The following is a 115355-nucleotide window of genomic DNA, read 5'->3' on the forward strand; positions in this document are numbered from 1 at the left end:
AACATGTATTGAGACCTGGTTTCCACAGGAGGTCAGCTGTCCATTTTCAACGCTGCAGTTCTTCCACGCGTGCCACGTTTTTTTTCTGACCAGATGATGGCGCTGTACACCATTTGACACCCTCCCGCCTCCCTCCGCTCGTAATGTTTTCCCGGCTTTGCCGTGCAGCAAATTAGCCTGATTAGTGGCCTGAGCAGCCTCCCTTTGCTGTTCAAATCGTCTTTGCAGGAGCATTGCTTCCTAATCCCAGCAGGTAAGGGGGTGGCGGCTCGGAGACATGCAGTGCTCTTGTTTCACCTTAAGACAGGCACCATTTGGCCCCTCCCCTGCTTCGGCCCTATCCCCTTTAACGCCTTGAATGGTCTCAGGGAAGCAGGGTGGTAACCATGGCTGAGACTGACACAGGTTGTGACACAGCCTTGGTTGTGGACTGTGATGCTGGTGGAATGTCCTACAAAGAGAATTTTATTATTACAAATCGATATCAGGACCACAGTATTCAGTACATTATATAATTTTCTAAAGAACAGGAAGCTCGGTATTTATTTATTTTTAGATCTCGATATTCGACCACCTTTCAAATGTGCTTTTATCCCCAGGACACATGCGATACGTCTCATGATCCTCAGTCCAGCACAGGCAGCATTACTGGCGTGTCCCTAAGTACATAATGCTTGTCTTAGACTCTGTGCATCTGTTGGTATTTCCACGCGATATTGGATATTGTGTAATTACAGCCGGGCAAGAAGAGCCGTACAATCTGGGATTAAGGGGGATGTACCGTAATGACCTGGCCACATGTTTCTGTGCTAAATCTTATTTTCTGCCCCGCCAGAGCCACAGCCATTTTGTATTAGGGCCAAATGGTTCAGTGTTGCTTTGTTAAGATTTAATGAAGCTTAAAGCAAATCACATAGCTGTAGTTAATTTTCTTAGTGGTAGGAATCACTGGGAAAAAAAAAGTCTTTATATATTCTAACTCTATTTTCTTTCTCATCTCTTTCTTTCTTTCCTCTCAATGTTTGTTTCTTTGTGCTTCTTAGTTTCTTAATTCACTGCATTCATCTGAATGTTTATGGTGCCTCCATAGGGGTTCTGCTGCCCCACGGTGAGTGATATTGGCATAGCCGCTAAATTGGGTTAAGCAGTTTTCACTTCAAGTGTGCGTCGGTTTACTTAAGCACCGGATGGTTAACTCACAGTAATTCCAGAGATGCCGTGTTATGGATTTTAAATGCCGAACAACCAAACCCAGGGACATGGCACAATAACCAACAAACTCTGCAGCAGTTACGTCACAACCAAAAATTATTACGTGAATTATTGGGTTGGAAATTCTGCTGGAAAATCTGTCTGTCTAATCATACAACGCAAAAGAATGGGAAAGTACAGTCTTGGCCAAAAGTTTTGAGAATGACAAAATTTGCTGCTTTATGTATACTGTAATGTATTGAAGTATAATTACAAGCATTTTTAAGGCTTTTATTGACAATTACATCAAGTTTATTACATCAAGAGTCAATGTTTGCAATTACATCAAGAGTCAACCCTTTTTGCAATTCGCCCTGACATGCTGTCAATCAACTTCTGGGCCAAATCCTGACTGATGACAACCCATTCCCCTATAATCAGGGCTTGTAGTTTGTCAGAATTTGTGAGTTTTTGTTCGCCTCTTGAGGACTGACCACAAGTTCTCAAGCACGGTGCTCCATCATGCTGGAAAAGGCATTGTTCTTCACCAAACTGCTCTTGGATGCTGTTAGAGGATGTTTTGGAACCATTCTTTATTCATGGCTGAGGCAAAATTGTGAGTGAGCTGACTCCCTTGGATGAGAAGCAGCCCCACACATGAATGGTCTCAGGATGCTTTACTGTTGGCATGAGAGCCGTTCCTGAGCAAGTTCTGCTCTGATAGCACCCTGATCCCGCAGCTCAATCATCTTTAGGAGACGATCCTGGTGCTTGCTGGACTTTCTTGGGCACCCTGAAGCCTTCTTCACAACATTGAACGTCTCTTCTTGAAGTTTTTGATGATCTGATAAATGGTTGATTTAGGTGCCATCTTAGTAGCAGCAACATCCTCGCCTGTGAAGCTCTTTTTATGCAACGCAGTGATGACGGCACGTGTTTCCTTGCAGGTAACCGTGGTTAACAGAGGAAGAACAATCATTTCAAGCATCACCCTCCTTTTAAAGCATCCAGTCTGATATCCTCACTTGATCAGCATGACAGAATGATCTCCAGCCTTGTGCTCCTCAACACTCTCACTTGTGTTAACAAGAGGATCACTGAAACGATCTCAGCAGGTCCTTCTGTGGCATGGCTGGAATGCAGTGAAAATGGCTTTTTTGGGATCAAGTTCATTTTTATGGCAAAGAGGGACTTTACAATACATCTGATCGCTCTTCATAACACTCGGAAGCAGCAAACTTTGTGAAAACCAGTATTTGTGTCCTTCTCAAAACGTTTGGCCAAAACGTTTTTTGTACAGTGGCACAAAAAAGTATGGGATTTTCACATATTTTTACTGCAGATCCTTTTAAACTCATTCCGGTTGGGATGGCATTGGTCTTAGGCCACCATTTTCAAGACTTTTCAGAGATTTTTGATTGGATTCAAGTCCAGGCTCTGGCTGGGCCACTCAATGACATCAACAGACTGCTCCTGAAGCCACTTCATTGCTATTTTGGTTGTGTGCTTCGGATGAAGTTCTCTTACCTTCTATGTGGACTAGTCGCCCAGTTCCTGCCACAGTAAACCATCCCCACAGCAACGAAGATGGCAGTGGTGGAGGTGGAATTTAATGTATTTTCCTCTTCACATTGCTTATATGCTTCAGGTGAGGAGCTGTGCCTGTTCCCTCCAGACATGACCATTTGAGTTCAGGCCAAAAAGTTCTGTTTAAAAAAGGTTCTGGCTTCTGTCTGGTCTCTCTACCATAAAGACCTGGTTGGTGGAGTGCATTAGCTATGGTTGATCTTCTGGACAGTTTTCCCAAGTTGGAGCTCCAAGTTAAAGGCCTAAATCTACTCTGATACGTATGAAGATGTTTAAATTCACATGAATGCAGACTGGCTAAACACTGACCTGTCCCTTTAACAGGGCGTGGCAGTGCTGTTGATCTGCATGTCCCATTTAAAGCACTGTTCCACTTGCAGAGAGTTCTGCTGGAGGCTTTCTCTGATTTCTCCCCTGTTAACACCACTTTTTAGCACACTCAGTGTCCCAGCCTTCCTCGGCTTTCCCATCTGGGATTTTCAGAAGTAACACAGTCAGCGTTCCTGTCCACCAGCATTAAGATCTCTCTACCTGCCAGCCAGTCTGGCACCTGGGGGCTTCGGTCATACCTGTGCCAGTAGCACCCCTGTCTAGTGCCATCTGCCCCAAGCAGATGTACGGGTGGCGTACTCCATGGGCCCACTGTGTTCAGATGTTCCCATAGCAGCAGGAGGTGGAGTGGATTGTGAAGGTGGAGCCACCCTGCTGCGTGAGGCTCTTCGGCTGTTGACTGAACACACCACCCTGTTCCTCACCAGACTCTTTTTGGATTTTCTCCATTCTGCAGTTTCTCTCCAGCTTCTGCTGAGAGACGTAGGGGCATTTAGAAACGGGGATCTAAGGAACTTTCTTTTTCCTGTTTATATCCGGCTCATCAGAAAAAAATATTGGGACTGGAGTAGGACTAAATTTCTGTGCAGGCGTTTATGCCCCCAAAACTACCCCAAAAGTACAACATTGAACAAAAAGTAATTGCTCTATTAATAATAATAAGTCCATTATTCATTGACCATCCTTTCCTGTGCAATTCAGAAATCTTTATATTTGTGTTTATTTTTACCTTCATGTTTAACTGATATCCAGTGTTAATGGATTTGACATGAAAAAATAAGGATGCATCAATAATACATCAGTACATATTTGACATATCTTACTCAGAGCAACTTATAGTAGTTACAGGGACAGTCCCCCTGGACACACTCAGGGTTAAGTGTCTTGCTCTGGGACACAATGGCAGTGGGTTTTGAACCTGTGACTTTGTTGTCATCTGGTTCATAAGTGCAAGTGTGTTACCCACAAGGACATTGTCAGGATCCAGTCCGGAAAAGGGCTACTCTGGGTCCGGGGTTCGGACCGGAATTTCACGTTCGCCCTGTGTTTCTTGATTGTTCTCACCTGTGTCTGCCTGTATAAAACTGCTCTATTTGTGTCTTTTTGCCATCAGGTCCATGTTTGGTGCTGTTTGCCCTGTCGTGTTTATAGTAATAAACCCCTGTCTTGTGATGTCGTGTGCATGCGTCCTCCTTCCTTGTTGTTCGGGATGAGTGCCCTTGGAGACCAGGATTGGTGTCTGCTGCTCTAGAGTATCCCGTACACATTAATGCTACTCAGGCACTGCAGAAGAACTACACCGTTCTTGATGAATGAACTGACTGTCCTCTCAAGCCCCTCAATTTTCATGACCAATAGAGGCTGCATCTGAAAAGGGAACAAACTTCATCTCACTTAATACTTTTGAGATGCACATGTTCTCACTTGTGTGAAAAAAGACATTGGTAATGCCTCAGAGTCAAAAGATCACTGCCTGAATTTAAATGAACAAATAGATAGAGCCCTGATTGGCTGATTACTATAGTTATTAATATGCTTCACCTGTCGACAGGTTATTTAGTCTTAACTGATGCAGTAAATAACTAATTTCTTAAACTACCATGTCGGAATGCAGTGTTGGGAAGATTACATGTTAGTAGTGTAATAGTAGTGTAACAATTTATTTACAATATGAAATTGCTTTTAATTGCTTTTAGAAATTATACATTAATTGTCTTAACCTTTAACCATTTTGAAATTTTGCTACCTGGCAGTGTTGACCTTACAGCAGTACTACGCATTGACTTCTGTCAAACTCCTTTCAATACATTGAATAGCATATAAATGTAAACATATAAATAATAATAAGGTCATCCGCATAAAAAGCCAGGTCAACTGTGCGGACAGCCAGACCAGCTGATCTGCTGTGGCGGCCCTTAACGGGCGCAGCCAAACGAAGAAGGAATAACAGCCACCACAGACGTCAGGCCTCATTTTACTGTAAGATCACACAGTTATAAACTGCTAAATCAACATTTCAAGCATGAATAGTTAACATTTAAGAGCATTTAATTAATGTGGGGAACTTTGGTTGGTTTGGTGTCCTCCGCCCTTTTCCCATCACTGTTCCCTGTCAGCCTGTAAGGCTGCTCCTGGTAAGGATGGGGGCATTTGAGCAGTTACAGCAACTCAGGGTTAAGTGTCACAATGGAAGTGGGGTGTGAACCTGTGACTTTGTGCTCTTCTGCTTTATAGCCTAGTGTCATACTCACAAGGCCACTGCAACCCATCCACACAAAGATGGACAATTCAAAGCATGATTGTCAGGCCAGTGATGAAACGGTAAAGATTCAGCGCTCCTTGGAAACATATGCTTGTTGGGTCCATTGTCTGTGTCCTTCCCTGGACTGTCTCCCCCTCCCTGCCACACTGACAGTGTGTGATTGTCATCAGCGTCGTGTGATGCCTCCACCCACCAGAGTGTGCCGTGTAACCCTGCCCTGGTGCAGATAACCGTGCCAGGAAGCTCCCAGGGAAGCAAACACACACACACACACACACACACACACACACACGTCTGCTGCTGTGTTGAAGGGATAAGAAAGAGCACAGTGTGCTTTGCCTTTGGCTGCGTGTGAGTGATTGTGTTTTGGGGAGACGACAGAGGGAGGGTGTGTGTGTAAAGGACAGAAAAGTGGTGAAAAGGGGGGGACTTCATACATTTTTATGACCATGCAAGATAAGGTCAGTTGTATGCCATCGTTACTAGGCAACGGTGCGACCCTGTATTGGATTGAGTTGTAAAGCTGAGGAGTCAAATTCAAGACCGACTATTATTTCTGCCATCCCTCTACGGCTGTTAAGGACAAGAGCCAGTCTGAGACGTGCTTTGATAGCTGTTCAATGCTTCTCCCAACACTGTAATGTTAATGAACAATGTCTAAATACAGCCGTTTATTTTTTATTTTTTCAATACGTCACAGTTATTATAGTTACAAACCGGAACAATACTGAATGTCCAGAAACACGACATGATGCTATTTATTAATTTGGCTGTTTCAAGACCTCATTCATCTTCTTTTCTCTCTCTCCTTCCATCCCCTCTTCCCTCTCCCTTTCTTAACCTCTCAGCTCTACTTTAGTACAGAATGGCTGCTGACAGATATGCCACTCCAAGCCTGGAGGCTGGCTGACGGAGGGCGGGCAGGAGGAGGCTGCAGAGGCAGGGTGGGACTCTGGTGTCGTACAGCCGTATCGCTACGGGAGACAGCGAGGGGTGGGGGTTGGGACAGGACTTGGCCGATCGCTGGCTGGGGGATGTGGGCTGTGGCAGAGCCTACCTGAGACATAGTTTAAGGCGATGGCCTGCGGACGTCAGCGAAGCCCTTGCTCCTATACGTTATGAAAGATTCCAATGACAAGAGCAGCAGCTTTCTGTTTGTTTGTCAGAGCATCATATTCCCGCAGCCCCGGGGAGATTTGTGGGTTGTTTACACAAAATGGCGGATCAAGAGGAGATTAGTGCTCTTTATGTGTACGCTTCTCTCATAGGCTTGGAGGACGAGGTGAATTAATACCATGAACGTCAAGGAGGAAATAAAAGCAGAGCGCCAATAAATATGTCTGTATTAAAAAGAGAGCTGTATTAAGCCAACGTTGCAAGAAATAACATTTAGTTGATATTTAGACAGTAGCGTTTGTGGACTTGTTCAACATGCTTGACAAATAAATAGCAAATAAAATTGCAGTAATTTATATAAAGTAAGCCCATTTTATTGCTCATCAGGTGTAACACTAGTGCACATGGAACATGTCTGATTATGCACTTGGCCTGATTGGGCCCAGACCAACTACTGCTTTGCCTAGGTGCTATGAGGCAAGGTGGTAAAAATGTTATGAGGTTACCTCACTGCCCCAGGGGATGGACTATGAAATCTGCGTCATATGAAAGATCTGTAAAACTAAAATCAAATCAAATCAAACTCCAATTCGAAAGAGCTAGACTATTGATAACTGGGCTACTCCTGGACAGAGATTCGTAGAGTAGCCAAAACTTTACTTAAGTACGAGTAGCATTACTAAAAAATAACAGTACTCAAGTAGTCATCCAAAAAGTTACTCAAGTAAGAGGTCATAAGTATCTTGTGCTAAACTGCTGTTAGATATCAAATTTTTTTAGAATCAACGTATTCAGACACAAAAATTTAAATGTGTTAATGCTGGTATTTCCTAATAATAACAACAGCAACAACAATAATAACTTATAGTACGATTTGTAGTAATGGACTAAATCTGAGTTAACAAACTTATATATACTAAGTCTTATATATACTAATTATATGCGTTAGCATTGATATGTTAAATAAAACAGCTAAATGCTAATAAAGCTAATTACTTCCTCTACAGCAAAGAGGTCTACGTATCTTGTAACAAAAAGGTTTACAAACACTATATAGGCTGATATGAAAACTGGGATCCTGTATTCTTTCTGTAACCTATAGTTTCTCACGAGAGACAGTTGGATCTGACATTTTTCATTCTGTGTCTGTGTTGCGCTATGTGCTCTAGGTCATGTGACTGTATGTCTATGTCTATGATTGGTGAAATGGTGTCATGTGATTATTGTTGCTACGTATGAATGGTGAAACATGTTAGATCTACTGTCTGGCAAAAATAAAGCATTTAAATGGTTGCCCAATGTAACGAAGTAAGAGTATACTTCTTATTCCCAAATGTACTGTAATGCACTGTACTGTAAATCACAAATGTATGTGAATTTTACAAATTTAAAAGTAAAAATTATTGCAAACCCACTCATAAAGTACATTTTTTCAAAAAGTAAAACAGAGTATATGTAACTCATTACTACCCACCTCTGCTCCTGGATGTATATTGGACCAAAACTGGATACACAATTCCCTCTTCGTGGTACCACCTGCCTTTGGATAAATCTGCAAAGGTGGCATGCATTTCATTAATCAATAAAGCGCACATAATGTATGAAATTTGTAGAGCTGTAAAGCTGTGCAATTCACCACTAAAGTGTTTGATAATTGTTTTTTTTTTTTGTGGTAGTAGGGTAGTGCTAGGCTAATGAGTAAAAAAACGTGTCCTTGAACCAGGTGACTATGTTGCAGGCTTGATCCTAACCTGCTACCATTTTTTCCCTTAGCAAGACAATTTACCCAGGGAGGCTTTCTTGTAAAAACTGATTGTAAGCCATTGTGGCTCAAAGCTAACATGCTATTGCCATCTATTAGAGAAAAACATTGACATACATCAGCCAATGAAATGATTTTACACAGTTGTCCTCTGAAATAGCCAACATGATCCGTAAGCATAGCTCAACTAAACCATGGATGGAAATGCATTCACTGTCCAGAAAGACTGGACATTATTATGGAAGTTCTCCATGTAAAGACATCACAGTGCTGGCCTGGCGAAAGGTCCCGTCCCTCACTGCTCCCGGGTGCCTTTCATGGCTGCCCACTGCTCACTAAGGGTGATACGTTAAATGCAGGTGACACATTTTGTTGTGTGCATTGCATGTATCACAATGACAAAAACAACGATCATAATGTGAAATGATTTAAGTTTCATATTACAGCAGTGCATGATGTGACAACAGAGCACCAAAAGGGTCTGAAGGTGTCGGGTTTGGCCTGGGTCCGCAGCTCTGCACGTGGGTTATATTTGAACGCCAGCACTCTCCCTCTTGTCTCGATTGCCGCCATTGTTTAAGGTAACAAAGGGGGATCATGTTAGCTGGCTTCAGACTTTTCTATTCTAGGCTAATGGTCCACATAGTGAAAGGGAAATCCGATCCTCCAGCAAGCGACTTAACGAAGGCTAGCTGGCATTTCGCTGATGATAGGCGAGCCATTGTTTGGTTGTAAGAGAACACTGCACTTCAGAGGAGTTGTCAAAACAAGAAGTGCTGCCCTTGGGGGTTCGCCCTCGCAGCTCTTTGCTTTGGCCATGTGCACGCCACATTTGTGTTGGAAAGGTTAATTATGGAAGTGGAGTGAAGTGTTGTGATGAGGGTGATAGAAGCACCATGCAGGGTGGCTGGACCTTGTAGATTCAGTCAGCTGTTTAATGTCTTCAGAGCTTAGCTTTTCGTTTTGGACGTGTGGACTAATTCCATATGGTCAAAAATGTTAAAAGGCCACAAACATTCTCAGAAATATTCAAATGAAATGGTCAGAGATCCAAAAAGTCCTCAGGATTGAAAAACGAAAAACTCCCACTGGACGGCATTATTTAGCACTTTATCAATGTGGTCAGTGGGTTGGATGTGGCAGCATATGTTTCCGTCCCTCCTGTGCTGGCAGGTGGCGGGTTACCCTGAATCTTGACCTTAAACACAAACATCCCTCTCCTCTCTGCTGCACTGTGACTGCCCAAACCCCCACCAACCCAGCAAGAGCCATTTTGCTGCCAAAGGGCACTTGTTGTCAACTCCATTTTCTGCCATTTAAGCAACTGAAGTCAAATGTCCAACTCCTCCCACTATTACACTGCTTGACATTTTTTTCTCCGCTCTAAATAAAGATTATTTAAAAAAAAAGTAAAATGCCAGCAAACACAGGCAACATGCACATACACACTTTCCTCGTTAGTGTCTTGCTTCATACTTTAAAGTCATTTCTTGCCTACAGGTTGACAATTACCCCGAGCCCATGGTTCATTGGTCATAAATGGCCTACGTGTCATTACCGGTCAATGGTGCATAGCTTATGCTCTTTAAGTGGGAATTTTGGTCTTGGGTTTCACTGTGTAATTGAGCCATTGAGTGTTGCCCTGCTGTCCCTGACATCGTGTAGCATTAAAGCACCTGTTAGATTGGGCGATTTAAATGCGACCTCTAATCCAGCCCCTATGACCTGGACTGTATGTACAGTAGCAGGTGTGTCCAGTTGTGCAAAGAAGAAGCTATCCGGAAAGTAAGTAATGTTTGCTCAGAAGAAAAGCTAATATTGGAATAAACATAACAAATAACAAGGATGGAACAAGGATGTCAGTCAGTAAATTGAGTAGATTCTCTTACAACCGGCTCTGTTGCACCAGTTTTTCATTTCTTTCGGCAAAAGGATCCAAGCAGCTGACAGACCTAAAACTCTTCTGGTAACCTGGCTGCCATACTGAAGTCAGAGACCTGAGGTCACTGTTTGATCACCGTAAGTGTCTAGCGAAATATTTAAACTGAATGTACATCAAATTCTGACCTTTATGATGCAAATTTAGATGCAGATAAACAAGGTAAAACATAATTTTTTATAGTTACAATGAGGTACACTTCATCTGTAAAAAAAAGTCCAAGAAATTACTTTGAGTAATTTTTAAAGAATTTAGTTGTACAGTATAATGGTGCAGAAAATAAGTATTTGGTCAATAGCAAACGTTCACATAAATTCTTTGTAATGTAGCCTTGTTTGGCAATGACAGAGAACAAACATTTCCTGTAGGTTTTCACTAGTTTTGCACACAGTGTAGCTGGTATTTTGGCCCATTCTTCCATGCAGATCCTCTCAAGAGCTGTGATAAAGAGATCAAAAATTTTTTTTACCAGATCTCAATTACCCTTCCTTTTTCCTTTTCTTAATATGGATCAGTCATCCTGTCCTGCCCCAAAGCATTATGTTTCCACTCACATGCTTCACAATGGGTCTGGAGTTCTTGAGATGCAACACAGCATTCTTTCCCCTACAAACATGACATTCTCCCAGTCCTTCTCTGGATCATCCAGATGGTATCTGGCAAGCTTTAGATTGGCCTGGACATGTGCTGGTTTAAGCAGTAACACACTACATTGTGTGTTATTAATAGTAAGCTTTGTTACTATGGTCCAAGCTATCTTGAGGTCATTGACCAGTTAGTCTTGGCCATGGTGGAGGTTGGAGTCTGACTATTTGAAGGTGTGGACAGGCGTCTTTTATTCAGATGACCAGTTCAAACAGGCGGCATTAATACAGATAACGATTTAAGGATAGAAGTGCTTCTTATAGAAGAGGTGACAGTTCTGTGAGGGCCAGAATTATTGCTTGTTTGTAGGTGCTAAATACTTATAGTCACCATTGTACAATTTTACATTCGCTCTCTCACAGTTTAAATGTACCTGTGCTGAAAATTACAGACCTCTTTCATCTTTTTAAGTGGGACATGTGAGTGTGTGTGTGTATCTAATATAATGATTATAATGAAACATTTCCCATGCTATATTCTATTTCTGATAATTGATCTTCCTAAAATTGACATATTGCTCATCCAAGTTTCACAGAAAGAGAATAGTTTTTATGGTGTCTCATTTGTGATTACCTCACAAATGACCTCACAAACCAAGTTCCTGTTAGGGCACATATCTTTAGGAAGCCCCATTCACCCCTTCAAAATTGCAGAGTATCACTAATGGCCTTAATGGTCAGCACTATTTAAATGCACATGGTCATTTGGGTCTTTACAGTATAAATGCGGCCAATGGACTTTAGTGGCCATATTGCCTTCTAGATTTCAAGGGGTATGAACACCCTCACATTTAAGTTTCGAGGGGTCCATAATCCATATTTTTTGTTAAAGGTCCCCTGACATTATACTGTATCTGAATACTGTATCTCTTTCCGAAATTCCTCCTTGGTGCAAAATTGCAGTCACTTTGATCCAGTCCCAGGATGCACCATTTTGGTGTCTGTAGCTTTAAATGCTAATGAAGAGGAGAGAGATGGGACGAGGAGGAGAGCGGCCTATTGAAGTTGAGGAGGCATTCGCGGAAATTACATCACAATGTTTGGTGCAGACAGGAATCCGTGTCTGCGTCTGGGTGGGAAATTCTCTGGGTGGAAAAAGCATGAGAAACGGGAGGTAACCTTTCCCCTTATGTTGTCATTCCAACAAATTCCAGCTCCGACCATCTGAGCTGCCACTCTCTAAACGGTGAAGTAGAAAGACCAATGCACTCTTTATACATATCACCATTTCTAGCCACTGCAGGACCATAGATAGGCCAGGGCAACTCGTATTAATGTTAAATAATCTCACAAAGTGAAAATTTCATGTCAAGGGCCCCTTAACTAGTCCTTAAATATAACAAAACAAATAAATTTTGATGAATTAAGCTTGTTTAAATTAATATGACATGCACAGTGAGCCAAAACCGGGGAAAACTGTTCAAGGTTAAAAAAAACTGTCACAAGCTTGGAAGAAAAGTCCGTCACCCAGCGAATAGACTGTCACTACAGTATTCCAAGGACATTCGCTTCCGAAACCAAAAAAAGTGCAGTTTTGCTGGGGATGTCTTTTGCCATGTTGTGCCGACACAGATCGCAGCGCCAGGACAAATGCAGAGCAGCAGATGGAGACGCCGGTATGGATGAACAGGCTTGATCATGCACATTGTTTGGCCAACATCTACATTTTTTATGTATGTAATTTGCCATTGAAATATTTAACCGAAAAACACATCTTGAACCCCCAGACTAATATTTGCACTGTACTTTATTCTGTAGTGCGTTCTACATTTGCAGGTTCTAGGGCAGCAGCAGTGGCACCGACCCCCCTGCAGGAAATTCCTGTCTCCATATTTCCCTGCTCAGTAAATAAGAGCAATGAATGGTAGGGGGCATGTTTTCTATGCAGCTTGCTCCTCAGTGGGGGTATAACATGCCCCCCGTCCAAACTGGCAGTGGTTGGTACTGGAGGGGGTGGGTTCTCTCCCTCAGGTAGACATGATAACAGGATCGGCTCCTGTCATCCGTGGAGAACAGAGGGCGTATCCGGAGGGGTCTTCCGCCCCTTTCTACTCACCAGCACCACATCACAGCCTGAAGCCCCCCATTCTGCCCTGCCGCTCCGACACGCTGTACATGCTGCTGATGCTCTGTGTTAATGTGCCATGCAGGAATATTGCATGCATTACATTTCACAGTAACGGGAACAAGGTTATAAAATGACTTATTTTTACATTACACATGCATTTGCTGTGAACATTATCATTTTAAAGGGCAGTCACTGGAAGCATGTATTTTAATGAAAGAGGGGTTATGCATTGTGTCCAAAAAACAAACCAAAAAAGCATAAAACCCAAAAATGTCACTACAGCAGACTATATGAAAGTGAAGTGATTGTGATACACTGCAGCACAGCATACAGTGACACAACGAAATGCGTCCTCTGCTTTTAACCATCACCTTTGTTGTGCAGCCATGACAGGCGCCCGGGGAGCAGTGTGTGGGGACGATGCTTTGCTCAGTGGCACCTTGGCGGTTCGGTATTTGAACCAGCAACCTTCTGATTTCGGGTCCGTTTCCATACACGCTAAGCCACCACTACCCCATAATTTAATATAATTTTTACGGAAGGACAACCATCAGAAAAACAGCACACACAAACCCGAGTAAAATGGCAGACAGACGTGTAATGCTGGACAGAAACCATTTCCTGTCGGGGTCCTTTCCCCCCTGTATTTATTGTGAGGAAGCCCCGGACGTGAAGCTGCAGGCTATAAATGCTGACAGGCCGTCCAATCACTGGGAAGGCGCAGGAGGATGAGGCAGAGCGAATGAGATTTGTCCGGCGCAGAGACGAAGGCTGGGCCTGGACTCACACCGAGGCAGGATGAAGGCAAGCCATGCCCACCCCATCAGGAATTCGGGGTGGCCTCATGAAGGGGTGTAGGGGGGCCACACCCATCTCTCAGCACTGTTCCCTAACATTAATAATAAATATATACCTGACGGCTTGAAAGCGCCGAATGCTTTTGTTCTTCATCATTTATAGCCAAACTTAAGCATGAAAACGAAGTCTGCTGCTGGACAACATCAAGGCACATGCGTGCACCCTGCGCGATATTGATGAATCGCCGGGCAGAGGACCGGCGGTATATTTAGCCCGCTTTTTAAGTGGCTCAGGTGGTAGGGCGGGGGGGGGGCGGGGTCCTCGGCTCCTTTAAGGCGCCGAGCGGCGCGGCGGGCTGCGGAGGCAGGGAGAGGGTTACTCCGCAGCCTGGCGCCCGACGCGACCACAGCACGGCGGCCCGCTGGCCGGAGAGAGGTGCCGAGGATGGTCTGAGTTGGGGGGATCTCGTCACTCCGCCGCCGACCGCCGCAGACTTTTTTTTTTCTTCCTCCCCCAACCACCCACCCAACCCTCCTCCTCCTCCTCCTCCTCCTCCTCGCCTCCGTTTCTCAGTTTTTTTTTTCGGTTCTCGTCGGTTTATTCTTTATCCCCGGATGACTTCCTCCACTTCTCTTTTTCTCTTCTTTTTTTAACCCCCCCCCCCTCCCCCGATTTTCTCTCGTTTTAATGCCACGTTTGTTTGTCGTCAAGTTTCCTTTCCTTCCTTTTTCTTTTTTCCCTCCGTCCTTTTAAAGCACCTGGGCTCGTCGCGACCGGCGCGCCCCGCACCTGGAGTAGCAGCATCCCCGCCTCCGGCGGCAGAAGGAGCCTCCAGCTCGACCGGGGAGAGCCGCGGAGAGGCAGGAGGGAGAAGGAGAGAGAGAGAGAGCGAGGGGAAGGAGAAGGAGAAGGAGAAGGAGGGGAGAGCCCCGCACACCAGCCCGCTCTCCTGCACCGGGAAACTGGACTGCTTCTCTCCTCACCTGGCAACCGGCGCGTTTTCGGGGGAACTGAAGCGGCGCCGGCGGACAGAACACGCAGAGGAAAACCAGGAGCGGGGTTATGTGGATATTGGCTTTTATCTTTTCCCAGAGCATCTTGAATGGTCAGTCTACCTTTTTTTTTTTTTTTTTTTTTAACCTATCTTCCATTTTAAAATTAACATTTTAATTGACATTTTTTTAATTGACGTGTTCCCAAGGGAAGGGGGGGGGGGGGGGTGCAAAAAAAAAACCCTCAAAAAAAGAAAGGGTGTACAAGGGGTTCAGTTTTATACTAATACACTTTACCACGCCAAAATAACACGCACCAGCGTCCTTCTCTCAGGCGAGGCGCGCTCCCGCGCCGTCGGTGTCCGCGAGGACGTAGAGCCGGTGCGCGCGCCGCGCGAGCCCCGAATTCATATCGGCGCGCGTCCGCCCAGCCCCTCTTCCCTCGTTAAATGATTAACAAAAATACGTCGTATCAACTTCGATCCTGGCGTTTTAAGACGTTTCTGTTCGATCTGTGCGTTTTTACAGAATTTGGTGCTTATTTGCCGCCTAAAAATCCATTTTACAATCCAAACGTTTCAATTCTTGAAATAAACCATTAATGAAAAGCCACTAATATAATTTTTTATAATTTCAAAGAAAATACAGTTTTATTGGTTTCATTTCGAAATCGAAATAGACAGGGTGACCTTTTTGATTCTAATTTCTAATAAACACATATGGCATCAGCATGATCTACATTATAATTATGTGTAACTAGAGCGTTAATAAATATTCTCTGGACAAATATGCTTAAGCCTGCACAGAATAAACAGTTGTGCAGGAGCTTCCCTGGAAAAGCTGTCCAAATTAAAAACTAGGCGACAAATGATCTTAGAGGCTTATTTGGATTAAGACAGATACGTATGTGGGCTGTGGCAGGCCGTACGCCCTGTAAGGAAAACATCCGCGGGGAGCACGGAGGGGGTATGGCGTCCTTTTCCACCAAGACTGTCGGCTGTGATGGAAAAGAAATTAAAGCCGCGCAGAGCCGGTGCTTCCCACTCTGCTTGAGACATATGTGTCAGCGGGTGTTTGGGAGAATGTGTGTATTTGTATAGGTTTTTTTCTTTTTTTCTGCAGATGTAATATATGAGTGTAGGAAAATGTTGGAATTGGAACGTGGCTTTGGAAGGGCACCCGCCTGAAAGATGCATGCATCTTGTGAATCGGGGAGTGACACAGGGCAGCAGAGGAAAACAGACCTGGGTGTGTTCAGCTGGGATGAGAAAATGGGGACCAGGGCTGGAGAAGGAGAGAAAAAAATGATGGACAGGGCATGAAAACCAGGAGAGGCGCAGACATGACAAACATGTCAAGCTGGACGTCCATGTTGGGGATTTTTTTGCTCAGTATGGATTCATCGTGGTGCACAGATATCGTGTAGAAGAACCCATCACAGGGCTGATGTTTTTTAAAACGAGGGTGAGGGGTGGAGGGTTTGTGTAGCAAGAACCATTCCGTTTTCTGGAATGGGAGAAAATCGCCGAACTGGCGGAAGCCGGAGATTTAACCTTATCTCTCTGAGGCAAATTCTCAATTCTAGCAGCTGATCGGTGGGAGGAGGGGGGGAATAAAAAAAAAAGAAATCTGATTTATTTTGTAATAACTTTATATTGAAATGCCACCTCTGTCTCTCTCCCTGGCCTCCTTTGGAAACCAATAAAAAAACAATAAGGCTTTCTCATTAATCACCACGCCGGAGTCATATTAGATTGACTGACTGGTGGGCTTGTCCATTTCGGTAGCGGATGTGCAGCCACACACACCATTAGATCCCTTCAATCATTAGTCGCGTGTTAATAACAGATCCCTTGAAAATGGAAAAAAAAAAAAAACGTGCAAAATTCCTAAAAGGAACATTCCGTTTTCTCGGCCGTGTTCGTATTCATGTGGCTCGGCGCCCGATGGCAATTTGTACACGGCTTTAAATGGATTCGCCACAATCAGTGACCTTGCAGGGGTGTTTCTCCTGCCTTCCTTTTTCCACAGTGTGATTATTATTATTCTTTTTTTTCCTGTCTTCTTTTTGGTCTCGCCTCGTCATACAAGCTTCTTGGCCCGTCTCTATGGAAACGCGCCTTACGAGAAGAGCGGTAGTGCGATGTGTTAAACAGAGCTGTTGTGCAGATGACCCCGGAAGTGCTCGCCGCTCGACGCGCTGCTTGGTAATTTGCCCCCGTGCGAGACGCAGCGTGTTGCCTCCCTCACACATGCCAAGGACTTTTTTTTTTGGGGGGGGGGGTCTAAAAGGTTTGTGAACGATCCACATTTCTAACTTCCTCTCAAAATACCTTTCTGTGCATCTAGTAATTTTAATGAACAAAGTAGTCAAGATCTTATCCATCAGTCGTCCACCGGTTGAGCTTGTTATTAAAGGCGTCATGAAGGTGGCAGAACGTCACCCGAGACTGGGTGAGGCCGGAAACTGATGGAAATCATTTGACCTTTCACCATAAAAAAAAAAAGTTAATCAGCAACACCTTTCTGGGAGTTCAGCACAAATGTCCACGAATGGGACGGTTGAGGCGCAAAAGAACGTCCCTTAATAAAGATTTCTCTAACAACGGATTTGACTAAATTTGGCTGCGAGGAACCTGCGCTTCATGGGAGTTAATCTTCTGGGGGCAATTATGCCCGTGCAGCGATTATCCGCCCATCTGTTTGAGTTGTGAGGCACTATTGATAGACTTATGCCTTATTATCTCTTTAAAGATGTAGAACAAGCGTGCTGATGGAGCCGTGCCTTTATTTTTATTTACTGCAAAGCGGCCAAAGCTCGCTTCCGAGGCCGATGTCCAGAGCAGCGGGCGCTTCATGGAGCGATGCAGGACCTCGTGCCAATCATCTCTGGATGAGCTGCGCTTTTTGGGATCTCAGCACAACGTCCTAAACGCAGAGATCTTAATTGGTGGAGAGGAAAAGAAAGAAAAAAAAAACACCTCCCTCATTCTGGTGCCATGTTGAATTATGGTGAAGGGGTTGCAGGGGTGTCTTCTGTGCCTGCCATTATGCTCAAGCCCTTTTGTCAGATTTTTCATCAAATCAGGATGGCTGTGGATGTGCAGGAACTGAGAGTTCGGAGCAAAAGAAAATGTCTCAAAATGGTCTGACTTGTCTTTTTTTTTTTTTAAGTCAATTCTATGTGGCTGTTCTCCAGGAAGAAGAGACAGATGTAGATGTTTCATGCAGAGCTCAACCAGTATTATGAATGATCATCTGTGCTACCATATATGTCATTATACAGTTCTACCTGCTGAAAACAAGGGGAAATGAAGAATGAGACAGAATCAGGTTTCTTTGTGGTCGGATGTTGCATGTTGGAAATGTGAGAGTCAGAATAATACATTTAGTCCGAACCTGCCTTCCATCCATGAAACATTGGCTGTGTTTTGAAGGTCATGTTGAAGGTCACATTGGAGGAAGTGGTTTTGTGGGAAATAGAGTCTCGGCCATCAGTGTGCTGTAGATGTTTGCATGTATTAGTAGAAAGGGGAAGAAGAACAACGCGGAGCGGTAGAATTTCCCCGAGGCGGCGCCGGGAAGACCCGTATCATAGCCGGTTAAAATCTACGCGGCCTGGAGCTGCTCTCCATCTCAAATGTTCACCTCCTCCGGCCTTTGCCTTTATTGCAAACCACCCCCCCCTCCTCCTGGAAAAAGCCATTTAGCCATAAAACCCATGTAACGATGTCACCAGGCCCGGCTGAAGGTCCCCTGCTCCTCGGCAGTCGGCGAGGTTAAATCCAGTTCACCGGTGACGAGGTTCGTGTTTATGAAGTTTAATTGCGGCGAAGCCCTCCTCTGAGACAACACCGAAGCAACACGCGGCTTCTTATTCATGAGCCGCTCGCGCTAATATGTAATAATGGTTACCCCGATGTCATATAGCGGCGCACCCTTACTTCACACAAGCTGACTGCATAATGAAGGTATCTAACCAGAGATGCGTAAGGGACCAGTCCAGCAGCCTAATTAGCAGCACGGCACAGGAGACCGTCCTCGCTTTCACCGAATGTAAAGTTTAATTAGAACTCCGGGTTGGTCCTCTGCCAGATTTTGCTGAATAAGGACAGTGTAATTGCATTAGCCCCGATGTTAATGCCTTTCGCATTAAAACGTTAACTGTACAATTTAGCTGTGGCTTGGTAGGGGCGGAAAAGCACCGGTGGTGGCGCCGGTGATGCTTCCACTGTCACAGCGATCTGTTTCACACCTGGATTGAACACGGAGACTATCAGAGTGCCAGGTTTTTATATATATATATTTTATTTGAAATTTTGCGAAAGCGGTCACCATCTCGGCAGCTCGCTGATAAATGAAGCTGATTAGAAGTGGGCCGTGGCATCACCGGAGCCGGGCTGGACAGACAGCGTGTCAGAGAGACGGATGGGCCGGACTCTCCACGTCGACGGCGTGATTTATTTTTAAACGCGGCAGCGGCGCTAAGATGCAGCAGCAAGTCGCAGGCTGTTATTTTTAGCCGGTCATTTTTAAAGCCCCGTCCTTTGTTGTGGGCGGGTGCATTCTGGGAGGCTCCGGCTGAGCGGGGGACAGGGACATAACCCCCTCTTTGCAATTAGGGAATTTCTCAGGGACCTGGTTGAAATTTGTGCGGCGAAACTGTTGAGGGAAAACGGCACACCGCCACCACCCCCCACCTTCATTCCTACCCACAACAGACGCCTCAGCCTCCTCAGCCGGTTTTAGGGCGCAGCATCAGAAACAGCCACCCTGAGCTCAAAATGGAGGCCAGGAGAGAAACACAGTGAGGAGCAGACACAGCTGTTTTTTTTTTTTGTCCAATCCTTTCCATGTTTTTTTCGGTGTCCGGACCTCTATATTGTTTTCTGTTACTGTCAGCAAATTTTGTAGAGCAATAAGGATATCTAAATGCCACAAGCTAGATTGTGGTGCAGCAAATACCCTTCAACAGAAAATGAAATACTGACATAATATTCAAAGCCACAGTCTAGAGTCTAACAAAAATGTTATTCAGGACTGGCCAGTATATAAACATGTATTATTACGGGATTATATTTAGTTACTGTGAGTAATACCTCACTGTGATACTGCAATGCAAATGTCTGTATATTTAGAACATTTTAACTTTTTAAACCCAATTTTACAAGAATTAATCCTATATGCACCATCAGAGAACCTCTGGGCTGCTCCACGTTTATTTGGAAAAATTATATTTTATAACTTTATATATAATATTTGATATAATATTTTATCAGTGTGATGAGTGTGCTTTATTATTTGACTATTTCCGTTTATTTATACATTTTTAGACTGTTGTTAATGAAGTGCTTAAATAATTAGTCATTAATTGAATAATTTATTATTTATAAATGATAAGCATTCTGATCATATGTTTAGATGTCTTCTGTCTGCTTGAAATCATGCATTAACGTTTTGATGCATGTTTTCCCCCTGAAATGTCTCACTAGATCTCGAGTAGCCCGAGGTTTATTAGGTGTTGCGTTTCCTTCTCTATCAGCCGTTCCACAGAAGTGATTATGCTAATTGCTGTTTGATCAGATGATTAAATTATAATTTGATTAATCCGAAGTGCTAAATGCTCTGAATACATTTTTGTCTGCTCGGCTGCCTGGCTTTATGGAAGTGCGGTCCCTTGTCACCTGGCCTGCGCACATGAAAGAGGGAGATGACCCGACACATGAAAGGAAACATTAACCGTGAGCAATCATGTGGAGAAGGCAGCAGTATAATGAGTGGGGCTGATTGCAGCGTGGTCCTTCCTGCAATTTAGGATGTGCTTTTATTGAAAAGCTGGTAAGGATGAAATATTGTTTATTAGTAAATTCATTTGTAAATAGTACCCATGGGGCATCTGCTGATGCCTGTTTGGATACGTGTAGAGGATGTCCAACATGCCTCGTGTGTAACATGATCCACCCTGCTTTTCTACTTTACACACAGATAAGTGATAATCAATGCTCAACGTTGCATTGTGCAGGTAGGATAGTTAGATGCCACCTTGTAGTACCTTGTACATTTTTGGCCTGACAGTAGATAGTAGCAGTAATTGTATATATAGAAAAATGATACGGCAACAATCTTATTTTGACTCTGTTGTTCATTTTGTGCTATTTAGTCAAATCGTTTTAAAACAGCACCCCAATTATGCCAAAATAACTTGAATGAATGTTAATGAATTTCAATGCGGCCAAATAGACAGATAGAGACAGATAGGGAATAGAAGAGTGAAACCAGATGCTGCGTCATAAGATGGCAATTTAACAGCTGTTCACCAAAAAGTGTCTCGCATTTACATAAACCACATTTCCAGGTAGCGAAGACTAAAGCAAACGACGCTCACAAAAAATGACCACTAACACCACTGTGTAATGTATTGGTCTTAGCTGGTCTAATGTGCAGCATGATAACTTGAGTTGTCTCATGAATTTTTTTCCTAGAAATGAGAAAAGAAATCAAAGGCCGTTAATGGACTGCTCCTTTCTGATTCTTGCCATACCTGATAAGTATCAAATTAGGCCAGAGCACAATTTGTACACAAAATTTTTTGATTAAGAATAAGTTTTTATTTTGTTGAATTGAAATGGCCAATTAATATACAAATATATTTGATTTACAATGTATAGGGTTAATAATGTAAAAAAATCACTAAACTATTACATTTTATATATACATATGTATATATAAATTGTGAAATTATTAAAAAAATCAGTCATTGATAAAATGTTTTTGTTTTATTGATGAATTGATTTGGAAAATGTCTGTTTTTCCATCTTTTTTATCAGTTTACAAGCACACACTAGACATGATTTTCCTGATTAATCTTGTACTAATGTACTAATCGTGGCAAACTGAAGACAGATACTATTCAATAATTAGCTCACCATGACTAAAATTAGCCGATTACACAGTTGGACCAAACTGAACTGCATATATCCAAGTATGTATGATGCTCATATAGTTAGTGGCAATGCAACCCCAACACAATTAAAGTGTTAAGTCTTAAGTCTAAAGGCTAGATCCCAATTGAATCAGATGCTCGCAAGCGCTAATCAGCCGCCTACGAAATGTTAACGCGGCGTAATCCATACGTGTTAAAACGCGAACGAAGTGCAATGTAATGATGCACGGCGCGCCTACAGTCGTGACTCTGTGTCGTGCAGAGCGTCAGCGCCGAAGCAAGCTGTGGTGGCACAGGACCGCTCACATATAAAATGACTAAGGCCCAATTAATATATGCTTCAAATTTGTATCGCCCAATCTGTGCCTCTTAATGTGTGTGTGTGTGTGTGTGTGTGTGTGTGTGTGTGTGTGTGTGTGTGAATGACTCATCTGAAAAATCGGAGAGGAACAGGTGTCCCTGAGATTCTTGCGGTCTAATGTTTGGTGACATTATGAGTGTTGTTGACCGACACACAGACACACACGCACACCATTTCCTGCGCGAGCTGCCACAAGTACAAACAGAGGGGAGTGTGTGCAGGGGTGACGGACACACACACACCTGCCCTCACAAAAACAACAAAGCCGAGCCTCACGGCCGCAACAGGCGCCTCTTTCATGGGTCCGGAGCAGCGGGCGCCTCCGAGAGGGAAGGGGGGACAGGAGAGGAGTGGATCTGCCTCCTTCCTGCCGCCTCTTTCTGGGCCGCGGTGGAAAGGCGCTTGTTGATGAGCTCATTAGCATTGCCGGCGACGGCAACGCTTTGTCGCGGATGCTCCATATATTAGCGCGCCGAGGACGGAGCGGGATGGTGTGTCCGGACAGAAGGGTGATTGACTCACTCTTGCCTTTTGAGTGTCCGGACAGAGGGCCATTCTGCGCTTTGAGAAAGGGAGAGTTGTGGCTTCACGCTGAAGGCCCCTTGTTTCAGGAGTGCATTTTTTTTTTCTCCACACTTCTTTCACCGCTCACCACTGTTCTCTATCACAAACCAGCCTTCTCCACTGACCAAATGGAGGCAGTGTTCATTCATTGGGTTTTACAACATTAGCAGTGTCTATTTGCACCCGGGTACCAGCAGCATTGACTACAGAGTGAAGCAATTGGCCCCCATTTAATAACAGAGTGCGTATGATCAACGTTGAGGAGAGTTTTGAAGTCGCTGACCAGGCAGTGGCAGTGATGGACAATCGCTGTGTGTGCTGACTCATCGCCGATTGGGAGCAGATTTCAGTTTGATATGGCACCATTAGAACGACACTGGATGATGGAAAGAGGCGGATTTTACTGGGTTTACCGGATACTTACTGTGCTATTTTTCTTCTTTGCATGTGCTTTTGGAACAATAATTTGATTGTTCAAATTTTGTGACAGGGTAGTGCCATTTTCCACGTCCCCTCTCACATATCTTTCCATGACAAAACATTGACTTGCAGACCCAATGGACCAGATAGTGTGATGAGTGACCCCTTGTTTTTGTGTGTTATGAACCCTTGACGAGTCAGAATATTGTGTAGAGTGAATTTAGCATGACACATCAAATCATTGTGATACACAGCAAGCTCTCACAACGAAATGTGTCCTCTGCTTTCAACCCATCACCCATAGTGATCAGTGGCACCTTGGCAGTTCAGGACTTGAACCCGCAACCTTCCGGTTACAAGTCCAACGTTCTAGCTCAAATCTTAGAATATTACATAGGGGAAACTGTACACACCATTCTGTTGTTACCAGAATGCAAATAATACAGGGTTTAAATCTAGAAAATGAACGTGAATATAAGTGATATAAGTTCAACGATAATGTGTGTAAACGCTTCCTTCCAGAAGCCTACTCCCAACCCCCTTGTTTTGCATTCAGCAGGCCTTAGCTTGCATGAGACAGTTGGCTACTCTACGGGCCAAAATGGTGCAGGTTTTGTGACCTTGGCGAGTCACTAGATGCAGAGTGATTCAATTATAACAGACGTTAACCGTTTTGCTTTTGGCAAAGATTTGGCTGCTAAACGCATTTGCTTCTGCCACTTTTCAGGCCACCATTCAGGGACCCTGTCAATGGGATTAGCATAAGCTCCTGCATATTGTTTTCATTTCAGTTGATTTGTTGGCAGAGCATTATATTGATAGTTGAGGATGAGGCACATTGTGCTGGTGGATTTGACTAGGGCTCTAATATGGTTGTCATTTTGCTGGTGCTAATGGCAAAAGCTTTTTTTAGAGCTGGAAAATATTTGACAGCATAAAAATATATTGGAGAATGATATTAACATCAACATGTTATGCAAATTTTTCAGTACAATTAGCCATTAAAAAAAAAATTCTCATTTCAATTTGTTGACTTATACAATTGGATTAACTAAAGCATTAAGCGTTCACACAGCTTTATTACGGCATATTTTTTTGGTTCGGCTTTCAGAGCAGCAGAGGGAGCTGCTTAAGTTCAAATCGTTTTCCCTCCCAACAGATTCATGCGAGATAATCATCATCAGCGTGGGATCTCCAAGCCCAAACGTCTGAGGAAGCTCGTTCGCTTGCCGACTCTAATTTAACGAGCATTTCGCATTCGCTCATTTAAAACATGACAACAGGAATCAGAGATGCGCCGCGGGGGCCATACTTTGCCCGCTTTACCCTTCGCCGACATCAGAGAGCATATCTGTCTTTGCCTATCTCCGCCGAGCAGACGGCAGGGCCCTTTCGTCTGTCATGTCCCAGTTAATATTCATGAGAACAAATTGGGAGACAGTCATTTGGCAAGTGCTAGTGCTTGCTGGAGCCTCTGGGCAAGAGCGGGAAACGCTCCTTCACATTGGCTAAACAAAAATAAATAAAAAAAAGTCCCGTCTTTGTGGCCTCTCGCTCACCCCGCCCGTGTCCCTTGTCCCCTGATCCCACCTCATGGCCACACACACACACACACACACTCATGCATACACACACACGCGCGCCGCCTTAATTACCTCTATAGGCCTGCCAGAGGCTGTCACCACAGGACAGGGACAACGCTGACAGGCATAGACAGCGTGGCGTTGGCTCTCGGCGTACCTGCCACACGAACAGCCGTGGAGGCGGTGGCAGCGTGTGATCCTGCAACCGGCCTACACCTTCTCCCTCCCCTCAGATCACAGCCGCACTGCACTGCACTGCACTACCTAGATCTTGTAGATCTCGTGTCATAGGAGACAATTTCATCACTGTCATGTGTCTGTCTGTTTTATGCCTGGAATTTTTTTTTTTATAAATAACTACAAAAGATGGCTGGTGGTGGTTGTGGCCAATTTCAGATAAAGTGTGCTGGCTCACAGGCACAAGGTCAAAAGCCAGGTTCAGTTTTTCAGCACAAATGTCCAGATCGAATATTATTCATATTTATTTATGCCAAGTGCAGCAATAATAAGGACTGTATAAGCAGATCGATGTCTTTAAGAAACGTCTTTCAGCTTGACACACGACTACGAAGAACGCAATGAGACACAGACAGAGCGAGAATGCCAGTTGTTTTTATTTTATTTGAACTATGTGATGAAATGTGTATATGTTGAAGAAGGCCTGACATTTGACTTGTTTAGATATTGACCAGCCACATTATTAAAACCCCCAACCTAAAGGGTGCAGTTTTGTCTTTCTTGTGAAGTACATTTGTTTTCAAACCAAACTCTTCTGGTTGGTACGAGCCACTGCACCGCATTAAACCTGCCATTTTGAAGAAGGCAGCAGCATGAACTATGGGAAGGAGACAGGCTGTCTCAGGCATTGCAGTGCTTTCCCTTGATAACGGCATTCCCTGATGAGAGGAGCTGGTATCACAGAACACAGGACACCTTCAGAGGTTTTGTGGAGTTTAAATGCAAGTGGCTTTTTTAGCACTGTATGTATCGCTAACAAATCACTAATAACCATAGATATCCATAAATTGACAAATGCTCTCTAAGGCAATGAAATGCATGATTACATCCATTCATTAAATTATGCTTTAAACGTATTACCGACAGCGAACTGTCACTTTCCTGTCTACAGTCTGCAAGTGGCACTGCACACATCAACCGGCAAATTTGATAAACCATATGGCGACAAGCGGCTGCCACACTTGGCTGATTGGGAGCAGACAGGATGCGGGCGAGAAAAGGGGAGTCACTAATGGGTTAACCCGGCATGTTCGTCCTGTTGCTGTTTGCTCCATCAGCATCGATTGCACATTTGCTTAAATGAAGCGCCTCAGTAGGTCTGAAAGCACTCGGTGATGGCTGGTTACGCGTCCGTCAGCTGATGAATGCTACTGTGCGTGATTGATCAGCCTAAATCTCAACTGAAGTGTGAAAAGTGTCCCATAATATCTTTAATTGAAGTGTTAATTGTTAATGTGAGGACTGCACCCAAAGAGACATGGGGTGTTTAAATGACTTCAAGCTGCCCTTTAAAAAAAAAAATGTGTGTTTGCAATAACTATTCAATAATCTGCACAGAATCACAAAAAATATTGCTGTACATGTAAGCTACCGTACTATAGACATGATAATTATACATACACAAACATTAAATCTGTAATCCATTCAAATATTGTGGTTTGTAAATGATCAGTTATTAGTGTTTTACTGCTGTGATTAAAGCATTCTGCAGACTTCTTGTTTTATTTATTATTAATAATCTTGGACTAAAACATCTAATTGTTTTGTACATTACCCATATTAAGTGTGTCCTGATCATTTTAAGGTGAAGGTAATATAGTCTTAACAAGACTTAATTAGAATCTACTGCCAATCAATTAGATTCTACTTCCTATAGCAATGGACATTTTCGTTTTTGCAAACGTTTCTCACAGTGTTCGTCTGCATGTAGTCCACAAAGCAGGTCCTCCTCTGAACTTTGATGTCACCTTGATGTCCTGATGAGTTGTCAGTGTGGGCCTACTCGGTGAGGACATAGCAGGCCAGAACCGATGACAAACACCAAAGATCCTGCATTAGAGTCACCTGCAATCAGACCATTCACATCACAAGATTGAAACCGACTGTGCCAAATAAATCAAATGTCCATATCTTCACACCATAGAGAGTCGGTTAATATTAAATAGCAGCAGTCTTTTCAGCAGTCTGTTCTGATGTACATCGGGGAGGGGGGAAAAAAAGCTTGCTTAATTATGGATGCGTACAATACATTATTGAACAGTGTAAGTTCTTGGTCTTTATGGTTGAACTCATGAAAAATTACGTCAATTATGAATTTCCCTTTTGGTCGCTAAGAAGCAGAGTGCTGGTGTCGAGCCAAGTATGACAAGCGTAAACCTTGGTTAGGTGCAGGAGTAAGTTTGTTCATGCTCTCAGTTCCTCTCTTTCTAATTTCTATTCGCATAAACCGGTTGTTTCTCAATAGTATACATGGCAGTTAAACTTACTTTACATTAGATTGTTATATATTAAATAGTGTAATAATTATAATGAAATCTTGATACACTCACATCACCCAAGGTCTGATGCATATGCTCCACATTTACTCCAACTTTATCTTCCAGGTCAAACAAACATGTACAAATTATTTTCCCCCTATGAATACTTATACCAGAGAAGGCTGCCTTTCTCCTGTTCTCTTTCCTTCTCAAACACTGATGGGTGGAAAAAGCTTGGGCTGTAAAGGGGGTTCAGGTGCATGTTGCGTGTGGGAGTGCGTTGCGTGGGCTTCATCAGCCAATGCACAGTGAAAGCGGTGAAAGAGAACGCTTATTATTTCAACTTGTTAGTGAAAGGTTGAGTTTCATTAGGCACTAAATAAAGAAAGCTTGGTAACTTTTTTTTTTGTGTGGTCATGGTTCTTAAGAGTTCTATGAAGCATTCAGAATATCAGTGTAACATCGACATAAGCAGAATTCACATGTTGGTAATTGATACGTTTGAGACACAAAAGATGAACTTTATATAACTGTTTAAAAAAAAAAGCGCCTCCCACCTCTACCGCGTTTTTGGGGTGCATATTGGGAACATATGAAACATGTACGAAGAATCTTCTGCACGTTCTCCTGCGCTGTAATATATTAATACCAGATGTTTGCTGTCCCACATGCTTGAGGCTGTGTTACCGCGTATGGCGCTACTTTAAGCATACGGTAATTGTCTTCTTTGTTCTATTAGCATGTGTGTTTGTGTACTGTGTCGGCGCGCGTGCACATGGGCGCGTCGTAGCCGTTGGAGCAGAGAGAGGGTGGAAACTGCTGCGATTTGAAACCTTGTTAGAAATTTATGAAGTGCTAAAATGTTTTATCCCCAGGGAGAGCACGCCAGCTGTCACCGGTAAACCATTTACTGGCTGGCAGCCGGCACACCAAAGCATGAGCGCTGCTGATGGAGATGCAGATTCACGCTCGGCAGCGCTCATGCACACTTCTTCAGGTATAATGCCAAATGAGCACCAGTGGTGATGTCTCAAATTAGCACCTTTGGTTGAGGGTCTGGCATCGGTAGGCCGGCGCCACCCGGTTCCAACATCAACACATGCCTCACACTTGCTTTCTCTCTTCTTATTTTTTTCAGTTTTCAGTGAAGATCTACATTCTAGCTTATATTTTGTCAATGCATCTCTGCAAGAGGTAGTGTTCGCCAGCACCGCAGGGACCCTGGTGCCCTGTCCAGCAGCGGCCGTTCCCCCGGCGACGCTGCGCTGGTACCTCGCCACCGGAGAGGAGATCTACAATGTCCCAGGGATCCGTCACGTGCACCCCAATGGCATCCTCCAGATCTTCAACTTCCTCCCGTCGGGCTTCAGCAAGCTGATCCACGACAACACATACTATTGCACAGCTGAGAATCCCTCAGGGAAAATCAGGAGCCAAGATGTTCACATTAAAGCGGGTGAGTCGGCCGCCGCCACGGCGTTTCAGCGCTTCAGGGTTAAAGCCAGGACAGTGCAGGAATGGCTGAATCCAGATCTGGGCCGGGTTCATTTCTCCTAGGTTATTATGAGTTTGTGTGATTACAGAAACACCATTCAGAGGTAAAGTGATGTTAGAAACATAGCGGTCCTGTTTCCCCCCAAAATACCACCTTTGACCAAAGCTGAGACACCCTATGACCACAGCTTTCCCTCTTCAGTACTTCGGGAACCGTACACGGTCCGAGTGGAGGACCAGAAAGCCATGCGCGGCAGCGTAGCGGTCTTCAAGTGCATTATCCCAGCCTTCGTGGAGGCCTACGTCACAGTGGTATCATGGGAGAAGGACACCAATTCACTCGATTCAGGTACGGCACAGCTTCTTTTTGAGGACATTATGTTGGCTAGCCTTGGTGTTCGGCCCTGCAATCCGCTGCAATCATATCATCAGCCAAGTGAACTGAAGTTCTCAATCAGGTCCTGCCTGCAGGTTTTGTGGTTAAATGGGTTAATTCGGTAATGTTGGACTTTATGAAACAAACAAACAAAGAAAGCACATGTCTTAAATCCGATTTCATACCATCGGTCGGCGATGAAAAGAAGCATTGAGCATGTCAGAGCACAAACCAATTTTCACCAATAATTGTTGGCCAATTGTTTCTGTGTCATCAGACTAATATCCAGTATTCATATAATTCACATAGTTCAAATTTAACTGAAGACTAGGATAATGTTTTGGTTTGTCACATTCCTCAACATTGTTCTTTATGCGGCTTTGTGTTAGATGCTGGTGTTGTCTGTGGAATTTACCTGATCACCGCTGATGATGTTTGGCATTCGCTCTCACTTTAAATTACTAAAGCCCATCAGTCCACCCCATCCTACCAAGTGAAAAGTGGGGCAGTTCTCTCCCCCAGTATTGACCCAGTTCCAGAATGACTGGAACCGTTGAGTGCACCGGTTGATCATTTACACTGGTTAAATGGAAAGCCCATCTGTTTGATTGACTCGTACCCTCTGGGTGCTTGCTTTTTATTTGGCCCAGTTAAAGCGATCACTGGATGTGACCCCAGCTGGAATTTGGAGGGAAAATCTGGATATGGATTTGATCAGCAAAGGTTAAATTGGATTTGCATGTATATTTTGATATGCACAATTCATTATTAAAAAAGGTTTTGACCTGTCAGAATATTATAGAAGATATATGTCATAATAAGGACTAGGAGTCATACAGGGGATCTGATGAAATGTTTTCCTTTGAAGTGCTGCAGATTAATTGTGCCTGTAGTTTCTCATGAAGAAAAACTTATCCGGTAATCAAAACTTTATTACATGGACTACTACTAAGCACACTTACTAAACTGAAGTTGCATCCAATACTGCACCACTGCAGTAGCTGCCAAATATAATCCAACTACATATATAGTTTAAAACAATCTCTCATTTGTATGGCAGTTTTATTTACAGGAAACATCCAGAAGAAACACAGTACGTAAAAGTTATAAAATGATCATTAAATAGAATTTAATGTCATTGAATAGAAATATGTGCTGGCAAGCACAGCGCTGAGACATTTCCTGCAGTTGGTCACCAGGTTTGCACGCATCTCAGGAGGGACTTTGGCCCACTCCTCTTTACAGGAACTCTCTTAAGTCCTTCATGTGTCTTTGCTGCCATGGTTGACTCTAGGGATGTTGAGCTTTGGATTTCTTTTCGTCCATGTATGGCAGTTGGAGGTGATGCCAAAGAGCTCAAATTTGGTCTCATCTCCCATGCCTTCTCTGAAACATGCTCAAGACAGGCTCCTCCCATGAAGTTTTGAAATATTGAACTGATTGTCATAGTGATGTCCTCTGAATTTAACAATCACTCTTATTGAGCAGTGGGCAGCCATGAAATTCGCCCGGGGAGCAGTGTGTGGGGACAGTACCTTGCTCAAGGTGTCCTCAGTGGCACTTTGGCAGTTCAGGATTTTGACATAGAACCTTTTTGTGATGAGTCTGCTTCCTTACATACAAGGCCCCATGAGGCAAGTTGGGAGCTCCAGGTCGTGGGTTATTGATTTGATATTTTTTTTCGTTTCTAAATCCCACCAACATCTCACCAACAGTTGTTACCTTCTCACCAAGCTTCTTGCTGAATGTCTTGTTTCCCTGTCCAACCTCATGCAGATCTACTATCTTATCCCTCAAATCCTTTAAGAGCATGGTGGTCCTGCCCATGGTGCGGTTGAAACGGAAGCACATCTTGTTGTGCTTTATACACACAACTATATAAGGTGTATGTGTAATTTGTTTATTGCAATCTGTGCCACACCCAACCTGTGGGAGCCAAAAATCTGGGCTGGTTGTAGGGGATTCCACTCAATCAAATGCAAAACAATTAAAATTTCATGTGTGTTATTTATTCATTCACTCATTCATTCTGTTTTTTTTTTTTTTTTTGCTGATTCTGTCTCTCTGGCTTAAAATGAAACAACAATAACAAATATAAAGTGATCATTTATTTGTTAGTGAGCAAACTTACAAAATCTGCAGGGGATCAAATATTTTTTTACTCCACTGTATAATCAACAAATATCTTTAGCATCACATTGAAAGAAAATAACTATTGCACATAGAATTCAAATTTGTACCTCTATTCAGATATTCAGAACCAATTTGTACAGAAATGTGTTAAATACCAATGTGTTCCTTTTCTTTGAACATTATATGCCCATTGGACAATTAAAAGATAGTTATCATTTAGTTGTAAAACCTTGATTTACAAACACTGAGGTGCACCATGTTTAATTGTACTGTATTGACTGTATCTGGACTTTAATGCCGGACCTCTGTTGCTCTCCCATCACGTTGTTTCTGTGCCTGTGCCTGTCACCACGACCCACTCTCTAAATATTTAATGCCAGAGACATTCAGGGGGCACTTTACCATGTCATTGCTCTGTTCTTTTTTTTTATCCAAGACTCATGAGGTGTGTAAGAGTGTGTTTCATGTGAAGTGTGAGGAAGAGAACTGTAGTGTATATTGTAGACTGAGTATTAAGATGAACAACATCTACTGGCCATTGTTTCTTGTGCATCATTTGTAGCTTTAGAGGTCATCACAGAAAATCATGGAGGACAGAGATGAACCAAACCAATGAATGATTAATCCACACAATTTTTCATTGTTGGAGCTCATCCCTGAAACCCCCATCAAGGCACAACTCCTTTTGGTCAAAGGACAAAGCGTACGCCTCATCCTCAAGATGGCATGAGGTCAGGGGATGAAGAAGAACGCTGCGCACGTAAATAATTTGACCTGGACAGATGGGAAAGCTCAAGTCAACCACTTCCTGCGCAACTAGTAACAGCAGCTTCTAAGGACACCCATAATGGCATGCTAATTCCAACCTGTCAGAGTTGCCCTTTTACATCAAGTGTGGCTGAACCGAGCGAAGCGGCTGAAGGGGTTGAAACATAATGTTTTTCACACAATTTCTTTTTTATAGCATCATATCATGTGATGGAGAAAAACCGACTGTAGGTGGGATTGATTAACCCTCCCTACTGTGTCCTTTATCCTGACTGGAGACTGGAAAATTGAAACCATGAATAATTCTTTTAATACAAGCCTGAGAATTTTTGTTTCATGTGGTTCTGATTTTTTTTTGTTTAAGCTTCACAATTTGCTAACCGTATTGCATAGTGAAGCTTTCAGAAAGTAGACAAATGGGCTATTAGTACGGTGGGCCATCTAACACCAGTGATTTTTCCAGCAAATCATGGAGAAGATGAAATGCATAATTACATATCGGGGCTTGTCTTAATTAATGAAATGTGATTGAAAATTTAATTACAATATGAATTACCTCTCAAAATAAGGGCTGCTTAGTAGTGATTTGAAGCGGCCCGTTTTAAATGTGAATGAACAGCTCAGCCCGGGAAGCTCTAATGTTGCCACTAACTTACCATTAACCTGTCATGCATTTTAAAATGTTCCTACGCGAAATGCTTTTCAAACGCGCCGTCAGCGCGCCTCGCCTCCGCTTTTGATAAACAATTGACAGCGTTAATAGAGAGATGAAAGCCCAGGCAGGTGAGTGGGTTTTGCTGAGCGAGCTGCAGCTTTGCCCATAGTGTGCAGCTGTGTGTGTGTGTGTGTGCGAATATGTAAAGCAGCTGTGAACGAGAAGAGTCTATTTTCCTTTTTTTTTATCACTGCCTCTTTTGCTGTATTTGTTGTATTTGTCTTTGTGCATTGTGCTTTTTTCAACTGTGTGTGTGTGTGTGTGTGTGTCTCTTTTTTATCTGCTGCTTCCTTTCATGTGAGCCTTTGTCTGCTGCTTTCTGCAGGTGATCTGCCTTCATGCGATAGCCTTGATGGTTTTTTTTTTCTTTTCTGGGGTGCCTGTTAGAAAGGAAATAGTTTTTTTTGTTGTTGTTGGTGCTGCTGATGGATGGTGTTTGTTGGGGTCATGGAGATTGGTTGAGCATCCTTGTCTCTTGTCACCATTTTTGGCTTTAGAGATGTAGAGTTTGGTTATATTTGGTTATATTTGATGGTTGATTATATTAACAATATATGGCCAACTGAGTGAATAGGACGCTCTTTATATAACTTGGAATTCAAATGGGATTACAAGTGGACTAATCCATTTTGTGCTGTGGCCTCATACATTTGTAGAAAAACACGTCTTAATTGCCACAGACATTGTTCCACAACCTTATTTCAAAATGGCTAACTGTTTAAATGCAAGAGCATTTAACCATGCAAGAGCATTCAAGACCATCAAATTAAATTAGTTAAATTCGTTAATACAGTAAAGAATACAGTTTTTTGGTTTTTGTTTATAACAATAATAAAGGAATATATGTTATTGTGGATACATTTTACCCTGGTAGCATCAAGACAGGGCTCTCGTATTGACATGCTACACGTAAATTAGAAAAATGTTCTTTTCATATTTTAACATGATAAATATTGGTGTTGTGAAACCATCTGAAAGTACATGCCATGTCACCATGCATGTTCACTTGCAAACGTATGAGTGTTTTGTAATTTGAGCATTTTGTGGAATCCAATGCTTTTGTTTCTTTCTGTTGGTGCAAAAAAAAATCAGTATTGAGTTCATTGATTTTGCAGAAAGCATCTGTCCCATATTCAGTCTTTTGGTTTAATTTAAGCCACTCTTCAGTGAATGCCACTTTGAATTGTTGAATGATGTCGACCTGATATTGATTGACAGCCCTGGCCAATATTTCCAGTGTTACCATTGAACTTGCATTCAGGCCAGAAGTGCAGTTTGGGAGAACTCAGCATGCACGTTGCGCTGTGAACTAATCTGCACATCCACTCTATATAAAGCAGCGATCATCTGGGATCGGGGATCTGTGTCAGGTGCAGTTGGTATGTGTTAGAGTGGATAATATCTTAATCAGGATCTTGAGTTCCAAGCCTCAGAGCCTCCAGAGGACTGGGCTTATGGCTGCAATTTCAGCCTCTCAGATGAACATGTGGCACATTGTTTCGGTGCTGTGTTCTTGCGATGGGCCTGCTTGGCACTCAGGTCTGTAATATCTGCATCATTCTCCACGGCACACCCATTTACACTATACACTATACAATTAATGAAACATACGGAGCTGTCTATGGTGCTGATTCCTGGAATAAGAAACAAATGGCTTCCCTTGTTAGTTGGATGCACACGGCCAAACCCCGCTACTTTGTGTGGCTGGCACACCCACTATATGCAGAAGGCCTGGACTTTGAACTAATAGTGCATATTTCTCACTTGTGCTGTCCTGACATTAACAAACATTTGCCGAGCCATTAAACTCAGCTCAACGACCGTCCCGTCCCTTCGAGCTCTGCTCGGGGGCAGATTCAGTGCTGCATGCGCTTTAGTTATTTAATGGGCTGTTTCTAATTGGGCCTTGCCATAAATATCAAGGGATTTACACCAAAGATCTGGCAGATGAGTCGGGCATTTTAAGGTGGCTGATGGAGTGCTGCCTGTTCGTCATTCGCTGCAGTCCAATAACTCTGTAACACGTGTTCAAGGTGAAAGGTGTGAATTAAGACATTTTAAGACATTTAAGCCCTTTGCGATGTGGTTAATCTCACTGTGGAATCGAAAGAAGTTTTCGAAACTGCACCTACTGCTATTATTTTACCTGTAGTTTTCTCATTCAGAATAAAATAATATCTTTTTATGGTACTATTAACACTATCATCATGTTCCAAGGCACATTCATATGAATTGGGCTATTGTTTAATGCTTTTGAAATGATATAATGTTGTAATTTAGAGCTTTAGTGAAGGGTAAATGAATACTGTCAGAACAGAGTTATGGTTAATGCTGTCAACATTTGCTGGAAGCATATTTAAATCACTCATCACTTTTATTATATTTTGAGAAATTGTTGTCAAGTTTTGTTTGATTGCACCACCTCAAACCAAGAACGACATTTTCTGCCATCTCGTCTAATTTAAAAAAACAGAAGAATGTTCTGGAATATCACACACATACACACTCACACACAGATCACTTTTGTGTCAGTTCAGAAGTCGACATGTTAGAGTGGGGGGAGATAGCGAGGCCGCAGTTGCCGGCGGCGGCTGTTGCCTGGAGGAGAGTTGCATTGTGGGTCCCCCAGCGCCTGGAGATAGGGCCTTCTCATTAGAACAAACCCCCACGCCTTTCATCTCCCCGAACTGCAGATTAAGCTGGAGATGGTGGAGGGGAAGCTTTTCTCAGGCAATAAGGCGCAGGCTTACTGGGCTGGCTGGAGGAGAGGGGATAACTGTAAGCCTCTCTCTCTCTCTCTCTCTCTCTCTATCTCCCTCACTATCCATTTATATTTCTCTCCTTCTCTTTTATTCTGCCTCTGTTTTTTACTCTTGTTATATTGGAAGAAGGGCGGTTTCAGGAAAGCGCCACGTTCTGTTGCTGTGTTGCTATTGGTGGACCACCTAAATATATATTTTTTAAAAGTCAATTCGCTCATGGTGGCAAAACTGGATTTTCGTTGGCCCCTTCCCATGCTGTATGCAAATTTGTCCATCGAATGGGACGTGCAGGATTCGCACGTCCCCGAATTCTTCCTGAGCCCCCGTCAGCACAGTCAGGGGATGAGGGGGCTTCCTCCCCACCAAAGTCAGCACAACCTTGAGGAGTGAGCTGCGTTGCGGAAGGGAGTGCGGCACCGGGTCTCTTATGCAGGGGTGTCAGGGCGGGGCCCAGAACAGCGAGGCTGGTGGCAGAGGGGTGAGGTCAGGCTCTTTCTTCTGTAAACAACGGCAGCCATGAGAGCTCACAGGCGACGTGGGTTTCTCCCTCTCCCCCTCTCTCGCTCTGTTTAAATTGGGCTAAATCGGGTTAGGCTGAAGGAGGGAACCCGATCCTGCATCTCCACAGCAGCGATGGTGCAGGGAGTCATGCGTGGCTGCAATACGATATTTTGAAGCAACGTCCTTCATGCAGGTCATTATTACATTTTTTTTTTTTTTTTTTTGTGGTCGCTGTTGGGGAAAACAGAAGGTACTTGCTTTAGCGTGATGCTCACACAAGCCCGACGTGGAAAAAGGGGAATGAAAAAAGAAAGCTGACACAATGGCTGACTGGTACCCGGGCTTTTTTGCTGCATGAAAACTGAAGAGAGAGAGAGAGAGAGAGAGGGAGAGAGAGAGAGGAGGGATACAGTCTGGGAAAAAAGGCTCCAAAAATCAATACCTGTATGCATTAATCACACGCCTGCCAAAGAGTATTACGGGATCTGGAGGGGAGGCCTGCATTTGTGGATTTGCAACATGAGTACCATATGAAGAAGAGGGCAAGGGATGATGTTGGCTCAGAGATGCTTTCCCGGGGGGCGATGTGGTGGGGTCTGTTGTTGTCGGGCGTGGTTGCCGTTCTTTCAGCGCTTTTGCATTTCTGTGTATAATACAGATCTTGTCATTTTTTGGATGGTGCAATTTTTTCTTTTTATTATTGACAGAGAAATAACTGTTAATGCGGTATCGTAGGATTAAAAGAGACACAGAAAATTATGGAAGTAGCAGAGCTACATGTGATGACATTAGCAAGTTAGCAAGTCTGAATTATTCAGCTCTTTAGATACGTGGGGGAATCGCACATTTCAGTCCATCACCCAAGGTTATGGAATTTAGGCCTTAGAATTATTTTTAAGGTGAACTGTGAGTGCATATTATATTTTTGTCGTATTTATTTATTTTAATGAACATGTACAATTATATACAAAAAGTCATGTATGTAAAACAAGTATTTATTTGGTGTAGCAATGAATACTTAAATGTATACTTACTATAATGAAATAATAAAAAGAATAAAATAACAATGAAATCGTAGGCTTCACTTCCACTCTGAAATCATTTCTTGAATAATGGGGATGTTTGAGATTTTGCGATCAGTGTAGTATTTAACTAAATAGAACTGAATTCACTCATATGAAATTTTACCGAGGGAATTCCTCAGCTCAGGAAACCGCATGTTAACCGCAGTACCTTGCCCAATTTTTCTTTTGCTAATGAAATTAGAGATGTTTTCAAATGAATGCAAAAAAAAGCAGCAGGCTGTTCCTGGATTTACAGAATAATTTCTGTTCAGGAAAATGAGCGGCTTGTAGTTTAGATGGATATCAACGACCGGGCTGAGATGAATATTTTAAGGTAATTATGAAGTTGATCTCAACGGCCAGCGAGGGCCCAACAGGAGCCAGTCAAAGCCAGATTAAAACCCCTTAAATGACTGTTTACTGATAAATACATGCAATATGCTGGTGTTTAGGCCCTCTAGGAGAGGAATGATTACAGAGCGATCCCCTGTGCCTCGAGGGGACTAAGCGCAGCTTAATCTTTAATAACCAGCGACGGCTTTATGGTATGTTGCCGTTTGGCACCCTTCGTCCGAGCAGGACTCTTCCCGGCCTTATGGATTACCCTGCACTGGCGGACTGGACACGAGCCAGGGACAAACATGGCCACGGTCCAAAAAGCAGATTAGAAATGAGCGTGGCGTGAGCTAATTACGGGCGGAACAACCAATTAATTTCTGTTTATAAACTCCTGTAGATTTGGGGTTGTGTTTACCCACGATGCACTGGAGTGGGTCTCCCTCCTTGGTTGGAGTAGGCTTGTGGCAGGTGTTTGGGGGTCTTGGAGGGTCTCTGCCATATGCTGCATAGCAGACATCGTTTAGAGGGTGGGGTGGGGCGGGGGCAGATCTTGTCCTGAAAGTGTCCAATTAAAACGCAAGGCACTTAACGTTTAACAAACTGACAATTTTTCTCTGTATGCATCCCTCCAATCAGAGATTATTGGGTTTACTACCCCCCATCCTCCCCCCGTGGGTAATAAATCACTTTCTTTTAAAAAAATCTGTGTCTTTGTTTTCATGTTCAGAAGGAATGGGTGTTGTTTTACCTGTGGTTGGTTCATTATTCATAGCGCAGGTTCGAATTACAGTAGAGACTCTGTGACGTGATTGAGTCTCCTGGACGTTGGCATTATTACATTTCCCAATTCCCACCGCAAGCCGGTTTTGATGATAATCTGGTACGCGTTGCTTCTTTTACACACTTTCTTTTTGATAATTATAATTTTTATCTGGGATTGCTTTCATTTTTTCTCTTTCTCTCTTAAATGATTTTTTTGGGTTACGCTCTGCTGTGCGCTGCATTGTGATTGCAGTCATTTTCCCATCTCTGCTGACAGTCTGTCATCTAAGGACGACCTTCCATATTCATCACACAAGGCGATGGCAACTCGGCCCCTCCCCTCCTCCCTGCCGTCCTCTCCTCACCTTAGGACAACCCTTCATCCCAGCACAGTCTTCCTCACAGATGCATAATTCGGCTGATTTTACCACATGCTACCTGTCCGGCACTCATTGCATTTTATTAAAATCTAATCAAATCTTAATTTCTTTGTGATAACTTATGATGTGATGAGCCACTGGCAGGGATGACATTTTATCTCCAGTCCTAATGCTGCTGGATAGATAGACCAAAAATGTGAACATGTGAATTCAAAAAAATTGTTGCAGTGGTCACTGGTACTAAAAATAATCAGCCAGATTTTCTAAACCCTGCCTTTTAAAACCAGTGAGTTCAGCGGCAGAGGCCTACTGAAAAGGAGCCGTAACTGAGTCACGTGTGACATGCCGGCTAAAGCCGACATTTTCCGCGGCTTCCCTCCCCGGCTTCAGTGACGCGCCCCGCTGTTTACACGCTGGTGACGTCACGGAGCTGCAGTCCATTAGCGTGACCCCTGAACCCAGACAATGCAGCCTCGCAATCCACACATGTGCGTGGGAGCGGCCGCAGCCAATCACAGCCTCCCACGCAGCCTCAGACTCTTATCACCTGCATTCAGCTGCTGCTACTGGAGGAGAGGCAGAGGCAGGGAGAATGAAAGGGGAAAGAGGGATTTTTCTGAGTGGAGACTGAGGGCTGAAGTACGTGAGCGGCGGCTGCTCGCTCCATTCTATACGACTGGGAAACAGATCCTCTTTTATAATAATAATAACAGGCATAATATTAACCTGCACGTCCTGTTTATCATTATGACATTTGCATATTATTATCTATGTGACTGGGTGTCATATTTCGTTTATTTAGTCGACGCGCAGTGATGGATTCTTTACACGTGAAGTTTTTTTTATCTGACGTTTGTAAGTAGAAGTGAGCGTTCGCTGCAGCCACCCTGAAACAGAGGGGATAAAGCGGGAGAGAAAAGAAAATTCTGAATCGATTTTCCTGTTACTTCTGCTGTACTTTTGTTGCCATGGCAACTTGGTCAGGTTCCCCAGGCCTTGCAGGGCAAGTGTAATTGTTGGCTCTTTCTCAAGTCCAATTCTGCCACTCATTCGCTCTCTCTCTCTCTCTCTCTCGCACATGCACACAGATGCATTTTCAAGGATACACTTACTGATGATCTTTGGTAATATCTCAAACACACACTCACACACACACACACACACACACACACACACACACACACTAATTGAAGGAGAGTTCCTGTGTTTGCATGCTTTAAATATGAAGATGTAATCCGTGGCCTGAGCGACTGGCTGACAGAGAAGATGTTTTCCATTTTCTTTAACAGGATTCATGCCTCGGGTGATCTCGGAATACATGCATGTCCTGATAATAAAGATTTGTCCTAGAAGGACATTTGAGAGACAGAGAGGGAGAGATAGAGAGAGAAATGGAGGGGGAGGGTGCCACGTGTTTTCCCAATTTTCATTTTCCTTTAGGAGTAATTAGCTGAAACGCTGGGTGGGTCGGGTGTGTAGTTGAAGGCTTAGATTTCCTTCAGAGGGATGAGCGCGCGATGATGATGATGATGATCATGATGATGATGACGATGATGATTGGATGGTTTGGGTCAACCTCTCTATCACACAGAAAAAAACACACACATAAACTGGATGCATAAATATTTCAATATTTAATGATTGATTATATTACTTAAATAATAACCCTAATCCTGAAGCAGCCCCAAGTCTTAGCTATATTTTTTAATTTTTAACTAAAAATAAAACACACACACACACACACACACACACACACACATAGACATGCAGACCTCATCCCAAACACTGTTAATGAAGAGCTGTGCCTCCAGGGACGTGTGAGGACCCGTCGGGCGTGGCTCATGTGAGTTGACTCTGATTTTGGCTGCAAAATGCCCACATTAGCAAAATGTGATTTGACAAGATTTGTGTCTGTAATTGGGAATTGTTTTTTCCCTCCATTTCTGTGCTTCCTACCTTCTCTGGTTATTTGAGCTGCAGATGGTCTAGAACATAAAAAATAAAAAATAATAATGCGAAACCATTACTGCCACAGTTCAGTTTCTGTGATGAGAACCCCGGAATAACAGTAATCACTCGCAGGGTGTGTGGACTAGTTGATTGGTTTGGTTGTTTGCCTGACTGAGTGGAGATAAATTATTTTGGAATCAATGAAGGAAGACGCACACACACACACACACACACACACACACGCATTTGCTTTTGTGTCTTTATAAGGACATGGGGTCATAACTGTGCAATGTTAGTATTATAAATGCGTAACTACATCTACATAACAAGATTAACTTAAACCCTTAAACCCTCAGTGCCCAAAGGTAAATCTTGTGGGTTTTATTGCAAACCTTTCTTGTGGTTCATTTTTTTTCCTCTCTTAAACCTTTCATATGTGAACAAAATGTCCCTGCTTTTATAGGATCGGAAGCAGGACATTTGGTCCCCACTTAGCTTTAAATACAAAATGCAAAGAGGCAGCATGAGCAATCGAGGGAGAGAACGAGCAGGAGAAGGAGAAATAAAAGCTAAATGAGTACGTAGACGTCGCAATGAAAGGGAAAATGTCAGCGGAGCCGTGGCGCCCTGCAAATGGTCTCTTCCTGTGACTGGCGATGGTGATTACAGCTGATTTGCCTTGTAATTGCTGGGTTATGAGCTCAAACCTTCCACTGGCAAGGGTGTCTAAAGGAGCTGCGAAAAGCAGTAATCACCCCCGTCTTCAGGGTCTCTGCAGCGAAGGACTTCCTGTCCTGATAAACAATCTCACCTACACCATTCCTGGCAGAGCCCGTGGCGCTGAGTTCTCTTCCGTCTTTTTGGTTTGTAACTTAAAAAGAAAATGAGTGTAGAAACAGAAGAATTATTATCCTGTTCTAACATATTCAGCAAAACCCTTCATTTCAGTGTCACAACATCTCAGAAGCTGGACAATAATTTGTGAATTCAATAACTTGACATTCATCGTTTATATGGAGTGTTTGAAGCGTGCGAAGCGTCTGTTGCTTCAGAGAGATGCCACTACCTGCAATTTGTATTACAGTACGCTTATTACATGTATCTGTACACACCACACAAAATGCTTCATGTGGTTACCTTGGCCAAAAATTATTTTAGAATTACAGAATTATTCTAGAATTAGTAGATATTTTATAATTGGTCAAATCCCAGCATTTCAGGATCGCCAGCGTATTTGTGCTCTTTTTTCCTGAACTTATTACAGCCACAATTTCCTTTTCACACTTTGTGACACAGAGCCGCGCCATTATTTGCTTGTGAATATTCACCAGTGCAGAATCGAAAAGCCGTTCAAACAATTCACCTCATTTTTAAATTTTTTTTTATTTAAGTAAATACCCCAGCAATACCCCACCACCCAAAGCCATGGCTCTGAAATGCACTGCTGAAACAAGGGAAAGGGAAAACGCGAACAGCGCTATTGTGGATGCCTGGCGGACAGATCGAGGTGGTGGAACTAGTGATTCTTCTGAAGTGGGGGGAAATCTATTTGCGTGTGGAAGCTGCTTGCATAATCCTTTAGTTACACTTGCCAGCTGTGAGCAAAGATACGGCAGCACCGGGTTTTGCATGAATATCATTGGCAGGACAAAGAAATGAAACTGATAAGCAGGCATGTGCCGGGTTCTTTGCATAATCCAGGCTAATCCTTAATCTGAGCTCTTAAAAATATCACTGAAATATAAGTGGTGGAAAACGTTAATAAACGCACATCGCACATGTCCGTTTCAGCCCAAACAATATTTGCAGGGAATTGAATGAAGTGTCACTTCATGTTGAGACATTTTAGCTGAAAGTATAAAAGGCTACATCAGATCTGAATATATTGTCCTTTCAGTTTTTTGCATTACAACACATTGTGAAATAGATTTCAGAGTCAGTTCCTATCTGAGGAAATCAAAATGATTCGATCTAATATACCTTATTATATTATATATTATGTATTGCTTTAACTGAATTTTATATATCATGTATTATATACTATATATTATAGATTTTAAGGTGGTTGAATGCATATTAAAATAAATGTATAATTCAGTTGATTAGTTGGGCTTCATGTCTGATTTATGATATTTGATGCTCTTGCACCTTTTCTCTTATTTTATTTATTTATTTATTTATTTTAAACACACACACACACACACACACACACACACACACACACACACACACACATAAAACCCTACCGATGTATTTTTTTGTTTTGTTTTTTTTGGTTGTGTAGGCAGGATTAGCTGTAGCTTTGCTGAAAACTCTAAAATCAGACGTCTGCCTGTCAGGAATCCACATCACAAAATGGAGGCGCAGCTCAGGTGAAGAATCTGTACACAGTACCGTCACACACTGCTCTGTTTCTCAGGTCACGGAATGACCCCCTTTCTCATCTTCTTATGACCTATTTCTGTCCAAGTGTTCCAAATGAATATTAACTTTTCATCTGGAACGCAATAGAATAATAATGTATAGCGAGGGGAGAAAAGACAATTGAGGGTGAAGGATGAAGTAAAATATTCATGTCTGTGCCAAAGAAAATGGCCTCAAATTTGAAAGACAAGAAGTAGAAAAAAAAGAAAAAGAACCAGGAGGAAGGAGAATGGGAGAGATATAGAGGGAGAGAGATCGGGAGGAGGAGAGAAATGTCTTGTAAGCTTCTCTCTCAAGGGCTCCGGTGCATAATCAATGAAGTCAAGTGTGCGTTGTAACCTCCATGTTGAGACGGTCTCAGAGAAGCCCATCCTATTTTTACTGGGAAGGCAGGTCTGTTGCTATGGTCTTGGAGCAGGTCTACTGCAGAGAAAAGGCCATTCACAGCTACGCCCGTGTGCACTGCAGAGGACCACGGTTTCATTTTTCTTTCATACCCGCACACGCACATTATGAATGTTTACTTCCGCTTACGTGTACAATATCACACAAGGATTTTTGTGCTGAAAGAACAAACACTGGAAGAAGTGCCGCAGATCAAGAAAAAAATGTTTTTTGTTGCTGTTTTTTTTTTTATGAGAAAACTGACGATAGATTTGCACTGGTTGTCATGCCATGCGGGAGGTCACACTGGTCACTGCAGTTAGGTCTGTGTCTGGTTTGGTTACCTTCCATTCAAAAGGTATGCTTGTTTCGAAATGTTCTTGCCTTCCAGCGAGAGAGTAAAAAAAACGGTATACAAATGTAACAAAATTGATTAAATTAGAATTTTTTTTCTTTGTTTTATTATATTTGTCTTTCACCAGTTTTGGAGAATTTACAGCTTGGCATATGTTATTTAATGTTTTTATTTTGTCTTAATGGGCAAATAACTTTTTAATCAGAAATAATTACATTTCTAAATGACCATTCATTTTTGAATAGAGGTGTGACTTAAATTAATTAATCATAAATTAATCTTCAACGTCATCTACTGATCTTTGGTATAATAGTCACATAATTTTTTATTTCATTCAGTTTATAGATATTATGTACTTGCAGTCTGCAATTATACCTCTCTTAAAGTTAGCAATGGCAGGCAGTATTTAGCTCATGTGGCTAGTGTGCAGGTTCAATTGGTTCAACTGGTCACTAAAATTAATAAAAAATAATTCTGTATTCTGTTCTTAGTAAATCTGAGAGAAAATAGCCTAAAGTCTAGATAATAACTGTTCTGAATTTTTTTGCACTTTTCAAACAGGGGCTATGCAGTAAGCATGGGGCTTGTTCACAGGTGTAATGTCACAGGATTTATAAGTCTAAAGGTAAAATAAGTAAGAAACATGATGGTGTTTGTGCATGTGGTATACTGACAGGCACAAATGCAAATCATCCTGGATGAAGAAACAGTATGCTACTACACTAGTATGTAGTGATTCTACACACTTACTACATTTCGAATCATGTCTAACTGCGTTTTTCTCTGGAAACGCGCAGCATCATGTTCAGCTTATATGGGCGTGTTGGTGGGTGTAGTATCCGGTAAATATACAATCAGTAGTGACAGGGACAGTCCCCTTGGAGACACTCAGGGTTAAGTGTCCTGCTCAGAGACACAGTGGTAGTAAGTGGGCTTTGAACCTGTGACTTTGTAGTCTTCTGGTTCATATGACCCACTAGGCCACTGCCACCTCCAGTCATGCATCATTGTACTACATATACAATGCCAGCCAACGCGCCTTTTTATCGCAGCTAGCTGGCAGTGTGTCACCACGGCATGTTCACGACAGGTATTTCCTCTTTTGTGTTTTTGTAGCACAGATACTTCCTGTTCACCAAATTAAAGGAAAGCACTTGCTTGTTCTAGATCCCCGCTTTCACAGCTCTTTTGTTTGCCTCTGTCTAATTTATTTCAAACGTGGGATTGCTAAATTAGAAATGTTGGCATGGATTAACCATTGAGGGCTGAGATTGTTGGGGTGCTATGCAACTGATTAAACAGTTGGGCTGTGGTGGATTGCTTGATCCCAGTTTAGCCCCAAACCAGGATTACTTGGGAATGTAGGACGCAGCAGTCATCTTGAATTTGCTGTTTTTGTTACACTTTCAGTTGGTGTTGTTCCATTGCACTAAACTGGAGATGGGAAAATAGCCTTTATCACATTAGGCTTTGTGCCTTAGGAGATAGATTCATTTGTCCGTAATATGAAACGTGCACTTTAAGTTTGTCCATTGCATGTGCATTTGCTATAAACAATGCATTGAATATCAGATATGTAAGCATTTATGGCAGCATCTATTTGCATGCTAGTGTTTGCAAGTTTGTGCATTTGATGTTTTTAGATGCAGTATATCCAGTGTCTCTTGGGTGACCACCCAACCATGTTTGTGTTGGAATGAAAACCTTCTGATTGTGAAGCTTGGCGTATTTACCCCTAAGAACATACAGCAATATGTCAATAGTAATGATAAGTTTGGTCGGCAGTATATCAGGAAATATATATATTTGGCCTCACTATTGCGCCACTTACCTGCCACCCCTCCTTCCTTATTGTTGCATAGGAACAAACAAGTACATACATTCATACGTACATTGGAGTTGTGTGTGCTGATGAGACTGCTCATGCTGATGACAGATGACTGCATGTCAATCATGTTCTATTTGTTTCACAAATGCACCGGATTAAGCCAAAAATTTGATGAATAACAAGATGGTCTTATGTAATGTGTATAAATATTATAAGATCACAGTCTCTGTGTGGTACATCACATCACGGACGAGGAATTGAATCCCCTCAGAATGATGACACTTATTAAAGAAGTCCTTCCCTGTATCCTTGGAGCGAACAACTGAGTCATTAGACAGTAAAGCCTGCAGGAATTATGGGAGTATGTGTGCAAAAGGATGAAATCAGCAGCCAATGAAAGTTGGACTCTGTGTGTGTGTGTGTGTGTGTGTGTGTGTGCTCTTCAGGTTTTGGGTTGAAGAGGGATAATGGCAGACAGTGGTCAGGAGAAATGTGACGAAACACAATGCCATGAAGTCAACATCTTTCCACCACTGTCACCTGTATTTATTTTTGCAGCAGTTGCTAGTGACCATTGTCCCAATTTCACATGTGATTTGACTGGAAGTAATATATACCAATAAAACCAGTAACCAGTAATATAAACCAATAATATATCCATTTGCTCAGGCAGATTTGCATAAATACTTTATATTAAGCAGACAATTAAAAAAAAAAACTATATCAGTATAGAAACTATGTAATTCGATAACCTTATTAAGCGCAAAAACTATTGTAAAATATCTCTTGTAGAAGTGGTATTGATGCAATAAGTAAGTAAGTAAATGGGTAAAACATTTGCTTGGTCTTGGTGTAAAGGAATCCACCGAAATATAACAGAAACTGTTTATATAAAACCATGCAAGGGGTATAAAATATTAATAGAATAGTTCAAGAGAGTGTTACACGTACGTTCAATTTTAGGTAATAGTCACTGAGCTAAAACAATGAAAGTACTACTCATTACATTTTTATTTTTGTGTTATTTTATATAGGCTAAGGCATAGAGGTGCTTTACCACATTGTTTCCAGACACCTAAAATCTACATTATTGACCCAAAAATCACCCCAATATTAGATGACACCCCCCATTATTTTGTTATTTTACCATCCCTAAAACATTTTAATGGAAAAGTATAATTGCCATTGGTTTTGTGTTTTTTTCAGCCATCAATGTAAGATTGCAGCCCATGTTTAGATGTATTTTGAGAACAAACTCCTGACAAGTATGAACAGATTGCACCATCTCGAGGAAGGACAAGCCTCCATGGCTTTTGGTGTTAGTCTGACACCAACCGGCCTACTGTCCCGATCTGAGCCGCTAGCTATCTGCTGTGTTTGTGGCAGCCCTCACTGAATGCAAAGCAGAAATGGAAGAGCCTCAAAGGTCGCTGTATTCTCTTATCTTACCCAGACCTTTCACAAGCAGCGGGGGTTGATAAGATGATCTGTGCGTCCTGAAATTATAGCCTGTTTTTCAGTGAGATATATTACTGGGGGATGTGTCTAAGCCGTTCAGGATAGAATCTGCCTCTGTCGCCGTGTCAGAAGCACACAGGTCTGATGTAAGGCAGGTACTATAAAACCAGATTTTTAATGGTGATGTCCTCCATTTTTAAAAAAAAAAAAAGGTTTGCTCAAGCCTGCCATTTTGGTTTTCCTGTCCTGGCTCCCTTTGAGGTGGTGGGTGATGGTGTATAATTTTTCTCATCTTTTCTGTTGGATTGTCACGGATTGTTCCTGGGTAGGGCATTTGTCATGTCTTATTACAGTTAACCCTGCAGAAGGCGGCTGTTGTGTCACTCTCCCTCGCTCTCTTGCTCTGTAACGCCCTCCCACCCCTTCCCTGAGCATGCAGGAGAAGAATATTCCGCCTCAAGGTCTCACTCTCAGTCCCGCGGGTGGCGTTTCCCTGGAAACCATGTCAAAGTCGGGGGGGTTGTGCTGGTGGACTGGGGGGTGGAGTGGGTAAGGGTGGGGCAGTGTGTGTAGAGCAGATGGATTGTGGCCCTTTATCAGTTTAGGCGAACGGCCTGCCGCTCTCCCCCCTTTCCTGTACTAAATGGATTCATCCGTACATGCATAATTGGGGCCACTAGGTCACGGCAGGGCACTGCTGCTATCCCGTTTGGACCCTCGCAGTCTCACAGATATTTCTTTTCATTACAACTTGACCTTAGGGCCCCTCCTGAAGGTCTTCTGCAGACAGATTGTACTCTTGATTGCAGTAACCACTGGTGTCCATTAAGATGGATTAATTGCATCAAAATCCTCTAACGTCACAAACAGTTGTCTCAAACACAGTGAGCAGATGTTCATTTCAGAGTTCATTTTGAATGGTACACCGTATGTTGTAATGACACCCATGCAGTGTAGTGTAGATGGAGATTCTATAAACCTGATCGTGTAAAGCCCTAACTCCTCTTAGTGCAGTCCGTGTGCAGTATCGATTGGCCAGATTTGATTGGAAGATGCACAATGACAGGCTTTCTGGAGTAATTACCCAGGGAGTCCTCCAGACAGCATTTGCTGGCATGTGGTAATCCTGCTAGCATATGGAGACGGGGGGGAATTAGCACCACAGAAGAAAAGAAAATGAATGACGGAGTCCAGCCGCTCCGGAGGGAACATTAGGCTGCTGATGATCCTGTCTGTGTGTGTTAGTGTGTGTGTGTGATCACTCCTTAAGACACAATCAGCGTCTCACTAATGTGCCTGTTCATCTGCTCCAAATCAACTCAAAAACAGCACACTGAACCCTGAATCACATCGACTGAAACCGCAACATTCGTTAGAATATAAAATCATTCCACTGATACAGACTATAGACATGTGCTTAAGATACACAACCACCGAATAGAAGTTATTGCAATTCTTTTTATCCTGCTTTTTAATTGCGTATGGATTTTGTTTTCTTGTTTATTTCAGTGCTCACAATAAAGGGGACTTTCTGACATTTCCTCCGAGATTCTTTGCACTCTATATTGACCTTTCACTAGTTGCTTCTGAACCGGTTTCATTAAAGCCTACCAGGCTCGCAGAGGTCTGGGGCTCTGAGTTGATTGGGTGGTGATGACCTTATTTCCTGTGCTTCTGGAATTGCCCTACTGGCCCACACGCATAACTTAGACAGTGGGTCATGGCCTACACCCCATCGATCCATCCATACGAATTTTATAATACCTGGTACAATAAGAAAAGACCCAAACATTTGCTCTATATTGATCTTAGTTCTTTGTGCACTAGTTACTTGGGCTGGTTCTAACTCATATTTAGTAATAATGATTTAGTTATAGAACATATGTGCCATTTATATGGTGGACAGTGGTTTGCTGAAGAATTTGGGCTGGGATGGTGTTTTGGGGAGAGGCAGTGACGCTGCACCCAGAACATTTCACTTCCCTCTTTTGGCAGGAGGATATCTTTTCTTGACTGATTAGCATTAATAAACATCAGTATGCAAGCCTTTTAATGCCTAATTGGGATCTAATGAGTGGTCACATTATACAGAGTACTACGGTTCAAGCCTATTAGGGGGTTGGCCGCCCGTAACATTTTTCTGTTCCCTTGCAGCCTTGCTGCTGTGTACATGATTGCGTATTAGATTTTTCTACCTCTCCAAGCCCTCGTCCCCCCACCTCTTTTTCTCTCTCCCTCATATAATCCTCGATCTTTCTCTCTCTTGCTCTCTTTCTGTCTCGCTTCCTCGGCTACTATAAAAATAGTATCTATATACTATAAAAAAAGCACAGAGCTGCATTTGAGGACAGTAAACATTATATAAATGATAAATCAACATATTGTAAATGTGCTAAACCAATGAGGAAGTAGCTTATTAATCTGAAAAAGAAAGAAAAATGGTAGCTACACTGGCCTAAGATGGGCAGGCGACAAGAGGTTCTGGAATTCTAAATATAAAGGAACATGAAGTCACATGTGCAGACAGACAACACAATTTATTAATTTCCTTCATTGGTAGTTTTCACCCCCCAGCAAAAACAAGCTAGTCTTTTAATTCATGTGCGAGGCTGTGCAGTTTTGCTTTTCATCTTGAAACCACCTCTGAACTTGGCCAGCCGTTCTTGCCTGGCAGTGAGACGCCGAGGGTTTGATGCGGCGAGATGGAGTAAAAAGCTTAGCAGAGGCCACTGTTGCGGTGCTGGGATTTGGGTGGTAATCCCTGCACGTTCTACGCACTGTATACATGTTGTGTCCTAGAGCTAAACAGGGGCGGGGTTGGAGCGGAGAGGATTTCACTTTTTTTTTTTTTTTTCTCTCTAGGCAAAAGCTCCTTAGCATGATTTTTTAATACACTTTGACTTAAATGTCGCCAGCAGCGGTTCATATCCAATAATCATATCCTATAACAAGCCTTCTCATTATGCCTGTAATCTAATGCATTTGTATACATGAACAAGAACAGATAGATAGATAGATAGATAGATAGATAGATAGATAGATAGATAGATAGATAGATAGATAGATAGATCAGCATGTTAGCCACTGTCCGTGGTCCTGACACAGTCAAGGCTGTCACTTTCCTGACAGTGGCCTGGAAAACCGGATTGGTGAGGAAGCGAGGACATTCCCTCAGTTTATCACGTTTCATTGGGATGAAATGTGATGGGGCTGGGCAAGGCTCCCCTTCGTGGCTCCAGTGTCAGATGGGTGCAGTTGATGTGGGAGGGACAGCAAATTGGTAGTGACATTTTAGGCAGGGGGCGGGGTGTCCTTGTTAAGCCTATGTTTGTTTACCCAGATACCCCGGCCATGGCGATGAGCCTCAGGGGGTGGGGATCTCATAGGACAAGCCTAATTAAGCAAAGTGGAGGGTGGGGGCCGGATCTGTTAAGATGTTTTTCTTTCCCCCATCCTTCCGATTGTTATTCCATAAAATACAAAAAAAAAATAAAACCAGAAGTGTGCCCTCAGGCGCCTGTTGACTTTGCCTCGTGCAGCACCGATCCCCCATTATTCTAATGTATTTTTATATCACTGCTAAATAGGAGACCCTGTTACTAATTCATCTACATGAAGGAGTACTGTACCGCCGGAGGGTACGAACAAATGAGAGCGTTTAGCAAGGACCCCCTCGGCACACACACACACACACACACAGTCATGCTTTCTTCTCCCCGTTGCATACCCACCACCGACTGTTCTGTTAACTTGTCACTTGTCATTGCCAAAAATGCGAGGAACCATATGTCTCACTGTTTGTTGGAACAACCACCCCCTACCTCCCTGCACGCACTCTTTCACGCGCCCCACTCGGGCCAAACGAGAATGAAAGGCTTCTGACGAGCGACTTTGCCCCCCCTTCCCTACGCCTGTTTAACAAAGCAGACTAGCGCCGGGGATGAAAGAGCACGCTTCGCGCTACTGTTGCACGTCTCGTCGCAGCTGCCATCAGAGAAGAAACCCACACACGCCTCATTCCTTTTGATTCTTTGCATGGTGCACGGTTGTGGTTAGTTGAGGCGACTGTGGCGGGTGGGGGGGTTTGGGGGGCGCGCACAGATCGCAGGCAACTTGCTGTCACTCTGACGTCACGATACGCAGCGTCTCCCCCAAGACGCCCCCATGATTCACAGGGATGTTTCCATTTAGCACTGGTGGCGCGTTAGCACTGGTGCTAGCACATTAAGGCAGCCGCTTGTCCTGGAGTCTCCGTGATTTATTAGGTGCTATCTTAGTCAGGGGACGACTCTCGTTTTCCCATGGCTTTCTGAGGGATTCTTAAATGGCCGACACACCAGGCCATTAAAGGCTGGGGTGCGAAGAGCTGCGCTGTATGTAAAGGGTCCTCATCGGGGCCATTTATCCCAATTGACTGCATGTCAGTTCCGTGTCGCGGGCACGTAATGCACGTTGAGCATGTGGTTTGACATTAAAGGGAAGCTCTGTGTTAATCAGATTAGGGCTCATTCAATCTGGACGGGGCCCTGGCTAATGTCTGGCAAATTGGGGCCGGCCCCAGCTGGGCCTGTTTTAAAAGACCTGCGCCATATGTGACCTCATCACGCCGTAATCAGGCCTGCCTCTGTGTTCTTATGGCGGCGGCTGCAGTCTGGCCCTGGCGGCTAGTTAGTTGTCTGACCCGAGCTGGCTCGGCTGCTGTCTTGGATAGTTCTTCGACCCAGCATGTTCACAGTTGATCTGAACTTCCTGTACATCTTCACTTCAACCAGAAAGGGGGCATATCTGATCCAGACTTAATAGGTCAAGATGGATTCAGGCACGCTTTTTAGAAATTAAACTTGTGCTGTGGTGGCCAGTAATTCAAACTCACAGACTCAACAAAGCAATAAAGATACAGCTGGGACACTTTTGGAGCTCAATTACATATTTCACATATTTCCATTTCAAATTTAGAAAAAGGTATTGGCCATTGGATTGACATCCAGAGTGAGGGCCAGTTATAAGGCCAATATTTGGCAAGCTGTCCATCCCACCTGGAATTAAGTACAAGTTTGTTCAGAATTGTTCTAATTTGGTACAATTCTGCTCCTGGGATGCAGTAGTGATGCATCTGATTTTGGTTATCAACAGTTTTCATGTATTCATTCACAGTTAAAAAAAAAACTGCTTATCCTGTTCAGTGATTATGAGACACTCAGATGCTCTGATCCATGTCAGGGTTTATACACAAACAAGGTGAATAAACCTCATGGAAATGAGTTGCCGCTGTGCATCCCTGTTGTCAGTCCACGATGAAAAGACATGCTTCTGAAACCCACAGACTGTCTGTTGGACTTAAAGGCAGAAATGCCAGAGCTTGAGATGGAACAGTGTCCCTGTTATCCACTTATGCATGCGCTCTCTCTCTCTCTCTCTCTCTTTCTCTCTCTCTCCTCTCTGCAGCTTTGTGTCCTGACAGTAATTAGTCATGAAAAGGACATTTTTAGCAAAAGCTTTCAAATGATATTTAGTTCCTTGTGCTCCACAGAGAGGCTGTCAACCCCCACCCCCCTACTGTTGCACATCTCATCTGCACATCTCATCCCCACACACTACTCAGATCAGCTGTTTACTAATCCTTTCATTAGTCTGTCGGTGTGCGTTGCCGTTTGACTACTGAGTTGACTCTGTGGGTGTGGACGGAGTGGTGAGTAGAGACAAGGGGAAACGAGAGCGGGGCCGGCACTTCTGGGTCGCAGCCATGTGGGCCCAAAGGTCATCCACCCAGCAGGGGGCAGTAGCTCCGTTATCGCAGCCCTGCTGCGCCACTCGCTGTCCTTCTGTTTCCCTGCGGGCTCCTCTGACCCTTTTACACTGGGGTCACAGAACCATGGCCCAGAGGATCAACAAGCCCTGCATCAGAGACAGCACCCAAAGACACAAATACTGACAATTACACTCACGTGCGTGTAGATACACATGGGAAATGGTTAAGGCCTTAATTTAATCCCGAGGTATAAAAGGAACTAATTTGTTTCTGTTTTGAAATCTTTTGTAATGGGGAAATTTTTAAAAATCTATATACAATACTATTAAAAATTAATGCAAAGCCTCAGCATATAAACTCAAACGCACACAAGCAGAACACACTCGGAATGTCACCACGCTATGACCTACTTTGACCAGGGATGCGGTAGAGAGCTGTGCGCTGTCCAGCCCGCTTCAGCACCACGGACAGCTCCTTTTCATACCACGCTGATAAAAAAAAAATGCTGAAAAGGTCAAAACAACCAATTCTGGTCTCTTAAAATGTTGGGTTCTTGTAATATTTATGACAAATGTATTTTTGAATAGATTTTTTTAAATAAGTTTTAAAAAGTCTTGCAACACATCACTTGACTTACTTGCAAACGTGCAAACTTGTTTTAAATGAATTGTTCTTGCGATGCGGTTTTGTCTCTCACACTCCAGCTAATAGTTGACTTGCTGATGCATGCAGGGCAGGAAGGATCGGTTCCACCTGTGTCGAGTGCGTCTGCAGGGGCTGGTAATAGCCGGGGCGGTTCTGGCAGCGAGGGACGCCGGCGGGTGGGTGTGTGGGAGGGCAGCGGCGTGTCGTGCTGCAGCTGCGGTGGCAGCTCGCGGGCAGCTTACATTCACTTCGGAGCTGACGACTCTCTCCCAACCCCCACGTCTGACAGGCGAACGGGCCGCCCGTGTCAGTACGCGCACTGAAGGCACAACTGCTCCTCTCCCTCGCCGCTGTTTTCAGCCATAGGGCCCGGTGTCATTCTCTCCCCGGTTGTCACAGTAACCATCTCACCTTCCCTCTGCAGTCACACCTAATGAGGGGAGTCTGGTTGCCGAGCGAGACAAGAGAGTGAGGAAAAAATAACATGGTTTCGCCGAAGTCAGGCCAAAATAGGTGTTTTGTATGTGTGCCTTTCAGCACCCTTATTTTTTGTCATTTTTTTTCTCGTTGTGGCAGCGAGTGAATCCTTTTTGAAAAAGAATGGGTCTCTCAGCATGTATCTCTGCCTCTGTCTCTGTGTGTGATGAAAGTAGCGTGGTGCAATGTGTGTGTGTGTGTGTGTGTGTGTGCGAGACAGAGTGAGAGAGAAGGAAAGAAAGAGAGAAGAAACTTGAAGAAAAGGGGACAGACAGAATATTTGGCAGGGAGACAGGGTAGACAGGAGAGACAATCTCAGACACAGGGTCTTGCAAATTTGCTGTCTTCGAATCATTGAAGGGCTTTCTTCTTTTAGACAGGAACACTGTCACAACCCCCACCGACACACTCATCCCCATCACTACGCAAACACACTCACACACACTCTCACTCAATCTCTCACCGCACTGTCTCTCAGATCTCTTTAAAACCCGAGCAGCTCCAGTTGATTACTTGCTGGCTGTCTGAGACCAAATCAAAAGACACACAGGGACGCTTCTCTGTGTTCTGCGCAGCTTCACCCTGCATGCAAAAAGATAAAAATATAAACAGATAATTATCTTAGCTGCTGTTTCAGCGCAGAAACCTCCAAAGTGAAGCCACTGTGAGATATTGTTGCTTTTGTCAGTACCCAATCTGTGTCAGCTCTCCCATCAGTGCAACGTTTTGCATGTGTGTTTGAACAAGTCTTCATTTAATCACATGGTGATTTCGTGTTTCATTCACTTATTACTTATACAATAACCAATTTGATTGACACAAGGTTATCCTTTAAATGAGACTGAGCCTGGGATTAGCCTACTATCGCCTTTTGAGGTACCCAATGGTATTACAAGGGTGGTCAGACCATTGCTAGCATGGTTACTCACCCAGTCACACCCATTATCGCCACATTTGCTTTCACGGCATTTAGCAGAGGCCCTACTTACAATCAGTAGTTACAGGGAAAATCACCCTGGAGACACTCAGTGTCTTGCCTTTGCTCAGGGACACAATGGTAGTAAGTGGGGCTTGAACATGGAACTTTGTGGTCTTCTGGTTCATAGGATAACCCAGGGCAGGGGTGCCAGCCCATCTCATACCATTCACTCACACTACTGGAGGCCAGAATGGTCTTCACAACCCTGATTAGGATTAAATGGTTGGTAAGAGAGTGAGTGCAATTCACCTAGTGTGTGGAAGAGCAAACTCCCCATACACAAAGCCCAGGCCCGGATTCAATCCCTCAACTATGCTGATGCTTATGAACCAATTTTGTGAGGGTCCTAGAATGAAAAGCATGAGGAACACTGTTTGTTCTGCACCTTCAATAAGAATGTCTTTTTTTGTACAGTAGTGCCATGTGTGAGTGAATGAGGACTGTTAAGGAGGTGAGCGGCCAGTTGGCAAGCATCTGCTTAGCAGCACACTATTTAAACATTAGCAGTGTGGTGCTGCAATAAAACCTTGTTCACTGTAATGGGGTGACTTCAGTCTACAAATTATCCCTTATAACTCAAGATCGGCAACATAGGCTCAAGCAATTTGATATTTTCTCCAAGAATGACATCTAATGTTCCTGGCGTCTTAATGCATTTCAGGAATTACACAATGTTGTAATATTTAACCAACATAAAGAAGTTAAAAGGGTTAATTTCTCTTCTCTTTCTTTTCATGTTCATCATCATGAGCAGCAATGAGCTCTTTATTGGTTTCAATCCCACACAATCCTGGAACCACTTTCTGCTGAGTGGTGATACACTGAGCACTGTTGATACTGAGTGGTGTTTTATGGTTTTATGGTGAGGAATGTTTTCTTAGTGAGATTACAACATTCATTCGAGTTAATGTCTATGTCTATGTCTATGTCTATGGTCCTGCAGTGGCTAGAAATGGCAATAGGTGTAAAGAGTGCTTTGGCCATTCTGCTTTGGCGTTCAGAGCGGCAGCTCTGATGGTCGTATCTGGAATTTGTCCCCTTATGACGTCATAAAGAGAAAGGTTACCTCTGGTTTCTCATGCTTTTTCTGCCCAGAAAGTTGCCCTCCCCTAAAACATTATCTCCACTGACCGTAATTGGCTTCCAAACATGCAAAGCATTGCAGTTGCTCTGTGACCGGATGTAAAGATGAGCACAAACATATTATTTTAGTTCAGTCACTCGAGACTCTGAAGAACCAGTGGGTTCATTTGATTTTTTCTGGAAAAATGCTGACACGACTTCATGTCAGCATCAGACATTGTGGTTGGTGAGTGGTGTTGATGTCATCTCCGCGAATGACCCCTCAGTTTCTATAGGCCGCTCTCCTCCTCATCCCGCCTCTCTCCTCCTCATTAGCAACCCTGGGGAAATCTCACTGTGGGACTGGATCAAAGTGGCTTTATTTCTGCACCAAGGCTGAATTTCAGAAAGAGACTTCAGAGACAGTATTAGGGGACACTAAGGCCACTATATAAAAGCAAAAAAAATATATCAGGGGACCTTTAAATGAAAATGAAAATGCAAAAGCAATAAATAAACAGATTAAAAACAGAGCAGTAAGCTCCCAGAACAGTATCTCCTCCCAAACCCACTCTGACCCCAGCATTTATCAACCCTGTGAGAAGCTCCACCAAATCCCTGAATACCCCTGTGATGAGCCATTAGATGTAATCACACCACCGTGGCAATATTTACAATCGCTGCTATTGCCTACATTAGCTGAGTCTGAGGTGCTGCGTAGATTCTCTCCAGTTTTTCACCATCAACTTAATTAGTCACATCTGACTTTAATTACATGAAGTGTAGGAAGTAGCAATCTCAAGTAGATCAAATTAAGCTCTATGCAAATCCTGAAGTGTCTAATTTCTGCCTCAACATTGACAATCTACGATCTGGCAGAAAGTCATGTGACACACTGCTTGCGTGCTAAATGGGATGTTAACACTGGAAATCATCCTATTAGAATGGATAAGTGAGTGTCTACCTACTTCCATGTGAGAAATGACTAATCTGTTGTATGAAAATTTTATTATTTAAAGAAGAAATAAAGAGAGTCAGCCTGAGAACTGTGAACACAGGAAGTCACATGTCTAATTTAGGCAGGGGGTAAGGAAATCAGAAGGTTGCCGATTCGATTCCCGAACAGCCAAGGTGCCACCGAGGAAAGCGCCGTCCCCACACACTGCTCCCCGGGGGCCTGTCATGGCTGCCCACGGCTCACCAAGGGTGATGGTTTAAAGCAGAGGACACGTTTCGTTGTGTCACCATGTGCTGTGCTGCAGTGTTTCATCACAATGACAATCACTTCACTTTCAGTAATTGGAGGCAGCAGAAAAGCTGTATGTTGGAACATATTTCGTGTTGCTACACTTTTAACGTTTGTGAAGGTAGCATTAAATATTTAACACAGACCAAAATATTGCCTTGATTTTATTTGATATTTGACTGTTCTTATAACCATGTAGGAAGTTGAATGAAGCTGAAGTGCTGCATTAATGAAGTCCTGCATTACTCTTTTGGCAATGCGGTATGACACCTGTCATGGCCGTCACTGACAGCTCACAATGACTTTTGACAACTGACCTTAAAACGCACACATGCAGAGTGCATCCGAAGTGATGCTAATGTGTTGACCATGCAGCACGTCCAACGCAAAGGAGTTAATGGCCTATATTTGATTTCAGGGTAAATTCAGTTTGCCACCAGTTGCAGAGTTCCTGGAATTGTCCCGCAATTGCCAAATATACATCATGGTGTATATTGGTGTCCTAAAATAGGTGCCTAATTTTATGAAATAGCACAACCTAGAAAATAAAATACTAACTGGACAAACAATATGTCATGAAGCTGACCAGATAAAACCTGTTATGATTTATGGACTTATGAATTATGGTGAAATGTAGCCATTGGTAGAACCAAATAGTCACATTTTTATTAAATAATTCATTCATTTCTATTGCCTAATGTCTCTTTCTTATGAAGAGCAGTTTTAGTCTATGATGTGTTACTGTGACCTTTCTTTGATGAGCTCATATCCTGTGAGTCTCAGTAATTAAGGCTTTTGTGGAAAGGGGCCCTGACCTTGTGCTCTGCAGATCTCTAGGATGATGTTTCCTCTTTCGTTACAATGGAAGGCAGCAATTCCTCAATCTCTTTGTCCATATTCCCCATCAGAATAAAGGTATGAGGACATGTTTGAAGAGACTACACTACATGGGATGTTGGTTTAGGCAATGACATTTGTTGCAGAGCAGGGTTTCATTTGGGCTGCAGAATTCCTTGGAATGCTTGGCATCATCACTGGTCTGGTGTAACCTCCTCTTGCAAGTGCGCCATGTTGTCACGTGGGCTGACGAGCTGGCTGTGGTCGTGTTGATCATGTGCACAGACCACTGCTTGCTGCCACTGGCCGCGTCAGGCTGTTCAAAGTGGCACTTTTTTCATAAAAATGTGTGTTTTTAGCGTAAAATGCAGTCGAATTCTGGCCCATATGGCCTTGTATCTTTCCTCTACCTCCGCGGAACCCAGTTAGCATCAGTTGGCATTTGTTCGCTGAGCTCCACGCTCAACTGTGTCCACGTCGCGCAACACAGCAAATCGGTTATGAAATTCGTTGCCAACTCTTTTAGTGATCAATTTTTATCGATTTAATGGATGCACATATTATGCAATAAAAACTTGTGAAAGATGTAATATAATAGTAAATAATAAAGAAATAAAGATTTTTTTCCCCAGTTTTTTTTTATTATTTTGTTTCTTTTCAAAACGGAAGTCAGGAAAGGTTGATTTTTGGAATATTATAATAAATGCGTTCCGAAAACTTTTTGGGGGAATTGCGCGAGACTCGTAAACAAACCCGGGGCCCACATGTCAAACCCCTGCAGTGTGGGAATGGTTCCGTACGGGGAAAAAAAATAGCGTTGCTTGGGGTGGCCAATAGTGTGGCCATGATTAAGAGTGACATGGCCACGCCCAGCCACCCCACAGCTCCACCACTGCCTGTGTGTATATGTACTGCCTTGTTGTGTTGTGTGGTGGTGTGGCACGGTTATACTATTTGCTTTAGACCCATTAAGAGTGTGGATGATTATTAACAAATGTGTAATTTAATATGAATGTTTTTCACATTCACATTTGTAACAATACTTAGTAACATAAAAACAGCAAACCAATCTCCAATAATATTTTTTTGCAGAAGTAGCAGGGTGAATGTAGAACTGAATGTAGCAACTAGCACCCGGCTGATAACAGAGGTTCTAGTAAAGGCTTAATGAAGGGAGCGGTGAGGAGAAGGTATTCAGATGTTTGCTCTCTTTACAGAGAAGCTTCAGGAAACATGCTAGGTGCCACGTCATTGTGCGGCCCTACATAGAAGGAGGGTCTCCTTCTCTATCGCAACATGGTGCATTCACTCTCAGAGAAACACTGGACATGTTCATGGTGCAAGAGCCAAGCAGATACTGATTTTCTGTTAAAATAATTTTTTCATAATACCATGGAAAGCCGAGATTTCTTGAGTTGTATGAGGCGTGCAGGGTTGAACAATGAAATGCTCTGAAGCAGACAGGCCATGCAAATGAAAAGCTTGGCATCTGCTGTACAGTTTTGCTTTGTAGTGGCCGCGTTTGTTCCTCACTCCTACGATGTGTTTATCGTGGGACTGTCGGTGATTGCGCTAAATGTGCTGTTAATTTTGCATGGTTTCAAGTGGTGCAGCCTGAGCCAAAGGAAGCGCCCTGGGGTGGTGGAGCACTTCACACACATATTTCTGTCATATTTGTTATATGTTGTTTAATTTATGCCAATTGCAGCATGAATAAAGTTCACTTGGTTTTGGGGGGGTAGGAACAAGTAAGCAGTGCTAATTATGTTTGATAATTTCATATTGTCCATTTCATAGCCTTTTTAAGACAGGATGTAAATTGTCTGATATGACTGGATTTTAACCCAACTCAACACCATTGGGAGCATGATGGAGCATAAAAACCCTCACTGTGGAAATATCTTTCAGAAGAAAGGTGCCAATCCCATCAGTGGAGCATTCTCTATGATGAATCTCTACCAAGAAGGTGTCAAGCTTATGGTGCTTCAGGATGATTGATCTAGGCTGGAATAAAGACAAAGGTCTCCATTTACATTAATATCCAGTCAAAACCATGTGCTATATACAGGACGTCTGTGTGATGTAGGCAGATGAAAGACAAGTGAACATTTCTTTGAGTGAATTTCAGCATCTCTGTTTCATTCAGACTGAGCGAGAGGAAGGAGGGGGTGAGAGAGTGAGGGAACGTTGACCCTGTCTCTTTCATCTCTGACAACGTGCGCCTGGGGAGGGTGGAGAACATTGTGTATTTTGTGTGAAGTATTTCAAAGACCAGTATGGTCAAGGCCGTTGCTGGCTTCCCTCTCAGCATCTCTGTTGGGGAGAAGGCGAGGAGGCTGAACATGATTGTTTCATTAAGTCGTAACGAACAGCAGATTTTCGGAGCATCTGTCCAGATCCAATTGGCTGAATGTATTTAGAGCCATATTTACAGCTAAGTACAATTAAGCATTCTGTTCCAGTGCCTAAGATAAGCTGCTTGCGTCGAAATTTTATTTTAGGCCTGAGCATATGCTAAATAATGACAGGGCTACGGTTTCCTTTCACTCCTAGTTTACTTTGGGCTAATTGGCAATTTACAGGCAATCTCAGTTTATACTGGGCTAATTACTCAACGGTTTTAACGGCATAGAAGGCTCTGAGTTAAATGAACTCTCGTTTTAGCCCAGAGCCGCACATCGTATGATCTCATAATCAGTGAGCACTATGCAATCGTCACAGTGCCACTCAAATCAATGCACTTTTTCCAACCATCTCCTGCCAGGGCTCTTTGCAGGTAACAAAGTTCAAGTTTAGTTTAATGTAATTGAGTACATGGTCCTGGGAATATCATTATGCACATTTTGTGTGCGTCTGTGTGTGTGTGTGTGTGTGTGTGTGTGACACGGAGGGATCATTAACTCCTTAATTAGTTTTATATCAACCATAGGAAAATATACAATTTAATAAGGGACAAGAAAGGAAAAACAAAATTTCGCCCAAGTCTGAAACATATATGTGTGTTTTGCTTCAGATTCGGGGAAAATGGTTTTCCTTTTTTGTTATTTTCATATGGTTGATATACTGTAAGTCTATAAAACAAATTAAGGAGTTAATGATCCCTCCGTGGCTTGTGGAGCTGCTTGACTTCCTAAAACAAGCTCCTCTGGTGCACTGAGTGCCCGATGATGAATATTCAGAGGGAGCCGTGTCAGAGTTTTGAGCAGTGGTGTGGGCGCTTTGCTGGCGCGGAGGGAGGAAATGGGCCGTCAGTACGCTGTGTGGATCTGTCCACATCAGCGGTTTAATGGCTCGCATCTAACACGGGCCAATTAAAAGCCATGCACAGAGCAATGGGGTAGCCCCATTCGTTTCGGTGGAAAATGAGGTTGAAAGGAGGCCTCCGTTGATCTGTGCCGTGTGTGTGTGTGTCTGTGTGTTGCCAATCTGGCATTTATGTTGAGTGAATGAATTAAAAAAGAATGAAATTATAGGGACAGAGGTGTAAAGCTTTTTCTGTGTGTGTGTGTGTGTGTGTGTGTGTGTGTGTGTGTGTGTGTGTTAGAGTGGGATTATGGGACTGTTCTGTTCTGCGTGGTGGATGAGGGCTTGTTACACAGCTGGCGTCACCTGCTCCAGCAGTGACATCATTTTAAATGGTCAAATGCTGACAAAGCTACTGTACAGTGTGCATGTGTGTGCATGTTTACAGTTTAACTCTCCTGTATGTATAACTACCTACTATATATGCATAATAGAAACGTATTCTGACTAAGATTTAGAGAGACTGTTGGTTTCTCACCCTTTTGTGACACCTTCTTCAAAAAAATGCCAAAATTGTCAAGAACATTTTGTTCCACCGATGAACTATATGAACTGACACTGCAAACATATTATTTAATTAAGAAATATGATTGAATAAAATTATAAACTTATCATTTTGCTGTGGTTATATTTGTGTGTTGAGGGAAACATCATTAAGAGCCACATAAAGTAGTGGTTTAACGGCTCATATATCTCTTTATGTCCAAAAAGGAACCATCATTTATTTTCAAAAAAGGATCCCAGATTTTATTATTTAAGGATTCTGATGGTGGAACAAACTTTCTCAGTCTTAGTTGGATAGAGTTAAAGGCGTGTTTGTTAAGAGTGCTTTAAGAGAACGCCCACCCTAAGCAAAAGTGTTAAGAGGACATCGCCTTTTCACATTTCAAATTGTAAAAATGACATTTGCAGTAACTGATTGAACTTTGTGGCAACATTCTCAATAGCTGAAGTGCAGAAATGGATGGTGAAGAATGTTTGGGAAATTCAGAGTTGGCTTTTCAAGGAGAAGCGTGAAATCAGTTCAAGAGAATATTGGTGAATGGACTCATGTCACGAAGACACAATGACAGACATGAAGAGGAGGCCTAGCATGCCAGCCATTTTAGCGCTGACTCGTTCTCTTTAATTACTCGTTGCTGGAGCCCAGGGACAATGCAGGCCAGCTCTGACTCCGGCTTTGACCTTTGCTTAATGTCACACGTCACAGGCTTTCATATCAGGCTGCCACAATCTGACATGACATGAATCTTTATTGGTGTTTTTTTTTTTTTTTTTAAGTACCGCCCTGCACTCACTCCTCCTCCCGCTCTCTCCACCCCAGCTGAAAATATGAAGCATCATCAAAGATATTTCCGTGCAGGGCTACGTTGTTAATTATCCCCAACAGCCATCTTAATGGACAGTGACCTAGTCATCTAGAAGAGGGTTTGGGAGGTGGGGGTTGTAAGGGATAAGGGAGTTCCCTCGAGCTGTGCTGAAGAGGGAGAGTGAGTTTAATCGAACATGGCTCTTGATTTATACCTCGTTTATTTGATCTGTCTGACATGGCAAGATGGCAGCACGTTGTGATGTAGCAGAATGGAGTCCCCAAGTGTCACAAAAAGTTATTGCAATAATACTAGGGGAAATATTAAAGCCTGACTTCATTCCTTTTTTAAAACATACATTTCATGACATAGAAGTGTACCAACCAGCTCAGCATCAGTCATGGAGGATTTAAACAGTAGACAATCTGCATTTCCCCCCAAAATATTTTTCGGCAACATTGATTGTTAGTTACTCAATTACGTTAAACTAAAATAGTTGAACAGTTGAATCATTAAATCTACATAGTCTACAGCCAAACTAAAACTTTGTCTTTTCTTTCTCAAATTTGTCTTACAAACACTTCAAATCATTGAAAATGTGTGTGTATACACATACACACACACACACATTTACATAGATACGTTTTGTCATTGTTTTGGGCCTATGTGGTTTGTAGGAAATTCTTCTGACTCCAAACCCAACGTGGCTCAGATTTTCAGCTCAATATCCCAGCTCAGCAATTACAGACGCTCTTAAATTCGCGAGCAATACATGGCTGCCAAGACGTGGGCCGGAGGCAGAGAGACGGGAGGCATAAAGGGATGGGGGGGGTGAGGGCTTTGACGGGAGCCTGGAGAAAGAGGAAGCGTTTGGGTAAATTATTGCATCAATCAGGTAGTGAGGCGCGCGGCGGAGCTGTAAATAGCCGAGGCCTGTCAGGCGGGCCGACGGACAGGACCGGAGGCTGCAGGTAGTGTTTAACGAGCGACTGCTCAATAAAGCCACGCGTGTCACTTGAATACGCCCTCGTTCTCCACCTTTCCCTCACGATTTCTCCACCTCTCTTCGTGTGCCGTTTTATGTGAGACGGGGGAGACGTGTACATGCAGCTCAGCTTAATCAGAGGACAAATATATTACTGTGGAGCAGGGAAAGGAAGTAAAGATGCAAAGTGCAGGGTGGACTTTACAAATGGCCTGAGGTGGTAAGCTGTGCATTCAGGTGGAGATTGTGACAGATTGTTACATGGGGAGTTTTTTCCGATGCATCTCCTACATTTGGAGGGCATGGGTTATGCCGACACTCATTTGTGCATGTCACATGATGGAGAATGATGGATGAAATGGGGTTATGGGCTGTTCAGACTGGACCCATGTCTAACTGGTCAGGATCGTGTTTTCACACACGGCCCCACCTGGTGTTGAGCAATGGAAGAGCAGCCTGGGTTACAGGTGACACCGAATCAATAAGCAACACCCGCAGGATACTAAGGCTGTGAATCTTTGAGTATGGTGCAATTCTAAAATCAGCGCGTCTACATTAATACCGAATAAGCAATGCAGTATTGATCTATCATCTATACCAGATAGAGTATTTTCTTGACCCTGACCTATAGCTCCATGATACAATCATTGCTCAGTCATTAAATAAGCACCAAATATGTTACCTTTGATCTCACTGACCCACTGTGCCTTCAAGAGGGTGAATTTGTGTCAAACTTTAATCTGTGCTCTCGGAAACATACTCATTATGATCGCTTTCTTTCTGAGAATTCTCTTTTTTTTTCATCATTATTATGGTTGTTGGTGCCATTGTTCCTCTCCACAGAGGTTTAAGGTTGTCCCCTACTGGGGAGGAGAGTGTATGTGTGAGTTGAGGGGGGGCTGGGGACGACACCAGCGTTTCCTTGACAACGCCAGTAGCTGTCAACACCTCATTCTAATAGTGACAAATGGTGCTTATTACATCAGTGCTAATTTCCCTCCTGATCGCCCCCTCAGATGAAGACACTTAGCCCGGCCTGATCGAATTGTGTCACAGTAATTACTCGGAACAGAGCCTGTTAAAAGCCAGGGCTTCTGGTTTCAGTGTCACGCCTTATAGTTGAGCCTATCAGTCAGTGGCTACCTTTCAGACATGTGGGAGTTGGAGCTGCTCTGAACGGGGGGGGACTGGACTCGGCCAATCAGGAAGGGGTGCCAAGGCGTAGGAGCTTCTCGGTCATTCAGGAGGTGGGCTGCACTGTCGGTGGCAGTGGGCTTGGGGGGACTAAACCAAACTCACCGGCATAAATCAGTGACGGGGGGATATTGTGCACCTCCAGCCAGGAACAAATGAAAATAATCAGGAAGAGCAGGCAGAACATTTATCTCTGCATTTTAAGAAATACAAATAAAAACATTTACTACTCATAAAACTACCAAAAGCACTAAATATCATCATGTCATACCTATTTCAACATGACATGTTAAAAAAAGTAAAAAAAAAAACAAATCACCATAGAAATATTGAATTAATGTATCTTTTAATTTAAAAAATGGCATACACAATAATGAAAAGTCAGTGTTATTTTATCAAACCCACTAAATTCTAATATGAATTTTAAAAAAAGTGACTGAAGCCACTGAATTAAAACAGTTACTGATTTTTCCCTGTTGGTGCAGCTCCCGGTTTAGACTCAGTTAATGAAATATGTTAATTGCCACAGTTAAGCTGTTGGAATAATTAGGTTATAATGGCGGGCTGCCTTGCCTTGTTCACCAATGCTGGAGTATTTCTGAAGGGATGGAGAGATTGTTTTTTTTCTTTAAGGGCATGGCTGTCATTTAAATGTGTGTTATTTAAATCTTTTACAGCTTTAGTTTTTGTTGCAGTTGCTACGATATTTATATTTATTGCATTCCTGTTTCCTCTTCTAATTTTTTGTCCAAATTCTTGATTCATGCTTAAACTACACCAAATCTTGAATGCTTTATTTGGCTTTTTCCCGATTTCAACATGATGCATCATTCAATAGATAACAAACAAAAAAGTAATTCAGAGTTTGGTGCAAAAATGACAAAGAAATGCATTATTTATATCAAAGAAATATGCATTATTATTATAAAAGAAAAAAATCCTGGGCTCTAGTTTTACTTCTGAGTCTAAATAATGCATCTTGCCTAGAACTACCCAGCTTTAGAAAGCTTTAAAGAGCAAGGTGAACACAACTGACTCTCTTTATCCAAAAAAAATTTTTTTTTTTTAAACACAATATTTCAATATAATTATGCTGTCCATATAAAACAGCTGTAGATGAGTCTGAGGAAACTGACTTCACAACATCTCAGGGCCTAGACTGGTGCTCAGGATGAGCGGGTATGTCGGGTACTATTCTGTGAGCCCTGGCAGACTTGCTCTGGCAGACCCGTCCTTCGTCTTATTTTCTCTTCCAGTTCAATTTTTAAGGCTTCATCACGGATTCACTTTCAAATGCAGTAACCACTGTTACCTCAGGGTGTTCTCCACTGTCAGCCAGACCCTCTGAAGTCGCCGGGCTCCTTGTCTGGGTCATGGGTATTGCTTGTCTTTCCGTGAAATTCAGATGCCCCGTTGCTAGGACGGATCCCCCGTTGCTAGGATGGGTATTGTGTTGCTAGGATGGATGCAGAAGAAGTTTGGCTTTCATCAGGAGGAGCTTAGAAGAGCTACAGCTCTCCTAATTGTGTTGCCCCGCTGTGCGAGAGGAGTCGAAGCAAGGACACTCCTCTACACACACACCCACACACACAAACACTCACACATGCATAAATAAGCACTACTATGCATAGCCTACATGCTCAAATGCATACACACAGTAATGTAAAGTCTAAAATACACTGTACACACCCTGCTTACCCATCTACAAGCACAGCACACAACCCCTTGACTGCATTTGAAAAATAAATCACAGCACTCCCCCCTCCCACATATGTTCCTTCGTACATTTACAGGCATGGTAATAGTTGATGGGTATGATTAGAGATATGGTGCGCACAATCACAAACTCTGCACGAGTGTTTACATAGTAGGGAGCATCTCGATTGGGTTTCACTCGATTACACACAGATGTTTAGGACGTAGCGCTGCATCTTAAATCATCGGTAGTAAACTGTGGAAAGGTTTTGTGGTTTGAGATGAGTGTCATTAGGTGTGTGCAGGCTTGGTGCGCCGTGTCATGAATGGGTATTACTGTTCATTTTCTTCAAACGGAATTCTAAAACTGCTGACAGGTTGAATGAAATGCATCTTTTTTTATTACAAAATGTATTTTTAGAGTGTGGCACAGTGGCATCACACCTTCAAGTTTGTGTGTTTGAATGCCGGTTCGAACCTCACATGTGTGGAGAATACGAGCTCTCCCTGTGTTGGTGGGGGGTTCCTCCAGGTTCTTCAGTTTCCTCCTGCAGTTTAAAGGCATGAACAATAGGTAAACTGGCGACTCTAATTTGTCCATGGGTGTGAGTGAAGGGTGTGTGTGTGTGCCTTGTGGTCCTGTATTTTTGGACAAGCTGCCTGGTGTCATGGCAGATAGCAAAGCAGCCACCGTGGTTTTAGAGGCCGCACTGATCCGTATAAATGTGAATATGAATCTCTCAGTTCTACATATTGTCTATGTGAAGGTGTAAAGCAGTAAAGGATTCACTGGTCCTCTGACCATCAGCAGTCAACTCCCAATACACACATAATCGCATATTAATACGTTAAAAGCTCAAAATAAAAAAATGAACAACGGAAAATTGACCCTTTAGTTTGGATTGGTTAACATTCTTTCATTTTTCACTTATGTGTAAGCCATGACCGTCGAGGGATATGCAGGTGTGCACAGTTGCCATAAAGAAGGCAGGCGTATTGGGGGGAAAAGTTCATGGTGTGGCAGCAGCCATATGGTATGTGGAGCATAGATTACAGTACAGTACAGTGTATATTGTATCAGTATTGTGTTCATTGTTATCGGTTTTCCGACACTGATTTCCAGCATGTGACAGCTGGCTGATTCTTCATGGTTTGGGAGGTAAATTATTTATGAGAACTGGAAAAACATTTCAGAATCACTTTACGGCATTTTATGCGGTAAGTGACATTTTCAGAAATTGTGAATCCAGCCCGTGTACTTTAGTAACAACTGAAATAAACAGCTGTTCGCTGTCTATTATTGCCAATTGTCATGGGTTCAGTTCTTGGAATAAGCAGGTAAAGAACTGCGACGCAAGTGTAAGGTGACTTTCAATTATCCCAAACAGAGAAAAACCAAACGAGGATTGGCTTTAATGCAGAAACTGGCTTTAACACAAAGTCTGCCGGGTTCAATTTTAGCAATGCCCTGTTTATTAATTCATGATGCATCAAAGAAAGACAATGACTCAAAAAATGATGGGCAGAGAGAGAGATGGACCAAGAATTGGCCTTTTAAAAACATTTGTAAGTAGAAGTGCTGTTTAGATGAAAGGTACGTTCTCTTTGCAATTATGTAAAAATCTGCATTAATTTATGCCTTATATTCAGTCGTACTGTATATTATGGCTGGAGCTATAGAGTCATTTTATTGACTTCAAGCTTAGTGGTCCACAGAGACTCCAGACAAGGTCAGCCAAGCCATCTGACCTTAATTACCTCTGATAAGACCTCAGAGGTTCTGTGCCTCGCTCCTGGTTGTGACATTGGTTAGGTCAGAGGACCCTAAACCTGCCACTCGTCAAGATGGGGGCACAGAAAACCAGTACCAATATGAAACAATGAAACATCACTCTCTCTCAAAAAAAAGGGTGTGGAATTATAACTGCCCCTCTAAAGTACCCCTCTTGTGTAAAAGTAAAAAATTACAAAAAAATAACATTTAGAATGTTGAGTAGATGTTACATAGTTACTTTTGATTACTTGATATAAAAAAGGACTAGACTTTAATCCAATACAGCACTAGTTGTTTTTATTAAACCTTTAGGTGGTATAAATGTATAAACTATGTTCAGACCAACCCATAAACATTTTTAAGAACAGTTGGCCACAAAAGTACCACATTTTGAATTGTATGGTCCAACTTAAGCATTTCAATAAAAAAGAGAAAATAAAGCCATAATCACTGTATCCAAAACTCAATTCATTATTAACAAACTCTGCTTTTTGTTCTTTCTATGGCAATCATAAATATATCAGTTGTCTTTACTGACAAATAAGCACACTGACTGTTGATATAAGAAAGGAAATAAAGAGTCCTGCCCCACGGAATACTACAGTATTAGACTGTAAAGCTCTTGTTCAGTTTGAGAAAAGTAATGTTTGGAATACACAGGCAAAAAGCATATACCAGTTCACCTGGAAAGTATTCACAGCACATGACTTTATCTACATTTTGTTATGTTGCAGCCTTATTTCTAAATAGTCTATTCTTCACACAACATCCCATAATATCAACATGAAAAACTTTACTTGAGGTTTTGTCAAATTTATTCAAAAAAAAAAATGTACATCACATGGATTCACAGCCTTTGCCATGAAAATCAATATTGAGCTCAGGTGCCTCCTGTTTCCCCTGATCATCCTTGAGATGTTTCTGCAGCTTAATTGGAGTCAATCTGTGGAGAAAAGTTCATTGGACCTGATTTGGAAAGACACACCTGTATATATAAGGTCCCACAGTAGACAGCATGTCAGAGCACAAACCAAGCATGAAGTCACTCCGAGACAGGATTGTCTCCAGGCATAAATCTGATGAAGGTTACAGAAATATTTCTGCTGCCTTTAAGGTCCCAATGTGCATAGTGGTCTTTATCATCTATAAGTAGAAGAAGTTCATAACTCTTCCTAGAGCTGGCCGGCCACCTAAAAACTGTGGTGAAGGACCTTAGTCCAGAAGACTGCAGCAATGTAGACAGACATCCTGGATGAAAACCTGCTCCAGAGCACTCTTGAACTCTGGGGCAATGGTTCATCTTTCAGCAGGACAACGAGCACACAGCCAAGATATCGAAGGAGTGACTTCAGGGCAACTCTGTGAATGTCCTTGAGTGGCCCAGCCAGGGCCCAGACTTGAATCTGATTGAACATCTCTGGAGAGATCTTTAAATGGCTGTGCACCGATGCTGTCAACCTGATGGAGCTTGAGAGGTGCTGTAAAGAGGAAAGGGCCGATAGGTGTGCCAAGCTTGTGGCATCATATTCAAAAAGGCTTAAGTCTGTAATTGCTGCCAAGGGTGAATCGATTAAGTATGTATTCAACCAAGGCTGTGTTGTACTTGAGTAAAATTAAAATTACCTATTTCAATATGACTTAAAAATTACACATTACTCACAAAAACTACGCAGTTACAGTAACATGAGCAAATGTAATTCGTTACTTTCCACCGCTACATAAAACATTAGTCTAGTTAATTGTGATTTTTTTTCCCCATAGATAATTATGTCTGGTCACATTTTATTAGATTTTGTCATTCTATCGCACAGTATTATACTTAGTTTGCATGTGAGTGTGTGCTTGAAGGTTCCCTGACATGAAAATTTGAGTTTGTGAGATTATTTAACATTATTATAAGTTCCCCCAGCCTATCTATGGTCCTGCAGTGACCAGAAATGGCGATAGGTGTAAAGAATGCATTGGTCAGTTTGCTTCGCCGTTCAGAGAGCGGCAGCTCAGACGGTCAGCTCTGGAATTTGTTTTCTTTATATTATCACGAGGGGAATTTTTTTATTGTAGAAAAAAGGCAACACGACTCCCTGTCTGCACTAAACATTGTAGTTGGTGAATGTTGTTTGATGACGTACCAATGGGTGGTAGTAGCCTAGTGGGTAACACACTCGCCTATGAACCAGAAGACCCGGGTTCAAATCCCACTTACTACCATTGTGTCCTGAGCAAGACACTTAACCCTAAGTTGGTCCAGGGGGGACTGTCCCTGTAACTACTGATTGTAAGTCGCTCTGGATAAGGGCGTCTGATAAATGCCGTAAATGTAAATGTAAATGATGTCTTTTCTGTGAATGCCCGCGAAAGTTCTATAGACCTGGGCTCTTAGCTACACACACCAAAACAGCCCATCCTGGTTAAATCTTATTGTGAAACTGGATCAAAGTGGCTTGCATATCCTTTGCAAGGTGTCTCATACGGAAAACTCCTCTCAAAATGTTCCCGTGCCACTAGAAATATGAGTGTGAGGGTACAGCAGTCAAGCCATATGTAGTTTCATTCCCATCTATGTGCAGAGGGTCATGGATGCAGTGGTTCAACTATTCAGGGGCTGCTGGTCTGTGAATACGAATTCCCACCCATTCCCAACCCCCACCCACGGAAGCAGCAGCATGCGTGCCCCTGTATTCAGCACGCTAAGCACAAGTGTCACAAGGCATCAGATTTAGCCCTGGTTGAGGAGACATAACCACGTTCAGCCTACACATTTTCTTCCTCGTGCCGAGTGGGAGACAGCAGTCGGGCATGTTGGACCACTCTGCATGGTAACAGAGATTCACTAACTCTGCACACGCTGCCTTCTACAGTAAACTGTTCGGATTTGTTGAAGAGAAGTGTATGCAGTGGGCAGGCGCGGTCACAGTTATTATTATAGCTGGCCTCATATATGCATTTATAGAACACAGAATTTAAGGTAGGACACACATGGCATGCGTGTTGCACGTGTCGCGCTTGTGTGTGAATTGGCAGTACCAGGGTGTACGGTAAAAATGATGTTCCGCGTGTATACATCTCCCCAGGAAATATAACCCTGCTGCAGCGCGGTTCCGCCGGCTGTCTGCAGCTGCGCTCTCACACTCCCATGGCGCCTGGTGCCAGGGGCCACCATGTAGAGCACTGGAGGAGATAATCAGAGACAACAGTGGATGTGGATGCACTGTATGTGATAGTGCACTAAATGTGCTAAAATAGCTCCATAGTTTAGTTTTAAGAAAATATTTAAAAAAAAAGAACTATTCTTATTCATGAAGGATTTGCCTGTGAACTAGAGTTCATAATAGACAAAAAAAAACTATAAAACTATACAAACCTTTTGTTTTTATTTACATTAATAGATTCATAGATTTTGATGGCTTACTGTATTCTAAATATTCCTCTCTCACATACACAGACATGCATCTGCCTCTCTATATTACTGGTTCTTGCCTGTCTAGCACAACTGCATTTGAACCAGCAGCAGAAATCCCTCAAGGATATCAAATCCTGGACTCTCATGTCTAACTAGGTCAACGCGCACAATAGCCGCAGAATCGTTTTCTCTCTTCTCCATTTCTCCCGCCATCTCTTTGCTTAAGGTCAATTTTTTTTAGTTTATTCTGTATGTAATAACATTAAATATTAACCATGTCTAGTTTTGCAGATTAAACATGATTTCTTTTTTTTGCCATGCTTGCTGCAGTTGTGTGTGTGTGTGTGTGTGTGTGTGTGTGCTTAAGGCATAATATACACAATATAAAAACACACAGTGATGCATATTAGCTGAAGCATTATACATTAAAACATCAATGCATCTTTTTTACATATGAAAAGATATCATATGTCGGTGTGGTTACGGGGTGTCAGGTGCTGATTTTTTCACTGTCTTTGTTACCACATCTAATTCCATCTCACTGATAGCCATTTTAGCATTTAGTGCATGAAAGGCAGGTGCGAAATAAAGAGTAAGCATATCCCCCTGCATATACCCCTAACCCCTGCAGGAAGATATATAAAGTAAATTAATAATGAATTTATCAAGCGCTCCATCAGCTCAATCATTCTCAATCAGTTTGATTTTGTGCAAGAAAATTGCTAAACTGTTTATCATTTTTAACTCACCACGTCCATTTTAACAAGTCACTAAAATGACTGGCATGATTGGAGACTAAATCAATTAACTATGCAAAGGAGTATTAGAGATTTGCTGCAATTGAGGGTTTCCTGCAGATATTCCTTCTTTGGACATATTCATTTCAATCTGGATTATTAAATTTCATCCAGGATTTGATTTTTGTTCCTGCTATGGTATAGAAGAATTTATCCATGGAAATCGACCCGTGAGATATTGTTAGCCTGAGCACCCGTCCATTTATTTCCATTTTCTCTGGGCCAGACCAATTGAGAGCCTTTACCCATCAGAATGGTCCAGGCAGCTCTGCGTGTCTCTCTATACCACAACGTGTGAAGACAATCACTTTTTATCTTGATCAGAGATGACATTCTGTTCCCCTGAGGCTAACGCTAGTATGCCAGGCCAGGCGCGAGGCATTCTTCTTCATGAGAGTTGACAATCTGGCAGCGTTGTGGTTTGATCCTCAAAATTAGCATAATATTACCAACCAGGGCACACTTCGCGTGTAACCCTCAGATCATGTAATGTAATATCTGAGAACTTCCTTAGATAGAATAATACAATCCCATTGTGATGGGTGAAGGTTAGTTAGCTGTGCTGTATAGTGCAACAGGGTACTGCCTGAACCTGGCCTAATATTTGTTAAACACTTACAATGATGACTAGTCTGAATCTTTCATGGAATCTTTACTTTACCATTTTCTTCTTCTCTATTCAAAGATCCAAGATTTCACATCACATCCTCGGGAGCCTTGTACATCCTGGATGTTGTCACAGACGATGGGAACTGGAACTACCGCTGCCTGACGCGACATCGTTACACTGGCGAAACCAGACAGAGCAACAGTGCACGTCTGACAGTAATAGGTGAGCCGTTGGCCTGGTTGCATTTCATTGGCATCATCCTTTTGTTTCATCTAACTACTTTTTTTTAAATATAGGATTGTATCTAAGTTTGGCAATATTTAATCTATTATGTGATATGACTATGTTGTCATCATCATGTTGTTCTACATTTGCTAAATAATATTTACATTTTTGTATGTAATGTGATAATGTGAAATCAGCATTATATGCATCCTTATTTGTATACTGCATATTCGTTTACAATGTGATTCCTAAAGATGAACTGAGTTCATTATTAGATTATGTATTTTCATCCCTGACCATCCCTGATGTATTTTTACATTATTTCCACAATTTCCACAAAAGAGCCATATTATATATATTCTGAGACATGTTTTTTTTTTTTTTTGGAGAACCCACATTTGGGTTTTATTAGAATAATGAAAATAAAATGCTGTTGCTGTTGTTCAGAGCCCACAAACGCCGAGCCTGTCATCCTGGATGGCTTCGACAGGAAGGAAGTCATGGCCTCCCACCGAGTGGAGCTCCCCTGCAAGGCATCGGGCCACCCATTCCCCAAATACCGCTGGCTCAAAGACAACAGCCCCCTGGAGCGAGACAACCGCTTTCGGCAACTTAACACAGGGCTGCTGATTGAGAGCGTGCGGCCCACCGATGCTGGCAGCTACGTGTGTGAAGTGTGGAACTCCCTGGGAAACACAGCAGTTGTAGGGCAGCTGCTGGTCAAACGTGAGTGTGCCAAACATCCACACTCAGTGATGCTTAATGCAATCTTCAGTTCCATTTTCCCCATGTAACTCAAGGTAAACTTCATAGACATACGATTTTCAGCTGATTTCTTTCTCCTCGACCTCTGCAGAGCCCCTGAAGGTGGCGGTGACCCCTCACACATTGAAGAGTAGTGTGGGCAGTCAGGTGTCTCTGTCCTGCAGCATCATAGGATCAGACAAGTATGAGCTCTCTTGGTACCGCAACGCAGAAAAGATCTACCCCGGAAAGGGGGTCCGGATGACAGGCCTCAACAGGGAGAACCTGGTGATGGATGGAATGGCAAAAAATGATGGTGGTGTCTACCAGTGCTTCGCCCGGAAGGGAAAGATGTCGGCCCAAGATTTCGCACAGGTCATTTTGGAGGGTAAGTTCTGCTATCCACCAGTTCACGTTTTACCAGCCTGAATCTCCTGTGTGGAGGCCAGGCAAGACTCTCAATATGAAATTCGTAAATAGTATTATGATGAGAGATGAAAGAGCTGGTGTGAATATGTGTGTGCACACGTCAAAATTGACCCTAGAAGAAATGTTCTGTCATCTTTAGCTTCAACTAATGAATTGCCAAGATAATGTAAGTCTACAAAGTCTTAGCAAAGTGTTCCCAAAATATATCAGTATGTGCATGTACTGTGTGTAAGTGTGCAGACTATAGTTTCTGATAGATTAACACTCCAGCGTTAATAAGCGTGTTGAGATGCTGCAGTGTAGACGCCATTATTGGATTTTTTTTCTGCCACCCTCGGATTGCATACCTGAGCCCTGTTGCTGGGGCAACTGTCTCCCTTGGCCACGGAAATGTATAAAGAGGATATTGATAATCTATAATGATGTTGAGCAAGCCAGGGTTATCAGAGAGAAACAGAGAGCAGAGATTTCAAAGTGCCTCAATCTCGTCTGTAGCCGGGTTTTCATCTTGCTAAGTGCCCTTCAAAAGGAGCGGAGGATAAAAGAGGGAAAACAGTATAGCATTGGGTGGCATATGCACATTTGTACATCAGGCTTAAAGTCTGATTACAATCACGGCATGGTGTCCTGGGATAAGGCATTTACTTTTATCAATTCAACTCAATAATCTAACTAAAAGCATTTTAACCCTTTCACACTGAGAGTTTTTTAACCCTTGAAAACTTTTTTAGAAAATCTAGCTCATGTTACACTTACAGAGTTACATTCATGCCATCCTTAGTAATGAAATCACTGGCAAGCAGGTTTTTCTACACCTTTTTCTTACATTTTTTATTTTATTTTAGACTTGATTGTATATTTCTGTCTAATTATATTTATCTTGTCCTATTATCAGATGGGACACCAAAGATCTTGTCGGCCTTCAGCGAGAGGATGGTCAACCTCAATGAACCTGTATCCTTGGTTTGCAATGTGAAGGGTACACCAAGGCCCACCGTGGCCTGGACCCTGGATGAGGAACCTGTTACAGACACCGTCCACTACCGCATGGGCCAGGTTGTCACGCTGGATGGACACGTGCTAAGTTACCTGAACATCACCAACACCAAAGTGAATGATAGTGGCGTCTATCGATGTACCTGCAACAACTCAGCCGGCGTGGTCTCCTACCAGGCTCGAATAAACGTAAGAGGTGCTTGTCAGCTCATCTCTTCCAAAAACACCACACATACATATTCTCACCCAAAATGCTCACACCTCTTGTTGATCATTAAATGACGTCTTTCCAAAGGTGTTCAACTTGTTATCAAGCAGTCTCACAGCAAAACAAAATTTCTTTGCAATTATTTGTGAACTATGTGTCTAATGTCTATTTTTCATGTTTGTGTAAAATAGTGACTAGTTTGTGCAGTAATGGTGGAAAGGACATCAAACTTGCACACAATGCAGAGAATTGCTTTTAAGGTCAGGTCACATAGGTTTATTTGTAAACCTAGATTACCATCCCACTAGATTAGCATCCCTCCACACACACCATTCACAGACCACCCAAATGTATGAGCAAGTTAGAGTCACCAGTTCATCCAGTGCAAATACCTATATGCATTTTGGTGAAACCAGAGAACCCAGGATAAGCTGCAATGGGGGACATGGAAACATTACACACAAAAAGACAGGATCTGGATTAAAATGTACTTCCTTGGAGTTCTGAGGCCATAGTGCTACCCACCAGTCTGCTACATGGCCATGTCTAATTTATATAAGTATGTATATATGTTAACTTGTGTTTGCTGTTGACTGCTTGACTTGTTTGGACTGTTTATAATATAGCCACATTGCTCTGGTCCTGATTACGAACCAAGAGGTTTTTTTTTCATAACAAAAAATACAGTGCCATGGAATATTGATTTCCATGTTCACTCTTCTCTCCTCTAAATCCTACCATTTTCTGTTTGTCTCTGTATCTTTCTCTTCATTGAAGGACCTGCAAACATCCGTGATATGAAGGACCTCACTGCCATTGCTGGCAGGGACACCTACATTCATTGCCGTGTGGTTGGTTATCCATACTACTCCATCAAGTGGTTCAAGAACTCCGACCTGCTGCCCTTCAACCATCGTCAGCGGGCCTTTGAGAACAATGGCACCCTGAAGCTTTCCAATGTGCAGAAGAATGTGGATGAGGGCGAGTATACCTGTAAAGTACAAGTACATCCTGACCTGGAGATCAGCAAACACCTGCATGTCACTGTGAAAGGTGAGAGAACCTCTTGTTTTCTTTTAGTGATGGGATTGTAGCTTTGATTTAGAAGCCTATGATTTACCCCAGTCAATCTAGATCCATACTCAAAAACTGAAAATACTATTCAGGACTAGTTTTTGAACATGTGGCTTGATATATAGGCTTAGCACAAATAAACAAGGCAAATCACATTTCACATCCTACTTTTCCTCATTTAAATTGATTCTGCTTCTAGGTATTAATGCTTATACTCTAGAATTTAAAAGTATGGTAGAGATGCTAAACATGACAATTTTTTTAAAGTATAAACTTAAACACCTAGAAAGTGTTTAACACATAGGTGTTTAAATAAAAATATTATTAACAAAGATGATCGAAAAGTACATGATTTCAAAAAATAAATATGTAATTCAATATTAAAGAGTTTTAATGCAGCAGCCACCCTTCTTCCGCTCTTCTTGTGTAAACACCTGCCACCAATTAATGATAAACTGATTAACCCCAAATACAGTTAGTAGAATATCTCCTAACATAAACTTGGTTGCTGTTAGAGCAAACAGTTTGTCACAGCTTGCAGAGAGCTTCAAAGAAAGCATCAAAGGGCATCATCTCATTGTTTAAGGGTATCGGTCAGGAGAAGGGTACAACAAATTGTGCACTGGATATACCATTAAACAGAAGAAATGGAACAACACTGACATTGCCAAGAAATTGATGAAAAGACAAGAGGAAAACTGCTCAGAAGGCTGCCAAGAGACCTACAGCAACACTGAAGAAGCTGCAGAAATTTCTGGGAGGTGCACCACATCCAGTAGACCTCTGATAGACAATCAGTTGACTTAAAAAGAAGAATCCAGATAATTTAGGAGAAGGACATGATTTTAAGAGCATCCTATTCTTTGAACAAAAGACACATGGAAATCCTTATTTGAGAAGTAAGGCTTTTTTTCAGATGTCCCTCAGTTCCGGAGTGGAACAGCATCGGAACCAGACTTTTTGTGCAACTTAAGATGATTAGGACTGATACTAGGGCAGCTGTGACTTAAGTGTCTGTGTGTGTATGTGTGTGTATGGTGAGAGCGGTGATATGAAACTCCTTCTGTGCGATTGAGTTGGCTAATTTGCTCTGCTCACACGGCTGGCAGAATCCCCAGAGTCCATTAGCCCCACTTTGCTGCGAATTAAATAAGCACTGAAGTGCTGCTTTATTTCAATGTTATTTTAACTCATTGATTCTCAAACGCCACTGGCTGACTCGCTTCACGTCTTTCCGGGTCCCGGGAGGAACCATTATGCTGAATCTGCTGCGGAGGAAATGACCCTTTTATGGTTGCATTTTTTTGCTCTGCTCATTAGCTTACATGATGTGAGCGGCAGTAGCTGCTCTTTGAAGACACTCCAGTGCCAAGATGCTGAAAATGTCTACACCGTTCACCACAATCACTTACACTCATTGTTTTAATGTTTAAAAGCCAGCACTAGATGTGATGAGAGTAAATCTTTCCTCAAGTTCTATTGCACCTAACCCTTAAAACTAGGAAACTGAGGCAACATGCCTGAGTAATAAGGTGCAACCAGATGAAACTATTAATGTAGACATTAACTGGGCATTAAATTCCCTTCATTATTAATAATCTACTTTTCTTCTCTTCTGGGTGTTGTAGAGCCTCCACACATCCAGCCATTTGAATTCCAGGGCTACTCCATTGGACAGCGCGTACTCATTCCCTGTGTGGTCATTTCCGGCGACTACCCCATCTTCTTCACTTGGCAGAAGGACGGAAAACCCATTCCAGCCAACCTGAGCGTGACCATAGACAATAATGAATTCTCCAGCTCCCTGCGAATCGCCAACCTCTCCTCCGTCCACAACGGCAACTACACCTGCATCGCCCACAACGAGGCTGCAGCAGTCGAACACCAGAGTCAGCTCATTGTCAAAGGTAGGCTTCCTTTTGCTTACACTTGCATTGTAATGCAGCTTATAGCAATGCAGGTTACCAATACGAGGATAAAGATTGACAGTGTAATGCCATAATGGGATTGATTATCTGTTTGTGGCCATTATTTTCAACAAAACACAATGTAATCAATGTTCTGGAACACTATGAAAGAAACTTCAAATGAAATGAATATTAAGTGTCAAAAACATGATGGAGCATGTAGATGATCAAAGGCATTAATTGGTTGGATTGCTGTGATATTAACACACATGTATGCTATTTGCTCAGTCCCTCCATCGTTTGTGGTACAACCCATGGACCAGGATGGGATTTATGGGAAGTCTGTTGTACTACAGTGTTCAGCAAGGGGAAACCCACGCCCTACTATCGTATGGAAACACTCCAGAGGTAAAAACTCCCCTCAGCACACATGAGCTTCAGAAGACACATTAAAAAGACTATTTGGACCAATTAACGAAGATCTAAAAAAGGTTGTCACCATGCATGAATATCAGCACCTGAGGAGGCTTTTAAACAATGAGCACATGGGAAATTACCATAAAATAAACATGTGGTCCTGTCACATACTGACAGGGTCAAAGTGAGAAAAGATATTATGATTTAGTTGCTTAATACTCAAGGTTCGCTACATTTTATGGGTTTAGAGTCTGTGCATGGAGCAGGTGGATGGCAGGGGGCAGTGCCGTTCTGAAGCCATGACCTTGTCCAGGAGATCAAAGTACAAAGTCAGGACAACAAAAACAAGAGCAAAAACAACAGACTCTATTCCATGGGAGGGGTTTGGTCTATGCCCATAATTAAAGGCAAAATGGAGATGGGACGTTGCTTTGATGCAAATTTAGATTGTGGGAGTTGTGGGCTTTTGGCTTTCTCACCTATTTTCTCTCCTGTCTTGAATATATTTGTGTGTGTGTGTGTGTGTGTGTGTGTCCTAATCTGTCTCCTAATAAGCATTTTGGTCAACTAGAGTTCTTTAAATAGTCTCTAGAAGTGAGTAAATGTTATAAAATGAAAAGTAAATAGCTTGTTATATGTGGAAGCAATAGTTGTCAAAAAATAAAAAAAAATTGATTGTATTGTTAATATAACAAATAATCTGAAATCTTTCTGTACTTGTTCATACAGGGATGCTTGTTACTAGTTACTACAAACCTCATGCAATACATATTTAAAACCAATCTGATACGAAAAGAACTTCAGAAATATTGTGAGGAATGCACATAACCTTTATTTCATAGTAATAGGGATGAAAGTCTCAATTTTCAACTTCCTTCCTCTCTGTGCAGGTAAAGGTGTTCCGCAATTCCAGCCCATCCCCCTGAACTCAGGTTCACGTATCCAGCTGGTGGAAAATGGCTCCCTGCTCATCAAGCATGTGCTGCAGGAAGACAGCGGCTACTACCTGTGCAAGGTCAGCAACGACGTTGGAGCCGATGTCAGCAAGTCTATGTACTTCACCGTCAAAAGTAAGAGCAACTTGGACTTTGTCTAAATCTTCATAAAATTCATTTGTTTTAAGAAATGTCATCTTCAATTATTATAAATCGCATACACAACCATATACATCACACAATCCAAGCTGTTCAAATAGTTGTTTAAGCCCAGATACTGTGCAAAGAGCAGTACAGCATAAAGACAAATAACATAAAAAGGTATGTGGTAAAAGGCAGTTTTCCAAAAGGCACCTGATGGACTCCCAGACCATTGGAACTTAAATTCTCTGGTCTGATGAGACAAACATTTTTCTCTTTGGTGTGAATGCCAGGCAAGATATTTGGAGGAATCAAGGCACAATCACCAGTTTAATAGCATCCCTACAGTGACACATCATGCTGTGGGGATATTTTTCAGCTGCAGGAACTGGGAAACTAGTCAGGATAGAGGGAAAGATGACTGCAGCAATGTATAGAGACATCCTGGATGAAAACCTGCTCCAGAGCGTCCTTGTACTCAGACTGGGGTGACGGTTCATCTGTCAGCAGGACAACGACCCTGAGCACACAGCCAAGATATCAAAGGAGTGGCTTCAGGACAAGTCTGTGAATGTCCTTGAGTGGCCCAGCCAGAGTCTAGACTTGAATCTAATTTCTGGAGAAATCTTAAAATGGCTGTGCACCGATGTTTCCTGGCCAAGGATAGGTGTACCAAGCTTGTGGCATCATTTTCAAAAAGACTTGAGGCTGAAATTGCTGCCAACTAAGTGCGTCGACTAAGTATTAAGCAACGGCTGTGAATACTTATGTACATGTGTTTTTTCACATTGTTGTTATAGGGTGTTGTGTGTAAAAAAATATTAGATCTATTTTGGAATAAGTAATGTGATGTGATTGTCACATGTGATACACAGCAGCACAGCACACGATGCACACAGTGAAATGTGTCCTCTGCATTTAACCCATCACCCTGAGTGAGCAGTGGGCAGCCATGACAGGCGCCCGGGGAGCAGTGTGTGGGGACGGTGCTTTGCTCAGTGGCACCTCAGTGGCACCTTGGCGGATCGGGAATCGAACCAGCTACCTTCTGATTACAGGGCCGCTTCCTTAACCGCTAGGCCACCACTGCCCCATAAGGCTGTAACATAACAATGTGAAAAAATGTATGTGCTGTGAATACTTTCCAGATGCACTGTATATATGTTTGAATAAGCAATATGTATTTGTACACAGATGTAATATTTACATCAAATGGACTAATGCGATAGATGTATAGATTACAATTATGTTTAGGCCAGTACAGGGATTGTAAAAAGATCAGTGCTTTAACTCTCTACTCATCTAGATCCAATTTCAACAGCCCAGGTCCTCTGGGAGATTATACGATAAAATTCTGCTTAATCTTGGTGCTCAGCTTTGGGCATTTTTCAGGATCGGATTTTACAGGAGTGTCCCGTATATTGATATTAGCTCCCTAGCACAAATTTGATTCAATGAACAAAGAACATCCTGGTTAAATATTAGGTGTCACGTCCGTGGGCTGACTGGAGAAGAAGTCCAGAAACAGGACATTGTGCAAATGGGATTTATTAAAAACAAACACAAAGGAAAATGGCATGAGGGCCAAAACAAAGGGAACAAACAAAACAAACCCACAGGCGTGTGGCGATTGACGGGCAATAAAAAAAATATCGCTGTTAATCTATTCACAAAGTTTGGTTGGGAGCTGGGTCTATACTATGCAAGCTATTGTGCCGGAGTTAAATGGTTACACTAGATTTATAAGTATATTTCTTCTTTCTTGTGTCTTTTATTTTCTTATTTTCTAAAGACTTTTATTTTGTTTTTGAGACCTGGTTCAGGTCTCTTGGTCACATGGCGTGAGTTGTGAGAGGTGCGTGGGGTTTGTGTGCAAAAAGTTATTTCTTTCATTTTAAGTTATGTACATATTAGGAATATTTTGCATGTGTGTTAATTTGTGAATATTTTTTTATCTTCTTTTAATACTGTATATTGTAGAGAGAGGTGCAGAAAGACGCGATGTGTGACGCGATGTTCTGACGCGATGTTCTGACGCGACCTTGCTTTTTGTACAGAATACACTTTGCACAGAAAATCTCTTGGGTGTCAGCTCATCATTTGTGGTTAATAAAAAAATTACACAACACAGAAGAAGAACCGCTACACTAAGATGACTTTCACCTTGATATTTTAGTGCAGATGTATACCTAGCCGAATTGCACTGTAGGGGGCGAGAACGAGTCTTCGAACTGTGAAATTACATCAAACGTGACGTGGTAACATGGATGCAGCTATTTAACTGAATAAACAGTTGGTAAACACAAGTACATCTTATTGAACATCATTTATTTTCATCACCAATTATCATAGTAGAACAGCTTTCTCAAGCAGTTTGTGATGCATTTTGGGAACAGGAGATGAGCCCCTGGTCTAATGCGCCACCTGGCTTGAGAAACCCGTTCTCAAAGACTTACTTTTAGTCATTATTTGGGTAGCACACATGAATTCAAATTCATGAATTCAAATGAGCCATTTTAATCTATCTTAATGTACATTAATCTAAAATATATATTAATCTAGATTAATTCCAAGATTACAGTGAGATTAATCTAGATTAAGAAAATTAATCAATGGCCACCTCTAATATATATATATATATATATATATATATACACACACACACACACACACACACACAGGGAGTTCAGAATTATTAGGCAAGTTGTATTTTTGAGGAATAATTTTATTATTGAACAACAACCATGTTCTCAATGAACCCAAAAAACTCATTAATATCAAAGATGAATGTTTTTGGAAGTAGTTTTTAGTTTGTTTTTATTTTTAGCTATTTTAGGGGGATATCTGTGTGTGCAGGTGACTATTACTGTGCATAATTATTAGGCAACTTAACAAAAAACAAATATATACCCATTTCAATAATTTATTTTTACCAGTGAAACCAATATAACATCTCCACATTCACAAATATACGTTTCTGACATTCAAAAACAAATCAATATAGCCACCTTTCTTTGCAAGGACACTCAAAAGCCTGCCATCCATGGATTCTGTCACTGTTTTGATCTGTTCACCATCAACATTGCGTGCAGCAGCAACCACAGCCTCCCAGACACTGTTCAGAGAGGTGTACTGTTTTCCCTCCTTGTAAATCTCACATTTGATGATGGACCACAGGTTCTCAATGGGGTACAGATCAGGTGAACAAGGAGGCCATGTCATTAGTTTTTCTTCTTTTATACCCTTTCTTGCCAGCCACACTGTGGAGTACTTGGACGCGTGTGATGGAGCATTGTCCTGCATGAAAATCATGTTTTTCTTGAAGGATGCAGACTTCTTCCTGTACCACTGCTTGAAGAAGGTGTCTTCCAGAAACTGGTAGTAGGACTGGGAGTTGAGCTCGACTCCATCCTCAACTCGAAAAGGCCCCACAAGCTCATCTTTGATGATACCAGCCCAAACCAGTACTCCACCTCCACCTTGCTGGCGTCTGAGTCGGACTGGAGCTCTCTGCCCTTTACCAATCCATCCATCTGGCCCATCAAGACTCACTCTCAGTTCATCAGTCCATAAAACCTTAGAAAAATCAGTCTTGAGATATTTCTTGACCCAGTCTTGACGTTTCAGCTTGTGTGTCTTGTTCAGTGGTGGTCGTCTTTCAGCCTTTCTTACCTTGGCCATGTCTCTGAGTATTGCACACCTTGTGCTTTTGGGCACTCCAGTGATGTTGCAGCTCTGAAATATGGCCAAACTGGTGGCAAGTGGCATCTTGGCAGCTGCACGCTTGACTTTTCTCAGTTCATGGGCAGTTATTTTGCGCCTTGGTTTTTCCACACGCTTCTTGCGACCCTGTTGACTATTTTGAATGAAACGCTTGATTGTTCGATGATCATGCTTCAGAAACTTTGCATTTTTAAGAGTGCTGCATCCCTCTGTAAGATATCTCACTATTTTTGACTTTTCTGAGCCTGTCAAGTCCTTCTTTTGACACATTTTGCCAAAGGAAAGGAAGTTGCCTAATAATTATGCACACCTGATATAGGGTGTTGATGTCATTAGACCACACCCCTTCTCATTAAAGAGATGCACATCACCTAATATGCTCAATTAGGCTTTCGAGCCTATCTGCACTCCCTGTGTGTGTGTGTGTGTGTGTGTGTGTGTGTGTGTGTGTATGTGTGTGTGTGTGTGTGTGTGTGTGTGTGTGTATATATATATATATATATATAGATAGATAGATAGATAGATAGATAGATAGATAGATAGATAGATAGATAGATAGATAGATAGATAGATAGTATTTTGTGTGTGTGTGTATATATATACATATACATATAAAAAATGAAAGGGAAAGTATTTCTATGTGGAATACGAGTGTAGTAAAATAAAAGCCAGGCAGTGGCTGCAGCGCCCCAGGGTGGTCTTCATGCCTGGCTGGCATGGCCATGTGCTCCTCACCCACTCCGCTGTTTGTTTGTGGCTTCCTTTCCCTCCATTTAACACGGAGCTCTCTGTTCAAGTGCACTCTGCCATGTGGAAAAAGAGATGACGGAGAGCAATACGCTGGACTGCTCTCTCTTCCATTCTCTTGTCTACGCCCACTGCGCCTCACATCTCCCATCTTTATAGCCTAGTCTGACTCATTATGTTATATATTCTGTCATTTCTGTGTCTGTGTAGCTTGACTGTGCAGAGGCCCAGCTAAAATTGTGCAAATAAGGCCTTTCTACATCCAGTAACTGAAATATATGCAAAAGTAGGTGCTCACCTGTCTGTATTTAAACACTGCATCATTCACAGAAGTCATTAGCTGTCCAACAAAAACAGAATTGACTGATCATCATTTTATAAAGCACACACCTGTCTATATAAGGTCCCACAGTTCATCTCAGATCACAAACCAAGCATGAAGTTAAAGGAATTGTCTGTAGACCTCCAAGACAGGATTGTCTCGAAACACAAATCTGGGTAAAGTTACAGAAAAATGTCTGCTACTTTGAAGCTCTCAATGGGCACAGTGACCTACATCATCTGTAAGTGGAAGAAGTTCAAAACCACCAGGACTCTACCTAAAGTTGGCCGGCCACCTAAACTGAGCGCTGGGGGGAGAAGGGCTGCCCACTAGTCAGGCAGGTGACCAAGAACTCTCTCAGAGCACCAGGCGTCCTCTGTGGACAGAGAAAAGGAGAAGTTGGACAAAGTTGACATATAGGAGAGGGAGAGTGTGGAGGAGAAAAAAATATTTGGTTAGGGGATTTGGAGAAAAATAGGGAACGTGCACCAATCAAACAGACAAAAAGAAACACAGCAACAAGCAACATCTGTAGAAATCACAGTAAATAATTCATATTAAACGTTATTTAACAGGACACAGTTCTGAACATGTCTTATAATAATAAGACATGTTCAGCTGCTCCAGACAATTATAAGAGTATTCTTTTTGAGAGAGCTTTGCAAATTATTTTTAGTTCAACGTTAATAATAAGGGATATTGGCCGATAGCTGGCAGGAAATGTAGGGTTATTGCCTGGTGTTGGCAAAAGAGTAATTTTGGCAGAGTTCATGTGAGATGGTAGTCAACCATTTTACTTACTTTCCTGTAACAATCTATAAAACATTGGTGCCAGAATTGTCCAGAATGTTTTATAGAATTCAGCTGGAATTCCATATGGACCTGGGGCATAGTATGTAGGGCTTCCTGGAGTTCACCTGGTGTTAGTGGAGGAGAGTCCAATGCCATCGCTTGATGGACTGATCATTTCGGGAGGGTTATGTTTTCAAGAAACTGATCAATTTTGTCTTTAGATGGGTTTATCTGTAGCGTCCCTGAAAGTGTTGTTTATTCTTTCAAAGTCATGTACCGTATCCCTATTTAAGCCTTTAACTAAATTATATAATTATTTTTTCTTTATTTACTTTTAACTGGTTGGCTAGAAATTGACCCGATTAGTTACCGTGTTACCTTTGCCAGCAAAGTCTTTGTCCTAAAAAAATTGTTTTTCTATTGATAATTTAGATCTAGTTTTTATTCTGTATTTCCTGTTCCTGGGATATCAAATAATTTTCTTCTAAGAATTTAATGGTTTTTACTAATTCCTGAGTACAGAAGAATGAAATGCTGATGTTTCAGGTGGGTCATTACAGTCTAAATATGAGGTGCACTCTTTTTTTAAATATTTGATAAAATCTTCATATTTAAACAATGATGTGTTAAATCTCTAGTTTTTACATGGTGGAATGTCCTCCTTATGTATTACAGTTAAAGACACAGATGCATGATCGCTGACAGTTATAGGGTGTATCGCTCATCAGTGACCTGCTGGCGAGGAAGTAATCCAGACGAGAATAAGAGTGATGTGAAAAGAAAGTATATTCTTTGCGGTTAGGGTGAAAAGAATGGTATGCATTACAAAGTCCGTAGTCGTTTAACTAGACTGCTTAACTAGATTTCCCAATTACGCCAAGATCCAACTGTACATAGCCTGTCCATTTCTTTATTTAGTTCAAAGTTGAGGTCGCCCCCCAAGGACCAGTGCGCAGAGAGTGCAGTAAAAAAATGCGTGGGAGAATAAGGGGTCATCATCATTTGGACCATATATACTGGCAATACATAACTTTTGGTTAAATTTAGATCATTTAGTGAACTTCCATCAGAGTACATTTGGGTACTGTGAAATTAACATTATTATGTATTAAAATTGCTACTCCCATTTGCCTAGAGCTGTAGCAGGCTGACAACACATTAGGAAAGTCAAGTGTTTTTAGGTCATCTGTCGCTGTATCAGGTCTATGAGTTTCTGGTAAAAAAACAACATCTGCCTGTAGTTTTTTAAGTTGGCTACATGTTTTTAACTTCTTCTCTCTGGAGCCATCCCCATGCACATTCCATGTGACAAACGTTAGTGTTCCCATAGTTGTGTGTTTGTAGCTAATGTTGCATGCTGCATGTAACTCTTAAATGAATAAGATATGGCTGAGTGTGGTACATGCTAGTGTGTGTCCTATATGTCTGTGCGCGCTGTGAAGATGTACTTGATGTGGTGACACTGAGTGTACATGGTCGTGCTGTGCAGATGTGTAAAAACTGAGATGGAATGAGTAGAAAAGTAGGTGATTGGCGCAAAAGGAAAAGGGAGAAGTGAAGCAAGCAGTGCATTATATATCAATTGGTATCATAAATGAGGACCATGTGATATTATATTTACTGTGGGAACAGTACTCCGCACTGCCACATTCAGATCTTTCACATTGCTTTGCTGTTTGAGCCAATTTGTGTCCTCAAATGCTTCATATAGTTTTATAGAGGAGTTTATGAGTAATATCAGATATGATTCCAAATAGAAGCAGCATCAGACACAGGATGTTTTATCATAATGTGTCTGATTAGAAGTACCCATTAGTATTAATAGCAGATATGAATAAGCATTTAAAGTCAAACCACATTAACGCAAATGTCATGCCAGTATTTGCAATATAAATAATATAAACATTTTCCTTCTAGGATCTAGGCTTTTATTCCTCATGTGTTTTTTTTTTTTTTGTCCACTTTGGTTTGGTGGCTCCCGCTGTCGCCTGCAGTATCACAGCGAGCGTGCTCAGACTGTGACCAATTGTGCAGGAAAAAGGGGCAATTACTTTAGCGTGGCAAGCTGCTCCGCTCAACCAACCAGCTTCTCCTGAGCATAGCGCTGGCGTTATTTACAGCACTCTATTGGCCAGCACTTGGGGCTGCATGATGCTGTGTGTGTGTGTGTGTGTGTACATCTCTGAAAGAGAGCGCATGAGACAGATATGGCCCACTCAGGCACTGCGACGTGGCCTACTTTCCCTGGGTGCCCCTGTGCCACTGATAAGATGAGGGCTGAAATGTATTCTCCACTCGCTGAGACACCACAGAGAACAGTCGGCCACATTAAAGGTGCGTTTGTGTGTGTGCCATTTATGTTATGGTGGCTTACATTGTGTACTCAAGATGTCTCAGGTTTTTTTTTTGTTTTTTGTACGTAGACAATTGCATATATTGTCATGATCCGAACTTTATCTGACACTCTGGGCCCGGTTTTCCTGGTGCCTCGTGTTGGTCGTCTGCCTCTGATTGTACCCTTGTGTGTTTCCCTTGAGTCGATCTTTTGCGTCCTTCCTGCCCTGCGTGCCTATGCAACCATGTTAAATTATAGAAACAACAAAAAAAACATGAGAAAAGAACTATAGCTTGCAATGTTCTCTCTTAATATATTACAACCGTAAAAGGTCACTTATGACAATATTAGTTCTGCAACAGATAAATATAAAAGAAGTTAAAAGAAAAACCAAAAAAAAAACAACTAAATTATTAAGCAAAATCAAATCCTACTTAGAAAGGATACTGGTGCCATGTTTGGCAACGTTCAGACAGTGAACCGCAATTGAGCCGCTTAGTCTGAAATGAGGTCTGCCGCCATTTGTTCTCTTTGGTATGCACCACTGTAATATTGAGAGATATTAAAAATATATATCAACCAAGCAGTTATTGGAAGGATCACAGGGACCCTCATGCCCGAGGCCACTGACTAACTGCTGTCAGCCAGGCGAGGGACGGAATTAGATTAGTGACGCCTTTTTGTTGTCGCTTCTACTGCAGCTAGCAGCCGGCTCACCTTTCTGCTGATCATCAATTACGATTTTCTTTTTTAGGATTATATCCGAGGGGGGAATTAGGCGGGCTGCCTTACTTTCTTTGATCTTTCCGGGACTGGAAGAGGCGCAGGTCTGTGAAAGTGTGTCAGGTTCGAGACCATGTGTCTGTAAAACAAAATGAACCAGCAGCAGCAGGCAGATGGAAATGTTTTCCTTGATCACAGGGAAAATGAAAAGGGAAAATGCTTTGTGTAAATGCGTTAGCTGCCAGTCCCGAGTAGGATAATGAGAACTGAAATGGAAGTGATGAAACGATAAGACAGTGGCCTGATATGACTCCTACACTGAGTTCAGTACAGATGTTCATTTATAATTTTACCCAATAAAACCATTTTCGCTACTAAATGGCTTGGTTTTAGGTGAGGTTAGCTGCTCTGTATTTGATGTATTTTGAAACTACGATTAACAGCTCTTTTTTAAGTATTAAGTATTTTTTATTCAAAAAACAAAAACAAATAGCCCCAGAATGCTGGAAATTGGCAATAAGAAGACATAAATCACAGGTAAATCAGGGACACATTCAGAGATGTGGTAAAGCAGAGTCTATATAGGATGAGGTGGAACAAGGCATAGGGTAGGCAAGGTACATTTAGTCTCATTTTCCTGTATCTGTTACCGCCCCCTAGTGGCCGAGGCCCGCCAGGGCCACGACGTGATATACAAGCTGCTTGTATGTGTTAATGTTTTGCAGCAGGGGTTCCCAAGCCTGCTCCTGCAGGACCCATGACCGAATTTTTTAATTCACACCTTCTGTGCGAACAGCCTGCCAGACACATTATTAGGCTCATTAGCTTGTTAACATTCACTTGATTGTAATTGTCAGTGGTTGAAAGGGAAACTGTCAGAGGAACCTCCAGGAACACGTAGGCACCTGCCAAATTTAGGCAATTTATACCATACAAATATAAATGGCTGGTTCATTTACAATTCCAAAATTCTCTTAGGACAGAAGTGTCCAAGCAGGGTATCCAGCAGAGGGATGAAAAAAGAAACATTAAACTCCAATAACATTTACAGAATCAAGGGAGGGATTTTCCTTCAGAACGTGCCTCACTTAAAATTCATAGTTGCCATGCAAAATAAATCAGGGCTCTCTTGGGTTGCACTGCCTCGCAGGCTTGATAGTGAATAAGAGATGAGTCTTAAATGTTGGCGGGCCCAGGTCTGACACGCTCTATCATGTCATAAGGCCTGTCAGGCCAACTCATTGAGCTCAGTGCAGCAGTTAGTACTGTACTGAATGGTCTGGATCATAAAGTGAACCTCTTAGCTGAGTACTATGTGTATTTGTGTGTGGGTGTTGTATATGTGTAAGGTTGGGCCTTGGCTTTCTCCCATAAAAATAAAATATTTAAATATGAATTTTTACATGTTACTAATATTCGTTCCCTAACACAGACAAACACAAACTTCAGAGCGGTAAGCATGGGAATGTAAGCAGTAAAATGGAAGCCACACTGAAAACTAATTCTTAAGCTTTCTTCTCAGCTCAGAGAAAGAGGAAAAATAGCGACTGTAACTGCTAGTACAGTGTAGCTGCTGGTGCTAATGAAACACACACACACACACACACACACACTGACTCAGGTAAACATTTGGATTTGAGGATGACCCCATTTAAGGTTTTGTCCCCTCGAAGGCCCCAAAATCATTAGATCTACTCAGGAGTGGGGTGGTTGGGTGGGCAAGTAATAGCTTAACCTTCATGAAGACGTCCATGAAGAGTACAGAGAATACGGAGCTGGAAGAACAGCAGCAAGTTGAAAGAAAGAATGCGATTTGTTCATTTAAATGAACAGCGCAATACAAACATGTGATTGGCCAGGATTTCCTAATATTAGCCAATCAGCATCTGTTTGCTGCCTAATGAAACAACAAAATTTCTGTTACTGTGTAGCTGTTGCCTTTGTTCATTGCAGAAGTGCAGTTTTTGTATTCACATGTGTATGTGCATTTGTGCGTGTGTTTGTGTGTGTGCGCACGCCCCCGTGAGACAGCAGCAGGCTTGAGACGAAGCTCTTGTCTGCTCCGTATGAATAATCAAAGTGTGCTCATCATTAAATCATAGCAATGCCTGCTGGGAAATGAGCCCTTGTGTGAGAGATCACATTCACGCTGCTACAGGGCTACATGCTTTTAGGCGCTGTCTCCACAAGGCGCCCTGAGTGTCCTCCGCACTCACCTCATGCCGTGGACCAGGTTTAAGTGACGGGGGCGCCCGGGAGGATTTTCTTTCACTTTGCACAGTCCGGTAATGGTGCACCTCCAGTAAGCCCTGAAAGATATTGACCTTGTTTATTTCCTCCTTAATGCACAGAATGTTGTGGCGGGCGTGTAAGTGAATATGTGCGCTTTTCTTTCGTACTTTTGGTGAGGCTTTGGCAGTATTGTTTAAACTTGATCACCTTGAGTCGGGATTCATGAGTTGTTATTATCCAGTTATTTTACAAGGCCACCAGGAGAAATGGGTTTGAGTTCGTACTCAACCCCAGATGAACTGGTGATGCTAAATTGTTGTGTGTGCTGGCTTTCCAATGATTGTACATTGATCAACATTTGGACAATATATACAGAATTTTTATCACATATGGTTTCACGTTTGTAGTCTAGACAGTAGATGTGACCAAATACCAATAGAGTAATAGAGTACACTACAATAAATACAAATAGAGTATCCAAATATTTTACTTAAGTATGAGGTGCGTTAATTCAAAATAATAAAAGAGAGCCCTGAAATTATGCAGTGATAAGACTACTACTAAGTACTGAGTAGCTATTAGATTGTAATATATTGTAAAGAAATAAACCCACTGCAAAGCACACTATTAAAATGCTCCCAATCTGATGTTACCTGGCACAAAAGAGGCATGGCACAATAGAAAAAAACAGTTTCTAATTTGGCGTTGTATACCTACTACATTTTTTTCAAAATGTAAATGTAAAAAAGTAAATATAACACATTACCAGCCACCTCTGCCAAATACTAGTGTTTATCTACTGATTAAATAAGTGTTGTTGTCTTATGTTTGGGCCAGTGTGGTGGGTTGCGTAAATGAGCCCAGGTACAGCTGTTCTCCGGAACCCCAGTCACCAAACACTCTTTCGCCTCCAGTTTGGAAGCACGGACTCATTAATGTTTAGCCAGCGCCATCTTATGTTTAGTGCTTTATATTGTTCAATGACTCTGGCGGCTGACACACATGTAGAGTGGAGCGACCCAGATCACTCACTTAGCATTTGGTTCCACACTGACCTATATCACACATGACTGTGTGTCCTCTCGGCGGGTCACGAGTCCCCGTTCACCGTCTGAGATGGTGGCTCCCGGCAAGTCTGTCAGCGTTGCCGGTCTTCTGGGTTAGCACTGCACGTACGAAAGGTTTAAAGAAATGTGCCAGAGCAATAGTTATAAAAATAGGCATTTAGTTAAAGAAAAATGTATAAAGGTAACTAATTATCCCCCAAATTTCATTCGATAAACAGCAAAAACTATATGTCAAATGCTCTCTTCATCTTCTTCAGTTCCTGCCATGATCACATCATACCCCAACACCACGCTGGCCACTAAGGGGAGGAAGAAGGAAATGAGCTGCACCGCAAAGGGCGAGAAGCCCATCATGATTCGCTGGGAGAAGGAGAAAGAGATCATCAACCCTGAGATGAGTGGCTACGTGGTGACTGTCAGGGAGGTGGGAGATGAGGTCAACTCTACCCTGCAGGTACGCTGAAAAGGGGGCTGGGAAAGTGGCACCAAGGTCACTTGTTGTATAAAACAACATTGTGAGAAATGCCATTAATAGAAATAAATATAAACATTTAATGCTTTCATTAAATGTGAGTCAGTGAAATATTAGTCTAAAATTGGTCTTTTACTATATGCTCAAAGTCATGTTTGAACCCCAAAGGTAATTATAAATGTTGTTTTATTTTGTTCAGCCATGGAAACCCATTGTAATTTGTGTATTCAGTCATTACAGCTAGCAGTTGTATAGATTGTTGGTGTGTGAGCAATTTTCTTGATCCTGTGTTCAGATACTGAGTCCGGTTCGAGGGGATTCTGGATTTTTCTCCTGTCATGCAATCAACTCATATGGCGAAGATAAAGGTATCATACAGTTGACGGTCGAAGGTGAGTGTGAGTTCATATGGTTCAACATGCCCACAACGTGTAGAACACGTGTAGAAGTTTATTGTCACTTGTTTAAAGTACAATGTACCAAGCACAAAGAAATTCTTACCGGAGTAACATCTTTACAAACAAGACATATAAGACTTCTAACAGAACACAGTAGACGTAGTAGTGCACAACACAACACCAACAACATTAAAAGCCAGGGGTTCCATCTCAACTGGGCGGTCTGTGATAGGTTTGACTACCTAAATCAAGTGTAAAGATTGTGTTTAAATAGTTAAAAGGTTTTTGCAGCCCCATTCACCCGCATTTCTGAAAATAATTTATGCACTGACTGCCGTGTAAACAGTCTCTCCTTCCCCATTACACACGCTATACTTTACTCGTAAAATTATAAAGTAGTGCACCACTGACACCACTGATTTTTCTGCAGAGCCTCCGGAGAGCCCCCTGGTGGAGATCCGAGACGTGCAGGACAGGATCATCACGCTCCATTGGAACATGGTGTTTGATGGCAACAGCCCCATCACAGGATATGACATTGAATACAAGAATAAATCCGGTGGGACATGTTCTTCAGGCTTAATCTCCAAATTATTTAAACATATATTAAATACTATAGGCTGATAAATAAGATATGCTGATTCATACAGATCCTCTGTAAAGTATTAAACTAACTGTATCATGATCCGTGATATCTGCCTTATGAATGATAAGGTTGGAATGTGACATGGTTATTCTATTTTTCTGGCCTCTACAGCTCCATGGAGTTCTGCCATAACGACAAAGAATATCTCCCCATCACTGTACCAGGCCACTATCATCGACCTGCACCCGTCCTCTACATACAACATCCGTATGATCGCCAAGAACCGCATCAACAGCAGTGCCCCTAGTAATGAGCTCACTATAACCACAGATGAAGCAAGTGAGTCTATGGTGTCTGCAGCTCCATGCATTTGTGACTTTTTTTTTTTTTTTGTCACACGGTGACACAACTAAATGTGTCTTCTGCATGTAACAGTGGGCAGCCATGAAAGGGGACCTGTTAGTGGCTTCTTGGTGGTTCGGGATTTGAAAGGAGACTCCCAGAAAGGAGTCTGTTTCTGTTTATGCCTGAGACCACTTCTAAAACTGAAAGAGCACCAGAGAAAACATGTTTCCTTTATGAAGTCATTTAGTTATAAGGGACCTAAAAATAGCTTCTTATATGCAATAATGTCAAGCAGAATGTGAAACGATACAAAACAGTGCTACCTGTTCACTGACCAGAATGTTGCTTGTCAAGTAGCGCATTCAAATTAAAAGTATAATAATGTGAATCTTAAATAATATGGATATGGTTACTCACATACTTATTCTGTAAATGTAGAAACTCCACCCACAGAGAATACACTATATATTATTGGTTACAGTATAGCTCCTTAAATTTTACTTACAAACGTACCATCCAGGTTCTTGGCATTGTTTCATTAAGGCCAAGGTCACCAGGAGGATTTTATAATTCTGCCACCTACTGACAAAGCAGAGTTTTGCATGTCTTCTTATTGGATTTTCTCATTAGTGAACACAGTCTATTAGTAAATATCTCAAAGATTGCCATTTTTTAAATGAAATTGAATACATTTGAAAATTCTGGTCATTCGCAATTAAACTGTTAAAATATGTACAGTTATTTGAAGATTTTTTTTTCTTCTTTTTGTTTTTGTGGCTTTAATTTTGATAGAGTAAATGTCTTTGTTTGCTCACTAGGTCCTGATGGTCCTCCCCAGGACGTACAACTTGAAGCCATATCTTCGCAAAGTGTTAAAGTCACCTGGAAGGTGAGTTGTATATTATATAATGAGGGCAACTCTATTGATCAAATGTTGGTAGAGTGCTTGAAATTGAATATTCCTTTTGCTCATATTCATATTTAAAAGTGAAGTGATTGTCATTGTGAAACACATCACAGCACACGGTGACACAACGAAATGGGTCCACGGTATTTAACCATCACCCTTGGTGAGCAGTGGGCAAGCCATGACAGGCGCCCGCTAGGCCACCACTACCTTTATGTCATACACCCATTTAATATGTGCTTGTACCGTATTGTGGTTGATCTAATATTGAACAATAAAAGAACTTTCCTCTCGAATGTGCACCCAGCCCCCCTTGAAGCACCTTCAGAATGGTGTGATCCGCACCTACCACGTCAGCTACCGAGAGTACACCAAAGAGCAGAACCGGCAGCTCACGCGCATCACCGTGGATGCCACTGGAGACCAGGAGACAGTAACTCTAGACAACCTCCGCAAGTTCACCCTGTATGAAGTCATTGTGAATGCCGAAAACCGTGCCGGAATGGGCCCCGCCTCCCAGGAGGTCATCATCCGCACACTGGAGGATGGTATGTGGGTGGCAGATGTCTTGTTCTAGTAATAAGTCATCTTAATTCTCTGGACAGATACATCGAGTGAGAGAATGTTTTACATTGTTTTTCTGAATAAAATGTTGTTTCTAGGTTCCAGCACCATCTAGTGGCAGTTATTAGAAATTTGCTCTGTTCGACAGCCAGGGGGAGACATTGTTCATTTAACATCATTGTGCAAATTTGTTCCTGTCAGTTCCTAGTCAAGCTCCTGGAAATGTTGTGGCCACTGCCAGCACCCCCGAAGCCATCTATCTTTCCTGGTCCCCACTGCCGAATGAAACTCTCAATGGCATCCTTCTGGGCTACCGGGTCATCTACTGGGCTAACCTAGCTGATGGAGGTGAGTGACAGTATGAGCATTTCCACAACTCAATGAACTCAAGGAATTCATTGGAACTATACAGTTGTGTAGCATTAAGAAAACCACTGATCAGTGAGACTTCATAAAGACTGGAGCAGCAAACAATGTCCCCAAACAATGAGGTCATCTGACTACCTGAATCTATTGAACGACCAGGATATTCCATCAGTGAACTACCTCTTCTCAGATGACATGAGCTTGTTGACAATGCCAGGATTCATCAGGCTCACATAATGAAAGACTGGATCAGGGAGCATGAGACACAGTTTTCACATATTGATTGGCCTCCACAGAATCCAGGCCTTGAGAATATATAGGATGTGCTGCAGAGGAATTTGCGTAGCAGTGCGACTGTCCCATCATCTCTACGAGATCTTGGTAAAAAACAATTATGCAACTTGTGCGGAAATAAATGTCAGCTGACTGAAACAATGGCAGTCAATGTTGGCTAGAGGCTGTCCAAACAAAATATTAGTGCATGACTTTTTTTATTAGGCAGTGTGTGTGTGTGTGCGAATGTGGGTATAAATACACACACGCACACACACACCCTCAGATCTGCAAAACAATTCGCATTTGAATATAGTTCACTCATCCACCACTAGGTGGTAATGTTGTATAATTTGTTGCCGGTGCAGGTGCAGTAGCTGCTGTATGCTGAGCATAGCTAAAACTCTAAACCTTATTTTGAAGCTGCATTTGTGATTTAATATAATTATTTTATGGATTAAATGCAAGAGGGCATCAAAGCATCATTGTACTTCATAATATTTGCATCATCTTCACAATTATTGTCAGCTTCATGTTTAAATTTTAGGTTTATTTACTGTATGTGAACTAAATAGAAGCTCTATGGACTAGTGAATTAGCTCAATTGAAACCATTCAGCAGTTTTAGACAACAGGAATCTTTTTTGTTCCCTGGATTGATTTGAGTTCTAATACCCCTGTGTTATATTCTAGAGCTGGGAGAGATCCGCAATGTCACCACCACCCTTCCCCGGCTGGAGCTGGATGGCCTGGAGAAATACACCAACTACAGCATCCAGGTGCTGGCCTTCACCCAGGCTGGAGACGGAGTCCGCAGTGAGCAGATCTTCATCCGCACCAAGGAGGATGGTGAGGAAGTATTAGCATTAGCAGATATCAGCAACCCAATTTTTTTAATACATTAGCGCATTATTGCTCTAATAGTAATGCATTACACCAATGAAACTTCTGGTGAATCTTTTCGTTTCAGTCCCAGGCCCCCCGGCAGGAGTGAAGGCTGCTGCCTCTAGCAGCTCGGAGGTCTTTGTCTCGTGGCTACCCCCACTAAAGCTCAATGGAGTCATCCGCAAATATATGATATTCTGCTCCTACCCTTACCCCACGGTAGGGAACTCTCCTGATGTAGTTCTCCGCTGTAGTATTTAGTGAATATTAATAAGGCGATGATGCCTCTTATTCATTTTATTTTTTGTGTAATATATAACCCATAAAAGTCACCTGCAATCAGCTGTAATCACTGTAGGTGTTATCATCAATATTGTTCATATGTTATTTGCGAAGCAATGTCCTGTGAACATTGCACCACCAAATATGCAGCCCTGTTTTGTCACTTTTTTGGGGGATTTTTGCAATATCACGATAGAAATTTAAAAAGCTGTTTAAATAACAACTCAGACCACAATGTGTAGTCACAAATCTAATCCTAAACCCACTGTTATCTTATAGTAAAGAACTGGGGCAGATTAGAATCATTTTAATTCAGATTAGTGTTTGTAGTTAATCCATGTATGTTAATCCAAGCATTTTGCACATCATGTGCACCAGTGCTGTTGTTTTAATGGTACCATGATGTACTGCAGAGAGATCTTGTTCTCCCTCCCCACCTCACTGCTACTTCTATTCAATATCACTGGCTCCTTCAAATGCACTGTACTTGAGTATTATTCTCTAATTTCAGTGTGCATTTGTGAGGAACGAGTGATTATCTCACTTTCCAAAGAAATTTGTACAAGAAATGGAAAAAACGCGTACAATATATTCATTTGCCTATATATTGCATTGCATGTTGAGGAGATTCACTGGTCCACCAATCTGTGGTCTTCGTGTTTAATAGCAGATGAAAGTGATTGTCGTTGTGAAGCACTGCAGCACAGCACACAGCGAAATGTGTCCTCTGCATTTAACCCATCACCCTTAGGGAGCAGTGGGCAACTAAGAAGCAGTAAGGGGAGCAGTACAGACGGTACCTTGCTTAAGATGTCTGCTAACAAGTATAATTGGCAAAAAAAGAAAAGAGTGAATCAGAGGAGGCAGGCAGGAGCCAGGGCTTTGCGTTCAGCGTTGTTCATCAAATAGTTTTGGCAGCTTTGAGCTGAAATGATGAGGCATTTGGCAGCACTGGTTGTGCTTCTTTGCATGTGTGATGTATTGACCAGAGCAGATGTATATACATCTCCATGTGCAGAACAACAGAATTTTCAAATGTTTCAATTTAACTAAATTATGAGGATTATCCATACTCAGAATACACAAGGAAGGAGGCTACATTTTGGCCAAATATCTTATTATCTTATTAATTTCTAATTAATTCTAATTATTTTCTGGATTTGCATGCAGCTCAATAAGAAATTCAAGTATGTGCCTTCTCCAATTCTGCACTTATTACAATACTTTCAGGTCTGGGTTCATTTTATGCCTCCTTTGATTGAGTTACTGCACAGTTCATTGCATATCATGAAGATTAGTAATGGCCACAGATTATCTAACAATAAAAAAGTTGGTCAGGCTTCACGGAGCACCTTTCGTTCTCTCAGGTGATCAGCGAGTACGATGCCCAGCCGGATAAGTACTTCCACCACATCCATGGGCTGAGCCTGCACCAGCAGTACAGCATCTGGGTGGTGGCCGTGACAGCCGCTGGGCCCGGCAATGCCAGTGACAGGATCACAGTGGAGCCTCTTGCCAAAGGTACACATCTCATCTGAGCATCTGCTCAGTAGGTCATTACTGAGGACGATTTGGTTGTTAGATTGACGTTGAAAATTGGAAGCCAGACTGGTAATCAATAGGCCTAATATTCTAGACTAAATTAAGATTTTTTTTATCTTCGCTGGAGCAAACAGTCAATCTTATTGTGTGTGTGATCCCAGCTCCTGCCAGGATTCTCACTTTCAGTGGGAATGTCACCACACCGTGGATGAGAGACATTATCCTACCCTGCCGGGCGGTGGGAGACCCCGCCCCAACCATTAAATGGCTAAAGGGCAGGTGAGTCACTGACACAGTTCATAGTTCATTTTTTTTAGTCATGTGTGTCTTGCATTAATACCTCTCTGATTTTTGATTTTATGCCATTTGGACCATAACAGTGTTAAATTTGACTCCTGAGTTGAACTGATTGTTCTGGCCACCCCTCAGCAATGGCACCCCAGCCCCAGTCCAGATTGATGGACGCCGCAGTGTCAACACCAATGGCAGCTTCATCATCCGGACAGTGAAGGCAGAGGACTCTGGGTACTACAGCTGTGTCGCCAGCAACAACTGGGGCTCTGATGAGATCATGCTGAACCTCCAAGTTCAAGGTGGGACACACAGAAATGGTGACAATCAAATTGTTGTGTTATTTTTCTTTTTTTTTTTTGTAGATTTTTTTTCAATTATTACTCAAAAACATCTTAAACAGTAAATAGCTAAATTAGCAGTGCATCATACTAGTCAGTGGGATGAAACTAACCCTGTAAATGACATCATCCCCCAGTTCCCCCTGACCAGCCGCGACTAACCGTGACGAAGACCACCACTACCACAATCACTCTGTCGTGGTCACCTGGAGACAACGGCGGCAGCTCCATCCGAGGTTGGTGACCCTGCACTGCCCCCACCCCCCTGCTAAACCCTCCAGTTCCACTGCACCACTATTACCCTTTGGGCGACTTTGTGCTACACGGGCCGGGCTCCAGATATCCCTGTCCTGCTGACGAGTGTACGCCCAAGGCTGGAGATGTGTAGAATTAGAAGAGAACGAGCGCACACAGATTAAAATAAGACTCCAAAAGGTTAAGGCGATCCGGGGAGAAGATTAAATCAGCAAGGCAGGCCCCTGCTCGTTCATCATGCTGGGATTACTGTGGGCCTCAGAGTGTGGGAGGGGGTGGAAGCCATTAGACATTTTAAGTGGAAATTTACTTCTTCTGCCATTGTGGAATGTGCCACTATTTTGAACCATTCAACCTAACTAAGTGGAGAATGACCTCATCCCAGCGGGTGTAAAACATGTCTAATGGATACCACAGTGTTTTAAATGTACCAGTACAACGCTAAAGTAGAGCCCTTTAGAGAATAGAACAAAGTTCATCTAGAATTATTTTGCTTTAACTTTGTTCTCTGATGTTAAGAACGTGAAGCCTTATACTCATAGAAGTTCAAATATTTGTTACTTTTCATTATTATCATTGTCCTTATCCATCCATGTCAAACACATATTGACACAGGTCAAGACAAAGGATTTAAAATCATACAACCAATTCAGTGTGATGTGTTTAGACCTAGAAGCTTTGTTCTTCTCGGTTTGTGCTCCACATAATGTTCATGAAGTTTCTCTTCCTTTACAGTTGTATTAATATTAATTATCTGTTATCTCTTACACTTGAGAGATGAATGTGGGAACAATAAGTGCATGTCATTTGTTTGCACAGGCTACATCTTACAGTACTCTGAGGACAACAGCGAACAGTGGGGTAGTTTTCCCATCAGCCCCAGCGAGCGTTCATACAGGCTAGAGAGCCTCAAATGTGGAACATGGTACAAATTCACCCTCACAGCCCAAAATGGAGTCGGACCGGGTCGAATAAGTGAGATAATTGAAGCAAAAACACATGGTAAAGGTATGTACTGTACATGGACCAAATGTATTATTATTTTTATTTTCACAGACATTTTTCATTTAAATTATTAGCTTGTAAGTCATAATAAAACCAATCAGTTTCTCATGGGAAAAGTCTGACCTGACCATATAATATAAATATATTTGTTCCTTTAAAATTCTTCATAAGAATCTTGAATTCTTCTCGTTTTATTTCCCGCATTCCAGAACCTCAGTTTCTGAAAGAGCATGAGCTCTTTACCAGCATCAACTCCACCCGTGTGCAGCTCAACCTCAATGGCTGGAACAATGGCGGCTGTCCCATCACCTCCTTCATCGTGGAGTACCGGCCGGTAGACACCACCACATGGACACGCGCACAGCGCAGTTCCCTCACCAAAACGTACATCCTGTACGACCTGCAGGAGGCCACCTGGTACGAGCTGCAAATGAAGGTGTCCAACAGCGCTGGCTCAGCCGAAAAGAGGATCACCTTTGCCACACCCAATGTGGATGGAAGTGAGTTTCTGCTTATATACTTTTACTTTTTTGACCTACAGTATTTGAAATACTAATAATCATAATATTCAGCACGATTTATGTTTTTGTACATTGTACAGCTTCAGAGTTGCTATCTGTTTATACAGTGTGTACGGAAAATATTCAGACCCCCTTAAATATTTCACTCTTTGTTTTATTGCAGCCATTTGTATCTTTTTTGGTTAATTTTTTCTTCATTAAATGTACACACAGAATTGTTGACATTTTTGCAGATTTATTAACAAAGAAAAACTGAAATATCACAGTCTTAAGTATTCCGACCCTTTGCTCAGTATTTAGCAGAAGTGCCCATTTAATACAGCAATGATCTAATACAGCCATGAGTGTTTTGGGGTAAGATGGATTTTCTGCCAATTTCTCCTTGCAGATCCTCTCCAGTTATGGCAGGTTGGATGGTAAACATTGCATGGCATCTCCTCAGAGATGCTCAATTGGGTTTAAGTCAGGGCTCTGGCTGGGCCATTCAAGAACATTCATGGAGTTGCCACTCCTTTGTTATTTTACCTGTGTGCTTAGGGTCATTGTCTTGTTGGAAGGTAAACCTTCAGCCCAGTATGAGGTCCTGAGCACTCTGGAGAAGGTTTTTGTCCAGGACATCCTTGTATTTGGCCGCATTCATCTTTCCCTCGATTGCAACCAGTCGTCCTGTCCCTGCAGCTGCAAAACACCCCTAGCACGATGCTTCCAGCACCATGCTTCACTGTTGGGACTGTATTGGACAGGTGATGAGCAGTCCCTGGTTTTCTCCACACATACCGCTTAGAATTAAGACCAAAAAGTTCTACCTTGGTCTCACCAGACCAGAGACTTTCTTTCTCAGAGATTTCTCACCATCTTAGAATCCTTCAGATGTTCCTACAGGTGCTCCTTTCGCAAACTCCATGCATGCTTTCATGTGTCTTGCACTGAGGAGAGGCTTCCATCTGGCCACTCTGCAATAAAAAGCCCCATCTGGTGGAGGGCTGCAGTGATGGTTGACTTTGTACCATTTTTTCCCATCTCCCGACTGAATCTCTGGAGCTCAGCCTACAGTGATCTTTGAGTTCTTCTGTGCCTTTCTCACCATTCTCTTCTCCCTCGATAGCTCAGTTTGGCCGGACGTCCAGCTCTAGGAAGGGTTCTGGTCGTCCCAAACGTCTTCCATTTAAGGAATACGTTTGGAATTTTTTTGTAACCTTGGCCAGATCTGTGCTTTGCCACAATTCATCTGTGCTTTGCCACAATTCAGGCAGTTTCTTGGACCTCATGATTCTCATTTGCTCTGAAATGCATTGTGAACTGTAAGGTCTTATATAGACAGGGGTGTGGCTTTCCTAATCAAGTCAGTATCATCAAACACAAATGGACTCAAATGAAGGTGTAGAACAATTTCAAGGACGATCAGAAGAGATGGACAGAACCAAACTTAAATATATGAGCGTCACAGCAAAAGGTCTATTTCAGTTTTCTTTGTTAATAAAGCTGCAAAAAAAGTTTTTTTTCTGTCAAAATTGGCTGCTGTGTGAACATTAATGAGGAAAGAATTATCTTATATAATAATTTTAGCAAATGGCTGCACTATAACAAAAGGTGAAAATTTTAAGGAGGTCTGAATACTTTACAAACCGTCTGTTGTTCAGCACATGCTGCAAAGGCACTGACGTGTGCTAGTCGTGACCAGTCAGTGTTAATAAACAGCCACATGTCACTGATATCTTCAGGCACCATTGCCCCTCTGTTGAAGACGGTAGTGGAGAGCAGGGACAACCTGCCCGGCGGCCAGGGCCTGAAGATGGTGGTGCCCATCATCTGCATCCTGGTGGCCGTCGGAATGGTCTTCATCCTGCTCCTGGTGCTACGGAGGAGGAGGAGAGAGCAGAGGTTGAAGAGGCTGCGGGGTGAGTTCATATGTGCACACACACTTACACACATGTAGAAAAAACACAAAAAGAAAGTACAAGCTTGTCCGATCACTCACATGCACAGGAAATACCTGCACTGTATACATTGTACAAATATTCAACAAACTGCATACACGTGTTCTCATCAATAAAATAATTAACACACTACATACACTACATTATTAATAATATACACTGGCACATGTACACATATACAGAACCACACTCATACAGTGTGTATGGAGCTCAAGTATGGTTGTGCAGTACTGTTCTATATTGGATTAATGCAATTAAAAAATCCATTGACCCAGTGCATGTAATCATACTCTCAGTACTACTAGTATAATGGTCATATTTGTTTGGCCCAAGCTTTCAAGTCTGATGCCACCAGTATCTTGAATGTCATGGGATCCATTAAATAGCCCTGAATGCAGTGCTGGTGAAAGGAGCCGTTCACATTGCTACAGTGCTAATTACTGAACCAGTAGTTACGTCTGATTAATGGTCGGTTGTGCTCTTCTTCCACAGATGCCAAGAGCCTGGCAGAGATGCTGATGAGGTAAGTGCAGGCTTGGACACCTAATTAGTGCACTCCAACCTGAGACTAAATCATCTATATCCTTAAATATTAAAACCCTGCAACTTGCTGTATCTTCACGGTTGTTCTTGTAGAGCCGTTGGAAGTTGCAGTTGTCAAATAAGCTGAAGATGTCAACTAGTTGCATTTTAAAAAGTGCAGGGGGCATGTTCACAAGCAACTTATCAAATACTCATCAACCGTCAACTGTGCCAGTGGAAATTAATTCAATGAATTCTCATGAAAATACCAATAGCTACACTCAGACATTTGGGGTAAATGTGGATTTGATCATGTTCTGGTGGTGTAGCAAATGAATATGGAGTATACCTGCTCTCCCAGTGTTGCTGTTATTTTCCTCCAGTTCTCCAATTTCCTCCCATCACCCAAGGGCATGCAAGTGGATTGGTTACTCTAAATTGGTCAATTATCCTAAACATGTGAGCAAGACTTGGGTGCTAGCAGCCTAGTGGGAAACATAAACCACCTATGATCCAGAAAACCACAACTTCACAAAATCAAACCCCATTTACTACCATTGTGTCCTTGAGCAAGACACTTAACCCCTAGTGTCTTGAGGGGAACAATGTTCTGCTTCACTCACATGCTCTCTACTATCGAAATCTTGAAGTGTAAAGTAGTATTATGGGATGATCTGACTGCTGTGAGCCAGTTAGCATTGCTACAAGTCTGCAATATGAATAATGATGCATGTCAAAATAGTAATTTTTTTACATTCAGTCTATAGCATTTTAAGCACTGCACTTTTAAAGTACATCCCTTATGCTATAGCTTTTTTTAAGTGTTCTGTGATTGATTGATGTTCGTTGCTTTGTGTGTTTGTCTCGTCTGTTTAGTAAAAATACCCGAACCCCCGATACAGTGAACAAACAGCAACAGACTCTGAGAATGCACATCGACATCCCCCGAGCCCAACTACTCATTGAGGAGAGAGACACAATGGAGACAATCGGTATGACTGAACATAGAACAAAGGGTACTAACTTTTGCGTATTGCCTGGCAAGCTTGCTCAGCGTCCCTGATAAAAGAATGTGAGGGTAGTCTGGAGGTACATTAGCCACAAATTTTGAGTTTTCTCATGTCAATATACAGTGGCAAACCCAGCCTTGGACCAATGGATCTATTGTCTATGTTTTTTTTTTCTTTTCTATCCCACAGATGACAGGTCCACCGTCCTACTGACCGATAATGACTTTGGGGAGACCACAAAGCAGAAGTCCTCCACTGTCACACACACCGTCCACTATCAGTCAATCTCCCAGAGCACTGGGCCCTTGGTGGACGTGTCTGATGCCCGGCCTGGAACAAGTAAGCCAACTCCCTCCTTTCCATCCATTTTGTGTCCCATGGAGGGCTGTAACCTAATGGAAATTTAAATGTTTTGATGATTAAGTTTTTGGGGTCATAAGAAGAAAGTAAACATGAGACTACAACCATTAATATATATGACTTTTTATTGATTTGATTTTTTCAACTACACACACAAAACAGCAGTTCAGGATGCATTTTATACAGCATGTTGTTTTGTTGTTCATTAATTTTGGTATTCTTTATATGTGCATGAACTTTATGGACCAAGCTGCTCTTTGTCTGCTCAGTAGCATTACATGTAGTTATGATTCACTAGGGCGCAATGGATAATAAAATCACCTAGTACATATTTCCTCTATTTAAGTACCATTTTCAGAATGAACAAAGTCTAGCTCAAAGAAGATGCTATTAAAGATGCTATTAAAGATGCTATTAAGTGAAGAACAGCACTATTTGCTAATTTACTAGTTTGCTCCTTGGCCGGCCTTCCTCCATCAGGCCAATGGTTTCACCGGACCTAGAGCCGTCGGATGCCTATGGCATACTGGTTCACAATTTACTGAATTCTTTTTTTAATACAATATTCTGACCTCCCAAATCCCCTTGCATACCACTGGTAATCATTTAATCAGTTTTAAACCACTTAGTCTGTTCATATGTTCAAATGTGCTCCACATGGGGTTGTGTGTGCTTGTGTGTGTCCTCCTCATATGTCATTATTTTGGCTCGATGTGGGTATATGCTGAGGGCGTGCAGCATGTCTGATGGCAGCTGAAGCTCGGGGCCTGTGCCTGGCCCCCAGTGAAGCTGAGCTGATTGGAAACAGGAGGAGCGGTCGGCCTTACCTGATGTGTCAGCTGATTGCAGTCACTCAAGCAGAGCCGCGCAAAGGAAGTGCAGATTCAGCTGGATTTTCCATGCTGGCTAAAACAAATTTTCCATTACTCTGATGAAATTACGATGACCCACTTTAGCCGTCTTCATCAGGAGCACTGCATGCAGCCCACGGCATGCAGGCTTCACGTTCAAAGATGTGAGGAATGGATGATGCTGTTATCCTGGGAGATGTGGAGATGTTCTAGGCTAAATAAATATATGATTTGCTGAGATGTGAATGCATTTAGAACAAGTATTTTTCCTTACTTTGCTCTGAGGAAACCATCCTAAAGTCTTCCTGAGGAATTACAGAGAGCCTGGACCGGATTTGGCATGGAACTGTTTCGCATCAGACCGAGATCCTTGGGCAGATCTGCTCGTCAGTTCAGCACCATGGATCTGCATTTAATACTGGGGATCTGCATTTAATACTTGGCCATTTGAATTCTAGCAGTATATTTTGGTCTTGTGAGGACCGACTCAAACCTAAAGTTTTATGCTAAAATCACAGTTTGATTTGGATCTGTGATTGTGGTTCTTGATAATTTGGCAAAGCCTATTTTAGAAGTTCACAAACGGACTAAACATGTCTAACATGTCTTCGGACGTTGTGTATTATCTCTGAAATATTTTTTTGCTAACCATGTGTATGCCTGGTCTAATTTGAATTTTAATTAAAAACAGATATGGGTTTACAGAGAAGCACTGCCATTGTGTCAGTCTTCAGATTCATTAGAATTTCTGCTCATCAGGCATTTTGGGGTAGTTCGCCCACTGAATAATTTTGAATTAGCTGCCATGTCTTGTGTGCAGTGTATTGAAATGACTGCTGCTGAGGGAGACCAATTTGGACATGTAGTACCAGTCTTTGGCCAAAATTGGGATTAGCGGGTTGTGAAACATATGTTGGATTAAGCGCTATCTGCACTACACACGTTTTACAGTAAGGGTGGGGAATTGCCATGATGATCCAATATCACTTTAATATTTGGGAGAAGACATGAAATTATGGTGACATAATATTCTTATTTGTTGTTCTTTTTTTGCAATATTCTGCAGCATGGTGTACTGTTATCTGAAGAAAAATAGCAGTCACTCATTACATTCTAATTTCGAACATGAATCTTGGATGAATCTTGAATTCTGTGTCTCTTTCACGCTTCAAAAGCTTCTTGCATTATTCTTATGTTTTTTTGTGCCTATAGTAATCGTAGAATATTTTGCAGTGACCCTGCTACTGACCAAGCTACAGCTGTAAATGTTTACAAAGCCTTGTTAAAGAGACAGATTTTTGTCATATGTGTAGTGTGTAGGCACCCTTGAAGCACCTTTTGACTCAGTCATCTTGGGTTGGACTTGGCATAACATTATCCCCACTTTATACATTTTGCACAATTCAAGGCTTGAATAGTTTTTCACAAATTTTAGCAGCTTTTCCAGGTTGCTTTAGATCTCTTGCCAGCCTCCTGGACCAGTTTTCATCTTGTCTTTAAATATATTTTAGAGGAATGTTATTGGCAGTGTCTGTTGTCCCATCAAATAAAAAGACGATACAACATGACCATGACCATACAACAATATCAAACTATTGGCTGTATTAAATGAAATAAAACTACAGCTGCCATTGTGTTGATATTACACTGTGATTTTAATGTGTCGATTTTATCCAGCCTCTGTTATACAGTAGAAGTTACTGTTGCACTGACAGCCACGGTCTTCTGACAGTTCTAAAGCAGCCACATCTCTGTCTGCTCCACCCCGCAGACCCCACTGCCCGTCGCACAGCCAAAGCTGGACCCGCCACACGCAGCCGCTACGCCAGCCAGTGGACCCTGAACCGGCCACACCCACCTGTGTCCTCACACACACTCACCACCGACTGGAGGCTGCCCACGCCACGCGCCACCGGCTCTGTAGACAAGGAAAGTGACAGCTATAGTGTCAGCCCATCACAGGACACAGGTGAGAATTTTGCCTGCAACCGGGACATATTGGGTTCATAGACAAGGAACCTGGGGTTCATAAACGGGAGCTTATGGCAATCAAATAATGTGATCTGGAACAGAATAAAAAATGAAATGGTTTTGCATTCAATTGCATTCAATTTGTGTTTACACAAAATCTGCAACCAGACCGAGCACGTAGCAGCATGGTTTCGACAGAGAGCGCGTCTTCGACCTACGAGGAGCTTGCCCGGGCGTACGAGCACGCCAAGATGGAGGAGCAGCTGCGTCATGCCAAGTTCACCATCACCGAGTGCTTCATTTCCGACACATCGTCCGAACAGATGACTGCCGGCACCAATGAATACACCGACAGCCTGACGTCCAGCACGCCCTCGGAGTCGGGCATCTGCAGGTTCACTGCGTCCCCCCCAAAACCTCAGGATGCCAGCCGGGTCATGAACATGGCAGTGCCCAAGGCTCACAGACCAGGTGACAGTCGCTACCTCATTTGCTTGCATTCCAAAAAAAGATGAGCCTTAAAAATACCTTTGAACCTGAACTTTATCACACCAATACATACGTCATTATCCAAATGATATAGGAATAGATACTTCCTCTACAGTAGGTGGCAGTAAATGTCCCCTTCATGACATATAATATAAATGGAAACGCTTACTGCTGAAATGTGTTTGGAAAATTGGACATTATAGTAGGGACATTAGAGTCATCACATAAAATTTTCAATCAGTTCTGTTAGTAATGCTAAGGCTTGTAATAATAGTGATATGCAAAATGACCAAATCTTCAGACTCAGTGAACAGTTGGCAAGTATGATATGAAAGTTCTCTATAAGGGTACAGCTTTAATCTATTATAGCATAAAAAAAAACATAAAGAATGTCTCAGTGGTGAGTAATTTGTAAGCATTCTTTTATAATAAAAGCCTTCAAGCCATTTCAACCCATATTTCTGCATGGGTGTTTTACCTGTGTTTACCTCAGATGTTTCCATCGGCACGGCGTCTTGGCTGGTTAGGGAGCTGAGTGTGAGGCGTCTCGGTCAGTGCTGAGACCAGACAGGGTTTGCATTACAAGGCCCAGGTTCGGATAACGCTTCTCATTGTGAATTTATGCTGCATGTAAGATGTAGCCACACAGGCTCTCGGCCGATGAGAGTCTATCCCTTGCTGGTGAGGGCAATCGGCGGCTATCTGTTGTTCTTATCCGCCAGGTATTGTCTGTCGGTACAAAACAGCACTTTACAGACACAATGGAGTTGCCGAATGCGATATTCACTCCAAGCGGCAAATTTCCTTCACAGCGCCTGTCTGAGCATTGTGCTAAGTCAGTGCTTATCAGTCGTTGAATGAACTCTGAGACAAAAATATGGCAGTCATGCATTGTTGAATGCCAACTCTGATGCCAATGATCGTTCACAGGGTTTAAAACGCTGTTTGGTGCAAACTCACTCAATACTTTTACAAGAGATGACCAACTTAAAGGAGGTCCATGGCTATCAGAAAAAGAGTTTGTGAGAGAAGTTGGGTGTCTGGAGCTTCCCCATTTACTTTAAAGGATTAATGAAGTGCATCCTCCTCAACCTCCTCTTCTAGGTTTTTATGAGCTCTTGACATATCATACAGGTTTATTGCAGGCAGGGTTGGCAGGGTTTTTGTTTATGGGAAAAGCAATAGAGTGGTTGATGAAGTGCTGAATTGAACAATTATGTAAATATAATCTCTGTTAATGACAAAGATTCCTCATCTGAGGACTGTAGGAAGGAATCCATGCATGGACCAGGCTGGAGCTGATCCACAATCTTCTGTTATGCCGTTAATGGAACAGTGCATTTTAAAAGGCTTTAGTCACGCACAGTCCATTTACTGCACTTCTATCTATCATTTACCCACACAAGAGATGAGCCTGACACTATCTCAGCAGTTGATCAAGTTAGACAACACTAATGAAATATATTCCTCCTGGGCTACCTGAAGTCCAAGATAGACCCCAATTCTGATAAAATATCTACCCATGTTAACGTTCCTGAGATTTATTATGTTGCCATCTCGCACTGTCTGAGATAAAATATACTGTAGTGGTGCCTAGTCTGCAGTTACTGTCGGTGGCTGAACCCCCAAAGAAATAAATTCATAATGAGCTCCTGCAGAAAGGCCTAAATCTATATCTAATTCAATTAAAGCTGACGTCCATTCATCTTCTCTACTGGTTTTAATAAAGCCGATTAAATTCACTGTAAATTATTAACATTGGTGCTGGGCACTGTAATTTAGTCGCCAAGGTCGAAAGTAGGATAAAATCTTCCTTCGATCACTGAGGCTAGTGATTTTGTGTTGAAATTGTCTGCAATTAAAGCCTGGTCGTTCCCAGCCCCCTCTCCAATTAATGCATTGGCACAGCACAAGATTTAAATGGTACAGTGGTCCAGGATAAATCTGCAATAAAATCTTCATGCCATTACATAGCCCTCGAGTGCAAGCACAAGTGTGCAGACCATTTCTGAAGATTGTAAATGTGAGCACTGGATCTGCTCAGTGATACCCATTAGGCTGTGGTCCCACTTCACATTAACGTTAGAAACCACAGCCTCAGACCATAACCCGATCACATTACTGTGCGTCAATAGGACAGGCATTGCCACTACAGCATAACCCATACTGCAGGGGTAAACCTGTCCCTGGTGTAGCTCTGTGTCATACAGCTGGGGAGCTGAATCCCAGTTGTATCTGTGGGCAACTCTGACTCACACTTTGGCAGAGGAGATGTGATGGCCCATTGCAAATCCCCATCAGTCATATAATATAACTCTAGCTCATGCTAAAGGTGCCTAACAGGGTCAGTGCTGGTGGCTTTCCTCTTTTTGTAGTCAGCTGCACTTTATTTGTCCAATTGGACGAAAAGTCTTCATCCATCTCGGATTCATGCAGAAGGGGGGAGGACAATAAACAGGATAGTGTGGATGTTAGAATTCACAAATATTATGATATACTGAAATGATAAATCAAGTTAAACATGCATATTTGCACAGTGATCGAAGAAGCCATACTCTAAATCAAGGGTAAGCAATATTGCTGATTCCAGATATGCAGTTTTTGGGGGAGGGCACCATAAAATAAACTACTATTTTAGGGAATTTAACCTTATCAAACCTCATATGTTTATTCATGCATAAATACATTTCATTTTGTTCATTTTGGCTCACATAATGGAAAACGTTTGTAATTATAGTAATTTTTATTATATAGGAAGGTAAGGACAGTTAATGATAAATAATGATAGATAATCCAGTTTATCAGCACTTACCAGTTATCTAGAATAATATTACATTATCCAAGTCCGAAGGTAGAGTCTGTTTTAATACAGTGCAAATGAAGAGCATCCCCTGGAAAGAACAGTCTGGACACACATCAGACCTAATTTAGGACTGGTGCTGCAGGAATTAGCTTCAGGGAAAAATTTGACCCCCTTCTTCTTTGACCTTCAGCTGGTGAGCTGGTGCACTTGCCTCCTTACCTGCGCATGGACTTCCTGCTGAACCGGGGCATGAGTGCATCGGGCCGCGAGGCCACCGGACAGACCTGCCTGGAACCGCAGAAGAGCCGCACCCTCAAACGGCCCGCCTTGGCCGTGGCCCCGACCCCCACCGAGACCCCCGTCTCCTCTGGGCCCCCCAGCCGGGAGGTGCAGCAATGGCAGCCGGGGACAGCCTCCACACTGCCCCAGCGCGAGCCTGGAGACCTGGCCCAGGCACAGGCTGCCAAGCTCAGCAGCTCCCAGGAGTCCCTCCTGGACTCCAGAGGACACCTAAAACAGAGCAACAACCCGTACGCAAAGTCCTACACCCTGGTATAACACAGGGCGCACACGTGGACCCAGACTGCACTTACTGGACAGCTTCAGAGCGCCTACTGCAAGAGGAACACTTTTCAAAAAAAAAAAAGAGATAAAGAAAAAACACAAGAAATGAGTTGTACATACATGTTTCTGAATCCAAAAGAAAACTAAGGATCGGTTTGCTTTTGAATCTGTCTTTCTTTATGTCTCTTGTTCCTTCTCTTTGGTTATATATATATTTTTTGCTTACTTTCATCACTACTTTTTTTTTTTTTGGTTTCTCCCTCCTTTCTCTTTCTCTGTTTGATTTTCTACTCAAGTATTTGTTTATTTTAACTAACACCATTATGAAGATTGCCAAAATTATTTATTTAAATTGACAGAGGAAATACTTTTGAATTTATATCAAGGATAATTCTATAGTCATTATTATTATATAAAATAGAAAAATCTAAAAACAGAAAAAAGAGAACAGGAACCGGATCCCCTCTGTAGGACCAACGTTCCTTTCTTTATTCATTACTTTTTTATGTCGGAGTGTGATCAATGATTGTGTAGCTGTTTTCTATGGCAACATCCAGTGAGAATGGAGGACAACTGGAGAGGCTCATGTCCACTTTGTCCAATCCACTCAGATTGTTATGTTTTTACAATTCCAAGGACTGCATGGAGAACCGAAAAAAAAGCAACTATAGTTACGGCTGGAAATCCAAAAGAGAATTTTTGTCACACTAGGGGATTATTATAATGTTAATAATATAAAAAAAAAAATATATATATATATATATATATATAAAAAGAGAACACTTTTATTTGTGGATAATACAGGGAAAATGATTTGGTAAAATAAAGTCCTTAGTCATGTTTGCACACATCTGGGTTTGATTAGGAAACTGCTGGGTTCTCTTCGTTCCACCTTTTGATACGAGAACGCAGGTCACTTCTCCTGCCTGTACCCAGAACCTTCTTAACTAACACTAGAAATGTCCGATGGGAGAACCTGAGTGTGTGTGGGTGTAATGCCGTTAAAGGGAAGATGGTACATCGGAAACTGAGTTGATTTGAATGATTAATGACCAAAATGAATAAACCAGCACGTACAACCCAATTGGTTTAAACTGGCAGATGCATCAAAATTCATTAAGCAATAACAATGACGTATTAACAGTTTAACAAACAATGAGAATCTTGAAATACTAACAATTATGAATGTATTGAACAATGGATACTGGGAAATGGCAAAGAAATGATGACTAATAATGAAGAAACTAATAACTAATAATGATGAATAATTACAAATAAAGAATCACGCTTATGACATGAACAGAGTGAGTGATCTAGCATGTGGGAGGAGGGAAGGCTGTACGTGGGATAGGGCCACACGTGTATAAATATATACGTGTAAATTCTTCTGTACAGGTACAGTTAAATCGGGTTTATGGACATTTGTGTTATGGTGCTTGGAGTGCTGAGGTCTGCTGATTTGTAGACGGTGTGGACATTTGTAGGTATGGACATTTCTGATAGTTGTCATTCCAGCTCGAATTAAATCTGATCACATGCCACTTTTTACAGGGCACCAAAACTGGTGTCATTTGCAGAATCACTAGATCGTTTTCTTTGAGTAGCACTCCACGATCCATGTCTGCTTGTTGTGGAGTTGATGTCACAACCCTAAAGTGAAATGTTTCCCACGTTATAAATATGGAGACGGGCGGGGTAGGCCAGCTACTCGTTTGGCATCATTAGAATGCGGATTGGCCAGCAGAAATGAGGCCTGAAGTCAGAATTCAGCAGAAGGATGCAGCAGAATGGAGTGAAATCTGCTGAAATCCTGCCACAGAAACTCAACCTTTTACCCTGACAAAGGAGAGGCTGAAGTTTTTTAATGTTTCATATATAAACCTGAACTGAAGATCCTCAGAAGGTATCAGAAGTACTTCACCTTCTGCACCTGCTACATTGTGAGTTTATTGTGAGACTTACATTCCATGCATGAACCACCTATTGATGTGGGTAGAATGAACTGGGTAGATGGGAACATTGCCGGTTCGAATCCCAAGGTGCCACTGAGCAAAGCACCATCCTCACGCGCTGCTCCCCGGGCGCCTGTCATGGCTGCCAACTGCTCACCAAGGGTGATGGTTAAAAGCAGAGGACACATTTCGTTGTGTCACCGTGTGCTGTGCTGTGTATCATAATCACTTCACTTCACAGTCAAACATGGAAAATTGTGGCTTTCCAATTTGTTCAGTTGTGCTAACCATTTAATGGAGTCTGGAGATCCAGAAAGCTGTAGTGTCCTCTTTCATCTGACAAAGGTACACAATTCACACATTCACAATCTGGCATCTTCCAAAGAGAGATGAAAATTACATGATCTTAAGATCTGAGTAAATACGTATACATATAATTTCTCCGTCTTTCCACATGCCGTTGCAGGTGAAGGGTTCTGAAGAAGCCAGGCATGATAGCCACATGGGTAGCAGATCGTTTTCTTCTTCCAGACATGGAGACCAGAAGGATTTGTAGCTCACCTTAAGCTCTTCTCGGACAACATGTTCAGGAGACGGGTATATTTTATTTTAGAATCTCAAGAACTAGGAAACTTTATGGTTAGAAAAAAGTGCACCTAAATATGGAAGCACTGGGAAAACAGTGAGGATCACAAAGGAGATTTTAACGGCACCAGGCTGCAGTGATCCGGTGGATTTTGGTGCTCACTCAGAGTACAGTGAATTATTCACTGGCGGTGACACAAGGCTTCGCTTCAGGTAATATCATCACTGTGCCGCTGCCTCCAAATCAGCACTGCCTGTCCATGGATGGATTTCATCTCTGGCCATAAACCGTGATGCGACCCAGAGGAGACAACGATACCTCCCCTGCGCCCACCGTAGGAGTGCGCTGACAGACATTTTATAATGCGGTATTCCCCTTATTCCCTTCTGCTGAGGCGGAGGGATCACCGCGGGTGCTCCTCTTAAGCCGCTGTGTTCAGATTGTACCGACAACCAACATTCATTCTCACCGCAACAACTGCACATATACAGTATGCATTTATAGAAATAAAAAGCCCGAATGTGCTTGACAATCAAATGACATCACTTCTAGTCAATAAGGAATTGGCACCATGCAGTATATTGAAATTGGGATTAATTATTCATAAAAAATGGACAACTTCAGTAGTGTATCCAATGACAATGAACTTCCAAGGGTTTTTGCTCATCACACTAAAGCGCCTGCTGGACAGTGACCTGTCCCGTATGACAGTATGATACCTAATACTGATGCCACAGAGGTTCTTTTACAGCGTAGTTTGCAAAATTGTAGCTAAGGTAAACGTGTGATACAATCTCTAATAACAACCAACAGATTAAATAAATGAAAAATGTTATATTGAATGTGCATATAGTGACAAACCGACAACGTGAATAACAACATACAGTTTAAATGGCTTTTTTAATGCAGGTTTATTACTTTACGATAAGGTACATACATGTAGGATATTTTATGATAATTTAAAACAGTTGCAAAATGTAAAATTAACTACATGCATTAAATAACTTATTGTTACCTATACTGTGGGAAACTGTCCCATAGGAAAAAAAGGTTTGTTTCTTGTACACTGGCTTGGGTTTTGGTTTAGCACTTTTATTTTCCTGTCGTTATGTTAGCTAGAGTCACCTACCAAGGAATGGGGATTTTTTACTATGAATTGTGGGATTTTGTGTTAGATTTATGGACTCTACACAATGCAAATTGCACAGGTGCAATGATGGTCCAAGGAGGATGCATGAGGCACAATTGCATGGCATAGAATTTAATGAAGGAACACTAAATTAGCACAAACAGGAAATAAACTGGACACTGTGTGGGAGCAGTTGTCCAGAAGCTCAGAACTCACAAGCGACATGAGCGCGAGGGAGGCAATGGCTTAAATAAGGAGACTAGTTACATGTGAATGGAAACACAACAGCGATACGGTGACACCCTAATGTTAGATATTGC

At 42.3% G+C, this 115355-nt stretch overlaps 1 protein-coding gene across 2 annotated transcripts; it reads left to right on the forward strand.

The window, feature by feature from the left end:
• Positions 1-14036: 14036 nt before the first annotated feature.
• Positions 14037-112668, forward strand: dscamb (Down syndrome cell adhesion molecule b). Of its 2 annotated transcripts, XM_028961706.1 has the most exons (33): positions 14037-14803; positions 28195-28512; positions 28753-28899; positions 72888-73034; positions 73485-73763; positions 73894-74169; positions 75106-75402; positions 76192-76467; positions 78117-78395; positions 78684-78803; positions 79703-79882; positions 92087-92283; positions 92597-92693; positions 93130-93258; positions 93457-93624; positions 94449-94519; positions 94845-95085; positions 95303-95449; positions 96433-96588; positions 96710-96843; positions 98274-98427; positions 98610-98727; positions 98878-99041; positions 99218-99316; positions 100155-100343; positions 100550-100840; positions 102583-102759; positions 103291-103321; positions 104197-104312; positions 104520-104669; positions 107313-107510; positions 107681-107983; positions 110995-112668. In XM_028961706.1, exons 1-33 carry the CDS (start codon positions 14761-14763, stop codon positions 111360-111362), a joined length of 6060 nt encoding a protein of 2019 aa, XP_028817539.1. In that variant the 5' UTR covers positions 14037-14760; the 3' UTR covers positions 111363-112668. The 2 variants fall into 2 exon arrangements, with proteins under 2 accessions (XP_028817539.1, XP_028817540.1); XM_028961707.1 differs by lacking the exons at positions 78117-78395; positions 78684-78803; positions 79703-79882; ... (20 more) ...; positions 107681-107983; positions 110995-112668 and having other exon boundaries at positions 14454-14803; positions 75106-75395; positions 76192-76341.
• The last annotated feature ends 2687 nt before the right edge of the window (positions 112669-115355 follow it).

The sequence above is a fragment of the Denticeps clupeoides genome, chromosome 19 (assembly GCF_900700375.1).
Source record: "Denticeps clupeoides chromosome 19, fDenClu1.1, whole genome shotgun sequence".
Classification (NCBI taxonomy): Eukaryota; Metazoa; Chordata; class Actinopteri; order Clupeiformes; family Denticipitidae; genus Denticeps; species Denticeps clupeoides.

Excerpts from the sequence above, each read along its gene's own strand:
- dscamb (XM_028961706.1), top strand. The coding sequence starts at position 14,761 with ATGTGGATATTGGCTTTTATCTTTTCCCAGAGCATCTTGAATG. Across the intron at positions 74,170-75,105 it reads CGCACAGGTCATTTTGGAGG|ATGGGACACCAAAGATCTTG; the intron begins GTAAGTTCTGCT and ends TCCTATTATCAG. Across the intron at positions 75,403-76,191 it reads GGCTCGAATAAACGTAAGAG|GACCTGCAAACATCCGTGAT; the intron begins GTGCTTGTCAGC and ends TCTTCATTGAAG.